Here is a 110,575-nt window from a genome sequence, read left to right as displayed (position 1 = left end):
CTTCTTTTGCACTCGTTTATTTTGCACAAGAACACAACACTTGGTATAATATATTCTTGCACACAATAACCTCGCGATGTAGATATAAATATAGAGAATACTACATAACATTAGTGGCCGTTAGATACTAATATGCACTGGCGTAGCCAGGGTGGACCATGGGGGTGATGGCTCTCCTCAATCACCTACCCCTCCCCTCCCCACACACACACATGCAAACAATGTGGATGGCCCCTCAATATAAAACCCTCGTTTACGCCAATGCATACGCACCTCCCAACGCCGACTTAACGTTTCTAATAAACAATCAAACGAACAAACAATCACTTACCTCCACTCAAAACGTGCATAAAACATTGCAAGAGAACAGCACAGTAGTTAGCTGTTGTCATCGAGTTGTATTATGTACTATGTATTACAATAATGTACGTAGTATCGCTTTGACATCAATAAGCATATTAATTTTAATACGTCAAAGCATTGTTGACGTCACGTCAATGAACTGTTGACGTTTTTATGGCAACGTGTCCGGCCATTTTCGTAACTGAACGGAAAATGTCGAAATGCACACCCCAGCACCCTCCCAGGTCAGCATACAGTGAAAATATTGTCTGTCAACGGTAGGATTGAGTATGCAAAGAATATAAAGTACATAAAAAGTATTCATGCATTAAAATAACAATCAGATGGGGGAGGGGGTGTTCGGGGTTTATTTTCTCTGTCTAATTCAAAATGTAGCGTCACATAAGTGTTCAAGACAGGGGGCAGTAGGGGCGGGGGGCAACTGAACCCTTAGTGCTGAAGCAAATCGTCAAATTCGGGTAAAATAGAATGAGATATTCGAGCAACATGACTTGGTTTGAAACCTTTTCACCATGTATTTCCATCATTCTACCTCCAATGTTAGTTGTAATCTATGTAAAAATTCATAGTGATTCGTTTGCAACCGTATATTATAATATAGCTATTTGGGAGTAATGCTAATATGAATAAATGTTGTTAACCAGATTCGGACAATTTTGTTTTAATTCGGGCAAACAAATCAGCCTTCATAACCAACTCTACAAAAATAGGAGCCCGTACACATACGCCTACGCCTATGCCTGTCAGTCATCATTATTAGGTGCTAGAAGTGGGCTATGGGGTCAATGCCACCCCCACCCCTACTCCAACACCACCCCCAATGACACCTCTTTTTTTCTCCACTACGTTATATATTTCCCTGTCGCCACATAACATGATTCATAAACAATGTAGTTGCCCCCACCCCACAATGTGGGGGACTCACTATATAAAATCCTGTTTTTGTATTTTGTATTTTTATTGTTGTTGTTTGGTGGGGGGTTTTGTGGGGGGGGGGGGGTTGGGTTTTTGGCGGGGGGGTAGAGGAGAGTGGGGGGCATGTAATTCAAGGTATAATATTTACATGTCACAGGAAATATGAATACCTGAGTTATTATGCAACTTTGAGGGTGGCGCTTTAACTGATTGCATCTTAAAGCTGCAATCTCGGGCTTTATATGTATTATTTAATAATTTACAATAGACTATCAACATTAATGTTCTTAGTGTCCACAGCATTTGGCTGCACTCGTTATACGTCACCCTCAAAAATGTATTTTTCTCCACTATAAAATAGTTAAGCTGGCTGTTGTTTCGTGCATTTTCTACAAATCGGCGAGTGACTATGATTTGTTATACAAAGAAAACCGGCCTCAGTGGCGTCGTCGTTAAGCCATCGGATATAAGGCTGGTAGGTACAGGGTTCACAGCCCGGTACCGGCTCCAACCCAGAGCGAGTTTTAACGACTCAATAAGCAGACAGACAAACAACTTGTTTATTAAAGTCTCACCTCAGTTTTAAAAAACATACATCATTAAAACAATAATATATATAATAGCACTGAACCACTCCATATGGAGTTACGAGAGACTATAAAGAATCGACATATAAAATATACAAATATTACATTAAAACATATTAAAAACATCTAACATGAAAATAAAACATGCTATTATAGTCAGTCCAATTATAAACAGTCTATATATTAAAATAAAACACAAAACCGGCCTCAGTGGCGTCGTCATTAAGCCATCGGATATAAGGCTGGTAGGTACAGGGTTCACAGCCCGGTACCGGCTCCAACCCAGAGCGAGTTTTAACGACTCAATGGGTAGGTGTAAGGCCACTAAACCCTCTTCTTTCTCACTAACCACTAACAATTAACAACTAACACACTGTTCTCGACAGACATCCCAGATAGCTGAGGTGTGTGCTCATGACAGCGTGCTTGAACCTTAATTGGATATAAGCACAAAAATAAGTTGAGATGATATACAAAGAAGTAGATTTAGCATAATTGTAAAAGGATTCCAGATTTAGGTGCTTGCTCAATTTGTTGAGCTTAGAATAATATCATAATAACAACAACAACAACAACAATAATAATATTAATAACAACAATAATAATAATAATAATAACAAAAGTGTGTGGTTTGTTTTGTTTTTTGGGGAGGAATGGAGTGAGATGGGTGGGGTGTGGTAGTGTTTGGGTTTTTTTAATATATATTTATATAAAATATGAGATAAACGCGGAGAACCAGAATTACGACTATCATGAATTGCATGCCGATCGAGACATGGATGACACATTTAAACAAATACAAAAATACATGGGCTTTTGGGTGTCAAACTATCGTTACGGTGGAATTCATGCTATGTGCGAATTCACAAATGACATGTATATCCGTCCCCCTACCCCCGCCACAATCCCACCCACAATTTAAAAAAAAAAAACCCGGACAAACAAGAGATAATTTAAACTTAGAATATTTTATGAATTCCTTAAAATTAGCATGGATTAGAAGAGCAATAAATGGACATGATTCATTATGGTATCATATCCTTAGATGTTACCTCCCAAACAAAAATATTTTATTTACTAATATAGGAGATGATTACCATAAACTGTGTGGGAAACAAATTTCAAATATGTTCTGGAAACAGGTATTCAATATACTAGCATTATTCAAAAAGAAAGTGGAACTTAACGAAAATGATGTAAGTTCTGAACCACTGTGGTTCAACTCCCTAATTAAAATTGGTAACAAAACTGTTCATTACCAGAATTGGAATATAATAGGTATAACAAACGTACATGATATGTATGACCCAGATGGCAACTTATTTAAATATGATGGATTTTGTGAATTTTATGGCTTTCATCCACCATTTACTACATTTGAAGGGCTAAAGGCTGCAATATTACATACATGGCCATTTTTATCCACCAAACCACTTTCAGCTGACTTTCTATTTTGGCCAAAGTATATAAATACCATAATACAAAACAAACAGGGGCAAAACATATATATAACACCTATATAAAGTCGTCTTTTTCTCCACCAAAAAATATATCTAAATGGGAAAGAGAATTAAATTTTGAACAAGAATACAATTGGTGGAAAAGTATCAACAGCAATGTGTTCAGTATATCTAAGGATACCAAATTAAGATGGTTCTAATATAGAATAATCCAAAGAATTCTCCCTACAAACAAGTTTCTCTATAATATTAAAGTGATAAGCAGCCCAAATTGTAGCCTCTGTAATGCGTCTATTGAAACGTATACGCATTTATTTTTTGATTGTGTACACGTCCAAAATTTAATTAAACAAGTCGAGCAATGGATAAAAGAATCGGCAGACATTATAGTTATCTTCTCTCGTACCAGTTTTCTTCTTGGCCACTCAAAGAACAATATCATAATTGACATTATTGCTCTTTTGACAAAGCAATTTATATATAGTTCAAATTTTCTGAAGAAATCACTAGATATTAAAATATTAAAAATTCATATACATTCTTATTATATATTAGAAAAAAAAATGTATTCCAATAAAATCAAATATAATGAATTTATTAAAAGATGGAGTGTATACCATAAGTTGTTTGAATAAATATCTCTAGGTCATCCACCACTGACAGTATCTTATGTATAAAAAAAATTTGAGTGTTTAGTACTGAGTGAGGTTCAGTGACGTGTTGGCAAGAGATTTGTTGTCTTATTTCATAGTATATTAATTTTGATCTGTGTATGTATGTATAAAAAAATATATATATATATATATATATATATACTGTGTGAAAATGTGACCAAAAATGAAAATAAAAAATATTCAAATGAAAAAAATGAAAAAACAAGAGATAATTTATTCATAACAATGAAAACCAGCTGTTTAATGCAATGATGTTTTCGTGTTAACGTTTCAGTTTAGATCCGGAATCGGGCTGCCTGCCAAGGTGTTGTTTCTCATCACTGGACAGGTACAAGGAAACGATTTGTTTTCACCTATTCACCTGAGGGTTTAATTACAAGTGGCAACAGATTTATATGCCAAAGACCAAAACAAATCAACAGGCTCTGTATCCGGCTTGGTCGAGTATAAATGTGACCACCACATCGAACTGCGTCAGTCTGTGATGATGGGGGTCTCAGTCACCAAATACGTCGTCGTTCTCGTAAGTTTCTACTTGTCTATGTTGTGAAAAATATCATCATTTGTTTAGCTGGGTCAATATACAGTGGACGCTGTCTAAACCTGCATCTGCGTAAGATGGATTTCTGTGTAAACCGGCACTGTTCGGTGACAGTAGCTTTAGTGAAATCTGTTTAATCAGGCACTTAATGTTATATGTATACCGGCGCTGAATCTCGCCTGTTAAACCGTTTCACTTCGCCAAATAACCACGATATCAAAACTTAGTAACCTGATATTCTATATTTATAGCCACTTTGGGGTCATAGACGCTGCCCTAGGCACTTGAGACACTTAACACTTTTAACTTGATTTTTGTGTCTATATCCAATTGAGGGTCAAGCATACTGTCCTGGGCAAATGGGTTAATGGTTAATTGTTAGTGATTAGTGATAGATAAGTTATGCCGTGGTCTTATACCTAACTACTGATTATTTAAAACTCACACTGAATAGGAGCCGGTACCGAGATGCGAACCCAGCACCTACCAGCCTCAATGACAATCGCTGAAGCCAGATGTACTCTTATTACTTCGTTTCTTGAGTAATATAGATTTCACGTGTCTTATATATTACAAATGCGGGTACTTTAAATGTCAGTTCTATTATATTTGTTTGCTGTTTTGTTTTGTACAACTATTTGTTTGTTATTTGTTTGGGGTTTATGGTTTGGGGGGTTTTGGGTTTTTTTGGTTTGTTGTTGTTTTGTTTGGGGGAGGGGTTGGGGTTTTTTGTTATTTCTTTCTTTTGTAAGCTGTTAATTCCTCTGAATGTTTATAATGTAACGTACACTAATTGTTACGTCTCAGTCAACTTCCATATTATATTTCGTAGACCATAAGGTATTCTGTTCCAACTTCACCCTTCTGTCCCCCCTAAACTCTCCAAGAAGACAATATTTTAACACCCCGTCTGTTTGTTTCAGGCTATCTGCACAGTGGTACTGTCAGCCGTACAGTCGAAGCTTGCCCCACAAGGATATCTATGCTGGGTAAGTTCATAAACGATAATATTTGTTTTATTGACGGTACGTTTATAAAATATGATATTAAAGAAACATGTACGATTTCGATTGTGACCTTAAAGTACTTTTCATAAATTGACATGTTACGGTGAGCTAAACATTACTCGTCTTGAACTAGTCTCATGGGAGCGAGTCCTAGATTCCGTAGACACGACAAAACAAAACAGATGGTCAATTACGTTATAAATTAAATTTCATGGTTTTTTATGACTTTTAAGAAACCCATTTTGTTTGTGGACTTTCAGAAACACAAATGTCCAAAAGGCTACGTGTGTAAAGTAACGCCGATCCAGTGTTTCAGAGCGCCGTGTCCGTCCGGCCTTCCCACCTGCATCAGTAAGTTTGTTTTCTTAGTATCAGTAAGTTTGTTGTTGTATTAGTATCAGTAAGTTTGTTGCGTTAACATCATTAAGTGTGTTGTGTTAGTATAGTAAGTTTGTTGTTGTGTTAGTATCAGTAAGTTTGTTGCGTTAACATCAGTAAGTGTGTTGTGTTAGTATCAGTAAGTTTGTTGTTGTGTTAGTATCAGTAAGTTTGTTGTTGTGTTAGTATCAGTAAGTTTGTTCCGTTAACATCAGTAAGTTTGTTGTGTTAGTATCAGTAAGTTGCTGTTGTGTTAGTATCAGTAAGTTTGTTTTGTTAGTATCAGTAAGTTTGTTGTTGTATTAGTATCAGTAAGTGTGTTGCGTTAACATCAGTAAGTGTGTTGTGTTAGTATCAGTAAGTTTATTGTTGTGTTAGTATCAGTAAGTTTGTTGCGTTAACATCAGTAAGTTTGTTGTGTTAGTATCAGTAAGTTTGTTGTTGTGTTAGTATCAATAAGTTTGTTGCGTTAACATCAGTAAATGTGTTGTGTTAGTATCAGTACGTTTCTTGTGTTAGTATCCGTACGTGTCTTGTGTTAGTATCAATAAGTGTGTTATGTTAGTATCAGTGTGTTATGTTAGTATCAGTAAGTTTGTTGTGTTAGTATCAGTGTGCTGTGTTAGTATCAGTAAGTTTGTTGTGTTAGTATCCGTACGTGTGTTGTGTTAGTATAAGTAAGTTTGTTGCGTTAGTATCCGTACGCGTGTTGTGTTAGTATCAATAAGTGTGTTGTGTTAGTATCAGTTTGTTATGTTAGTATCAGTAAGTTTGTTAGTATCAGTGTGTTATGTTAGTATCAGTAAGTTTGTTAGTATCAGTGTGTTATGTTAGTATCAGTAAGTGTGTTGTGTTAGTATCCGTACGTGTGTTGTGTTAGTATCAGTAAGTGTGTTGTGTTAGTATCCGTACGTGTGTTGTGTTAGTATCCGTACGTGTGTTGTGTTAGTATCAGTAAGTGTGTTGTGTTAGTATCAGTGTGTTATGTTAGTATCAGTAAGTGTGTGGTGTTACTATCAGTAAGTTTGTTGTGTTAGTATCAGTAAGTTTGTTGTGTTAGTATCAGTGTGTTATGTTAGTATCAGTAAGTGTGTTGTGTTAGTATCAGTAAGTTTGTTGTGTTAGTATCAGTGTGTTATGTTAGTATCAGAAAGTGTGTTGTGTTAGTATCAGTGTGTTGTATTAGTATCAGTGTGTTATGTTAGTATCAGTAAGTGTGTTATGTTAGTATCAGTAAGTGTGTTGTGTTAGTATCCGTACGTGTACTGTGTTAGTATCAGTAAGTGAGTTGTGTTAGTATCCGTACGTGTGTTGTGTTAATATCCGTACGTGTGTTGTGTTAGTATCAGTAAGTGTGTTGTGTTAGTATCAGTGTGTTATGTTAGTATCAGTAAGTGTGTTGTGTTAGTATCAGTAAGTGTGTTGTGTTAGTATCAGTAAGTGTGTTGTGTTAGTATCAGTGTGTTGTGTTAGTATCTGTAAATGTGTTGTGTTAGTATCAGTGTGTTATGTTAGTATCAGTAAGTGTGTTGTGTTAGTATCCGTACGTGTGTTGTGTTAGTATCAATAAGTGTGTTGTGTTAATATCAGTGTGTTATGTTAGTATCAGTAAGTTTGTTGTGTTAGTACCGGTAAGTGTGTTGTGTTAGTATCAGTAAGTGTGTTGTGTTAGTATCAGTAAGTCTGTTGTGTTTGTATCAGTAAGTCTGTTGTGTTTGTATCAGTGTGTTGTGTTAGTATCCGTAAGTATGTTGTGTTAGTATCAGTAAGTGTGTTGTGTTAGTACCTGTAAGTGTGTTGTGTTAGTACCTGTAAGTGTGTTGTGTTAATGTCAGTAAGTGTGTTGTTAGTATCAGTAAGTGTGTTGTGTTAGTACCGGTAAGTGTGTTGTGTTAGTATCAGTAAGTGTGTTGTGTTTGTATCAGTAAGTCTGTTGTGTTTGTATCAGTGTGTTGTGTTAGTATCAGTAAGTATGTTGTGTTAGTATCAGTAAGTGTGTTGTGTTAGTATCAGTAAGTTTGTTGTGTTAGTATCAGTGTGTTATGTTAGTATCAGTAAATGTGTTGTGTTAGTATCCGTACGTGTGTTGTGTTAGTATCAGTAAGTGTGTTGTGTTAGTATCCGTACGTGTGTTATGTTAGTATCCGTGCATGTGTTGTGTTAGTATCAGTAAGTGAGTTGTGTTAGTATCAGTGTGTTATGTTAGTATCACTAAATGTGTTATGTTAGTATCACTAAATGTGTTGTGTTAGTATCAGTAAGTTTGTTGTGTTAATATCCGTACGTGTTTTGTGTTAGTATCAATAAGTGTGTTGTGTTAGTATCAGTGTGTTATGTTAGTATCAGTAAGTGTGTGGTGTTAGTATCAGTAAGTTTGTTGTGTTAGTATCCGTACGTGTGTTGTGTTTGTATCAGTAAGTCTGTTGTGTTTGTATCAGTGTGTTGTGTTAGTATCCGTAAGTATGTTGTGTTAGTATCAGTAAGTGTGTTGTGTTAGTACCTGTAAGTGTGTTGTGTTAGTACCTGTAAGTGTGTTGTGTTAATGTCAGTAAGTGTGTTGTTAGTATCTGTAAGTGTGTTGTGTTAGTACCGGTAAGTGTGTTGTGTTAGTATCAGTAAGTGTGTTGTGTGTGTATCAGTAAGTCTGTTGTGTTTGTATCAGTGTGTTGTGTTAGTATCAGTAAGTATGTTGTGTTAGTATCAGTAAGTGTGTTGTGTTAGTATCAGTAAGTTTGTTGTGTTAGTATCAGTGTGTTATGTTAGTATCAGTAAATGTGTTGTGTTAGTATCCGTACGTGTGTTGTGTTAGTATCAGTAAGTGTGTTGTGTTAGTATCAGTTAGTATCCGTGCATGTGTTGTGTTAGTATCAGTAAGTGAGTTGTGTTAGTATCAGTGTGTTATGTTAGTATCACTAAATGTGTTATGTTAGTATCACTAAATGTGTTGTGTTAGTATCAGTATATCCGTACGTGTGTTGTGTTAGTATCAGTGTGTTGTGTTAGTATCAGTGTTATGTTAGTATCAGTGAGTGTGTTGTGTTAGTATCAGTAAGTTTGTTGTGTTAGTATCTTACGTGTGTTGTGTTAGTATCAATAAGTGTGTTGTGTTAGTATCAGTGTGTTATGTTAATATCAGTAAGTTTGTTAATATCAGTGTGTTATGTTAGTATCAGTAAGTTTGTTGTGTTAGTATCAGTGTGTTATGTTAGTATCAGTAAGTGTGTTGTGTTAGTATCAGTAAGTTTGTTGTGTTAGTATCAGTATGTTATGTTAGTATCAGAAAGTGTGTTGTGTTAGTATCAGTGTGTTGTATTAGTATCAGTGTGTTATGTTAGTATCAGTAAGTTTGTTGTGTTAGTATCAGTAAGTGTGTTGTGTTAGTATCAGTAAGTATGTTGTGTTAGTATTTGTGTGTTGTGTTAGTATCTGTAAATGTGTTGTGTTAGTATCAGTGTGTTATGTTAGTATCCGTACGTGTGTTGTGTTAGTATCAGTAAGTGTGTTGTGTTAGTATCCGTACGTGTGTTATGTTAGTATCCGTACGTGTGTTGTGTTAGTATCAGTAAGTGAGTTGTGTTAGTATCAGTGTGTTATGTTAGTATCACTAAATGTGTTATGTTAGTATCACTAAATGTGTTGTGTTAGTATCAGTAAGTTTGTTGTGTTAATATCCGTACGTGTGTTGTGTTAGTATCAATAAGTGTGTTGTGTTAGTATCAGTGTGTTATGTTAGTATCAGTAAGTGTGTGGTGTTAGTATCAGTAAGTTTGTTGTGTTAGTATCCGTACGTGTGTTGTGTTAGTATCAATAAGTGTGTTGTGTTAGTATCAGTGTGTTATGTTAGTATCAGTAAGTTTGTTAATATCAGTGTGTTATGTTAGTATCAGTAAGTTTGTTGTGTTAGTATCAGTGTGTTATGTTAGTATCAGTAAGTGTGTTGTGTTAGTATCAGTAAGTTTGTTTTGTTAGTATCAGTATGTTATGTTAGTATCAGAAAGTGTGTTGTGTTAGTATCAGTGTGTTGTATTAGTATCAATGTGTTATGTTAGTATCAGTAAGTGTGTTGTGTTAGTATCAGTAAGTGTGTTGTGTTAGTATCAGTAAGTGTGTTGTGTTAGTATTTGTGTGTTGTGTTAGTATCTGTAAATGTGTTGTGTTAGTATCAGTGTGTTATGTTAGTATCAGTAAGTGTGTTGTGTTAGTATCCGTACGTGTGTTGTGTTAGTATCAGTAAGTGTGTTGTGTTAGTATCCGTACGTGTGTTATGTTAGTATCCGTACGTGTGTTGTGTTAGTATCAGTAAGTGTGTTGTGTTAGTGTCAGAGTGTTATGTTAGTATCAGTAAGTGTGTTGTTAGTATCAGTAAGTTTGTTGTGTTAGTATCCGTACGTGTGTTGTGTTAGTATTAATAAGTGTGTTGTGTTAGTATCAGTGTGTTATGTTAGTATCAGTAGGTTAGTTTGTTAGTATCAGTGTGTTGTGTTAGTACCTGTAAGTGTGTTGTGTTAATGTCAGTAAGTGTGTTGTTAGTATCAGTAAGTGTGTTGTGTTAGTATCTGTAAGTGTGTTGTGTTAGTATCAGTAAGTGTGTTGTGTTAGTATCAGTAAGTCTGTTGTGTTTGTATCAGTGTGTTGTGTTAGTATCAGTAAGTATGTTGTGTTAGTATCAGTAAGTGTGTTGTGTTAGTATCAGTAAATTTGTTGTGTTAGTATCAGTGTGTTATGTTAGTATCAGTAAGTGTGTTGTGTTAGTATCAGTAAGTTTGTTGTGTTAATATCCGTACGTGTGTTGTGTTAGTATCAATAAGTGTGTTGTATTAGTATCAGTGTGTTATGTTAGTATCAGTAAGTTTGTTAGTATCAGTGTGTTATGTTAGTATGAGTAAGTTTGTTGTGTTAGTATCAGTGTGTTATGTTAGTATCAGTAAGTGTGTTGTGTTAGTATCAGTAAGTGCGTTGTGTTAGTATCAGTAAGTTTGTTGTGTTAGTATCAGTGTGTTATGTTAGTATCAGTAAGTGTGTTGTGTTAGTATCAGTCTATGGTTTATAGTTCTACCAGTACATGTTTTCATTAGTAATGGTGATCCTCCTAGGAGGAAGTGTATGTTTTGGGTTTATTGTTGACGTTTGATGTTTTTCCCCCACAGAACGCATAGTGACTCATCCTGGAAAATGTCCTAAGCTAGTGCCAGGACGAATTGGAATATGTCTTGCTCGGTGTTCCTCGGACGCCGAGTGTGGTATAGGCCAGAAGTGTTGTGGTAACTGTCCACGTCAGTGTACCAACGTCAGCGTAGTCGTGAAGCCTGGACGCTGTCCGTTTAACCTCGACCTACCCTGGTCAGGGTCAAGGTCAAGGTTTCGAAGATGTGGACGACCCTGCAGCTTTGATCGGGATTGCTCAGGAGATTTGAAATGTTGTAATGCAGGATCTTGTGGGAAAATGTGCCTGCCGCCCTCAAGAATATATTCAAACAAAGATCTCACGTTCTGAAATCACTGAAAAACGCTACAGTGAATAAAGTGGTGTAAACACAGTGAGAAAATAAGCGGGTCTCTCTACTCTCTGTCTCTCTCTCTCTGTGTGTGTATGTCTTTCTCCGAAATATAGTGATCGTAACTACGGATGTACATTTGTCAACAGGATGTATATTTTGTGTTGAGAATAAAGTATTCCACTAATTTAAATATTGACAAATTGTATTATTGTTGAATAAAGTGGTTGAACCCAGACATTCGTTAACGATTAACAAAATGAACGTCTGAAACGATGCCCTACGTTTGACCTTGTGTGTACTTTTTCATCATTTTGGTACATGATTTTCATCATTTAGACACCTATAAGCTGAGCATTGACGGGTACCCCAGGGTGTACGATATGCTCATTTTTCAGGACACCTGATAATATCACTGTTTTGACAGTAATTCATGAGTGCAAGCCATCACATAATGTTCATTGAGATTTGTTATTTTGTGCTTGATACGGAGAAATAGAACTCCCCATGTAGCTAGTCCTAATCGTTACTTGGTATTCAACGTGTGTAGTATCGTATACTGTCTTGTCAAACCAGGCGTGTAGCTCTTTATTTGCTTTGAGTTTTACAACTCATCAGCTGAATTCATAGCATAAATAATACAACATAGTTATACAAAATACACACGTGCAAAACAATGGTGGGTGTGGTTTATATATAATCATGAACAAATAAAGTGATATAAGTTACATTTATTACATTAACTATCATCCTGCATTAACCGATCTCTAATTGTATTCGCTTACACTAAATATTTTCCTAGGTTATTCAATTCCTTATTGTTACCGCAGGTTAATAACTGTATAAAACGATACACACTTGGCCGCTTATAATAATACATTTTTATATATTTACAACGCAAATCTTTGTATTGTGGACACTCTGTCTTGCATCTTCTATAACATTAGCATTACACAGAGTACATATTGTTTCTGATCGTTCGATGTTTCGATACCTGCCAGATTCTAATCTTACATATTTCGTTTATATATCGCGCTTTCATAGGCAATCTTAAATATGTTTGTAATCTTAATTCATTAATAAATGTTGATATAAATGTCCTTTAGGCGTTGTCATTGTTTTGCTGTAACATAATTGATTAAAAGTATCTAATATCTTTTCTTTGATTATAATGTAGATACTGTCGTCAACATACGATAAATTCCAAATATATACATATAGTTTAATCCAAGTGAGTACATTTCGTGCCAAATGTTAATTAACTAATTATAGTTACATTGTGCCATTTCTTCATATATACCCTTTAGCATACAATTTGTAGTGTTACGTAATTTTATCCAATATTTAAAAATTCTCAGTTTTCTTGTTACTTGAAGTGGAAACCGTCCTAGTTTGCTAAAAGAAAATTCGTTACATGTTCCTTTTCTAACACCTTTTACAAAATTGTATATGTACTTTTTTAACACCATGAATCGAGTGAAAGCCCCAAAGTTCAGCACCATAACTGAGGATAGAGTTAATATATTTATCAAAAACAGCAAGCATTGTTTCGATATTGAAGACATTTTTCTTGCATACATTTAATATTGAATATAATGCCTTGCTTCCTTATTCTGCAAATCGTTTCTGTGTCCCACGTGCAAATTTACCAGTATAGAAAAATAAAACACCAAGATAAATAAATTCATTTACAACCTCTAGTTTACACCCATTAAAGTACCACTTCTTATTATCTCGTAATTTGCTTCCGTTTTTAAAAACAACAATTTTAGTTTTATTTGTATTGACAGTTAAATCCCAGTTTTGGATATAATTAAACAGAGAATTTGTAACTATTCTGGTTTTTCAGCTAACAGAACCATGTCATCAGCGTACATTATCAGGAATATGTTTAACATTTGTATATCGATATAAGGACAGTTGTCTGATATTTCACAGTCATTGACATACATGGAAAATAATATTGGCGACAACACTTCTCCTTGAAATAAACCATTTTTGCATATAAAGAAATCAGAAATTACATCATTACATTTTATACAACGTTTAACATTTTGATATAGCGACCTTATTATAGCGAGCATTTTCCCACTTATGCCTTGTTTAATTAATTTATACCATAAATTTTGTCTATTTACAAAGTCGAATGGATCTTTGTAGTCAACAAAACAGCAATATAGCCGTTTTCGTGTCTCACACATTATCCCAGTACTGTGGTAATAACAGAAGCCTGCAGAACTTGAAAACATCCAAACGTTTTCCGGGATTTTGGTAAAATCTGATATCAGCAAAGAAGCGACCCTAGAACAGACTAAAGCGATCGTGTGCCTTGCACAACCGGGGGCCGGGGCGTCGCCCAGTGGTACAGCGATCGTGTGCCTTGCACAACCGGGGGCCGGGACGTCGCCCAGTGGCACAGCGCTCGTGTGCCTTGCACAACCGGGGGCCGGGACGTCGCCCAGTGGCACAGCGCTCGTGTGCCTTGCACAACCGGGGGCCGGGACGTCGCCCAGTGGCACAGCGATCGTGTGCCTTGCACAACCGGGGGCCGGGGCGTCGCCCAGTGGCACAGCGATCGTGTGCCTTGCACAACCGGGGGCCGGGACGTCGCCCAGTGGCACAGCGCTCGTGTGCATTGCACAACCAGGGGCCGGGACGTCGCCCAGTGGTACAGCGTTCGCTTTATAGTGGGGTTGCTTAATAAAGAAAAATCGATACCGACATGAAGAAAGCACCAAATTTGGCACACATGATCCTTAGGGGGTGCATATTAGATTTAGAAGGGGTGCCATGAAATCGGGGGTACGGATGACCTTCAGACTCTAGGTCAAGGTCACGTTTCATAATAACATTGTGATTTTCATGTTTGGCTAGATTTAAGCACCCTACTCTTCATCAAAGGTATCCAGATAACAATGTGGAAGATATCTTACGAGTTGTGTTGTACTGACATTATTTTTAAGGTCAAGGTCATTTTTATAAAACATGAAAATCAAAATGAGTGATTTTTGTCAACCCATAGGATCATGGATATTTCTGTGTTATATTCTTAGCCTAGTATCTAATATACTCTTGAGGTGACCTTGGTAATGTAGGTCAAGGTCATGACCTAAAGTCATTTGATTGTGCAAGGTCATCAAAGATGAACAAAATTAAAACAATTTATATAAAAACATTACCACAACCTACATGTATATGTACTTGCAAAAACAATCTGTCATGTTGTCATTATCAATCAATGATGGGTATCATCGGTGATGACTACAAAATTCTCAATAGCATTTTACAAGTTAGATTTTACTAGTTATGTACTTATGTTCCACAAGACCCACCGCATTTGCACATTGATGTACACTTCAGCCCTGCCAATTTGCATTTGCAATGTTTGTGACACCAAGGTTGAGCTTTGCAACTGCATTTGACAAATTCTTTACAGGCCTTTGCTGCTTCTGGCAAGAGGGTCCAAACTGGCATCCAAGAATCGTTATGTTTTGTCCAGCCATAACCCTGGGGACTAGGCTGATTTGGTTCTGACTGAAGACAATCGGTCCAGATGCTTGCTTGGTACTGTCCCCTGTTGACATGTAGCAGTAATGCAGCCTGGGTTGGAGGTAGACTCTCCATTCCATGTGTTGATTTTGAGAAGAGCTCTTGTCTCAAGTCATTTACGCTGCTCTGGTTGGTGGTCTTATCATACAGAATGCATGTGAGTCGTTCTAGTGAAGCAAATATTGCCATTTCCAATTCATTGATCTATAACGGATGGCCAGCCATGTAGCAGAATGACTCGGTGTCACTTGGATATTACTCCCAGGCTTCCCAGGCTTTTTTCTTCCCCATTCCAAAGAATTGCGACGTAGTATCGGATCCTGTTATAGAGTGGAATACAGGTAAGGCTCGAATCTTCAAATGTCCAAGATTCCTGCAGATGCTGTTTGTGCAATAGTATTGAAACCATTTTCCAGAACCAAATGCTACCCACAGTTCAACCTCAGGGTGACTTGATTTAAAAGTGAAGAATATTCCAACGAGTATGACGATGACATCTGTGTTAACTGTTCGTACAAGGATCATTTTGGCTCCTTTCTCAATAGCGTCACTGATGTGGAAGCCTCTTCGTGAGTACAGGGTCCCATGGGGTGCTTGGAGTCAATTGAGATAACTGATTCTCCATTGGTGATGTAGACCTCTCTTTCCTAGTGGAAACTTGTGAAGAGCTGTCTTCTCAGTCAGGAGATTGAAGAGCTCTTCTTTGTTCTTTGGATCTCGCAATTAATCTTTGATCTTTGAGTGTAGTTTGGATTGACCTCGAACCTTGGTTCTTGTTCCTTTTCCTCTCCTTCCTCTAATTTACTCCTTCAGGCTGTCAGGCTGGTATCTGTCCCACACAATGTCGATCCTTTCACTATTGTCCATCTGATTTGTGATCCATGTGATGAAAATCTTCTCACAGTACTCATCAAATGTTGAGACCTGACCAGTTGGAAGGAGATGAACTATGACAGCACCATCAAATACCTTGGCATCGAAGGACGCTGGAGTTTCAGCCTGAGATTCTGTGTGAAGAAATGTCAGTAGATCTGACATTTTTGTTGGCAGCCGAAGTTTCCCATGGTGTGATAAGGATGGTGGCCATGGGTGGTTCTCATGTGAGAAAAACTCCTCGGGATCAACATCTCGGAACATGCTTGCAATATAAAGCTGACCAAAGAGAGTGCAGTCACTTTTAAGACTGGCCATCGCTTGCTTTGCTTTTGTAGATCCTGATGCCTGAGGACGCTTAAAAAGAGGCAGAGAGTTCTTCTTGACTAGTTCATGGATTGCCATTACTCTGTCAATGATGACATCCTTGACAAATGTTTTGTACTGACTTTGACCTTTTTCCTTGGTTCCTCTCACTGTTGGCACCACATCAGCATTTGCCCAGTTGCGAGTGTCCAGAGTTGATAATTCAGGACATTCATCAGAAAATGGATTGCCCATTTGTTCAATGGCCTCACACAGACTTATCACCTGTGCTTTGAAGGTTTCTTGAGTTATGGGCCCTTGCTTATGGTGATCAACTGCCAGCGCGTCATCGTCGATGAATTGATTCTCGAACTCACTCAGCAGCCTCGCTTGTTCTGGCCCAGCAATCATCCACTGTCGAAAGGCCACTGCATTCTCCATGAGTCCAATAGCTCTACCGGGTATTTTCATAATCTTATTGTTCTGTTTGTGTGCCTGACCTCTTAGTATGCAGGAAAATTTGCGATGTGTCTTTTAAATGACCCAGAAACGTTTGAAGTCCTCTCCAACCTTTTGTGGTGGTGCTTTAATATCTCGTATGTGTATCGACATCCATCGTGCACAATTTTGATGATCTAATGCAAAATAATGAGGAGCTAGAGCCTCTAATGTTTCAACATACAGGTCAAAGTCACCAGTGCGTTGTGATCTGATTAAAATCATGACCAGGACTTCGAACTCAAGAATAATGTCCCAATATTGTACGGCCGGACTCTTGTTTATCAAGGATTGTCGCCATGTTTCATATCCCATCCTGCTGTCTGATGCTGTCTGGTCTTGTTTAATCATCTCCAGTCATGCGTTATTTTGAAGCTTTGCCAAATATACTGCTGTCACCTGATGGGCGTGTCTTGTCCTGGTACGGTGAGATACTTTCAGAAATGAATTTGCAATGCCAGAGGTAGCAACACTAGCTTCACTGAGTGCTGTTGTCAAACCAAATGCTTGTAGAAAGTCACCGATTGTGTTCCAAAGTGACATTTCTTTGTGAATCCCTCCGAGCATTACTATGTGCATCTGCTCTCCATATAGATCTGGCCATTTCCACTGGACGTATTTGGCAAGTGTAAAGAGAGGTTGGTCAAATGTTGACACAGGTATCTGTTCTGGATTTAGGTAGGCAGTGATGTCTCTTTGGATGTCCATGCCATGCTTTGTCATGGCAACTGATGCAGCCTTCTCATAAAACAATGGAAGTGAAGCACTCACAGCTGATGGATCAGACGATTCTGGCTGATTAGAAACAAGGCAATTCGATCACCTTTGTCATGTTTTTCCTTTTCTAGAAGTTCAAAAGCTTTTAAAATCCAAGCCTTTTTCATGGCTTTAGCTTCTTCAAGTTTTCTATCTACTTCTTCGAGATTTGTAGGAAGTACATCCATCCAAAACTTCTGTGGACTTATAAATACAGCCAGAAGTGACAAGCCAACTATTTAGAGGGTGTTGCACAAATAATGTTAGGCATCTTTTTAAACTTGGCTCTTGGACTATTACATGCAGGTGCAAACTCTATTACATTCCTTTATTGTGACCTTGACCTCCGATTTCGTGGCACCCCTTCTGAATCTGATCACTAGGCCCTAGGGATCATGTGTACCAAATTTGGTGTTTTCTTCAACTCAGTAACGATTTTGTCAAAAAATGGGATTAAGCAACCCCACTATTATGCGCGGTCGGTTCACTGACTGATATATATATATTTATATATATATATATTATTGCTTTTTAAAAGAACAAATGGATTAGGCACAACTTATAAAACTTACTAGGCTTTCTCTATAATACATACATGTCACGGCAGTAATATATTTTTGCAATTTAAATATGAACAGAAATAAATATTGTTGAAAGGGAGAAAGAAAGAATAAAGGAAATGGAGATGTGTTCGGTAATTAGACAGCAGGTTTGCTAAAAGAAAACAAAACACAAACAAGGCATCGCAATGATTACGTAATGGTTACACTGTGTGACTAATAACACTTTTATTTCACTGATATTATAAGATATTTCACTAAATATTATATAATAAATTGATTTATTAACTTGATACTTCAGATTTGTTGGCGCAGTAAAAACTGCCACACACTCATTTACCATAGATTGACATCCAATAGCCGGTGTATTTACTATAGTTTGACACCCAATAGCCGATGTATTTACTATAGTTTGACACCCAATAGCCGATGTATTTTTTCGTGCTAGGGTGTCGTTAATCATCTGTTCTGTTCGGTCATGTTCTGTCCACTTGATGACAATATCGGTTTGAAGAGTTTTAAAATGATTGACTGTGGTTGTGTAACTGTGAGGTGCCTATAAGTTCTGTAAACACTTCTGTACATGTTTAAGGATAGAATGAATGAATGAATGAATGAATGTTTAACGACACCCCAGCACGAAAAATGCATCGGCTATTGGGTGTCAAAGTGTTGTATGTTTAAGGATAGAGGCAGGATAGAGATCTCAGTTTGCTGCCAGTCCAAGAGGTTACAAGCGAAACAACATAAAACAAAACACTTCCTTATTTCGTTGTTAAAGAAAACACGTCTCATAGAGCAATGAAGAACACTAAATCACTTATACACTTATACTTCCCTGGACATTTATTATTCGGCTTACACCAGTACTAACCAAAATAGGATGTTCTACTTCCCAGGCCGACACCAACAAAACCTAGAATGTATGTACCAAAGATAACTTTGGGGGTTTTTTTGGTGTGAAATATGTCTTTAGCTGATTATTATTTTTGAAGATTAAACAAATTATTTGTTTCATAATAATTCAATATACCGGCACGTGTATGTCGAGTGTTGATATTGCTCGAATTCTAACCAAGTATAATTTATTATTTATCACATATTCGTAGCGGGATATAACTCCGTGGTAGAACGTCGTGCGACGGGTGATAGGATCAAACCCTCTCGGTGGATCTGTTCGTGGATCATGACCAATATATATATATATATATATATATATATATATATATATATATATATATATATATATATATATATATCAATAACCGAAGTTTATAACTGTGCTGAGGTGTCAGTAAACATATTTCTTTCACTTCCTTTTTAAAAATTCTTGCGTGCTTTTAAATTATCAGAGAATTGCGCAATGCGTCATAGTCATAAAAAGACATGTTGTCTTCTTTGTTTTTATTATTAAGATCTTAAGGTCATGTGAGTTTTAACAATACTTGTTCGCGAAACTGTATGTTTTGGTGATTGATGAGCGCTGTAACTTACATCCATGTCAGAGCCGTTTCGTCCTGGAGGGACGTTGTGATGGTTGATGTCGCCGTCAGGCATGCGCACATTGCCTCTCGTGATGTTTGTGCACATACCTGTCTGCTTCTGTCTCTTTATGACAGACGCGATACACAGTCTTCTGTTTTCTATAGACAACTAACATGTACCGCGCTGTATGACTACTCACTCTATCGGGGTACGTAGAGCCTATAAATTGAGAATCCACGCCGAGAGAACGATCTAAACATGTCCAAATCCAGGTGCTCCGAATACCTCCTGCTCCTAGTAAGATTTTATTATTTATTTATTTATTTATTTTTCTATATTTTAATTTTAAAAACTTATTTTAACTTTTAGTATAAGCATTTTAACGTCTCTTTGGTATCCGTAGAAAATATCAGTATTACGCAATGCATTTATCATTTCATTTATGATGCGGCTACTGCTACAAATACTATTATTATTATCACTACTAGTAGTAATGGTTTTTGACTACTACCTGTATTGTTAGTGCTACTGTTATTATTATTATTAATTCTTCTAATAATATACAAAACAAAAGTGTGGATGAGATGTCGTCTGCCATTGTTAAAGGGGTAGGCCTAATCTCAAAGGTGAATAATGACCAAAACTATTCATTTTATTGGGAAATGTAACGATTACTCCTGGAATTACATACCGAATAATTTAGTATATACTTCTTTTATTACTAATATTTTATAAATGTATACGATTGCAAACTCCAAGAAGAGTGACTGACAGGTTAACACGTGATGTGACAGTTTGAATTTAAATCGCATCTCCATATAAACAAAAACATGGCTGCTATTTCAATGGATACGAGATGAATATGTACTTTTGTTCGTCAAGGATTGTCAAGAAAATCACTGTTTGCACAGAGTTAAATATGGGATCAATTAATGTATGGTTATTTATCACAAATTCGTGCACAAAATAGCGAGAAAAGGTTTCTGCAACTTTGACAGTGCACCTTTTAAGAAACAGCCGAAGATGTAAAAACTACCCGGATGTTTTTTAAAACATCTAATGTTGCCCTGAAAAAAGCTAAAAAAAATGGTTTGTTCCCTTCTTTCATTCTCCTGTTTTTTAAACTGTTCCTTTAACTGTATTTATTTTAAGTAAAGGTTTTTTCAATTGCAATCGCTGATAGAAATTAGAATATATATTATTAGTTATGAGAAGATTCACTTGATAACTTGTGTCCAATAATTTTGTAAATGTAAGTACGCAATCACACTTTGCAATTCCTGTTTAAGGAAATGACTCTGATTTGTTGCAGACTACCTGTGTGGTGCTGGTGTTAGCCGTGCAGGCCAGGTCCCCGCCACGACGACATCTGTGCTGGGTAAGATTACAAAACTGAACACTAGTTAACCACTGTACGTTGATCAAACAGAATATTGGTCAACGACTACGTTTATCAAACAGAATATTTGTCAAAGATTGTACGTTTATCAAACAATATTAGTCAAAGACTGTACGTTTATCAAATAGAATATTAGTTAAAGATACGTTTATCAAACAGAATATTAGTTAAAGATACGTTTATCAAACAGAATATTAGTTAAAGATACGCTTATCAAACATAATATTAGTTAAAGGATGTACGTTTATAGCTACTATTTCTTTTTAATCGATGTACATACATATTTTATAACAAATGGCTCTTGTGACTATTATTGTCATATTAATATATTGTATTTGCAAGCGCAAGTATTGGGGTGGAGGGTCAAATGAGGGATGGGTATTACTATTAGAAAGCTTACGTTTAGTACCGTTGATGGGCGTGTAACTCTCACTGCATCGAATATCATTCATTTTCACCACGAGTTTCCACCAGGAGTACTCTGCCGTTCGAGAGCTAGACGGACATCGTGACTTGGACGGTTATGATGAAGCTCTCTCAGCCAGAGATATCTCTTTAGAGAAAAAACGGAATAGCTGCCTACCACACGGTAGGCAAAGATTCCATCTCTAATACAACACTAATCCTATGTATGACGCTAAATACCTTTACATTGATAATTTTCAAGTTCGCCGATAACAAATATTTCACATAGTAACCACTAATACACACACAACACGAAGAAACCAGACAGCTATACAGTTATCTCTGACGGCGGAGAGCGGTCATAACCGTCCAAATGTTGTTCTAGCTCTCGAACGGCTGAGTAGTCTGTCTACAATGGCCGTTGTTAATCTCAGTAGACCATTCACATTTAAAACAAAATGTTACCTGTCCAGCACAGATGATTCTGAAATATGTAAGCCATATTGTCCATTAGATTGGCGTTGTCAAAGTAAACAAACCTGTATCTTGTTAACTAATGAAGTTCATTCACTTAAATGTATTTCACACATTATTAGTTATCGGAGGTTATTTGTTTTCGGGTGTATATTCGGAGATGTTGGGTGGAAGTATTATTCTCGTTGTAACTTCTGACAATGTGATTTCGGCAGTGGCACGATATCGTTTCAGAATTACCGATGTAGACCTGGCTACGTGTGCAAGGTGATCCAGCCCAAGTGTATTCGAGCGCCGTGTCCAGACGCCAGGCCAGTGTGTGTCAGTAAGTTCAAAAATAATCTTTCATGTGTGTCCATGTGTCAATAAGTTCAAAAATAATAGTTCATGTGCTCGTGAATGGCAGTAAATCAAATATAAATTTCATGTGTTGTGTGTATCAGTAAGTTCAAAAATAATATTTCAAGTGTTCATGTCAGTAAGTTCAACGATAATTTTTATATGCCCGTGTGTGTCAGTACGTTCAAGGATAATATGACGTGTCCTTGTGCGCGTGTGTTTACGTTCAAGGATAATATTAATTTTCATGTTTCGTGTGTCAGTGACATCAACGTTAATCTTTCAAGTGCCCGTGTGTCAGGAAGTTCAAAAATAATATCACGTGTCCTTGCGTGCGTGCGTGTGTGTGTGTGTGTGTGTGTGTGTGTGTGTGTGTACGTTCAAAAATAATATTTCATGTATCCATGTGTGTCAATAAAGTCTAAGAAAATCCATTATGAGTGTCCGTGTATCAGTAAGTTTAAAGAAAATCCATCATGAGTGTCCGTGTGTCAGTAAGTTTAAAGAAAATCCATCTTGAGTGTCCGTGTGTCAGTAAGTTTAAAGAGAATCCATCATGAGTGTCCGTGTATCAGCAAGTTTAAAGAAAATCCATCATGAGTGTCCGTGTATCAGCAAGTTTAAAGATAATCCATCATGAGTGTCCGTGTGTCAGTAAGTTTAAAGAGAATCCATCATGAGTGTCCGTGTATTAGCAAGTTTAAAGATAATCCATCATGACTGTCCGTGTGTCAGTAAGTTTAAAGAGAATCCATCATGAGTGTCCGTGTGTCAGTAAGTTTAAAAATAATCCATCATGAGTGTCCGTGTGTCAGTAAGTTTAAAGAGAATCCATCATGAGTGTCCGTGTATCAGCAAGTTTAAAGATAACTGGTCCTTAGTAATCGTGTGTTCGTGATCATTAGTAATCGTGTGTTCGTGATCATTAGTAATCGTGTGTTCATGAGTTGTAAAACAAAACATCAATGAGTGTCCGTTATTGAGTTCGAAAGAAAATCTGTTATTTCTGATGGTACCAATATTATTAAAATAAGGATGAGTGGATGGGTGAATAGATGGACGGATGGATGGACGGATGGATGGATGGATGGACGGACGGATGGACGGGCGGGCGGGCGGGCGGGCGGCGGAAGGGTTGATAGATACATGGTCAGTCGAACAGACGGATAGTTAGATAGATGGATTCGTTGATACTGTGTGGATGTATTCCATGCTGTGTGGATGTATGTACTGCGTGATAATTAGTAATCAATGTTTTTCTTTCTGCAGAACGTGAAACCCCACTAGAGAAGTGTCCGCCGCCCAAACGAGGCGTGTTCGGCCCGTGCGTCGTGCGTTGTCGGGGGGACCACGAGTGCGGACCCTCTCAACGGTGCTGTGGTAGCTGCCCTCGCAAATGCACTAACGTTGCGAGCGTCAAAAAAGGGCAGTGTCCCATCTACCCCAGCTTGGGGCGGTCCCGGCGGCGGTGTGGACGGCCCTGTAAGCGAGACAGCGACTGTTTCGGGGTGAGGAAGTGCTGCAAGGCCGGGCGGTGCGGCAAGATGTGCATGATGCCCAGGATATACCACTGGTTCTACCACATGTTCCAGGATTAGACCCGGCCACGGTCGGCTGTCCGCGGGAAACAGATACACGGGGCGAACAGCTCGTGCGTCTGGGAAGACTTATGTATGCTAAACAGACTTTTACAGAAAACAAAATGGTGTCTTTTGTTCAATGCAGCGGTTTTCAATGAATAACCACGCATTCATGAAAAAAGCAAAGTGGATATTTGCAAACAAGCCATCTTATGGTAATAAATGCATATTATTATTATTATTATTATTATTATTATTGGCATAAATATACATTAATTAACTTGTGTTAGAGACGAAAATGTTTCAAAGATACTGAAATTCTTACATATATCATACAAAACAAATAAGCAGCCGATTTACGTTGAAAACTCACCCACCACAACCACAAACAACAACATGGTGCTGTCTGAATCTTTATTATAATCGACTGTATGCTTTAACAAAATATAGAACTACCCTTCAGTTAGTTAAAATATCTAACGCACTCACCTCACTTCCCATCCCCACCCAATCCACTATAAAAGAAGAATCAAGCAACATCTAATACGGTAAAGGTTAAAGTTAGTCTAATTTGAATTGGCAGGTAGCCTTTGCTGATATCACCATTTAATGAAGGGGTCGGAACAACGTCCACCGCAATTCGTTGGGCAACACTTCTGATTTCCCCTGCACTGAGAATCCGTGGTGCACCAACCATTGGGGTTAAGGTTGCTGCAGAATTCAATAATTGCATAATCGCACTTCCCTGGCTTTGAGTTCGACATAGGGAGCTTACAGACACGGGGACACCTCCCACAACACTTTTGGTTTCCTGGACAATTGTAGTCGTGCTGACAGTAGTCTATGCATTTACTGCCAAATGACCTTGTTATAGGACATGTTCCTCCTTTTTGTTTGAACACTGGGGTTGTGCACTCACGGACACAACGACCACAACACTTAAGTGGTCCTGGGCAGTCGCCGTCGTTTGAACATCGTGCCCAGCAGAAATCAAAGCCTGGCCTCGGTTTCGGACAACCTCCTGGTTTAGTGACAGCCTTCCTTTCTGAGAAAGAAGGAAAACGCGGGATTTTAATGTGTTACTTCTGTTATGTGTTCGGCATTGATATTTTCTATTAATACCGATATCTTCTTTCTAAATCGACAATATGTAGTTTTTTAATGGATATTTTCAATTAATACGGATATTTTCTGTTAATAATTATGTACGTTGAAAATGCAGTCATGGCTTCTATTTACTGATCATAAATACATTTAAAAAATTAATGAATAATGAAATCTAATACTTAAACGAGTGTGTGGGTAGCACTAAACCAAATAATTTCCGGCTGGGTCAAAGTTCGAGGTGCACTGAACTTTTGATAGAGAAGTTAACACCATAAGTCCTGTGCTTGGTTATAAGTGTGAGTGTGTTGGTTGTAAAAAACCAAATAGTTTCACCTGAGCTAAAAATGTATGCAATTTTATTTCATCACGGTGTCAAGTAGCCTTGTGCTTGGAACCTGTATGTGGTACCTGTAAACAAAATTACTCATATTTTGTGCGAAACTAGGGGTGTTGTAAAAATATCTGGTTATACCGAAAATGAGCTATTAAAGGTACCATTTTCTTCAGTTAATACTTTGAGGTAGGGGTTGTAGTACTGGTATTTATGGGTCATAATTTGTTTGATATATTGCATATAGTGTTTTTAAACACAAACGTTAACTTGGTCGCCTATGGGATTTTATTTGGTATAGTCATACCTGTGGAACCACGTGTACGACTGGTGCTTACCTGCCCAGCAGCAGACGGCGAACCTTCCAGAAGGATCAGTCTTACACCGGGTGTTCCCTGGACACGCGTAGCGAGTTGAACCTCGACCACAGAACATTTCTATCCCATTACTGTCGAGCACGGGTCCGGACCCAGGACCACACGTCTTGATCCTCACACTAGACAGACCTGAAACATAGAACACATGTCAGTAATATGACATTTGTCAGGGATATCCGTAAATGGAAGAAAGGAAAATAGTGTGCTTGGCGATGCTTAACGCTGGTTCCTTATTATATATGTATGTATGTATGTATGTATCAGTTACATTACATTATATAATAGTTGCAAGTGCCATCTATTTGTGATAAATAAATACAAATGATCCATTCCATACGTTAACTCGGTGAGCGTAAACGGTGGTTTCTCCAAGTTTCTTGGCTAAATATAGAAAGTATATAATAAAGAAAACTATAATAGCTGAATTTGTGCTGGCTTTCAGTTTTCCTCTCTTATAACGTAGGCGCCATATTTGGTGTGGGGTTGGGGGGTGAGGGGTATATTTGTTTTTTGGGGGGTTTTTATGGCCTCAAAAAATTATGCGTAACATTGTGACTGCACACGTTTAACATGCCACCCATCATCTAAAGGGTTCTTTTTCCATTTGTTCAACTAGTATATGAAAGTATTTCATTGTACATTATATGTTTATGTAATCGAAATTAAAAATTTTGCATCTAAAAAGAAAAAGAAACCTCCTTCTCCCAAAACAACATCAAATAAACAAAAATAATAAGTACTTTACACGAGAATCCGCTGTAATGTAACTGATAGATCCCCTTTAAGGGTCGACAGCAGGTAATGTTTGTAGCCTTCGGAAAACAAATATTCCTTTCATCTCTCTCTGTTTCTCTGAGACTCTCTAACTTTATTTCTCTCTCCATCTCTCTCTCTCTCTCTCTCTCTCTCTCTCTCTCTCTCTCTCTCTCTCTCTCTCTCTCTCTCACTCATGTAACGCCACAGGTGTGTTATAAAAGGTTACAGCTCTGACGTGGAATAAAACAACAAACAAAAGGTATAAACGGTAAAAGTAATTTCTTACCGCATACTGGATATATGACAGGACACTGACGCCATGTGCAGAGCTTCTGCATGAGTCGACACGTTGTACCGGATGGACACCAGACAGACTGAAAAACATTAATAAAATTTAGGACCTACAAAGACATCTTGTAAATTCTGTTCTTGCAATGTGCGTTTTCCCTTCCATCGACCTCCTACCATAGTCGTACCATACGAGAGAGTAAAGACCAATCCCCATGGCTACGGAATTTTTATCACAATTTAGATCCTGCCGATACTTTGTATTCGTTAGGTTTAAAAATATATTGTTCAATTATTACTTCTTGAGGTGGATTAGCTGTGTATGTATGAACCAGAGTTTCAGGAAGGTAACAGGTTTTGATAGTTTTTCTAATGTCTGTGCCATTGTATCCCACAAATAACATGTGCATATATGTGGAAATCAGGATATCCTCAAAGGTTCCAGGGGAAAACTCATTTCGCCCCCGGCAAGTTCATCCCATACACTTGTTCGTCCGACAACCGGTAGAGAGAAGAAGAAGAAGAAATGTTTTATTTAACGACGCACTCAACACATTTTATTTATGGTTATATGGCGTCAGACATATGGTTAAGGACCACACAGATTCTAAGAGGAAACCCGCTGTCGCCACTACATGGGCTACTCTTCCGATTAGCAGCAAGGGATCTTTTATTTGCGCTTCCCACAGGCAGGATAGCACAAACCATGGCCTTTATTGAACCAGTTATGGATCACTGGTCGGTGCAAGTGGTTTACACCTACCCACTGAGCCTTGCGGAGCACTCACTCAGGGTTTGGAGTCGGTATCTAGATTAAAAATCCCATGCCTCGACTGGGATCCGAACCCAGTACCTACCAGCCTGTAGACCGATGGCCTGCCACGACGCCACCGAGGCCGGTCCGGTAGAGAAAAGTCGACCCCGTCCATGTAACGGGCTTACCCACTTCTAGTAAACACTGTTGAAATATTACCTTCCAACAATAAAGTGAAACTAAATCATACACCAAAACCCCTACCCTATATTCAGTTCTACAGCGTAGTTGCCAAATCGATAACCCAACTGACGTAATCTATGAACTTATTATCAACTCAATTAATATTTCAGTCAGAACGTACCAAATTGATTCTGTGAAGTCGTGGGTGGACACATAGGGGTACAGATACCCTTTTTCGGACGAGGAGGGGTGGTCAGGTTGAATGTTGCCTGAATTCAACGAAAATATTCGAAACAGGATAACAGTTTATTCATATTTGCATCACTACTATCTAGGATTCCAAACGAATCACTTCGCATTTTTACATATATTAAAACTAATACTGTGAGTAGAATAATGGAAATACATGGTGAAAAGGTTTTGGTCCAGCTAATTTGAACCCTACCCCCACCCCACATAATTGAAAGAACAATCGGTTCAGAAATAAATAGATTGTAATGGTAAGAAAACGACGTTCACTGCTGGGAAGAACTAGAGGTATGTAATAAGACAATGAATGGTTAACGTAGGATGCTGGCTTTCTTCCTGTAGAGGAGGAATAGCTCACCATTTCTCCATTCGCTCCATTCTGTTCATGAAATATCATTGAGTACTGTCTAGTGTTTAAAATATAATTATTTCTCTCAAATATGAGGAACTGTATACACAAATACTAGAGTAGAAACTCACCGAACAAGGATCTGCATGAGACATCTGTATATGTGTTATCACAAACACAGTCTGAAAAATAGAAATTGTGTGTTTAACATCACCAACAGGTAGATCCGACTACATATATTCACCACACAAAATCGAGTTATAGAGATTTGTTTTCGCTTACTTTTCCATTTGAAAGGAAATTCGCAATAATTTAAATCAGCCTACATGACCCAGAATATATGCACCATTTCCTGTCTGACACTCTATTACCTACCTTTTTGTCCCTGTATTGGTCGGTTAACCTATTAAAATTTTAAATCCAGAGTAATGAGCAAGAATATATTGTTTGGATATGCCAGTGTTTATGTATAAAGGCCCTTTAATAAACAGAAACATCTCACAATGAACGGCATAATAATGTAGATTTTTGTTCATTAAAAGTGTCAGAGTGTATCTATTAAAAGGACATTCCTGAGTTTGCTGTAATTTTTAAGATGTTATCGACTAACGATACTTTTTGATGATTGTAATTACATATCAAATATATTTTTCTGCATAAAATATTAGTGGCTGTATATTAAACGTGTTTCTGATCGTTCTAATATTTTCACTAGGTTTAATTTTATTTTATTTCCCCCAATTGTTTTTTGGGTTTTTTTTCATACGTACGAAATTATTTGAAGACAAATTCCAGTCTGGGCTTTTTACAAATATTAAGACGACTAGAAACACATTGAATATACACAGTCGTAAAGTCGTACAACAGCAGACTGAGTTGTAAACACTGCCTCTTCATTACGTGAAGAAAAATAAAGTTGTTAATTTAAACAGGAAAGGTTATTTGGTGTCAAACATATGACTATATCGATAAACAGAAAACATCCGCTATTGTAACAAAGGCTTCTCTTACAGAAAGGTATCATGGGACGTTTGTATGCACTTTACCATAGAAAGGACAGAACATACCATGGACTTTGATAAGACACTGGTTGTGGTGAGAAAATACATGACAACGCCGCCGAATTTAAACATGTGGAGTTTGCCGAGTTTTTTTTATTAATGGTCCTGAACATTTCCTCCTTAGCAACCAACATGGCGTCCTTGGTAGCAGGCTAACTGAACAAAAAGCGATCAGTAAAGTTACAGGTGATAAGGTTTTTTTAAATTTGAATGCAAACTCGATATTTTGAACGAAACCTTTTATTTACGTTGGGGGATGAGATGGATGACGAACAGTCGCTGCCGGAAGATATCTTATATACTGTTATAATTTACAAGAACAATGGCGTTAATTCGTTCTATGAGTTTAAACATCTGTAGTAGTTCTGGGAGATATCTACAACTTTCTGGTTGTAGAATGAGGCAGATCTTTGAACTTTCATACCAGATATTCTCATTGGAAATCTTTCAGTGGAGTTGAGTTATTTGCTATGTGACAAGCCGGATACATACAGAGCAAACAGTTCTGTACCTGTTTAACTGTTAATTATAGGTGTGTTTATCCTGGGTGACCCTTGGCGTATGCTCGTCAGTAAATGTTACCCGTGGCTGTTTTCTCCGTCAACAGGATACGCTTTGTAACGCATGAATTAGTTTGCTGTGAATCAGACAGTTTAAGTCAACACGATTAGCATTATCGTCCATTTCCTTGTCGAAATGTAATACTGAATAATTCATTTTATACCCATTCGTAGATATATCTACATCGCGTCGCATGACGTGCTGGTGTAGCCTTGTTTAGATTGAGAACAACACATTGATACCACACTTAAAACATGCACACATGGAAGGAAGGAAGGCATGTTTTATACATTTTAATTACGGTTATATGGCGCCGTACATATAGTTAAAGATCATAATGAGAGAGGAAACCCGCTGCTGCCACGCAATGGGGTTTTTTCCCCCCGATTAGCAGACAGGATAGTACATACTACGGCCTTTGTTACACCAGTTGTGGAGCACTGGCTGGAACGAGAAATAGCCCTATCGGCCCACCGACGGGAATCGACCCTAGACCAATCGCGCATCAGGCGAGTGTTTTATCACTGGTCCACGTCCCGCCTCTTTGAACACACGAAGTGCTCTGTTACTGGTGTGTTCATCGCGATCTGTCACTAGTGGTTCTGCCCAGTGTTTAGTGGGTTCGTATCCCGGTAGCGGTCATTATCCAGAAGGGTTTTAACGGTTCAGTGCAAAAGTGTAACGCAATTATATGGACGTCTCTCACAATAAGCATTAGTAAACATCGTAAGACAAAGACCTAGTATGAACAAACTGCTGGAGTATATACCATTTAAATAAAAACTAACTTGAATTGAAACCTAAACCAGAATGATGTATGCCTTAATGCAGCTTGTGTATAGATTCGTCTATTTTTTAAATATTATTCTGTTAAAGTCCACTTCTCGACATCAAGAAAGACCTATTTGTTTTATATATTACGTCAAAACCAAAATTTTATTTGTGATTTACAAAGATTAAAACGTACTTAACATATGTTAAGAGGTTTCCTATGCACTTTTCTTTGTGTGTGTGTGTGTGTGTATGTATGTATGTATGTATGTATGTATATCTATGTATATGTATGTATGTATTGATGTATGAATATCTATATATTGTATGTATGTCGAGGTTGACTATTACATACATAGATATTAACGCATTGGCGCAGGGGATAATTAAATTCTTTCTGGCCTCAAAAATTGTCCCATGCCGTTGCTGGGACTCGAACCTGTGGCACCGATTCGCCCGCAAATTGAAAGACTAACCACGATACGCTCTGAGCTATCGAAGCTTCCATAAAAGGAAGTTTCTTTAACTCAACCTTATGCATGGGGCCTACAATCTACGCGGTCGATCCCGCTTACGTGCATGAAACAGTGGGCAGACCTGGCACTGGCTAGTATGTATTGATGTATGAATATCTATATATTGTATGTATGTCGAGGTTGACTATTACATACATAGATATTAACGCATTGGCGCAGGGGATAATTAAATCCTTTCTGGCCTCACAAATTGTCCCATGCCGTTGCTGGGACTCGAACCTGTGGCACCGAATCGCCCGTATGTATGTATGTATGTGTGTATTTAAGAATGAATGAACGCACTGGCTCAGGAATTTTTTAAAACTAATTTTTTTTTTTTTTCTAATTTTGCCCCAGGGATTCGAAATTGATTTTAAATTGACCGTTGTGATATACAAAATATAACTGTTTTTCGGTCTTGTTTTAAATTTATTTGGCTAGTACTATGTTTTGTTTACAGCCGGATACGATGTATTTGTTTTTAAAAAATTGTTAGGAAAGGGATAACAACAAACCAACCACTGAAAAATGGATTGGCTTAGAGGCTTAAGCGGCGTGTAGTCGGGTGGAGACTAAGATATCCTTGAGACTTGGATTTTTTCTATATGCAATAACCGGACGTGCTGTAATAGGGTTTTTCATAACAGTTTGCAGATTTAAAAACTCCTCCTTCATAAGTTTACCAATATCAACGCTACGTCGACTGTAAATTATTGGAAAAATTATTTTATCTCTTTTTACAGCTTTACCAGATTCAACGTTGATTCCAAATGGCTGTTTTGTCTGTAATGTACGAATCCAGAAGGCCTCTCGTTCAAGTCTCAAGAGGTCTGTTGAACCAAGTATCAGGGGTTGTTCAATTGGAATTATTTCAAAATTTTCATCTAACGAATGGTCAGGTAGATTGAAGTGATTGGCGACAGGGGTGTCAACTTCATGCCGAATATCATACTTGTGACAAACTGCTCTAATTCTCAGTTGGTTTTGCGTTTGTCCTACGTACTGTTTTTTACATAAATTACAGGTGATTAGATATACTACATTTTTCGAATCACAGTTCATGTCTGTCCGAATTTGATATTCAATTTTGGTCTGTTGACTTTTGAAAGTCGACTGCGCTTTAAGTAAGTTGTGAAGTCTACACCTGGTTTTGGCACAAGTAGTAGAGGAGCCAGTGCTTATTTGAGGTGATTGGTTATGCTGAAGTTTGTATGGTTTATAGTCTTCAGTTGCCCTAAGGGGATTTTCTAATTCTCGAACAGTTTCAGATTTAATTTTTCTTAAAAACCGTTTTGAATATCCCCTAGGTTTTAAAGCACTAAATAAAAGTGAACAAGCCTCATTGAAATTCTGTTTGTTACTCGAATTTCTGTGAAATCTAATAATCTGAGATTTAACAATGCCTTTAAAGGTGTGGCATGGGTGAAAAGACTTGCAGTGGAGAAGTTGGTGTGTATCTGTGGGTTTGAAAAACACTTTGTAGTCTAGGTAACCTGATGTTTCAAACTGTGTACCTTTATAAATTGTTACATCCAAAAAGTCAACTGATTTATCTGATATGGTGGCCTTAAGTTTGATATTGTCATCCTGTTGATTTAATAGCTCAAAAAAGTTCCAAAATTCTTGTTTAGAATGTGGCCAAATGATAAGTATATCGTCGAGATATCTGAGGTACAAAAGAGGTGTTTTACTCGATTTCTTTAAAGCAGCCTCTTCCCATTCGGCGACATAGATAGATGCAAAGTTTGGACTAAAACGTTTGCCCATAGCACAACAACACACTTGCTGATACATTTCTCCATCAAACTCAAAATCATTTCCTTTTAGGCTTAATTCTAACAGCTCAATAATGTTGTTATCTGGTCTGTTTGGATCTGGGTAGTTATCAAATGCTCTCTTAACTGAATCAATGCCCGCATCAATACCTATGTTGGTGTACATGGAGTCAATATCAAGGGTAACCAAGAATAAATCTTTTGGGATTTTGGTTTTTGATAATTTTGATAGAAGATCTTCAGTGTTTTTCCAAAAACTTTCATGTCTATTTGCAATTGGTTTTAAGTGAAAGTCTATGTATTCTGAAATATTGTACGATTCTGATCCACAGTCTGAAATGATTGGACGACCGGGTGGTGTGTTAATATTGGTCCATGTATCGACTGGCTTGTGGATTTTTGGAAGTAGATAAAATTTCCGGGTTTGTGATTGTGACCTGGCTTCTAAATATTTTACTTGTTTTTTTATTAATATGTCCCTGATGTTTTAGACACTGAATAATTGCATTGAACTTTTTACAATTCTCAGACCAAATAGCTTTGTCTAATTTTGTGTAGTATATATGTGTTTATACGCTGTGTAAACAGTCGCGTTCACTAGGTTTAAGTTGTTTTGTATCACATCGCATCTAACCTTATGAAATTGAGGAATCCATAAAATCTGCTAAATCAACTGGAGAGGGCTCCTCAGAGACAGGAGAGTTGCTTGAAGTCAGCAAATTTGTGCGTAACTTCCACCTGGCATAACGTTACGCAGTGTTCGCCTCAACTGAACGCGCCCTATTCTGTCGGTAGTACACTAAAGATTATTATTATTATTATTATTATTATTACTAGTTAATTAAATTATTTAGTTGGGGTTTTTTTGTGGGTATTTAGCTGAAGATATATGCTTACATGTCAAAGCAATAAATAATTTTGCCGGGAAGCAGACATTATGCAATTTTGAGATAACACTTTTAAAACTTTCTTTCCCTCTATCATATACAAAATTTAGATATCTCTCCGAATATCAATCCCTCTTGAGTGGCTGTCCTCTTATAGACGAGGCATTAGATAGAGATTTGTGGAATCAACCACATTGTTGTCAATTGTCCATTCGACTCTGCATTGTGCAGAGATACGTTTCTGACTATGGATAACCTATGTGTCGTTCAGATTTTGTCGTTTCTGACTATGGATAACCTATTTGTCGTTCAGATTTTGTTTTAAACGATATACTAAATGATCTAGAATGTACATTATCAAGACGTCGAAAGCGGGGGTGGATAGTACAAGCCCCCCCCCCCCCACCCCCCACCCCCACGACTCTGAAGATCATGCATACCCCACCCTTATGTTGCTGACATATTCCAACGTCTAAGAGTCACATAACAATCAGTACATACTAGTACTTACGAAAAACGAGAGTATTTTGACGTCCATGGTTTCATTCCATTATGGAAAGCTTGTGTGGTGACGGCTGGGGTTTGTTAGCGCCTAGCTCATAGAACAGCTGTATTTACCCTTTAGGTAACACGGAAAGAGCATGTTACGTAGGGGACTCGAGTTCCGTGATCTATTTACAGCGATCTGTTAATTATTAACAAACAGAACGATGCATGGGATACATTTCTCTGTCGACTTCACACTCGCCTCCGTGCAAGCTAATTCTGTGACAACAGGGAAATCCTCTAGCGACACCCGTGTTGTTTTAATTCATGAGACAGGGCGTTTATTGGTCACCTAATCAAATCCCATAGGTAACAACAGTAACATATGTGCAAAAACGATATTGCATGCAACATTACATCAGAAGAGGAATAAAAGGGGGTTTAAAACCGGGCACTAGCCGGATTTGGGGCGTGGTCTATTAATATGCACGATAACTTATTAATATGCAAATATATGTACGACGCCACAGGTTAGCCATGTAGAGCTCGGGTCAGAAGACTGTGCACTAACACAATAAAACAGGCCTCGGGAAACTCGCCGTGCAAACAGCGGGTATACAACCAAGTTTCAGATTGAGTTTTCACTCTTGGCTACATTTTTGGATAGCAACTGCACCCCCCCCCCCCCCCCACACACACACACACACACACACGAGCTGGAGAAAACCCTCAAATTCGGGCAAAAAGATAGAGATATTCGGACAAAATGAGCTTTCCTAAAACCTTTTCGCCATGTATTTTTATTATTCTACCCACAATAGTAAGTTTATCCGTGTGAAAATGCGTACTGCTTGGTTTGTAACTCTTTATAGACGTTTGGCAGTAATGCTAATATAAATAAAAATTGTTATTCAGATTCCGACATTTTCGTTTAATTCGGGAATTCAGTCTGCGCCTCTACAAAAATGGGAGCCAGTACGCTATGCTTCTAACACCATCTATCAACACGACCCTTTAAAAGTTTCATGTGTTAAAGCAAATAGTGATGTTTCAGCCAAATTTATTGGAGCACGTTTTGATTGCCGTGATCTTTTAGATTCTTAAGGATAGGAATGCCCATTATCAACAGAATATAATAAACGTAACGATTCATTAAACGATTGAAGACTTAAATGTAATATTTTGTTAAACGTTAACTAGACTCGATATTCTCCGCTTAAACAGATGGACACTCGGCAGGAAATTAGCATAGCCAGACACCCGGATGGAAAACGTCATCATTCCTTTGACATGCACTGTGCGTTATGCTAGTATTAGACTACCAACTGCCAGCACAAAATTGGCCAACTTTCTGCTGTTACGACATCTACGACAGTCCAGTTGCTAGTCTGAGCGTTCTTACAATTTTTGTCATATAACCTACTAGTTGTTAACCTGAGCGCACCCGTCGTAAGTTGACAGGTGGGGAAATTACAATGCAATCGTCGAGTTGGCCAACTTCGTCGTGCCAGTTGACAGTCTAAGCCTAGCATTATGTTATCTAAAAATAAAACAATGACGATTACAGCAGAGATGAAAACTCGACTTTAATTGTCAGGTAGCCAATGCAGCTAATACAACCACCACCACCACTTGTGATTGACGGGTTTCGTGCAAATTCGACCACATCTCGTTGTGCAGCACTTCAGCTTGCCCTTGCACTGTGAATCCGCCGTGCATGGAACCGTGTTGCCGCAGCTGAAAAACCAGGGATGTCTAGGACAGCTGCCTGGTTTCGGCTTCACCTCCGGTTTGGTACATTCGCGGGGGCAGCTACCACAACACTTGAGTGGTCCTGGGCAGTCGCCGTCGTTTGAACATCGTGCTATGCAGATACCAAAACCTGACTTTGGCTTTGGACAACTTCCTGGTTTGGTAACAGGCTTCGTTTCTGAGTAACAAAGAAAAAGCGATATTTTAATATTTTTCTGTCTATACTGGGAGAGGGGGAAGCAACCCACACTCTTTGTTTTTAAAGTTTTGATTGGGAGGAGGGCATGTCACTGGTTTCTATGAAATTGTTAAATGTTCGTGGTTTTGCTAAAAAAAAATAAAAAAAAATAATAATAATTAAATTTTTAAAAAAAAACACGTTTCGTTGGGTACTTAAATTCGTGGTTTGAAAAGGTAGTATCATTGTATTATATGTATACATGTATTACATGTTCGTTGTGTTATTAAATTCGTTGAGTGCCTTAGTCCATTACACGAAAGTTAGACCACCACAAAAAATGTTATTTCACAGTGTTATTTATTGATATTTTGTCTTTATATCGATGTATTTTATATTAGTGTGTTAAAAATCGAGCCATGACTGATACCCATTAATAAATAATCGAACGTATCGATACGCTGTCGGTGTTGTTCGACTGGTGCTTACTGTCCTGCCAACAGCAGACTGCGAACCGGTCTAAGGGGTCAATCTTGCACGTGGTGTGGTCCGGACACGTCCTGCGATTCGGACCTCGTCCACAGAAGATAGCCTTCCCATTACTGTCCAGCACCGGACCAGACCCAGGGCCACATTTCTCTGAGTCTACAATGGACTCATCTGTAATGTAGAACAAATACCTCAAGGTTCCACGCCACCATTAAGTACTCCATGCAGTTCAATTTCTATGTCAGGATATATATTCTGTGAGAAACACAAACACTTAACACTATCGAGAGGATCATGTGACTGCGAATTTAGGGAGTGCTCTCAACCACAGGTACCCCCAAACAGAGACCCCAAGTACTAACAGTACATTTACATACATAAAAGATTACTCTTTATTATATAACATAATTGTAGCCCACTCGGCGTTATTGGATGGGAGTACATAAGCTATCAACTGACAAGTACCGTGTAAAACAATCAACGTAGGTCGACCACGAAATTGTTCAGTTAACCACCCTTATGCCCGAGCACTGTCTCGTGTTGCTCTTATACCAGTGGCACTATACCACTTGCACAGTTGTTACCAGCTATTAAAAAAAAAATATATTACTACTTATGACAAGTAACTACAAACCAACGGGTTATTTAAATACTACAGAGGTCAACCTACATGTAATCATCAAAGAAATATTTCAAAAAGCATATCAGAATTTTGTAGTATTTGTTTTATAAGGAACTATTTCCTAAACCGGACTCTTTGCTACAACAAGTAACGACACAAAAAATGTTTTGTTTAATTTGGCTCAGTTCATTTGTTTTCTTTAACGACACCACTAGAGCACATAGGTTTACTAATCATCGGCTATTGGATGTCAAACATGTGGTTTTTCTGACATATAGTCTTAGAGAGGAAACCCGCTACATTTTCCATTAGTAGCAAGGGATCTTTTATATGCACCATCCCACAGACATAATGCCACATACCATGGACTTTGATATACCAGTCGTGGTGCACTGGCTGGAATGAGAAACAGAGAGCGCTTTACCATAGCTAGTCCCATTCCACGAGCGATCTTAGCAGTAAGATGACCTTAGGGTTTTTTGTTTAACGACACCACTGGAGCACATTGATTAATTAACCATCGGTTATTGGATGCCAAACATTTGATAAATCTGACATGTAGTCAACAGAGGAAACCCGCTACATTGTCTTAATGCTGCGAGGAATAAGATGACCTTAAGTACATATCTACCTTATGCACATAAGATGATCTTACCTTAAAGATCGCTTTATGGAACGGTACCCGGGTGTGTTTGCGTGTGTGTGCGTGTGCGTGTGTGTGCGTGTGTGTTAGTATCCAGTTGTATTAATTTAATTGGCTTTAGTGTCTTGGTCATCATTATGAAACGGATCATGCACAGTGTTTTGTAAGACAAAGAAGCTTTCTCACCGCATATCGCTACCGGGGGACAAGGAGCTCGTACGCATGTCACTGCCTGCAGACGACACGTTTTACCCGGCTGGCAATCGACAGTCTGCAAAAACATAAAAGAAAAAAGTTGTACTTCTTGAGAAACAAAGATATACACACATTTTTAAATCTTCCCCTATCTTGGTGCCCAGTTTTGTGTGTGTTTTTTTTGTTGTTGTTTTTTTAGTTCTGAGATAAGTTAACCAGGCCTACGATCATGTCTACGTAGTAACCACCTGTATGACGAAGACACGTCTTTTTGTCCTAAAGATAAAACATGTAGCCAATCTCCCTCACCCCCACTTGACTTCATCGCGGTTCAAATCGTAATAGTTATAAACATACAGTCTTAGCCTAACTTTCACATTCACTGCTTTGACTGTATCAAAAACCAGAAAATTGGAACATATATATTCAATCTTTAATATTTAACACAGGGTCTATATTACAAATTGTTTTAGCTTTGTTAGTCAACTTTCACACTTTGCCTTTACCATTTGTTTTTGTATGATAATAAAAGCTACATATGTTATGGGAAATGATATTTAGAAAGCACTGTATTTGATTTTAACAAAATTATATTATTCGAATAAAAAGCCCAGTATTTTCTTATTAGTAAGTTGCGATTTTCACAAAGAAACGTAGGTCTCACCAAAGCCAACGTACGCCATCCCTTGCCAGGGTGGTCTTTCATTCGACCAATCACAGCGCCACCAGCATAAATCTGCCAGCAGCTGTTTGAAGAATTCCAAATGTGCTGGAGTGTAGTTGAAAAAAAACAAAATTCACAAACAATAGGTCACCTACATCCGAAATGTCAGGTATTACTAACGGAGAGAAAACACATTTCTGTATATGTAAGGAACCATATAGAATACACGAATACTACAGTAGAAACTCACCGAGCATGGATCTGCGTGAGATAAGTTGTTTATCTGTATCACCACAAACACAGTCTGAAAAACATAATGTTTGTCTTCATTATTACATGATGAGAGTTACGCGGGTACGCAACATAAAAATAATTATAGTAATTACAAAATCAAATAAATTACAATAAATAAATATAAAAACAAACAAACATTGACTAGTTGTGTTTGTATGTGTTGGCCATGTTACGTCCGTGTGCTAGTTTAGTTTTTGTATTACATCAGGTAGAGACGTGTTTTTCAACACTTTGAGGGTACACGCGACTAGATATATAATGTTTAAGGTAACCCTGTCCCGTTATTTTGTTTTACACTTGCTTTGGTAAACCATGAGATAATGGTCATCTGAATTAAGAAATTCTAGGCCTAGTTTCATGACACATCGTGATCCTAGTTTTGCACGTAAAGGTAAATCTACGACTAAACCTCAATTATCATTACTACTAACAATACAACTAATATAGTTTGAAGTACGCATATTTCATTTTCTTTTGTCCCTAAGATGCTCCATCTTCAGTAGATGCCAAAAACGTGTAGCCGGTATAACTGCTAGTCACTGACGTAAACTTACGATGTTTTGTAAACTGGGTATCTGCCTATGAGAAAGTTAAAATCTGACGACACTACCAGAGCACATTGATTTATTATCATCGGCTGTTAGATTTCAAACGTTTTAGAGGAAACCCGTTACATTTTTCCATGGGATCTTTTATATGCATTTACCCGCAAACAGGAAAGCACACACCACGGTCTTTGGTATACCAGTCGTGGGGCACTGGTTGGAACGGGAAAATCCAGTCAGAGAAATGGGTCCAATGAGTGGTTCTATCCTACGACGCAAACACCTCAGGCGAGCACTCTACAGACTAATCATATACAACTTCCCTGGTGCCTTTTCCGTCGGAGGGCCAGTGCTAAAGCGATTGCTTGATGCGCGGTCGGTCTAGGATCGATCCCCGTCGGTGGGCCCATTTGGGCTATTTCTCATTCTAGCCAGAGCACCACGACTGGTATATCAAAGGTCGTGGTATGTATAATCTTGTCTGTGGAATAGCGCATATAAAAGATCCCTTGCTACTAATGGAAAAAATGTCGCGGGTTTCCTCTCTAAGACTATATGTCAAAATGACCAATTGGTTGACATCCAATAGCCGATGATTAATAAATGAGTGTGCTCCAGTAGTGCCGTTAAACAAAACAAAGGTTTTAACATTTCGGTGGTAATAGCATATTTGGCTGCAGCCAGTTCATTCTTTCTTTCTTGACGAAGAGATAAAACACCATATATATAACACTCCAACTTGCCAGTATAATATGGGCCGATGTGTCTATCAAGAAATCCTGCTACCAATACTTGGACTGCTGGTGCTCCCTTGCATTTGCCAGTGTAGGCGTCCCTTCTTTAACCCCCCCCCCCCCCACACACACACACACACACACACACACATACACACACACACCTTTTCCTGGACAGAGAATGTGCACGTAAAGTCCTTTTTAGCCTTAGCCGTAACAAGAATTATTCTTGCGATTCTTGCATTCCTAATTCTTGTTACGATGAAGCAGGACGTATGTTCATGCTCTCTGGAGTTACCCCCCCCCCCCCCCCCCCGGGGGGACTCATAACAACATATGGAGTGCTATTGGAGTACCGCGTCGCGTACACCGGGTCACGGGCAACCGTGACTTTGGTGTACGGCGACCCGGTTAAGAAACCAACTAGGAGGAGAAGGAGAAGGAAGACGGACGCACCAGGGGCGGACCGGGGGAGGTCAAAACCGGTAGCTCAACTACCGGCGGCGACTTTTCCCGTTGAACCCCCCAAGCCCAAGTCAATACCAGCGAGGCCAGCTGATCCAGCTTTGCAGGATACAGTCGTCGACTCGCCAGTGGCGGACACGGTCCCTAACCAGGCCCAGATGGAGTCGCCACCAACAACTCCGACTACTTCGACCCCCGGGATTCCAGCGATGCCACCCCCACCCAGGAAGAGTGGCGCTGTAGAGACCCAGGCCCGACTGGTACTCGTTGGAAAACGAAAGGCGATGGTGTCACCAGGCGACCAGACAGCCAAGCCAAGTCCGCCGATACAACCGCCCCCACCAACATCATCTCCAGTGAACGACCAGCCCCCTGAAGAACCTTGGTCACTGCAGGCCGGCAAGCTCCCAACACGCTACTCCAGGCTGGTCAAGACCAACATTGGGGATGTCCGTCAGCTCCTTTGTGGACCGACTCCGGAGTCCTACCAACCTCTGCCACGAACTGAGGGAGAGTTCTCGGTGCGTAGGATCACGATAAACGATGGGCGAGGGATCTGCCTTACCGTCCGCCGGAAGGGACTTTTCAACCAAGGGATGCTTTTCGATGAAATGGACAACCCGACCATCCACCGCGTCATCAAGACCGTTGCCGGGGATGACTACCGTCCAATCACCGAGAGCATCGCCAAGTCCGCAAACCGGTACGCCCTCACCCATCTGGACTCGTCCCTATTCATCGCCTCTCCGTGACGACATCCCCGCTAACAACCTTTCCTAGGACAGGTAACAACCTCTTTTTTTGGGCTAGTTAGACTTTAAACGTTTTGGAAGCAGTTCGAAATTCTTATGTTTATTTTTTTATAAGTAGTCTAACGCATTTTATTTTGGCGCCCGTTCAATTGCTCAAAATCACCTTAAAAACCTTTTGGCTGAGCAGTCTTAACTATTTTTGGTTAAATTTTAGAGTCCGGACATGTTTTGGATGCAGTTACTCTTTGTAGACTTAGGTAAAATACAGGCTTCACCGAGGAATCGAAATTCAGCCAATCAGAGCACGGCTCCCACTCGGTGTACTTCAAGTTTACGAAGTGTCTGCTATTTGGTCCGCGCTCGCGTCGACCTTACTAAATGGCTTTATTCCAAATTCCGCCCACCTCAAACTTACCCCCCCCCCCCCCCCCCCCCCTCCTGCTCCGGAGTTAGTCACTGGCGAAGTCAGAGGCTAAATCCGTGGTGGGCGTGCCTGAACCTCTGTGGATAGGGGCACGTAAAAAGAGTTTCCCAGTTCCCAGAATTATTACTTTCCATTTACTGCCTGGGCATGCCACAGGTGTTTATGTTGATTCTACTACCGACACTTTTGGAATGTGCGTCGTTAACTGTTACCTCTGGCTGTGTTTCTCTGGTGAACAGGACACGTTTTCGTAACGCATAACTTAGTTTGATGTGTATCACCTAGTTTAATTCAAAACGATTAGCATATAGTTCTGTTTCCGTGTCAAAATGTAACACTGAATTCATTCCGTTTTATATCCATGCGGAGCTTTGGGTACGGATAAAACCAATTCTATTTGACATTCAAGTCAGCTGTATGCACATTGCTCGTTTATTTATGTTTGATTTTACGTTTCTATCGTTGTCATCTATATATTAGTAATATTAACGCAAACAAAACAGCATTTCTACACTTGAAAGGCAGAGTGCATGGTGCATGCCACATTTGAAGGACAAACCTATAAATCATTTATAAACAGTGTCATTGTAAAGAAGTTCCTGTTCATGGGTTGGTTTTTCATAAAGGTTCGTATGGGTTTATAATATGTTTTAACTGTATTACAAGATTGTTTAAAATATCCAAAACGTATGCACTGTCCTATTTGTGTGGAAGTAGCCGCTCCTATTTGTGTGGAAGTAGCCGCTCTCTCGCCCTCTCTCTGTCTCTGTCTGTCTCTCTCTCTCTCTCTCTCTCTCTCTCTCTCTCTCTCTCTCTCAACCAAGTGTCACAACAGCTATATTTTATACACCAAATATCCGTACTTTAAAAACAAAATAAAATAATATAAAATAATATCTATTGGCTGTCGTTAAAGCTGATTTTAATTGAACTAGCATTCTCTAAAAGCAAGCACTATCATCACTATTACATACTTACCAACAGCATAAGAATTTTGACGTGCATGTTTTCCATCGACAGACAACAGTTGAATAACTCGTTCGATGATCACCCGAAGTTTGTAAGTCGTGGTGATTTGACACCGGTCAAAGCTACACTGATTGACTGCGCCTCTTCATTACAATGCGGATCTCGGAGCAACACCAGATGTAGGCGGAGCGTACAAAGTCCTGGTAGGAAATCCAGCGTACCAAGTGCGGATAGGAAATCGGTCAGCTGGCTGTTTTGTACAGAAGTTTACTTTTTAATTACAAAGCTGTTACGTAGTGATCTAAACCTTGTTCGTAAAAGAAATCGGGCCGAATGAACAGTGTGTGTTAGTTTTACGTGTGTAACTGCATACATGTATACATGCACTAAAGAAAAACAGGCTTCATAAAGTGTGTGTTAGTTTTACGTGTGTAACTGCATACATTTATACATGCGCTAAAGAAAAACAGGATTCATTAATTCGGTTCATATTTTAAACGTAAAGTAAATTCCTTAATTAACCTCTAACTCTCCTGTCACTCTTTGTCAATCCCCATCTACGGCAAACTGATCGCATCTCGACCATATCTTTTTTCAAAACAGTCTGTGACAATACAAACGTTATCGTAATGGTGTCTCCACTGTTGATTGGTATAACTAGGAATTAGGAATGCCTTTTTCATTAAAGATTTCATTTCCGAGAGAGAGAGAGAGAGAGAGAGAGAGAGAGAGAGAGAGAGAGAGAGAGAGAGAGAGAGAGAGAGAGAGAGAGAGAGAGCATATTCTGTCGTGTGTATTTTGCCATCATCCAGTTTCAGTCGATAAATAAATACCTTCTGTATTAAATATAAATGTATGTAGAAGCAGAATGCATTAACAATTTATTTATTAATTTAGCTGCCGCGAAAAGATAGTCTCCAAAATTAAATTTCTTTTCTCACATTATACAATTTATATAACGAAGATTTCTTACAGTAACTCGGCAAAATATATTTTGCCTAATACCTAATATAAAGGATATTTTATAACAGAATCAACATTAAAAAAGTGAATGCATAGTGTATGCGCTCAAGACTAATTTCTTGAAAGTACTAACATGAGACAATCTAAAATTGGATTTACAGTCAAACTGGAGTTAAACAGCCGATACGGTAGCATCAAAGGGTGTCCTTTCAGGACAGGTGGTTGTTTAATACAGGTTATGTTGTACTATATTAGATGCATTTGGAGAATAAAAAGGTTGTCTCCTTTGAGAAGTGTTTGTTTAATACAGGTTACGTTGTACTATATTAGATGAATTTTGAGAATACAAAAGGCGGTTGTTTAATATAGGTTACGTTGTAATATACTGAAACACAATGAAAACGCAAAAACAACTTTTCATTGCAAATAACGACAAACTATTAATGAATTGATGGATAATATGACATTAATGACTGGTATTCATGAGATACATTCACATGGCCAGTTACCATCAGTAATCGAGTTGCATTCGTAATCGAAAAGGTCAACCCCCCCCCCGATATCAAGGTCAGTACCTGGTGTCCACCATTGGCCTAAAACAAGTGGCTGCTTAATAGATGTGGCCGCTTCCACTGTAGATTTGACTGTGTTTTGTGTAGAGTATTGGAGGCCATTCTCGTAAATAAAGTGAAGATAAAACCTGTCTGAGAAATATCTAGACAGCATATTCCTGTAAAGTAATAACTTCACTTTTCAAAGGTGCTACTTCGGTCTTACTCCAGGTGTTTCTGACGGTGGCGTATAAATAAAGCAGTTTCTAGGTCGCACAGATAGTACTTTTATTCAAAGTAAAATGTGTTCAGAATATTTTCATGTATGTTTAGATAATTTAATATGAAATAGTACATAGAAGTCATATTAATCAATGTAACCCAACTTTGATAAAACAAAAATGGAGATAGCATCTTTTGGTTATATCATGTCGATATAATACCGTACATGTAAATTGAGACCAAAACATATTGGTACGGTTTAGAGCCTGCATTTGGTCTGTCATGATCCGTATCCTATCCGGGTCAAAACGCATTGATACGTTTTAAAATTCGTGTGTCAACGTATAGTGTTAAAAACGTATCAATGCGGTTTGGTCGGGATATTGTTGACAACTGACTGTAACTCACTAGGAGATCGCTGTCTCACCTACGACTAGATCACGACTGCATGTCCCACAGTCAAATTTAATACATAGAATTATAAAGTTTTCCAGACTTATTTGCAGTCATCATTGTCAGTTTCAAACACGTCGCTTACAAATGCACCTTATTTGACAAAATATCTGAATATATACCTGAAAAGAATGTATGAGAGACAAAATAACAGAATACTGATGTCACCAATACTGTTTAATTGCTTGTTCATATTTAATACCGATAACAGACGTAGTGATACAAAGTGTGTAGTACGTTTAATATCTGACATGCGCCGACAACCAGGTGGCGCTGTGAGTGTCTAAATGAAGTCGGCCATCTCCTTGCGGTCGAGTACCCTGGGCCAGGAGCAGACTTTACCGACACACTGCTTGAAGTTACAGCAGATCAGTCCTCTACCGCAGTCGAAGTCGTCCGTACACCGCGGGCCGCACTTGGTGGTCGGCTCACTCCGCGGACACTGCCCAGAGGACTTGTACGGTATGATGCACCGGCTCTCCGGGTGTCCGCAGCACACCATCCTGCCCGGACAATCGTAGTCAAAGTCACATTTAGGTCCAAACATTCCGGGAAACGGTATTATGGTCATGGGGCAATATCCAGGCTTGCTACGTGGATCTAGATATGATTATCAGAAAAGACACTCAAACATTAGCGAAAACCATAAATAAGCTGAAACTCTTCCTTAATTTATTTCATATTTATTATGCTCAACAATTTAATTAAGGGACAGTGGAAATTTACTCAGACAACAGTTAGAAATCACTTGTGATCACAATTTGCCAACATAATTATAACACTAGCAAAAACCGGCTTTACAAAGTCTTCTGGCCATTAATTTTCCTTGGCGGATTTCCCCATATTTTCGTCTATACATCAATGATTAAAATAAAGATTTATTTTGTAGTAAAAGTAAAGTTTGTTTTATTTAACGACGCCAGTCGAGCACATTGATTTTTTTATCTTATCATTGGCTATTGGACGTCAAACATATGGTCATTCTGACACTGTTTTTTTAGAGGAAACCCGCTGTCGCCACATAGGCTACTCTTTTACGACAGGCAGCAAGGGATCTTTTATTTGCGCTTCCCACAGGCAGGATAGCACAAACCATGGCCTTTGTTGAACCAGTTATGGATCACTGGTCGGTGCAAGTGATTTACACCTACCCATTGAGTCTTGCGGAGCACTCACTCAGGGTTTGGTATCTGGATTAAAAATCCCATGCCTCGTCTGAGATCCGAACCCAGTACCTACCAGCCTGTAGACCGATGGCCTAACCACGACGCCACCGAGGCCGGTATATTTTGTAGTAAGTAAAATAATGCCCCAGTGATCAGTTCTAGAATACGAGTAGGAATGGTTAAAATGTAACATTTATGAATATGCAAATCTATATATATCTGACTGGATAGAGATTTTTTACGGTTGAAATAACACTTGATTTTGTGATTCTTCACTAAATCGAAGTTTGAGAAACGATTTCACAGCACTTACAGATGCACGTTGGTTTCCTAGGACACGGTGGTTTCTTACACCACTGAGGGTAAATCCGACACACTTCGTCAGGGTGGCAGTACAGCTGAAACAACATCAGTAATCAGCGTGTTTCAAGGTTATTACAAATTGCATACATCATAAAATATACTGCATTATTTATTTCAAAATTTATAGAGCAGTAATTTGTTATTTTAATGTATATACTAGTGTTTATTTCGACCTTTTTCAATTTCAATATGGCGACCATATTTTAAATAATATTATTTTATATTTCAATATATTCCACATGGAATCTGATCGGATTTCATAGTGTGGTAACGAGTGAAAACGTTAGTTACCAGGTGTGTTGTTATTCAGAATTAGAACATTGTATGTGGTCACAGTTTTGTAGGACGACATTTTAATCATAAATATATTTCAACCCCATGTGTGCATGTCCTAAAAGACATTGTTTTTCGATATTATGGAGACATTTGTACATGTGAGGGTCGCGCTTACGTTTTAGGTATTACATTATTAATAGCGGTTTTCAATGACATAGAATAACGCGTTCGTGTAGGATTCCATTATTTCAGATGTACATGTATATTTCGTTTTGTGGTGTTTATAAATTTAGAAAATTTGTTTCTAATTTTCATTATTATTCATACTTACCTAGTGCTAGCACAACAAATATGCTATTCAACCTGAGTCATACCTACACACTGCAGAATTCTCTCCCTTGCCGGATATGCGCAATGCTATCCTTGCACGGGCTACCTGTAACTTCATTCTCGGTTCAAAGTCCACCCACCGAGGGAAAGCCTCATAGGGGTGGGTGGGAGGTATAGTTTGTTGTGCTAGCACTAGGTAAGTATGAATAATAATGAAAATTAGAAACAAATTTTCTAATAGTCTTATTCAACTTACTGTGCTAGCACAACAAATATGCTATAACGGACGTGCAATGACACCGTTAGAGCACGTGAATTCAACATTAATGGGAGGAGGTAAGAAAATAGAGGACTTACCCGTACCCAAAAAGCTCCTTTGAAGTAATGACATGGAGATAGGACGAACCACGACATACGGTAACAAGGAGTCAAAAAACTTTTGGGAATAAAAAGGGGCTTCCCAAAAGAAAAAACTCATCCCCATGAAAGGGAGGAAAAACATCTCCCCAGGGAGAGGAAATGGTAGACAACACTACAAAAAACCCCATCCCTCAGAAAAGGGTGGAGTGTTAAACATGTCCGAAGCGTGAATCGATGGCAGTCGGACGGAAAAGAGGTCGACCCCTTTCCGTTGCCCTGCGCACAGACACGACGTGTTGAGCCGCAATGACTGTCTGGATCCTACGCGTACCGTCAGGACCAACCGCCATATCCCGGAAATAGAAACGGTCAAAAGTGTGCCGTCCTTTCCAAACCCCTGCATTCATGACCTTTATAATATCTAAAGAGTCATGAAAATTCAGGGAAGCAGAAATGGCTCGGATCTCATGTGGTTTAACAGAGAAATTCCGTAACACATGATCACCCGCCATCTCATATGCTAGCTTGATGGTAGCTGCTATCCATCGAGACAAAGCATTTTTTGTGACATCACCCGGCCTAATGGTATAAGAAATAAACAATCTCTTTTTACCCTGCCGCCGGTTTTTCGTACGCTGCAAATAATACTTCAATGCTCTCACCGGGCAAAGAAGTCTATCCGAGTTATCAGATGACAGTGTACGAGATAAACTGTGAATGACAGTAGGTGGAAACTCTTCCCCTGGAGACTGGTTTTTAGCAACAAAGATAGGGTCGGTACGTAAAGTGACAGACCCGTCCGAATTGTAATCAACCAAATCATGCAAAAAAGCATGTATCTCACTGATCCGACGACAAGCTGCCAGTGAAACCAGAAACAGAGTCTTCCATGTCAAGGCACGAAGACTAGCAAACCTCAACGGCTCATAAGGCGCACCCTTAAGAGCATGCAACACCAGAAAGACATTCCATTTCGGAATAATGGAAGGTCGTTCAACCGTGGATTGTAATGATTTAAGTAAATCATGCAACACCAAGTTGGTAGAAAAGTCACGACATCCACACTGTTTAAGAGTAGTGAAAATCGCAGCTCTGTGACTTTTCACTGTCATGACTTTAAGTTTCCTTTCTTGGACCAACGCCAGAAAGTACTCCGCTAAATCGTTGACAGTAGGCGATAAGGGATCGAAATCCCGTGCGTTCGCCCAACGAACCCACATACGCCAGTGACACTGATAAACCGACTCGGTAGATTTGCGCTTTGCTGAAGAGACGAGATGCGCAATTCTTGTCGAAAAACCTCTGCGTCGCAAGGAAGCCCTGATAACCTCCACGCGTGAAACCGGAAGACCTCCGGCTTCGGATGCCACACCGTCTGACTCAGTCGCTGGCTGAGTAGATCGGACAACACTGGTAATCGGAATGGGACTGCCACTAACAGTGACAGGAGCTGTGGAAACCAGGGCTGCGCCACCCACAGAGGAGCTATCAACGTCACGTGACAAGGTTCCTGGACCACTTTGGTCAACACCTTGCCGAGTAAGACAGGAGGAGGGAAGGCATAAAAATCCAGTCCCGTCCAATCCATACTTAACGCGTCGTACTCCAACGCCAATGTGTCCGGTACCGGGGACACGAACACCGGCAATTGGTTGTTCAACCGTGTGGCAAACATGTCCACCTGTGGACTGCCCCACACCCGAAGAACCGCTGCGACCACCCCTTTGTTCAACATCCACTCCGTCTGAACAGGGGTATGTCGACTGAGGGCATCTGCTAACACATTCACCGATGAAGGAATGTGTTTCGCCCACAGAGTGGTCCCTAGTTGGTCGCAGAATTCCAAAATCGCAAGAGCTTTGCGACCCAAAGTCTCCGATTTGGTTCCACCCCAACGATTGAGATATGCCACTACCGACGTATTGTCGCATCTCAACAGAATTCGACGGTGTCGAAGAACACACCGGAAATGAAGACAGGCACGATGCACTGCCTCCATCTCCAAACAGTTGATATGAAGCTTCCTCTCGGAGAGATTCCATACCCCTGAAATGTGTTGATCCAACAGATGCGCCCCGTACCCGTGCAGCGACGCATCCGTGAACAGGATCAGATCCGGAGCAGGGGGGTGCAACGGAACCGATAGGGACATGCACTTGTCCGACAGGCACTCCTGTATCGGATGAGTGAACCATGGGCCCAGAGGCACTATCGTGTCCCAATTGTGACCGTCCCACCGTGGGGACAAATGCCACTGGAGTGGTCGTTTGAATCGTCTGAACCGCACGATCAATGAGGCCAGAGATTCGAGGTGGCCCAACACCACGTGGAGAGATCGTACCGTAGTACTTTGCTCCCCCATCAAACGTCGCGCCGACGTTTGGAAATTGTGGATACGCGCATCGGTGGGACGAACCGACGCTACCACAAGATCGAAGACCACTCCGAGATATGTGAAAATCTGAGCCGGCGTTAACTCCGATTTCACCCAATTGGGAATAAAACCCAATTGGAGGATCGTGTCCAAAACCAACCCGACATTGGTCTGACACTCCTGTTGCGACGAAGCTGGGATCAACCAATCGTCCAGATAGGTATGCATTCGAACCCCTAACAAATGAACATGACCTACCACCGCTTTTACCACACGTGTAAAAGCATGGGGACTCGTCGCCAAACCGAACGGAAGCACACGAAACTCGTACGCTTTCCCGTCGAACAGGAAGCGCAGAAACTTCCAAAACGCCTTGTGCACCGGGACATGGAGGTATGCGTCTTTCAGATCGATCGACACAGCCCACTCCCCAATTTGAAGCAGGTTCCGGACCGAATGAACCGTTTCCATTTTCATGGAAGGAACATCGACGTAGACGTTCAGTGGCTTCAAATTTAGGATTGGTCTCCATTCCCCATTTTTCTTCCGGGCGAAGAAAAGATGAGAATAAAATCCCGGAGTGTCCAGACTGACTCTCTGGATGGCCCCTTTGTCGAGAAACTCGGCAATCATACTCTCCACTAAAACGCGCCGATCCGCGGACGGTAACGGCGGCATTCTCGGAGTGGAAGTAAGAGGGGGGCTCGAAGAAAAGGGTATTTTGTAACCGTGGTCGAACGACCGACAGAACCCAGGGGTCGAGACCAGGCAGCTTGCACCAATTTCGAAGGAAATGGCGGAGCCCTGCCCCCCACGGGTATGTTTGCTAACGGTACCTCCGAAAGCAACTGCCGATCGTTCACGTACCCTCACCCCAACCGCTTACCACCCGTAGGCGCAACGCCTTTGGTGGACTGAGAACGGAACGCAGTACGACGTTTGCGTCCTCGCTTAGCGGAAGACGGGTTGTTACCTGGTTGCCTCCTAGTGTCAGGAACCCTAGGGATCTGAGCCGACTGTAAAAAAGCAGCCTTTTTTACAGGAGGAGGCTTGAACCCCGAAAACGTGGACCGACGTTTACCAGAGGTTGAGGGTCGAGTGTTCGGGACTGGTCGCGACAAATCCTTGTCTAGGACAATATTAAAATCGGGACCGAAAAGTAAATTTTCCCGTACCGAACGTGTACGAAAAAACGTCTTCGCAACGTTTGACGCACTCAAACCCGCCAGGTAATGGTCACGCCGTAACAAAAGACTGTTCGCAAACAATCGGCCAGATAACTGAGCGATATGCTTAGAGGCTTTTGACGCAGCCTCCAAACAGCCTTTCGCCATCGCGGGAAGGCTCTCGACAGCCTTATCCAAGCCAAATAGGAACGTACCTAAATGGTTATTAACCTGGAACATCGACTTAGCCAGCCGTTCGAACGATTCCAGATCCGCGATTGGCAATGACACATGCGGCGATGGGGAACAAGCGGCTCGGACACTAGCGGGAACGACCGCCGGATGTTCGAGAAAATCCGCCCCCAACGTCTCATAGGAGTCGGCACGAAAAATGCGCGCTCCCGTTAGGATTTTCCCCGTAGGCAGTGCCGTTGGGTACTCATCAACACCCACTCCCAGGATACGATCACTGCCAGTGATCAACACATCAATGTCACAAAGTGAACTGTGCGCCTCCTGTGCAAGTGGTAAACCCGACTCCTCACGAGGAGTGACCAAATTCAAAGAACGGTTCCCGAAGGAGACACCCTTGAATGTAGGCTGGGCCTCAACCTGAGGTATAGCGTCCCCGCATACCTGTCGGACCTGGTCCCTGACAAAAGCCAGAACCGCCGGATAATCGCACTCCTCCTCTACTTCCGAACCGAAGTGAGAGAGAGCTGGGTCAGCGACAGAATCCGGTCCAACCGACGCTTCCTCTGAAGCCAGGTCACTGTCCACTGGATCCCGAAGATCGATATGGACTCCTCCCCCTAATCGAGACGCCCCTGGGGCAGCGTCTCCCGAGACGGAAACAATAGGAACCGAACGACAATCCCTAACTGCATCGTCAAACTGCTGTCGAGACGCAGTTTCTGCTGGTTTTGGCGGAAAACCGGGGGGGGGGGGGGGGGGAATGGGAGCCGCACCCGTCGGTCCCGTCTGCGAAAGCAATGATCCCAACTGAGGCGAAGCGTTCAAAAATTCCACAAAACTCCGAAACAACGTTTCCTGAAAGCCTAACGGTCGTTCCTGCGCCAAGTGCGGAACGGTCGGAGTTTGCGGCCACAGAGTACCCCCAACCGAGGGGTATCTGCGCGAACCTCGTCCTCTATCGAGTAAAGTCGAAGAGGTAGGGACCAAAGACGGTGCAAACTGTGAGGAGATGTCCGTTGCTACCGAAGTCACCGGACCCTTGGGGTAAACATATGCAAACGGAGGACCCAAACGGGATGAGTCCTCCACCCAACGGTAAACATCGGTCGGGATGCCATCAGAGACGGATCCCGGCATCGGAACAACTGGCTCAGTTCGAAGCAAACTGGCAGAACTCTCCTCGGGCCTTGAGAATGCTGAGGTGCCGAAGCGACTGTCAGCAATCGAAGGCAAAGTCGGGGCCACCTGCTCTGCGGACGAAGCAGTGGACCTATGCACAACGGAGTGCATGTGCTCGGTAACCGATGAAGTCGTCAAAACCGGTGCCGCGACGACTCCACCCTGCCCCCCTTCTGTTTGTAAAGGTAACCGTAACGACGATGGCGACGCCCGCGACGAAGCCACACAAACAGAAGAAGGCGCCGTCACTAACGAAGACGGCTCACGTACCACGGTCACAATAGGAGCCCGGGGGGGCGCTCCCGAAGTATCTGTAACTGTACTCGTAACACGGACCGAAGAAGAAACACCCTTGTGTTTCCCCCCTTTCCGGACACTTTTAGAAGTGTCTACAGACTTATGGGACCTACCCACTAAGTCCGACTTGCCGACTACTGCCGAAGCAGACGACAAGATTTTGCTGGTACCCGAAACCCTGAGTCTGCGAACCGAACCGAACCCACTGGTCAGGAGACCACGTGGCGCAGATCTCACACTGACGGTCTTGAGAACAAGACCGACAGTCCGGACACAACACGTGTGTGTCTTTACGTCGTAAAAGAAATGGACAACCATCTCGCGCACAAACTTTCCGTGCGCTAGCTGTCAACGAACTCGCGTCGGACATGGTAAATTCAACACAGAATTCCCAACTACCAACCGTATGTCAAGTTCAACCAAAAAAACAAACACAAAATTACAAGTAAAGAAAACTTTTTGCCAAAGCTTAACAGGTGTTAACAGGTGGACTGCAGAATTGAGAATGAAGTTACAGGTAGCCCGTGCAAGGATAGCATTGCGCATATCCGGCAAGGGAGAGAATTCTGCAGTGTGTAGGTATGACTCAGGTTGAATAGCATATTTGTTGTGCTAGCACAGTAAGTTGAATAAGCTACATCCTAGAAAGGAGCCAGCTAGTTTGCTCCTGCAATTAATACTCGTATAATATTACATTGGCTAAATAGGACGACTAGATATAATTCTATATTTTTGGTCATAGCTTTTTGGGACGGAATTACTTTTAAACCCGTCCGCTTCACGAACAAAGGTATTTGTGAAAAGGAATTCTATTATATGGCAGGTTTATGTCCGATTAAATACAGCATTAATAGCCGGTCGGTGTTACGTACTGGTTAATTAAATCTACAATCGCGCCTTCCCACCCAATAATATGTCAAACACAAATAGGACTAATTAATTCAAATATTTTCTTTTTTAAACAGTAGTCAGTTGTTAACTGCTATTTTTAATAGTTGTCTGTGAGAGAGGAAAACAATGGAACAAAAGTTAATATTTGTGTTTACGACATCTCAAAATATATTAAACAATGGTTACCTGGTGTCCAACAAGTGTCGAGGGTGGGATTGGGTGGGTGGGCTCAGTCACTAAATAAGCTACAAGTACATGCTGGCAGCAAAGGCTCTTCAGCATGTACGTCATCACAGACAAGACAGCACATACTACAACATTTGATATATATGAACGACAAAACTGTTATTCGCGATCAAAACCATATCTCTGCACAAAACAGTTAAATGGGTATTTGGTGAACTAATGGTTGATTACAGCCTTTGATATGTCAGTGGGACTCTTGATGAGTCAGGGAAAACCCAAAGTGTTCTCCGAGAGAGTGTTCTAGGGGAGTGCCTATCAAACTCTGCAGACCAGAGGACCGGTTATCAGGTGCCATACGCAAGCCTCCCAATGAGCGCCACATGGATGTGAATTCATTTATTAAGTTTTAATTTAAAAGTTCTGTTACTGGCGCTATAATTCTAGAAATACAAAATATTAAAATTATAGTATTTGAAAAAAAAAGAAATAACCATCGTTGAATCAACCATTCTATTTTTAAAATATACTCGGCCATTCGATAAATTTCACAAGAGGTTAAATATCAGTTTAGGGGTTGGTGGAGAGAAGATAAGAAAAACTGTATTGTCAAATTCAACTCACCAAAACAATCGCTGTCGACCACATACTGACCGAATGTCGTCTGCGAACAATCGGGCACAGACAGCATTAACATCAGCCTCGTCAACGTCATCGCCGTCGTGACAGCATACTCAGTGCTGTGACGTGTGTCGAGCTGTCTGCCAGGTATTACAGCACTGACCACCCCATCCATTACTCGGTTATTTCATACAACTTCAAGTGACTCGGTTATTTCATTTAGACTACAGTTGACTCGTTTATTTCATACGGCCTTCAAATGACCGACAATATTAGTCTGTTTGGCAAACACTAATTTTTTGCTGAACCTTACAATTCAGTATCCACAATTGTTCTTTGTGGGTTTTTTGCATCTTTGGAAGGTGCTGAATCTTCCAGGCGTAGCAAATACGGACATTACTGATACAATAACAAACTGGCGTTTTCGTTGGACCGTTAGTAAAATATTTTTTTAAAAGACTACCTTTGAAATAATATTTGTTTATTAAAAGTAAAATATCAATTCTGATCGACAAAATCAAGATCGTATCTCAACAAGGCAGACCTAAATGGTTGTGTTGGTAATAAGGTTGTTTTATTGCGTCAAGAGCAGTGGTCAAATATCCTTACGTGAGAGTGTTGACCCCTAAATGAATCCTTAAATGTATGACCAATATATCCACGGCCGTAGCTAGCGGGGGGGGGGGGGGGGGGGGGGGGGGGGGGGGGGGTGGGGGGGCAAGCATTATAATCCGGAAAGCATTACAGAAACTTAAAGAAAATTTTCTTCTTGATTGTTAAGGAGTTTTAGACTATTAACTACTCAGTTGCCCCCTCAAACAAAAAATCCTAGCTACGGTCCTGATATCTGCGTGAATAACTTTGTCTACGCTAAATACATGGTACCTTTTGATAGCCGAATTACGTTTGAGCAAGTTGCAATTACAATGACTGTAGTGTGGGCACAGTGCATTTAACTACTTATTACGGTATACCTGTTTCCGGCATGACAAACCTGTCTACTGGGTTCAGAATTTAAATCCAGGAAACAAAAAGGAATGCAATGGAAGCACTGGAAATAAATTCAAAAGGGTTTGTTCTGTGGAAAGGAATGTTGATGATCGATTACCTTAATAAATATAGGTTTAAAAAAACACTTTGATAACTACTTTTAAACATAAATAAATAAATGGTGAAGATGGAATGAATGAATAGGTGAGTGGGATTATAGATGGATGGATGGATGGAAAGGTGGGAGGATGAATAGATGGATGGATGTCTAAATTCGACATACCAGAATACTTGGGGTTGACCGCATGTTGATTACGAAGAAATGGAGACTGAACTCATTATTAACATCTCCATCGTGACAGCTAACATCCAGAGTCGCCGTGTCGTAAACCACGCATAACAATATAAACAAGAGGTCTCCCTCGTCCGTTAACCTCTATATTTTATTGTCACGGTGACAGACAACTCGGCAATGCTGACACAGTATACTTGTAAACAAATGTATCATGGCATCCTCAGCACTCTCTGGGGCGGGATGTAGCTCGATGGTAAAGCGCTAGTTTGTTGTACGACAGGTTGTAAGATCGATCACCCTCAATGGATTCGATGCCCCACGACTGGTATATCAAATATTGTGGTAGGTAATTTATGAAGTGCACTGCTCAAATACATAACAAAACTCTCAATATAGCCACATTGGGATAATCCACTTTGTCGACGGGGAAAATAAAATAAACAACTTTGGATCCTTGTATAAAAGGTCATAATGGTCATATTAACGACCGAGATTCATATACAATTGAAGAAAATACTGTGTGAGATTTAATATCTGGTACCACACGGAGATATCTCACATTTAAAAGTATCTGAATAGCTTCCCCATGGTTACATTCCAGAAGCTAAATTGCCCACTGAAATTAACAACACCTAAATTGATTTCCTAAACTGTGCAATCTGTCAAATATTGATTTTCCTGATTCTGCCATTAAGGTTAGACAGAACAGTATAACGTCAAAAACATTTATCATAATTATCCATGTGTCAAAATAACCATGCATATGTAGACACCAAATAGCCATAGTTTAAATACATGCGATCATTGAAGAAACATTCCTTTCTTTTCCGGTCTCTAACATATTCAGTGGCAATGCAAGGACGTTTTTTTCATAGGCAGAGCATGGTGCAGTGCTCGCCTGTGGTGTGATAAGTTGCAGGATCGAACCCTCTCGGCAGATACATCGTGTTTTCCCCCATCGCAACCATTGCCCGATGTCTGGTAAACCAAATGCAATGGTATATGCCTTTTTGCCCGAATATAAAAGGTCATTTGCTGCATTTTAATTGTAGCATGTAGTGACAGTTGATTTTATGACACCATGCCCAACTACCAAAATAAATTATAATTAGATAAAACAATAACATGGTTTAAAATTGGCTGAGGTGTCTAACATCCATTCCTTATTGTTGTAAAAAGAACCTGCAAGAATATATTTGAATTACCACCTTGACAGTGTGTACTCACTGCACTAAGTTTGTGATAGACTCAACAAAAGGAGCTCCCTACAAATTCAGCAATAAAGCCATACACCCCTTTAATAATACAAAAGCCCACACACATACAGATACACACACATACACATACAGACAGACTCACACACACACACACACACACATACACACACGCATACGCGCGCGCATGCAAACACACACATATATACACACACCTCAAACAGAACTAAAGAGAAAGACACAAACGTGTAATACTTTATTGCTCCACATATTCAAATATTAACTAAAGAGAAAGACACAAACGTGTAATACTTTATTGCTCCACATATTCAATGATTAACCATCCAATATTTCTGATTATTTATTATGAATATTTTGGAGTTTCAACAAAACTAAACTTTTTCCTTTGACATGTATACAAAATAATGTATTGTACATGGCTGCTACAAGCAATATGTCAAAGCAGTGTAGTAAAGATAAAACAATGATGCAATAAGCAATAAGCCCTTAACTAGTCTATACAGTCAAGATTCACATGTAAATCAAATCATAGCTTGTACTATAATGCCCTATTATTAATAATCATTATACGAATACACAAATCAAAACTAGACACACACACAATATATATATATATATACACACACACACACACACACACACACACATAATTAAATCATTTAAAAACAATAATTATAACAGTGGTGATGGTTTTAAGTATTTATTAATCATTTTATACTTGGAGAAGGAAATAAAGGAACGCTTGGTATTGATGACCAAATTTAACTCACTATAATATATACTGACGTCATATTGTCTGTATAAGAAAAAAGCTGTAATGTTGGATTGAATGCCAGCAATGGTAGGTTAGATGCACATAACATAGTTAACTTCCCGACACTATGGATGGGACTTTTGGTTTCAGTCAGTTTTTTCTGTTAGTGTTGGTGTGGTCCCTTACTTCTTTCCATCAGTATATAATCATCATGGTAATATACAAATGAGAATTGCATAACAAACATGATATATAAGAATTACACAATAAAATATATATAATTACATCATATTTTTTAAAACGAAAGAGACACAAATGTTGGCTACTGTTCCAACAGCAATCCCACCCTGTAACGTCCTTTAATGATACAACTGTTCAATTTCTAAGTCACAAATTAAAATAAACTGCCACATTACCTAATAAACATCACAAAATTGAATATGGTGTATATATTTATAGATATAACTTTCCTTTTCAATATACAGCAGGACAAAAAAAGGTGATCCATCTTGGGGGAAAAGTTAAATATTTTTATTTTTATTATTTAAACTGTTACATCCATATGTTACTTATGCTGCACATTCTGTTTCCCAGTTTGTTGCTGTGGCTAATATAAGAACAAGAATGTATGGAGGCAGCTTTATATTTCATCTCTAGAATGCCTGTTTTCAAAAGTCTCTGTAGTGTTTTATTATGCTACCCAGTAAACATAATACTGTATATTATATTAAAAAAAAGACTCACTCAGCCATAAGAAACTGCCTTTAAAACTATGATTCAGAGAAGCTACAAAAAACTAATATACAGTGGAGAATATTACACTACCCAAGAATCAATATCCCAGTTGATAGCATTATTCAACTTATAGCAGTCATAATATGATAAAAGAAATGCAACACGTTTTTTTGCATAGCATTGCAAGGTCTGGTGGATGGTGAAATCACATTTAACACAATCAACAACACTGCAGTTATTAACAGCTGTGTTTAAGGAATTCCAATCAATAAAAAATCAATCAGAATGAAACACTAGACAGTTTCTTGACTATACCACCGTTTGCCGATCGTTGAGCTTGCAGATTTGACATTGTCATGATGCAGGAGGTGTATCCATATCATAAGTTGGCCTGTTGTAAAACAAAATACCACTGTAACAGTTGCAATGTAAATCAATGAAGGACAGCTAACACACACACACACACACACACACACACACACACACACACACACACAAACAAACACACACATACACACATATACACACACACACACACTGTAGATCAAGAAGGTTTTGCAAACAAATTGTGAAAACTGCACACGCATGACTGCAATACTTTATTCACTTTTACATGGTAACTTTGTTACAAGTAAAAGAACAAAAACTAAATAAATACATAACTATCAATTGCATTATTACCATGTAATTCAGTAATCAGAACAAACACCACCCCTACCCCCCAAAAACAAATTTGTTTGATTCATCACTAGTAATAACTGCTCAACTATGTCTACACAGTTGTTGGGTGTTCGATTCAAGTTGAGATGAGAGCATACAAAACCCAAAGATGTCAGTCACACACAGCTATTCCTTTGAGATGAGAGCAAACAAAACCCAAAGATGTCAGTCATACACGACTATCCCTTTGAGATGATAGCATACAAAACCCACATATGTCAGTCACACACAGCTATTCCTTTGAGATGAGAGCAAACAAAACTCACAGATGTCAGTCACACACGACTATCCCTTTGAGATGATAGCATACAAAACCCACAGATGTCAGTCATACACAGCTATCAGGTGCGTGCGCCGGGAGGGGGGGGGGGGGGGGTTGGGGTCGAAACCCACCCCCCTGCTCCAGGCGGAAAAAAAATTCATATCCCGATTTTTTACATTCCTGTGAATCCTGGGGTCAATTTTTTCAAAATTTCCGGGGGGAGGGCCCCATAGACACCCCGCCACGGGCTTCGCGCCTGCGGCGCTCGCGGTGTTCGGCTTCGCCAGACACCTCGACCCCACCCCCCCGCAAAATTTCCTGCGCACGCCCCTGACTATTCCTTTGATGAGAGCAAGCAAAACCCACATGTCATTCACACACAGCTATTCCTTTGAGATAAGAGCATACAAAACCCAAAGATGTCAGTCACACACAGCTATTCCTTTGAGATGAAAGCAAGCAAAACCCACATATGTCGGTCACACACAGCTATTCCTCTGAGATGAGAGCAAGCAAAACCCAAAGATGTCAGTCACACACAAATATTCCTTTGAGATGAGAGCATACAAAACCCAAAGATGTCAGTCACACACAGCTATTCCTTTGAGATGAGAGCAAGCAAAACCCAAAAATGTCAGTCACACCCAGCTATTCCTTTGAGATGAAAGCAAGCAAAACGCAAAGATGTCAGTCACACACAAATAGTCCTTTGAGATGAGAGCATACAAAACCCAAAGATGTCAGTCACACACAGCTATTTCTTTGAGATGAGAGCAAGCAAAACCCAAAGATGTCAGTCACACACAGCTATTCCTTTGAGATGAGAGCAAGCAAAACCCAAAGATGTCAGTCACACACAGCTATTCCTTTGAGATGAGAGCAAGCAAAACCCACAGATGTCAGTCACACACAGCTATTCCTTTGAGATGAGAGCAAGCAAAACCCACATATGTCAGTCACACACAGCTATTCCTTTGAGATGAGAGCAAGCAAAACCCACAGATGTCAGTCACACACAGATATTCCTTTGAGATGAGAGCAACACACCCAAAGATGTCAGTCACACACAGATATTCCTTTGAGATGAGAGCATACAAAACCCAAAGATGTCAGTCACACACAGCTATTCCTTTGAGATGAGAGCAAGCAAAACCCAAAGATGTCAGTCACACACAGCTATTCCTTTGAGATGAGAGCAAGCAAAACCCACAGATGTCAGTCACACAGATATTCCTTTGAGATGAGAGCATACAAAACCCAAAGATGTCAGTCACACACAGCTATTCCTTTGAGATGAGAGCAAGCAAAACCCACAGATGTCAGTCACACACAGCTATTCCTTTGAGATGAGAGCAAGCAAAACCCACATATGTCAGTCACACACAGCTATTCCTTTGAGTTGAGAGCAAGCAAAACCCACAGATGTCAGTCACAGACAGATATTCCTTTGAGATGAGAGCAAACAAAACCCAAAGATGTCAGCCACACACAGCTATTCCTTTGTCTTTTTGACAAGTGTCTAACACAGATGCCAGTCACACACAACTATTCCTTTGCCTTTTGACAGGTGTGTAACACAGATGCCAGTCACAAACAACTATCCCTTTGAAATGAGAGCAAACAAAACCCACAGATGCCAGTCACACACAGATATTCCATTGAGATCAGAGCAAACAAAACCCAAAGATGCCAGTCACACACAGATATTCCATTGAGATCAGAGCAAACAAAACCCACAGATGCCAGTCACATACAACTACATGTATTCCTTTGTCTTTTGACAAGTGTCTAACACAGATGTCAGTCACACACAACTATCCCTTTGAGATCAGAGCAAACAAAACCCACAGATGCCAGTCACACACAGATATTCCATTGAGATCAGAGCAAACAAAACCCAAAGATGCCAGTCACACACAGATATTCCTTTGAGATGAGAGCAAGCAAAACCCACAGATGTCAGTCACACACAGCTATTCCTTTGTCTTTTGACAAGTGTCTAGCACAGACGCCAGTCACACACAACTATCCCTTTGAGATCAGAGCAAACAAAACCCACATATGCCAGTCACACACAGCTATTCCATTGAGATCAGAGCAAACAAAATCCACAGATGCCACTCTCACACAACTATATACATGTATTCCTTTGTCTTTCGACATGTGTTTAACACAGGATACAACCCACTGACCATGATTGGGTTTGATTACATGGCTTTTTAAAACATCCATATATCAGTGGGTAACCTTAAAGGCTTTCTGTATGTTACATGTAGCTAATAAGCTTAATGATGTTAACTGGAACAGCACATGGTGTGTCACACACAGTTTGTAGCTTGTAATCATTCAGTTCAATGCTGAATTTAAAAACAATTGTGTTTGAAGTTAATTATTTTTTGTTATCTTTGAGTAACCGCTAATATCACAATACATTGTATATGTGCTAGTTGACAGTGCAATACTTTCTATATGCAGTTTGGGCTACTTCCGGCATTTCAAGATGCATAATGCTTCTACAGTGGTTGTGTATTCTATAGATATGATACACATACATAAAAACAGTACTGTATCTGTATTGAGCTACCTGGTGAGAATTTTAAACAAAACAATTTAAAGCTAGACATCCTCTGAATTACTGAAACACACACACATCAATGTCTTATCAACCTGCCTGTAAAGAAAACTTTTAAAATCATTCATATGAATAAAAACACAGCTGCAGAGCTCACTGGGCAAAACATTAAGTGATTAATTCTCCCTTAACTTAGATTGTGGAAGCCATTTAAAATAAAATCATATTGATTTGTAATCTTTTTGTAATTATTTTTTTTGAAAAACTCAATCTCCTTGAACTAGTCTCTTGGAAGTGATTGGGTGCCAGAGAGATAGCTCTCCTTAAATAGGGAGGTTTGCAGCTGCATAATCAGTTTAATCATTCAGTAAGGAAAACCTCCACTTAAGACATACATGTACATGTAACTAAAACCAGAATCATTAATAACTGTTAAAACAAAAATGTAAAAAGCACCCATACCTACCATAATATAGAGTGAGCTGTTACTTTGTTAACCATAGTATTCATTAGAAAATAAAATTATTATATACATTAGTAGCTATAAATACCTTTTTATTTTTTTTATTTTTTTAATGAACAAGATACATACTTTTTGATTCAGTTAATACAGTTTACATTCTTGAACATCAACAAACCTTTCAAAGTGGTTACAGCATTAATAAAATAAACACTGTCGACAGTGGAAAGAAAAGAAATGTGGAACAACAACCCCCAGCTATAGCAATCAATGAATTAATGTTTAACGACACACCAGCACAAATCATATATTGGTTATTGGGCAACTCCCCACTGTAGGAGTTTAGCTTCCTAACTGAGACACCTACATGACCTCGCCGAGAATGAAAGAAGAAATCCACCTCACAAATTAAAAGATTATTTAACAACCTCTGTAAGAATATGCTGTCACCAATTATATGTTTAGTAATTCCCAAGTTATGCTATAATACACAAATGCTTCAACAAGCAGTTGAAAACCGTTTCCACAATCATATCTACATGTATTATGCAAAAGAAAAGAAATGCAAAGCTCTAGTTTATTTATTTTTAACCATCAGTGGTCACATGCATGTGACATAGATCATATACAGGCTATAAAAACAGAACAAATGTGAAGACCACTATTTGTAGAGTACCGGATGGGTATACTATAAATATTAATGACAGAAAATGTTAGTTATGAACCAGTTTCCAATGATACACATCTATAGAGAATGCTTCCATCATATCATGTTCTCGGTCATCTACAGAGAAGATTAGTGTTAGATGGTGTTATATAAGGAGTTATACCATGCCATGATGTACTACATAATACCTCATTACAGTACCTCATGCTCAGAATTGGTGAATATAATACATGAAATAATTACCTAGATACACATTACAAACGCTGAAATACAAAGTCCGCACTGATATAGTATAAACTCAAACATCACCTTCCTTACCCACCATCAGGTACCAAGATATCTGTCATATATTAATATACTCATCTTATTTTCTAAATAAATATATAGTTTTTATTAAAATTAAACTAAGACACAGTTAAATGAAATATTTGTAGCAATAACAATTATCAATCCTTAAGGCAAACTGTGAACAGATATTTCCTTCAACAGTTACATAATTATGTTTGTGACAAAATGTCTACATTTCTGTCATTTCAAAAAAAGTAAATGTGTTGTTGATCACTTTTAAATTTCAGCTACTGTCAGTCATGAAATCATGAAGCACAAAATATTAATATTATAGCAAAGTGTTATCTATTGTAGTAAAGGGCTTGTTTTAACATGGTAGTAGATTGGTACTGTCTTACGGCATTTCACATAAGACCTTGTATGTCTGTCCTGACAAGGGAAAATTTACCTGGACATGCATAATGTACCTCGGTGGTTATCCAGTGGACAAGTAAAAAATTACAATGGTTTATCATAATTTTTAGCAATTGTTTAACTTACAAAAAAAAATAATTGTGATTTTGAATTACAAAGTGCAAGACAAATATCGTAGGTTGCAAGTCAAACAAAGATAATCTTGATAAAATAAGAGTCCCAGCTCATAAATATTCAGAATACTGAGGAGTTCTGATTGAGTTCCAAATGCCGAATTTATTTGATTGGCAAATCGTATTTGATATTCAGTACCATTTGCATTTAAAAATAGAAAAAGGTTTATTGTTTTGCTGTTTACTTTTAAAACAAAATAGTTGCCAGTTTTACCACAAATGTGAACACCAGTTTGCCTTTGATTATGACAACTAATGATTACATAATCAATAATGTGATATTAATCAATATTTACTATTTTATTAATTAGGAGGTGTAAACTATGAAATATTTTACTTAAAACTAATTTTGCATTGCAAAAGAAAACTATGATCAATCAACAAAACCCAGGTCAAAAAAGAAGGAAAAAAGACAATCACATGATTTCTTGTTGGTTTGTTGTCTGGAGGGAGTCTGCTTGTAAGAAATTTTACTGGGTTTTTTTTATTGCATCCCATCCTAATATATTATGTTATGATGAAAAACAAAACAAAACAAAAAACAATGAAAACAATAAAAAAAAAAAAAAAAAAAAAATGTGATCCAACTTTTTTCAGTTATAATGCTCAGAAGGCTTGAAATTAAAAATGTTCTCAGTGTAGCATGCTCCTGAACCCCAGGTTCAGACCCTCAAATACAGGCATTTTCACCCTTCAGACCATCGCTCTAACAATACTAATAGACTGGTACTGTCAGGCTAGTTGACTGGTACTGTCTCAACATGCTAGTTGACTGGTACTGTCTCAACATGCTAGTTGACTGGTACTGTCTCAACATGTTAGTAGACTGGTTCTCTCAACATGCTAGTAGACTGGTACTGTCTCAACATGCTAGTTGACTGGTACTGTCTCAACATGTTACTAGACTGGTACTGTCTCAATATGCTAGTAGACTGGTACTGTTCCAATATGCTAGTAGACTGGTACTAATATGCTAGTATGCTGGTACTGTCTCGACATGTTAGTTGACTGGTACTGTCTCAAAATGTGGGTTGACTGGTACTGGTTTAACATGCTAGTAGACTGGTACTGTCTCAACATGTTAGTTGACTGGTACTGTCTCAAAATGCTAGTTGACTGGTACTGGTTTAACATGCTAATAGACTGGTACTGTTCCAATATGCTAGTAGTCTGGTACTGTCTCGACATGCTAGTTGACTGGTACTGGTTTAACATGCTAGTAGACTGGTACTGTTCCAATATGCTAGTAGACTGGTATTGTTTCAACATGCTAGTAGACTGGTATTGTCTCAACATGCTAGTAGACTGGTACTGTCTCAATATGCTAGTAGACTGGTACTGTTCCAATATGCTAGTAGACTGGTACTGTCTAGACATGCTAGTTGACTGATACTGTCTCAACATGCTAGTTGACTGGTACTGTCTAAACATGTTAGTAGACTGGTACTGTCAGGCTAGTTGACTGGTACTGTCTCAACATGCTAGTTGACTGGTACTGCCTCAACATGTTAGTAGACTGATACTGCCTCAACATGTTAGTAGACTGATACTGTCAGGCTAGTTGACTGGTACTGTCTCAACATGCTAGTTGACTGGTACTGTCTCAACATGCTAGTTGACTGGTACTGCCTCAACATGTTAGTAGACTGGTACTGTCTTAACATGCTAGTAGACTGGTACTGTCTCAACATACTAGTTGACTGGTACTGCCTCAACATACTAACAGACTGGTACTTTCTTAACATACTAGTAGACTGGTACTGTCTCAACATGTGAGTTGACTGGTACTCTCAGCATGCTAGTAGACTGGTACTGTCTCAACATACTAGTAGACTGGTACTGTCTCAACATGTGGGTTGACTGGTACTGTTTCAACATGTGACTTTACTGGTACTGTCTCCACAGGCTAGTAGACTGGTACTGTCTCCACGTTAGTTGACTGGTACTGTCTCAACATGCTAATAAACTGGTACTGTCTCAACATGCTAGTAGACTGGTAATGTCTCAACATGTGAGTTGACTGGTACTGTCTCAATATGTAAGTTGACTAGTACTGTCTCAACATGCTAGTAGACTAGTACAGTCTCAACATACTTGTAGACTGGTACTGTCTCAACATGATATTAGACTGGTACTGTCTCAACATGCTAGTAGACTGGTACTGTCTCAACATGCTAGTTGACTGGTACTGTCTCCATGTTAGTTGACTGGTACTGTCTCAACATGCTAGTAGACTGGTACTGTCTCAACATACTAGTAGACTGGTACTGTCTCAACATGCTAGTAGACTGGTACTGTCTCAACATCTTGTTCGGATTTGTTGTCGCTTCCGTCATTGGGTATTTTGTCCCCACGGAAGTTGGCCACTAGTTCTCTCTCCCACTCGTTTGTGCAGTCTTCAATCGGCACGTCATCGTCGAAGCTGGTCAAGATGTCAGTGTCCATGTTGGCAGTGACGAGTAAACGTGCTAGTCGTTAAAACGGAATGTCGTCATCGTCATCGTCTTCAAGCCAACATATACTTTTGCTTACTCTTTATTATGTTAAACAAACGTTTAAAAAAAACCCAACACATTCACACAATAGGAAGGCAGCAAATTAAATTCCCTGTTATTTGTGTCAATCTTTGAAGCAAATCATGAGACATGTTTGTGAAGGATCACATTTAAGACCTTAAAACACACTCGTAACTTAATAAAGACATCTAACCCAAACCCGAACTCCGCTAATGTTAACCATAATTACAACACAATCAATGTGTTTACAGTAGTTAACTCCATACCAAAGCTTGCGATCAGTCCTTTTAATTGTTTATTGTCAAGTTGCTAATCTTGCCTGCTGAGCGGTACCTGTACTGTATGCAGCGGTGATTACACTGATAACAGCGATCTCGAGCATGCGCATATTGCACTAGCCATTGGTGTTCACAGACAGGTGGGCGCCATATTGATTGGTATCGGTTTGATCGTCCAGTTCTCAGGGGTAGGATTTACACTAAGTTGACACATTGGGACCGAATTGTTTGTCCGGTGTTCAGTTTAGAGGGGTTTCCGGTTTAGAGGGGTAAAATAAAGTGTTAAAAGATGTGTAAATCACGGGACCGTGGAAAACGTCCGGTTTTGAGGGGATTCCGGTTGAGAGAGGGTCCGGTGTTGAGGTGTTTCACTGTAGTTGACTGGTACTGTCTCACCATCCTAGTGGACTAGTATAACTAAATGTATATCAACAACATTAAATACATAAATTACATTTTAATATATTTAGTTTGACATCATTTATCTCACAGATATGTAAGTGTTAATGCATACATGTAACTAAATTCTTTATCTTAAAACAAGTTGTGTAAAATTGTAAAATGATCTTACTTGTGAGACAGCCTTGCTGCGGTGCTTATTTAGCGATTCTTGCAGGCGACGGCCAAAGTCGGGGTGCACCTTGGTAAAACTGTCAACAGCCCTCTTTTGGATAAAGGGGGCAGCATCCTTCAAATGTCCTGCAATGTTGGACACCAGTGCATTTTTGTCCGAGGTCGTCAGGACCTGAAATTATTCAACTTCACACATTAAGAATAATCTGAAGAGAAACATTCATTAAAACTGTAAGAGATTAAAGAATCCATCCTATGCAGTCATATGGGATAGAAAAGGACACCAAAGGTGGTGGAACGTTCAACCTGGGATACTTCTGTCTTCCATGAGCTACCACATTACTATTCTTAACAAGGGGAACTAACTCCATTATTGTGTTTGTAGTCAGGAGACAACAGTTTCAGATTGATATTTTAGATTTAAAACCTGCCTTATAAAACTTATCTTTCATAGCTGTCCTTTATGCCTAACGATGATAGAAAAAGAAATAAAGAAACTACCAAGGCATGTGTACTACATTAAGTGGCTAGGATTGTCATTCAGTTCTGCAATGATTTAAGTGGCTAGATCTCTTTGAACATACTTTCCATCTCACAGCTATTTCTGGTGGGGAACCAGTACAGCTTTATAGATATAAAAAAATGGTGCACCTACCCAAGCAATATCAGAATGTCATAAAATCTCCAGACAATGTGGTGTTCAGAATTATTGATAGCTGTTTAACTTATCCCCAGCATCCTCCATGGCCAGATGAATAACAAAAGGAATTTCCACTAATAACCATCAGGGCATCTTATCTACACAGAGCAAGCAAATTCATAAAAAGGGTCATTTTTGATAAACTGAACAACAAAACTATTCATGTGTTCTAAAACAAATGTCTGTGTGATGTAGAGTCTAAAGGCTAATTTGGCACGGTTGTGGCTGGCTTCATCTATAACAGGGCTGTCACTCCCCATGACGATACATCCTTCCTAGTTTGGTAAGATATAATTTAGTTTAAATTCATACCAGGACGATACATCCTTCCTAGTTTGGTAAGATATACTCTAGTTTAAATTCATACCAGGACGATACATCCTTCCTAGTTTGGTAAGATATACTCTAGTTTAAATTCATACCAGGACGATACATCCTTCCTAGTTTGGTAAGATATACTCTAGTTTAAATTCATACCAGGACGATACATCCTTCCTAGTTTGGTAAGATATACTCTAGTTTAAATTCATACCAGGACGATACATCCTTCCTAGTTTGGTAAGATATACTCTAGTTTAAATTCATACCAGGATGATACATCCTTCCTAGTTTGGTAAGATATACTCTAGTTTAAATTCATACCAGATGTCTGAATAAATGTTTTAAAGTAAATAAATTTCAAGTCCATTCAGAATGAGATAAAAATAATACTGACCTTTTCCCAGAACGTGGTCACTTGGCTGTAGTTGTCATCGTTGCCGGTTTCGTAACGCTGGATATCGCCAGAAACTTTGAATGGACATTCCCTAAATGTCGCCTGATCCTGGGGTCCACTGAAACTGTTTGGGAAGTAGTTAGGAGCACCACCTAGTGAAAACAAAAACACAAAAACATTTATTTAGGGAACGCAAGCCTTTCCTGCATCACTGTAAAACGAAATATTATCTAAAGCTATTCACTTACAAGGAAACCTGTGGAATAAGGCTTAAAATGTGATCAAAAAAAGTTAGTATCTTTTTCAAAATTATTCCATTCTATAATTAAATATCAATTTAATACTGGTGCATATGAGTTGTAATTGGCTGTCCAAATGGTCTAAATCAGCCTGTGTACCACAGCAAAGTGAAACGTAAGCACACATTACCCTGGTTATCATCCACACACTGTGGGCCATCTCGCTGGTAGTTCTTGGGGCGGGCGTTGTACGGACAGTTGACAGGAATCTGGAGGTAGTTGCTGCCCAGACGATGACGGTGAGTGTCGGAGTAAGAAAACAGGCGACCCTGGGTAATGGAATTTAAAACTGTCATCAACTCTATGTAACACAAGTTAAAACTGTAATCAATTCAAGTTAACATAATTTAAAATGGTAATAAACTCTAGATAACACAAGTTAAAACTGTAATCAAATCTATGTTACACAATTTAAAATTGTAACAAACTCTAATAACACAATTAAAAATGGTAATCAACTCTAGATAACACAATTTAAAACTGTAATCAAATCTATGTTACACAATTTAAAATTGTAACAAACTCTAATAACACAATTAAAAATGGTAATCAACTCTAGATAACACAATTTAAAACTGTAATCAAATCTATGTTACACAATTTAAAATTGTAACAAACTCTAATAACACAATTAAAAATGGTAATCAACTCTAGATAACACAATTTCAAATGATAATCAACTCTAGATAACACAATTTAAAATGGTAACACAATTTTAAATTTTCTTAGCACCTGCAACATCTTGTCTGGACTGGGTTCAATGCCCGGCACCATGTGGGCCGGTGAGAAAGCTGACTGTTCAACATCCGTGAAGTAATTTTTAGGATTTCTGTTCAGTACCATCTTCCCCACTGGAATCAGGGGAAACTCACCGTGTGGCCAGACCTGGTAACATAACACACAAATCACACAGTTTAGTACATCGTACCCGCTGTTACCAGGGGAAACTCTGTGTGTGGCCAGACCTGGTAACATAACACACAAATCACAGAGTTTAGTACATCGTACCCACTGGTATCAGGGGAAATGGTGGACTGACCTGGTAACATAACACACAAATCAGAGTTTAGTACATCGTACCTACTGTTACCAGGGGAAACTCTGTGTGTGGCCAGACCTGGTAACATAACACACAAATCATACAGTTTAGTACATCGTACCCACTGTTACCAGGGGAAATGGTGGACTGACCCGGTAACATAACACACAAATCAGAGTTTAGTACATCGTACCTACTGTTACCAGGGGAAACTCTGTGTGTGGCCAGACCTGGTAACATAACACACAAATCATACAGTTTAGTACATCGTACCCACTGTTACCAGGGGAAACTCTGTGTGTGCCCAGACCTGGTAACATAACACACAAATCACACAGTTTAGTACATCATACCCACTGGTATCAGGGAAACGGTGGACTGACCTGGTAACATAACACACAAATCACACAGTTTAGTACATCATACCCACTGGTATCAGGGGAAACAGTGGACTGACCTGGTAACATAACACACAAATCACACAGTTTAGTACATCGTACCCACTGTTACCAGTGGAAACTCTGTGTGTGGCCAGACCTGGTAACATAACACACAAATCCCACAGTTTAGTACATCTTACTCAAATCCCTGCTTGAAACTTCACCATATATAATAACAAACATTAACTACAAAATTGGAACAGTTGTTCTATACAAGTCTCTTGTGAACATAACAAATGATAGACAGATAGACAGACGGTGAGACAGACAGATGGACAGAAGGTGAGACAGACAGAAGGACAGGTGGTGAGGCAGACAGAAGGACAGACTGTGAGGCAGACAGGAGGACAGATGGACAGACGGTGAGACAGACAGGACAGACGGTGAGACAGACAGAAGGACAGACAGTGAGACAGACAGATGGACAGAGATGAAATCTATAGTCCCTTCTGGTTGGACTGGTGGAGACTAATAAGATCTTGGTAGAGAAGGTCTTCTTTAACATAATGATATAAAAACATAATATTATTATATAACTACTAAGCAATCTCTAATTTTATATAATTTCAGATTATACAAGTTTAAAGTATTTCACTTCTACCAGTGTTCACAATACAGACTTAATATATGCAGTTACCACCAATGAGAATATTGCATTGAAATTTGGCATGCAATTCAAATATTTCAAAATCATTCAAGCATAAAATGAATATTAATTTTAAAATCATTTTATAACCAGTAATCCAACCATAGGTGTACATAGTTTTACCACTGGTAGACATTTGCCTTGATTCAAATAAAAAAATAAAACCAATATTGTACAGTATAATTTAAAAGCGCAGACCCTAGTTTCAGTCTGTGAAAATGGACACTAAGTTTAGTTAATCTACACACTTGCAACACACATTTGGATAAGGTTATAACAGAGAGAAGCTAAAGTCTGCGATGTTTAAACAGGGAAATACCATCTAAAAATAACTAGAGCTTGTCTCGATAACCATTACTGCTCAGATGAGCGTACATTTTTAGACTTATGAAAAATGCATTTTGGGGTATTACAAAAACCTGGATGACTAGAACCACTTCAGGTGTACGAAAATGAATATTTTAAATAATAAAATTTAAATGCTTCTAACTTAAATTATTAAAAAAAAACAGCTTTAAGTTTAATACTAAAAAATATGTTATGGTGTTTAAAAACTAGGGTCTGTCATGAAGTCTGTCTTTCCGAACCTTTGTCAGGTCAAAAGGATTCCACCGGAACCGTTCTGCTTCCCCAAAGGTCATGATCTGGATGTACAGAGTCCAGGATGGGTAGTTGCCCTCGGCAATGGCGTTGAAGAGGTCACGCGTGGAGTAGTCCGGGTCTGTCCCATTGAGGATTCCTGCTGTAGCAGCATCCAGGTTCTTGATTCCCTGGTCCGTCTATAGAATGGAAAGGAACGTTTCGTTAACTACATGTGACCTCTTCGCACTGTCCACCAACTACATGTTCCCATCTATTGCATGAGCAGCATGTGAAAACTGAGACACTCGGTCCAAATGAGAGAACAAACCAGTTGCTTACACAGGTTACTCTCACAGAATCACAGCAAGGGAAGCTTTTACATGCACTTTTCTGCAGACAAGACAACACATAGTGCATTTGATGTACCAATTCTTGGAGTCAGTCAACAATTTTTAGATTTTTAAGTGACGTAGCAACCTATTATTTACAACATCTAACATAAATTCACTGATTTATCTCGACATACCAATGCCGGATTAGAGATATGAATGAACAAATAAATATTTAACGACACCTCAGTATAAATCACTTATCAGCTATCGAGTGACGGACAAAGTTAAGAATATGAAAAACAAATAAATGATTGACATCAATAAAAAAGAGATTGACATCAATAGACAAATTCAAATACATACAGAATAGCGAGACAAACTGTTTGGAAACAATAAAACATCATGTGTCACTAAATAAATAGATTGACAACAACCAACGACGTAACAATGCAATTTCTTACACACCCATTGGTGAGAACATTATTCATTATTTTTGATAACACATACTAGTTAACACATATACATGCGATAACATATTACAGACAAACACCTGGCTGCACCTAGATGATGATCAGGTCACCAATGCCATACCATCCAATGGAAAAGCATGGTAGAAATGGATCACTAGATGTGACATACAAGTTAACCTGAACTTGATTTGTCTGTGACACACAAGTTAATGATAAGAGCTGGGGCCGTACATAGGTTTTAGATACAAATAACATTTAAATTTATTTTTAAACTCTTTTCTATAGATATGTAAGAAATAGAATACATTGTGTCCATTAGATACCATTTATATTACAGGTAAACAGTATCTAACAGCTGCTCGTGTAGTATTCTCTATGTATCTACCCCTGCGCATGCTGTAACCTCACCGTGGTGCAGGGGTGTAACATTCTCTTTGAGAATGGCCAATACAGCACAAATTGAAGTTTAGAGTAAAATTCAGTATCCGTAAAATTCTGTGATATTTGTATTTGTATTTTTGCACAGTTCTTTACACTGTTTTTGTTTAAACCTTGAATTTTTATATTGATGTTGATCATCACTTTATTTATTTGCATTACCATAGTTTGACACCCAATAGCCGATGTATTTTTCGTGCTGGGGTGTCGTTAAACATTCATTCATTCATCCATTCATTCATTCATTCTATGTATCTACCTTCATGTGGAACTTGCAGTAGACCGCCTCGTTCTTGGTGTTGACCATCTTGAAGGTGTGACTGCCATACCCGTTCATGTGGCGATGACCATCGGGGGTTCCCCGGTCTGAGAACAGAACACACACCTGATGGGTCGACTCTGGGCGCAGAGTGATGAAATCCCAAAACATGTCAGCATCCTGAAATGTGAGCCAAGAAACATTTCGTTCAGTATCTTGTTGCAATTAACTATGCGAGTTTCAGTGATCACTAAACAATTTTAAAACATTAAACAGTAGTTGCTAATCAATTTTCAATTGACTAGAAAGATCACTAATTAAGATTTCTAATCAATTTTTTATTGACTAGAAATATGGCTAATTCAGATTTTAAAAAGAAAATGTTACCTGTGGGTAGGTGTGCTTCAACATTCAAAATACACATATGTGGCCTTTAAATGAGTCTTCGAATCTTTCCCAATAAATACTGATTCAATAAATACTGCTGATTTAATATGTATTTAATTAGACGAGTTAAAGCACTGATGTGTTGTGTAATGAAAGACTTGATAACTATATTTCATATACACAGTTAAGAACATAAATGCACTAGAAGAGGTTGTACATCATCAATTGTAAACTATGAATCAAAACATAATTATGTAAAATAAATGAAGTAAATAAAAAAAATCACTACATCACCTTCAAGTTTGTAACAGGATTTCTCTTCTGGGTATGGATAAAGCTGGGAAACTGAAAAACATAAGGAATACTTTTCAAATAAACAGCAACAATAAAAACAACACACATGGTTAAAATAAAACTACACAATGATACCGATTCCCCTATCCGTCCTGGTGGTGTAGTCTTTAAGCCTTCAGCCTTAACGTTGGTGTCTTGAAATAAGCGGCCGGTCACGGTCATTGTCCGGTACAAATTTGTAACTTGTCAGTAACAATGTCGATTGCGCCGGTCACCATGTCCGAAGTTCGCATTGTAGTAAAAGCCGGCTGTTTTGGAGTCAAATACACTTAATGCACCGATTAAAAAAAAAAGATTACGAATGAAAAAATACAAATGTGTACCAGTGGGATTCGAACCAGTTCGCGAGGCACTTGACAGTCCAACACGAAGTTTATCTACAGTCCGCATACCTGTTTAGTAGGATTTTTTATAGTCTTGATTTTGCGGGAACTTACATTGTGAAAAGTGATGTCACGCATATTAGTAATTGACCTTTCGTACTTAGCATATACTTCCTGTGGCGTTTTCGTTTAAAGTTTGCAATTCAAATTGCCTCGTGGTTAACAATTAAAGGATGTTGAACAAAATAACTTCAGTCTTTGCTGTAAAAGAACAGACAGGTACCGATAATGAAAAATCAACTGTCCCTGTTCCCAGTATCCGCGGCGGACAGCCGCCGATTAAATCGTCCCCCCAAAATTCCCAAACGAATATCCCACAGAGTAGTATCTTAAAATCTAGCACTGAACTAAAATGGTAAAAGGAGTATTTAGTTAAAACAAATGCCTCTTTGTGGCTACAGTTTGAAGAAAAACCAAAGGTGAGGTTACACTTGTGACGTGCTCGCTCTGCAAAACATTTCAAAAAGAAATGCAGTATAATCACGATTTTTCGGACGCATGGATCAAAGGGTCCACAAATCTGCATGTGTCAATTGCTAAAGATCACTCGGCAACCAAAAATATAGAATATTACCACAAACAAGACACTGATGACATTGAAAAAAATGAATGAGTCTGAGTCGGATCATCATGAATCTGAAAGTTCAACACAAAGTGATAGTGACAACAGTTTCATCATCATGGGTTTCTTAAGCCCTATCCTAACCGGCCGCGAGTGATTATTTTAGAAATCATTGACTTCCATTGCCGCATCCTAACTGTATGCATGATTTCTAAAATAATCGCTCATGTAGCTCGCGGCTGGTTAGGATACAGCTTTACCAGAGGACATATATTAATGCATCATAGACTAGTAAGTATGTAACAATAATAAATGTCATTATTTGGTGACTACTGCCTTAATTGCTGCATTGGTTATTTAGTAATTAAATATATCAATTATTAAACAACACAAAACATAATTTATTTCATTTTTATTTACAATGTTTTGTGACAGGTACAATTTCTTTCATGTCAGGCACAAATTGATTGGTGCAGGACATTGTGTCAGGTACACTAAAATGTTTTATTTCAAGGCTTGTTGTGGGTCTTGGGCTCACATACTGGTACTGGTTCCCACTAAAAGTGAGTTGTAATGACTCATTGGGTAGGTTTATGACCACTACACAAAATACTAACCAATAACCCACTGTTCTGGACAGACAGGCCCAGTTAGCTGAGGCGTGTGTCCAGGAAAGCATTGTTGAATTAATAACAAAAATCTAGTTACAATGAAAATGAAATGATTCCCCCATTAAGAGACCATAATTCAAGATTTAAAGAATATTTGATTTTGTTAAAAAGACAGAAGAGGAATGAAAATGAATGGCAATAAAAAACTATTATGAGCAGTGTAAGGTGATGACTGTGGCAGCTCACCAGTATTGGGTCTCTGATGAAGAAGATAGGAGTGTTGTTGCCCACCAGGTCCCAGTTCCCCTCCTCTGTGTAGAACTTCATCGCAAACCCGCGCGGGTCTCGGGCCGTGTCGGCTGATCCCTTCTCACCACCTGAAACAAACAGAGTGTATATTTATATGGCTACCAAAACACTTTTATATATTACACACAATACATTAATAAACAACAAGTATTATTTTATGACAATATTAACTACACACTAGTTTTGAACTTTAACAGAAGCTATGGGTGAAATATTTAAAGTCATATTTTGTGGATTTGTTTTTTTTCTACTATCATAATCTATCATCAGAAAGGCTTCATTGTTTCTCGAAAACAGGTAAAATCAGTAAAAATCAAGGGTGTTATATATATATATATATATATATATATATATATATATACTCTTCAAAAGAAGAAACGCAAAACCACATTGTCGTAACATTTGGAGAATTGATTTAATTATTGAATGGTGAGTCCGATAATTACCAAATGTTGCAGGATTGTTCACAATTCACTCTAGTCCATTGTGAGTAAGTGATAGGACACACCACCAAGGTCAAGGTCATCTGGAGTCAATACCGGGTGTGGCCTCCGCGTGTGTTGACAACTGCCTGGCACCGCCTGCCCATTGAAGCAACCAGAGTACGGATGACGTCCCGGGGGATGGTGGCCCACTCGGCCTGCAAGGCTGCTGCCAGCTCGGGCAGGGTCTGGGGCTGTGGTTGTCGCTGTCGGAGGCATCGGTCCAACTCGTCCCATAGATGCTCAATTGGATTCAAATCCGGTGATGTCGATGGCCAAGGAAGGACATTAATGTTGTTGTTCTGTAGGAAAGCCGTTGTGAGACGTGCTGTGTGAGGCCTTGCGTTGTCATGTTGGAACACTGCGTTGGCGTTGGCCATAACTGGAACGATGTGTGGCCGGAGGATCTGGTCAATGTAGTCCTGTGCATTCAGGTTGCCCTGCACGTGGACCAGGTCAGTTCTGCCAGTGTGTGAGATGGCTGCCCACACCATGACACTACCCCCGCCGAATCTGTCCACTTCCTGCACGCAGTTTGCCGCATAACGTTCACCACGACGCCTATACACGCGACATCTTCCATCATGACGTCGGAGCAGAAATCGGGACTCGTCACTGAACCACACCTGTCTCCATCGCAGTTGAGGCCATTGTCGATGAATCTCGCACCACTGCAGTCGGAGTCGACGGTGTTGTGGTGTTAAGATGACACCTCGAACTGGACGTCTGGCACGAATTCCTACCTCACGTAGGCGGTTCTGTACGGTCTGGTCGGATATCCTGCGCAAACCTGGTATTGCTGCGGCTGTGGAGGTGGCAGTAGTCAATCGTTCCCGAAGGTGGCGTACCCGGATGTAGCGGTCCTGCCCGGGGGTAGTGACCCGTGGTCAACCGGATCTAGGGAGGTCACGTGTTGATCCATGTTGCTGGTAATGGTCCCAGTCTGGAGATGGTGCTTGGGGACACATGGAATGCCCTGGCAACGGCCGTTCTGGATTCGCCTGCGTCTAGTCGGCCGATGGCATTGTTTCTCTGCGGTTCACTGAGACGTGGCATGTCCTGGATTGTCAACTGTCGGCCAGATACAGAGGCCAGGCAAGCGAACACCCTGCACTTTTATACTGTCGGTGTTCATGTTGCATGTGCAGACAACGCACGTGCAGTGGTGACATGGTTTGCACGTGGCTGCGTTTTTGCGAATATTCACATTTTGGAACTTTATTGTACAGTAGCTGCGTTTTATCGAATGTAACCGTGGGAATGTGTTTGGGACATGCAATGACCTTATATTCACAAAGCATGAACCGGTAGGAAACATAAAATCGGAGTTATATCCCATTTGTACCCTTTTGCGTTTCTTTTTTTGAAGAGTATATATATATATATATATGTTAATGATTAGGTGCTCTAGGTAAAATGATCCAAGTCCACCATATTTCCAAAACATAATAATGTTTGTTTAAGGACAAAAACTACAAAATCAATACATATCCTGTATGTCAGTGATACATTATGCTGTACTAAGTTTGTTTATAGCTATCAGAACATGTTTGAGCTGTTTCCCACTTCCTGACATTTCAACTCACCTACTGTGGAGAATCTCACAAGACATGGGGTCCGCTTTCCCACAAATTCAAATATTTTCGCCTTGCAGTACTTTGTAATGTCGTGAGTCACTTCAAAATAGCCAAACGCTCCTGCAAAGAAAAAAGGTTTCTTCCTATACAGTGAAACCCCTCAAGACCGGACATTCTCTAAACCGGAATTCTTTCAAAACCAGACGTTTTCCAAAGTCCCATGAATTATGCATCTTTTAACGCTAAAGTTTACCTCTCTAAACCAGAAACCTCTCTAAACTGAACACCGGATGAATAATTCAGTCCCAAACTCTTTATTTAGTGCAATTTGTACCTCTGAAAACTGGACAACCAGACCATTGTCAAATCATGATGGAGCCACTAATTGTTTTGTTTATTGTCAGTTCACCATGTTCAGCCACATTACCTGTCTGAGAACATAGCTGGTGCAATACACACGGGTTCATTAGTCAGTCAGTTCACCGTGTTCAGCCACATTACCTGTCTGAGAACATAGCTGGTGCAATACACAGGTTCATTAGTCAGTCAGTTCACCGTGTTCAGCCACATTACCTGTCTGAGAACATAGCTGGTGCAACACACAGGTTCATTAGTCAGTCAGTTCACCGTGTTCAGCCACATTACCTGTCTGAGAACATAGCTGGTGCAATACACACGGGTTCATTAGTCAGTCAGTTCACCGTGTTCAGCCACATTACCTGTCTGAGAACATAGCTGGTGCAATACACACGGGTTCATTAGTCAGTCAGTTCACCGTGTTCAGCCACATTACCTGTCTGAGAACATAGCTGGTGCAATACACACGGGTTCATTAGTCAGTCAGTTCACCGTGTTCAGCCACATTACCTGTCTGAGAACATAGCTGGTGCAATACACACAGGTTCATTAGTCAGTCAGTTCACCGTGTTCAGCCACATTACCTGTCTGAGAACATAGCTGGTGCAATACACACGGGTTCATTAGTCAGTCAGTTCACCGTGTTCAGCCACATTACCTGTCTGAGAACATAGCTGGTGCAATACACACGGGTTCATTAGTCAGTCAGTTCACCGTGTTCAGCCACATTACCTGTCTGAGAACATAGCTGGTGCAATACACACGGGTTCATTAGTCAGTCAGTTCACCGTGTTCAGCCACATTACCTGTCTGAGAACATAGCTGGTGCAATACACACGGGTTCATTAGTCAGTCAGTTCACCGTGTTCAGCCACATTACCTGTCTGAGAACATAGCTGGTGCAATACACACGGGTTCATTAGTCAGTCAGTTCACCGTGTTCAGCCACATTACCTGTCTGAGAACATAGCTGGTGCAATACACACGGGTTCATTAGTCAGTCAGTTCACCGTGTTCAGCCACATTACCTGTCTGAGAACATAGCTGGTGCAATACACACGGGTTCATTAGTCAGTCAGTTCACCGTGTTCAGCCACATTACCTGTCTGAGAACATAGCTGGTGCAATACACACGGGTTCATTAGTCAGTCAGTTCACCGTGTTCAGCCACATTACCTGTCTGAGAACATAGCTGGTGCAATACACACGGGTTCATTAGTCAGTCAGTTCACCGTGTTCAGCCACATTACCTGTCTGAGAACATAGCTGGTGCAATACACAGGTTCATTAGTCAGTCAGTTCACCGTGTTCAGCCACATTACCTGTCTGAGAACATAGCTGGTGCAATACACACGGGTTCATTAGTCAGTCAGTTCACCGTGTTCAGCCACATTACCTGTCTGAGAACATAGCTGGTGCAATACACACGGGTTCATTAGTCAGTCAGTTCACCGTGTTCAGCCACATTACCTGTCTGAGAACATAGCTGGTGCAATACACACGGGTTCATTAGTCAGTCAGTTCACCGTGTTCAGCCACATTACCTGTCTGAGAACATAGCTGGTGCAATACACACGGGTTCATTAGTCAGTCAGTTCACCGTGTTCAGCCACATTACCTGTCTGAGAACATAGCTGGTGCAATACACACGGGTTCATTAGTCAGTCAGTTCACCGTGTTCAGCCACATTACCTGTCTGAGAACATAGCTGGTGCAATACACACGGGTTCATTAGTCAGTCAGTTCACCGTGTTCAGCCACATTACCTGTCTGAGAACATAGCTGGTGCAATACACACGGGTTCATTAGTCAGTCAGTTCACCGTGTTCAGCCACATTACCTGTCTGAGAACATAGCTGGTGCAACACACAGGTTCATTAGTCAGTCAGTTCACCGTGTTCAGCCACATTACCTGTCTGAGAACATAGCTGGTGCAATACACAGGTTCATTAGTCAGTCAGTTCACCGTGTTCAGCCACATTACCTGTCTGAGAACATAGCTGGTGCAATACACAGGTTCATTAGTCAGTCAGTTCACCGTGTTCAGCCACATTACCTGTCTGAGAACATAGCTGGTGCAATACACACAGGTTCATTAGTCAGTCAGTTCACCGTGTTCAGCCACATTACCTGTCTGAGAACATAGCTGGTGCAATACACAGGTTCATTAGTCAGTCAGTTCACCGTGTTCAGCCACATTACCTGTCTGAGAACATAGCTGGTGCAATACACAGGTTCATTAGTCAGTCAGTTCACCGTGTTCAGCCACATTACCTGTCTGAGAACATAGCTGGTGCAATACACACAGGTTCATTAGTCAGTCAGTTCACCGTGTTCAGCCACATTACCTGTCTGAGAACATAGCTGGTGCAATACACACAGGTTCATTAGTCAGTCAGTTCACCGTGTTCAGCCACATTACCTGTCTGAGAACATAGCTGGTGCAATACACACAGGTTCATTAGTCAGTCAGTTCACCGTGTTCAGCCACATTACCTGTCTGAGAACATAGCTGGTGCAATACACACAGGTTCATTAGTCAGTCAGTTCACCGTGTTCAGCCACATTACCTGTCTGAGAACATAGCTGGTGCAATACACAGGTTCATTAGTCAGTCAGTTCACCGTGTTCAGCCACATTACCTGTCTGAGAACATAGCTGGTGCAATACACACGGGTTCATTAGTCAGTCAGTTCACCGTGTTCAGCCACATTACCTGTCTGAGAACATAGCTGGTGCAATACACACGGGTTCATTAGTCAGTCAGTTCACCGTGTTCAGCCACATTACCTGTCTGAGAACATAGCTGGTGCAATACACACAGGTTCATTAGTCAGTCAGTTCACCGTGTTCAGCCACATTACCTGTCTGAGAACATAGCTGGTGCAATACACACGGGTTCATTAGTCAGTCAGTTCACCGTGTTCAGCCACATTACCTGTCTGAGAACATAGCTGGTGCAATACACACGGGTTCATTAGTCAGTCAGTTCACCGTGTTCAGCCACATTACCTGTCTGAGAACATAGCTGGTGCAATACACACAGGTTCATTAGTCAGTCAGTTCACCGTGTTCAGCCACATTACCTGTCTGAGAACATAGCTGGTGCAATACACACGGGTTCATTAGTCAGTCAGTTCACCGTGTTCAGCCACATTACCTGTCTGAGAACATAGCTGGTGCAATACACACGGGTTCATTAGTCAGTCAGTTCACCGTGTTCAGCCACATTACCTGTCTGAGAACATAGCTGGTGCAATACACACACACAGGGTTCATTAGTCAGTCAGTTCACCGTGTTCAGCCACATTACCTGTCTGAGAACATAGCTGGTGCAATACACACGGGTTCATTAGTCAGTCAGTTCACCGTGTTCAGCCACATTACCTGTCTGAGAACATAGCTGGTGCAATACACACGGGTTCATTAGTCAGTCAGTTCACCGTGTTCAGCCACATTACCTGTCTGAGAACATAGCTGGTGCAATACACACAGGTTCATTAGTCAGTCAGTTCACCGTGTTCAGCCACATTACCTGTCTGAGAACATAGCTGGTGCAATACACACAGGTTCATTAGTCAGTCAGTTCACCGTGTTCAGCCACATTACCTGTCTGAGAACATAGCTGGTGCAATACACATGGGTTCATTAGTCAGTCAGTTCACCGTGTTCAGCCACATTACCTGTCTGAGAACATAGCTGGTGCAATACACACAGGTTCATTAGTCAGTCAGTTCACCGTGTTCAGCCACATTACCTGTCTGAGAACATAGCTGGTGCAATACACAGGTTCATTAGTCAGTCAGTTCACCGTGTTCAGCCACATTACCTGTCTGAGAACATAGCTGGTGCAATACACACGGGTTCATTAGTCAGTCAGTTCACCGTGTTCAGCCACATTACCTGTCTGAGAACATAGCTGGTGCAATACACACGGGTTCATTAGTCAGTCAGTTCACCGTGTTCAGCCACATTACCTGTCTGAGAACATAGCTGGTGCAATACACACGGGTTCATTAGTCAGTCAGTTCACCGTGTTCAGCCACATTACCTGTCTGAGAACATAGCTGGTGCAATACACACGGGTTCATTAGTCAGTCAGTTCACCGTGTTCAGCCACATTACCTGTCTGAGAACATAGCTGGTGCAATACACACGGGTTCATTAGTCAGTCAGTTCACCGTGTTCAGCCACATTACCTGTCTGAGAACATAGCTGGTGCAATACACACGGGTTCATTAGTCAGTCAGTTCACCGTGTTCAGCCACATTACCTGTCTGAGAACATAGCTGGTGCAATACACACGGGTTCATTAGTCAGTCAGTTCACCGTGTTCAGCCACATTACCTGTCTGAGAACATAGCTGGTGCAATACACACGGGTTCATTAGTCAGTCAGTTCACCGTGTTCAGCCACATTACCTGTCTGAGAACATAGCTGGTGCAATACACACGGGTTCATTAGTCAGTCAGTTCACCGTGTTCAGCCACATTACCTGTCTGAGAACATAGCTGGTGCAATACACAGGTTCATTAGTCAGTCAGTTCACCGTGTTCAGCCACATTACCTGTCTGAGAACATAGCTGGTGCAATACACACGGGTTCATTAGTCAGTCAGTTCACCGTGTTCAGCCACATTACCTGTCTGAGAACATAGCTGGTGCAATACACACGGGTTCATTAGTCAGTCAGTTCACCGTGTTCAGCCACATTACCTGTCTGAGAACATAGCTGGTGCAATACACACGGGTTCATTAGTCAGTCAGTTCACCGTGTTCAGCCACATTACCTGTCTGAGAACATAGCTGGTGCAATACACACGGGTTCATTAGTCAGTCAGTTCACCGTGTTCAGCCACATTACCTGTCTGAGAACATAGCTGGTGCAATACACACGGGTTCATTAGTCAGTCAGTTCACCGTGTTCAGCCACATTACCTGTCTGAGAACATAGCTGGTGCAATACACACAGGTTCATTAGTCAGTCAGTTCACCGTGTTCAGCCACATTACCTGTCTGAGAACATAGCTGGTGCAATACACACGGGTTCATTAGTCATTAGACGTGTAATCATCATTACTCATCACTGAGTATGGCTGGCACATAACAATTAAGCAATTACAGATCAAGGATCAACAAAACAACAATGTATTTAATCCAGTCTTTTTTTTTTCTTTCATTTGAATTTTTTTTTTAAACGGTTATTTAACAAACTAAAGAGTAGGCAAAAGTAATGTTGCCTTTTCGGTGTCACAAAGATGTCAGTAGCATTTCAATGCCATATCGATTTTCTTTATGGAACGTCCACCTGAACTTCACTGTATTGAACTATCCCTCGATGACAAAATTAAAATCATTACAAGTTTTAAAAATAGGCCTACACAAGCAAACTTTCAAACATCTAAGTCAAAGGTTCTTTATTGGATTATTAACTGTTCGATTCATTTTCAATACATATATAAAGCTAAATGTAAATAGAACACCAGCAGAAACAAAGGACAGAGTATAACAAAAGGCTTTGTATCAATGCAAACCCTGAAAACCTCTGATACTGGACAAAATTATTGGTCCCATGCATGTCCGGTTTAGAGAGTTTCACTGTACATTGCATATATATCACCATGCAAGTATTCACACGTCATGTGAACAAAATATCATATACAGTCAGACCTCGTTACACTGTACACTGCATACATATCACCATGCAAGTATTCACACGTCATGTGAACAAAATATCATATAGTCAGATCTCGTTACACTGTATACATATCACCATGCAAGTATTCACACGTCATGTGAACAAAATATCATATACAGTCAGACCTCGTTACACTGTACACTGTATACATATCACCATGCAAGTATTCACATGTCATGTGAACAAAATATCATATACAGTCAGATCTCGTTACACTGTACACTGTATACATATCACCATGCAAGTATTCACACGTCATGTGAACAAAATATCATATACAGTCAGATCTCGTTACACTGTATACATATCACCATGCAAGTATTCACACGTCATGTGAACAAAATATCATATACAGTCAGACCTCGTTACACTGTACACTGTATACATATCACCATGCAAGTATTCACATGTCATGTGAACAAAATATCATATACAGTCAGATCTCGTTACACTGTACACTGTATACATATCACCATGCAAGTATTCACACGTCATGTGAACAAAATATCATATACAGTCAGACCTCGTTACACTGTACACTGTATACATATCACCATGCAAGTATTCACACGTCATGTGAACAAAATATCATATACAGTCAGATCTTTGTTACAACAACCTCGTTACAACAACCACGTTCATCGCTGGGTCATTTTGTCGCTATCTCGAAATTGTCATTATATAAAACTTGTCATTAAATTTTTGGGGGTTAAGAGCACATTGATTTATTAATCATCGGCTGTTGGATGTCAAACATTTTGTAATTTTAACATATAGTCTTAGAGAGGAAACCTGCTACATTTTTGCATCAGTAGCAAGGGATCTTTTATGTGCACCATCCCACATCAGAATAACACATACCACAGCATTTGATATACTAGTCGTGGTACACTGGCTGGAATGAGAAATAGCCCAATGGCCCACTGACAGGGATCATTCACAGACCAATATTACATATATTATATGTCATTCTAATCATTTCTTGTTTAAAGACATCTACAATTAGTACCTACTTCATTTACATAATGTCATAGAATAGTAGACTTGATTGTTCAAAGTTAATCCTTTAATTGAATGACTAAAGGCTTATTTTCAAAAGCAATAAAAGTTTGCAGATTTTGCCGACATCAGTAACTTGGACATCATATGACACTGTGATTATGTAATGTCATTGTAAAGATGTGTTTTCAGACATCAGATGCACGCTTGTTTCTAATTTGCTCTGTCGGTGTTGGAAGGTGTGAATTCCGGTGTAATGAACAGAATAACATTGATGTACGTTTGTTCGTAGTAACAACAGTCTTTCAACTCTTTGTAACAAGGTCGGACTGTATATGAATGGGTATTGGGGTGGTTGGCAAAGTGCTTGCTTTTCCATCACCACATATCAGTAAATATTTTTAATCAGGAAGGAAGAAAATGGTTTATTTAACGACACACTCAAGACATTTTATTTAAAGTTACATGCATGGCGTAGGACATATGGTTAAGGACAACTAGGGGTGTAACGATATACTCGAATATTCGGTGCACCGAACAGCGATCTGTATCGTAGTTGCATTCGTATTTGTCACTAGCTGAACCGAATACACGAATACTTATATATAATGTTTACTTTATAATTTATGTTTCTAATTCATACTAACCAAAACGCAATAACGATTCGATTGTTTTTATTGTCCTTTTTTATATTAGGTCAACCGCATAGTCAGACTCATAGACCAATCCTTTTTTTTTTTTAATTCCATGCGTTGGACTGGTACTCTACATGCAGCTTGACTGCGCTTCTGTCAAAACACTGTATGACATCGCATAGTCTCGTTTAACCAGCCTAATACGAGACACGGGCGAGTGTAGTCAATTAATTTATGCATTCTACGCAGTGCAACGTCAATAATGCTGAACCAATATTCTAACGTTTAAATGGCAGCTCAAAGCAAAATATATTTCTATAATTCTTAACGAGAACTGTGGCATATTAGCAATTCAAATATGGATATAAATTGATTAATACTAGATACCAAAAACCAAAATGGCCTTAAAAATATATATTTGATATTCAAAATAAAATTAATTTACCGTTAATCCATAACTTCTGTCTACATTATACAATGTATATACGGTTTTGTTTGCACGCATGGAAAAGGGTGAATTGTTATCAAAGCACTTAAGAATATTTTTTTAAATATGTACAATTTGTACATTTATGTTTGCAAAGGCCATGGTATGATGGTATATTTTAAAATTCCGATAATAACATATACATATTTTAACTTGTTACTATTTTGGTTTCCGTATGAGGCTTTTAAAATGTTTTGCACGAAAAGGTGATTGTAGGATTGTTGCAGTGAATTTTGTTCACAGCCTTTGTACTTGTGTAATGTGTATTCATGGATGTGAATACATATTCGTATTCGTCACCTCATATTCGTGATATGTATCGTATTCGCCACCATGTGTATTCGTCCCACCCCTAAGGACCACACAGATATTGATGGAGGAAACCCGCTGTCGCCACTTCCTATAGGCTACTCTTTTCGATTAGCAGCAAGGGATCTTTTATATGCACCATCACTTAGACAGGATAGCACATACCATGGCCTTTGATGTACCAGTCGCGGTGCACTGGCTGGAGCAAGAAATTACTTTTAATCAATGAAATGGTTTCAACCAGCTAAGTGACACTAAATCAGATGTAGTCTAGAAATAACAATAACAATACAGCCTAATTTTACAAACTGTTGGTAAAATACTTAAAAGAAATAGCTTCCTGTATACCTACATGTATATGTATTTGTATTAATGTAAATAAATAGCACATATTTTATCCTACTCTTGTTCAATATAAGAGTGTCAAGACATCCTTATTGACCAGTTTTAATGTTTACAATTTGAACTAAACGAGATCCATGGACTTATTGTGTAATATATATTGTGTGATCCATGTTATGGCAAGAACCACCTAAACAGAGTCACATGGTGAGTGGCATTTTACTAAAAATTATAAATAAACAAAGACAATAAGTCGAGATCTTTAAATAGCCCAAAATTATAAATTTTAAAACACTTCTGCAAAACTAAAACACAAAGTTCCTATCATCAAATATTGAAAAAATTAATGTGTACCAATATATCATAGAAGTTCTCAAATTGGCTATTCAGACAGGTAGGTGGTGATTGAATTATTCAACTGATACTATCGTCTTCTATTGTATCACTTCGTCTAACATTACGTGCAAAAACCAGTGTAGTGAGTGACCACGATTGCCCGTCCTCCTGGCCATGCCTCATTTGATATTGTGTGTAGGAGATTGCAATTTAACCATATATTGATATAAGTGCAGAAATAATATAAAAATTAAATTACATGAGTATGATAAGTCTACAGGTATTGTGTGACTCACCTGTTCTCTGTTCCCTTGGCATGGACGACTCTCTCAGGGATTCTCTTGTGGTTGAAGGGTGATACAATGTTGTAAAATAAGTCTACAGGTATTGTGTTACTCACCTGTTCCCTTGGCATGGACGACTCTCTCAGGGATTCTCTTGTGGTTGAAGGGTGATACAATGTTGTAAGATAAGTCTACAGGTATTGTGTGACTCACCTGTTCCCTTGGCGTGGACGACTCTTTCAGGGATTCTCTCGCGGTTGAAGTGTGCCATCTCGTCGGTGAAGACGAAATCCTGCATGAGGAGCGGTCCTCGTGGCCCCACCGTCAGTGAGGCCGTTTTCAGACCAACAGGGGCACCAGTTCCAGTCGTTGCAGTGTCCGGTTTCTACAACACAACACACAATGAATAAGTACATCAACTGAATATATTATATGGGTATACTTTAATCTATTAAAAAATTATCCATGCATAAAATGTCCCATGCAAGCAAACATTAACAGAAACATACATACAAGATAGATTTGCTAGGTTTAAAAACCCCCACAAATTTGGCATATTTATACACTATCCCCAGCCCAAAGTAAAAATGTTTTAAATGTTAAAGCATCCCCCTTTAAAATGATATAATGCTTGCTCTCAGTATCATGACATAATCGGACCATTATTAGATTTTCGGTTTGTATTTTTGTTTCATCACATATCACCTTTCCCCTGTAAAATTTTGTATTGTATTCTTGTGTTGTTGTTTATTTATTTGTTTATTTCTTTCTTTATTTCTTTTTTTGTTTGTTTATGTTTGTTTTGTTTTGTTATGTTGTCGGTTGTCGTTTTGTTTTTGTTTCTCAGTGTTCGAGATTACCGGTATCCCGATATCCCGGGGATACCAGAATTTAATTTTGGATACCAGACTTCAAGAGCCCAGTATTCCACTGGGATACCATAAAATACTAAATTCTCAGGTGGGATACCAGATTTTGAAATGTTAGTATCCAACTGGGATACTGCCCAAATATTTTAATCTCGAACACTGTTTCTGCTTCTTTTTTTTTTCTTTTTTTCATAATTATTATCATTTAAAAAAAAAAAAATTATTATTATTTTATTATTATTATTGATTATTATTATTTTTTTTTTTTTTTTTTTTTTTTTTAAATTCAAAAGACTACACCTCTGGAAAGCCTCTTCCTACTTATATAATGTCAAGTAACACCAGCAGTGGCACTTACTCCGTTACTGCGTTGCCAATCGGCCATCTGTTCACTTGCTTTCTCTCTTGTTGTCATCTTGAATTTTGAAGATTAATCTTCCTGCAGAAAATAAAACCAAAGAAAAAATAAATTGTCACTACACAAATATTTAATTATTTGACAGCAAACTTAAAAGTAGGTGATGTTTGCACAAGTAACAAAGTCCAAAGGATAGATAGTCGAGGCTGTTGACTGGTAGTAGTGATACAATTTTTTAGTTCAGCCATTGTGCGTTATAAACACCAGAAAACGGTTATACAGGAAACTTCAGACTATCAAGAAATGAATCATTGATAAGAGGCCTTAATAAGGTATATTTGTATATAAATGTTAAATTTAATGTTTTACAATAAGTGTGCATAATATATATGCTATAAACGACATAAATCTCTTTATGAATTGGTCAGTTACCACACTTCGTTTACATAAATTGCATTCATAAAGAGAAACTATAGAATAAATATTGGCAGCAGTAGAATCAGCTAGTTTTAACGTTATAGGTGCATAGAACTCGCTACAGGTTTAAAATACGCCACTTTGACATATCACTGTTACCAGCACAACTGGCAGGGCAGGCTAAACAATGACATTTGTTATATCAGTCCTGGCTCCGTTTTCATAAAGAAAGAAAGAAATGTTTTATTTAACGACGCACTCAACACATTTCCGTTTTCATAAACGTACTTAAGTCAATGTATGATACCTAAATACACACTTAAAGTATATAAATAAGTATCATACATTGAGTACGTTTATGAATACGGAGCCTGGAGAGTACAATATTCGACCGTTACCCCCTATTGTTAGGGTTGGTTTTAGGGTTGGGGTTAGTTTTGGAGGGTGAGATTGCCTCTTTATACAAAGTTTGTTTTGTTTAACGACACCACTAGAGCACATTCATTTATTAATCATCGGCTATTAGATGTTAAACATTAGGTAATTTTTACATAGTTTTAGAGAGGAAACCCGCTACATGTTTCCATTATTAACAAGTTATCTTTTATTTCCATCATCCAAAAGACATCGGCCTTTGATATACCAGTCGTGGTGCACTAGCTGGAACGAAAAATTGCCCGATGGGCCAACTGACGGGGATCGATCAAAAACCGACTGCGAATCAAGCGAACACTTTACCACTGGGCTACGTGCCGCCCCTCCTCTTTATACATGTACCAATATAATTAATGGGGGATAACAGGCGGAAATAATTCCCAATATAGTACAAAGTATTTTATTTTCGTGATTTTGCAAAACGTGACCAGTACGTGAAAGTGGTGGCTGGCATATACATGGACCGTGACTGGAATATTGGTAGCGTACTATTTATGTTTACTCCCCCACCCCCCACCCCCCACCCCGCGTGTCTGCAGAAATGTTAGACTGTTGCGGTCGATCATGAACCCCTTCCTCTCCACTACCGCCTGCCCACACCTTTTGTAAATTTGATCATTATGCCCCTCACCACACGGAAGAGAGTGCATTGAGTTTCCATGCTGAAAAGTACACTGGATACAATTATAGGAGTTTGCACTGATATATATTTCACATCAATAAATTTAGGTTAGGTTAGGTTTAATTAAATGAGGCGATTGACATGTTTTGAACTTCATTTAACGAATATAATAATAATTATCATTTAAAAAATAAACGTATCATTGTTTTGACGATCATGTCAAACAGCAAAAGTCAAAAGTTTAGATTGGTGGGGGGGGGGGGCTATTATTGGAGGGGGGTCCATACTATGTATGTATTTATGTATGTATGTATGTGTGTTAGTATGATTTTATAAATGTTAATAAGTAAAAAAAAAGGTTTAATGGGAAAGGGGCATGTTCAAGTACGCCTGTTGTAGAAAAAGCATACTAACAAATGGACATATAGGTATTTTTATTTTAAAATATCAATACAAGCAGTATGGCTTTACAGATTACTACATTTAAAAAAAAAAAAAAAAAAAAAAAAACCCAAAACACTCTTCAATATAAAGACAACCGTGACGCGTGGAATGTAGGTGCATCATTTTAAAACAGTATTAAAGAGTAATAAACTATATAAAAACTTAAAAGTTAGGTGGTCATCAGTATAAAGCATATAATCAAATATAGATACATGTAATTTTAAATTATTTAGCAAATAATTTGATTTATAAGACGCTATGTTTATCATTTGGTAGTTATTCACTTGAAGTTTGTAACGTCAGCACTGTTAAATAAAGTAAAGTAAAGTTTGTTTTATTTAACGACGCCACTAGAGCACATTGATTTTTGTTATCTTATCATCGACTATTGGACGTCAAACATATGGTCATTCTGACACTGTTGGGGTTTTTGTGGTGGGTTTTTTTTAGAGGAAACCCGCTGTCGCCACATAGGCTACTCTTTTACGACAGGCAGCAAGGGATCTTTTATTTGGGCTTCCCACAGGCAGGATAGCACAAACCATGGCGTTTGTTGAACCAGTTATGGATCACTGGTGCAAGTGGTTTACACCTACCCATTGAGCCTTAACGGAGCACTCACTCAGGGTTTGGAGTCAGTATCTGGATTAAAAATCCCATGTCTCGACTGGGATCCGAACCCAGTACCTACCCGCCTGTAGACCGATGGCTTAACGACGACGCTACCGAGGCCGGTCGTCAGCACTATTAATGAAAATGATAAAATCTGAGCAATATTTTGAATACCTCCCTGTTTGTTTTGACAATACAAATATGACTGATCTCCTAAACAACAACTTGACATATTCATTGTTGACAAGTGTGATGAAGAAGAAAAATATATTACTATGCCTGTAAACAATATTTATTAAGTCGTGACAAGCGTGACATATATCGTTGTTTGTTATTGTTTCAGGTGTTGGTGGTCTCTTCATCTACGAGTCTTCTTTCTTCTTCTTCTTTTCTTTTTTCCCCTTCTTTTTCTCACTTTTTTTTTTATTATTTTTTTTATTATTTTTTTTTTGGGGGGGGGTTGTTTGGGATTTTGTTTTCTTGTTGTTGTTGTTTGTTTGTTTTTTTGTTGTAGGGGTTATTTTTTTTGGGGGGGTGGGGTGTAAGTTGAAAAAAAGCAACAAAGTTACTAATATGAAGGGCGCGTCTGTCATATACCTACTGTATCACTTCTCGCTGTGTCCCTCCTTTTGAGATAGACATATTTAAAAGTTTTATATTATAACAACGACAGGTTAAAAAGAGTTTACGAATTAGTAAAAAAAAAATTATATGGAATCACCTATCAATTTGTTCCTATTCAGACCAAATCATGTTTTAGAACTGAGCACTAAAATTATAGGCTAGAATGAAAGCGTTTGCAATATAAAACGCTCCCAGTTATCAGTCATCTATAGGTCAGCTGGACACTGTTTTAGGGAAATATTGCCATTACATTCTATTAGATTATCCCAGGTGTAATGAACTCTAGAACATTCGATATTTCATTTATAAATATTGTCACAGGTCCATTAGAAATACACAATTATGAAATATACCTTTGAAAAAAGCATCTATGTCGATCAGTTGAATGGCGAATTGTAATTGAATACAGTAATTAGTTGTATAAAGTTTCGTGCGCATTTATTTCATTATAGTTTTCATTACAAAATACATGTATATAATATAGTACATGTACACGTAAATAGTTTTAAAATACACCTATTAAATAACCAAAACAAAAAGCTAATTGACAAAAATGAGAACTTTCAGTACACAGAAATGTGAATTTACAAACACAAACTGAGACATAAATGTGAATTTACAGATACAGACCTGTGAATTTACACTGAGAAATTAAATTTACCGATTTAAAAAAAAAAAATTAATTTACAGATACCAGACGTGAACTTACTGATATAGAAATTTCAGTTTACAAATACAGAAGTCTGAATTTACAGAACTAGAAAAATGAATTTCGGTCTACAGATACAAAACAAAGAATGTACTAATTCATTTATAGATAGAGAAATATTAATTAATTTAAATTTATAGAAATTGTAGTTTACAGATACAGAAATATTGATTTATAGATACAGAAATATGTTGTACCAGACTCACCTGTCTAACCAAGAGAGGCAATCATCAGCCTGAATGATAGTCCCAATTCCGTTTTATGAGTCTATCATTTATTTGCAACTTCGACAATATGTAGATTTTAGGAACAACATCTTCTTTGAAGTTGTCGTTCGTAATTTAGTGGGATGCTAAAGGAATGTTTTGCGGTTTATTTTATGCCCGATGCCTAAGGTATTTCTAAGTTCAGTGAAGCGTCAATCAGCATTTGAAAAATTTTAATGGTATTAGAATCCGTCATCTCGGTATCGTCGTAAATTGTGGCTTTCTTTCAGTGGCCGCCATTAATAATAGTTTTTGGACTGACAATAATCATTAAACATTGCAACCGCTGCATGTGGTGGGTACGGGTTGGGGCAATTGCCCCTCCCTCGACCCAGACATTTTTGTTCCAGCTAAAACCTTTCACTGGGATTATGTCATGTATGTGGTTCAGTGAATGAGTGCGTGAGATTCGTGGGTTTTTGCTCTTGATTTCTTTCTGTCTTTATTTATTTATCTATTATTTATTATTTTATATCTTCTTTTTAATTTGTATTATTCAAATTATTATACATTTGTCAAAAATAAATATGAATACATGGTCTAATCTACATTCAAAAAACATGACAGAAGAAATCAATTTGTAAAAATACATTACGCCCTACCATATGTGGAATTAAGAAAAAATAGTATGTACTTAACTTTGACTAGTGGAATTTAATTTAATTACTACAGTACCATGCCAATAGGAGCCAATATTAAACCTAACCTAACATAGGAAACGAGAGTATCGGTGAGGTACATGGTACGCCCGTCAGGTAGTTGATGGAAAACCATAGATGTTAATGAATATGTTACAAGGAGATTCAATTATAATTATGAATAAATTATGTGAAATGTTTGCAATGGGATAGATGAACAGTTTGTTTGAACCAACTACTGATGATACTATATCCACTGGAGAAGGTGCTGTCTGATTAATGAAGTCCTGACTTCTTCAAAGGCTATTCGTTCGATGCGCGGTCGGTGTGGGATCGATCCCCGTCGGTGGGTCCATTGGGCTATTTCTCGTTCCAGCCAGTGTACCACGACTGGTATATCAAAGGCTGTGGTATGTACTGCCCTGTCTGTGATATGGTGTATATAAAAGATCCCTAGCTGCTAATCGGAAAGAGTAACCCATGAAGTGGCGACAGCGGGTTTCCTCTTTCGATATCTGTGTTGTTTTTAACCATATGTCTGACGCCAAATAATTGTAAATAAAATGTGTTGAGTGCGTCGTTAAATAAAACATGTCTTTCTTTCTTTCTTTCTTCAAAGGCTAAACAAGATTTTCCTATTCAGAATGTTCAGAATGTAGATACATTATTTGATTTATTTGTATCACAGTAATTGTATGTGACACACCACCATCCCAAGTTGTTCCTGCATGTGAGGTTTGATGGTCCTGTATGCAAGATATGATCCGGACAAGAATTTACTTTTATGTGCAGTAGACCGTAGTGACCTAGTAATAGTACGTGACACACCGCCATTTCAAGGTGTTCCCACATGTGAGGTTTGATGGTCCTGTATGTAACTAAGCTTAGGTTGTCAGCCCATTCTCTAGCGATAGAAACCGGAAGGTATAGAAATACAGAAAGGTCAGATAGAATATGTAATTATTGTAATCTAAACAAAATTGAAGACGGATATCATATGTTACTAGAATGTCCCAAATTTGATGATCATAGAAGAAAATATATCAAACCTTTTTATTGGAAGAAACCTTCAACTCGTAAAGTTGAACTATTATTAAGTATTAATAATATTAAAGTTTTTAACCAGCTTGGTAAATACCTCTCTGAATGTAACAGGTTAAGAAACACCTTATGATTAATATCAAATCATTATGTATAATTGTGTATTACATTATGTTTATATTATGTAATCACTGTTATATGTTTTTACATCTTCTGCACTATATGCAGCCGTCGTCTTTATTTATATTTTGTGTTTATATACTGATGAGCTGTAAAGCTCAAAGTTAATAAAAAAAAATTGAATTGAATTGAATGTATCTGTATGCAAAATATGGTCTGTTACGTGCAGTAGACCGTGAAAATTAGGTCACAGTAACCTAGTAATAGTACGCAACACACCGCCATCCCAAGTTGTTCCTACATGTGAGGTTTGATGGTCCTGTATGCATCTGTATGGAAGATATGGTCCGGACAAGGATTTACTGTTACGTGAAACGTAGGTCACAGTGAACTGGTAATAGTACGCAACACACCGCCATCCCACGTTGTTCCTACATGTGAGGTTTGATAGTATATCTGTGTGCAAGATACGGTCTGGACAAGGATTTACTGTTGTGTGCAGTCAACCGTGAAAAGTAGGTCACAGTGACCTAGTAATAGTAAGAGGCACACTGCCATCCCAAGTTGTTCCTACATGTGAGGTTTGATGGTCCTGTGTGCATCTGTATGCAAGATATGGTCCGGACAAGAAAAAGTTAACAAACGGATGTACCGATGAACGGACAAACACCGCCATACCATAATACGACGCATCATAGATGGGCGTATAAGAACGACATGGGTTAATTAAAAATTATTTTAACCAACGTTTAAGCCACATTTAAATATGCCAGGCAACAGTTACTTTTTTGGAGGTGAACAGATTTTGGGAACGCGTGAAAGTTGAGAAAACACCACCCCTCCCGTCACCTATACTATCCACTCCACAACGAGTATAAAATATAATATGGACATTCTGGCCCAATAGTTGAACAATTTCATAATAAAAATTTGGACAAAACAATCTATATTATGCGATGGATCATGTCAGCAAATGAGGGGTTTGGTAGCTTTATTCATTTCCTTTCGACGGAGGGGGCGTTGCATCTCCCCGCTTTCGCGTCTTTTTATCAAAAGTAACCCGTATGCTTTGAAGGTGTATTATTATATTTGCATATGCCATGTTTCAGTATACTTTTATTTACATTCATTTGTAACAAATAACGGCAAATTAATTAATTTCATACATAATATTTGCATAATTCACTCAAGATAATTCACTCGTGAATATTAAGCTTGCAATGTTCTGTTATTCGGCGTAAACGGTGTGTTTTTTGGCGAACGCTTGGTTAAAATACTTGTTGCTAATGAAATTATTTGATTGTAACATTTTATGAGCATGCAATTCAATGTATAATCTTTACATTTCAAAACACTAATTAATTAATTAATATTTATTCGTCAACTTTGATAAAGTTTCTTTACGTTGATAGGTTGGTGGTATAATATACGGGCTTGGTACATGTTAATCAAACTCGAAGCGTATTTTATTGTCGACAGTGGTCAATAAGTTTATTTTGTTTAAAGACACCACAAGATCACAGATCACATTGATTTACTAATCATCGGCCAATTTTGTTCTGTTAGCAGCAAGGGATTTTCTATATTCACCATCCCACAAACAGGATAGCACATACCTAGTCGTAGTGCACGGGCTAAAACGAGAAATAGCTCAATGGGACCACCGACGGAGATCAATCCAAGGCCAATCGTGCATCAGGCGAGCGTTTTACCTCTGGGTTACGTCCTGCCCCAAGGTGGTCAAACGAGGGATCAGTATAAATCAGTTTAACCCCTTCAGTATGGTTTGTCCATGAGTTTGTAAAAACCTACAACTACTTCTGGTTTACTAGGAGACTGTTCGGTCGACACGGGGAGGATAATGGTGCACGTTATAACAACTGACTAACACCAGGTTAACATTGGCTTCCCGTGTTCAAACCTTCCGTCATGATCATCTTTCTTTCAGCTCACCCACTGTAAATTTCAAGCCATGAATATTGTTAGAACATTTAAGTCAATCTCGATGTTTCATAGGGAACGCAAACACATTATTCAGTGGGTGCTCGGCATGACTCGACGGGGGATGGTCTTATAACGCTGGGTTATTGCCGACAAGATATGTGGTTTCTACTTTATGAATTTCTGTGAACCTAAAGTTTAGAAACAGACTGGTGTCTTGTCACGTAGACAAACAGTCCGTGTGAACAGAATGTATGTACAGCACCAGTGACCTAGTGTTTATTGCCAATCGACGATGTTCAACTTACAACATTGTAGAAAACTTCAGATTGAAACTAGTGTTTACTGCCAATCGACGATGTTCAACTTACAACGTTGTACCAAACTTCAGATTGAAACTAGTGTTGGAATTGATTTGAAGGAAGGAAATGTTTTATTTAACTCCACACATTTTATTTACAGTTATATGGCGTCAGACATATGGTTAAGGACCACACATATATAGAGAGGAAACCCGCTGTCGCCACTTGTATGTACAAGAAGGAAATATTGTATTTAACGACGCACTCAACACGTTTTATTTGCGGTTATATGGCGTCAGACATATGGTTAAGGACCACACATATATAGAGAGGAAACCCGCTGTCGTCACTTGTATGTACAAGAAGGAAATATTGTATTTAACGACGCACTCAACACATTTTATTTACGGTTATATGGCGTCAGACATATGGTTAAGGACCACACATATATAGAGAGGAAACCCACTGTCGCCACTTGTATGTACAAGAAGGAAATATTGTATTTAACGACGCACTCAACACATTTTATTTACCATCCCACAGACAGGATAACACATACGACGGCCTTTGATATACCAGTCGTGGTGCACTGGTTTATGATACCACTTGGAAGTATGGATTTTGAAAGACCTCCATGGTATGGGTCTAAGAGGCCGTATGCCTGACTTAATCTCTAATTTCTTAAAACATAGGTCTTTCAAAGTACGAGTGGGATCTACGTTATCTGATTCTCACTCCCAAGAGAAGGGTGTGCCTCAAGGTAGCATCCTGTTTTCTGTGAAAATTAACAACATCACCCAGTGTTTAAAAGCTGGTGTTGATTGCTCGTTATATGCTGATGATTTTCAGATTGCTACAGATCGTCCAATATAAGTATCACTGAACGTAAGTTGCAGCTTTGTTTGAATAAACTTCATCAATGGGCAACTGACAATGGCTTTAAGTTCTTAAAGTCAAAGACTGTTTGTATGCATATCTGTCAGAAAAGAGGTCACCACTTAGATCCACGGTTGTTTCTGGACAAAAATCTGATTCCAGTTGTGGAGGAGACCAAATTTCTGGGGGTTATATTTTACAGGAGGATATCTTTTGTGCCCCATCTTAAATATGTTAAAAAGAATGGGGAACTGATCGAAAGGTTATGCTCCGTCTGTATAGATCTCTTGTCAGGTCAAAACTTGACTACGGATGCATTGTGTATGGGTCGGCACGCAAGTGTTACTTGCAGATGCTAGATCCTATACATAACCAGGGACTTAGGCTTTGTCTTGGAGCTTTCAAAACAACTCCTGTGGAGAGTTTGTACGTCGATGCACACGAACCTAGTTTGGGTGCTAGGCGTGCAAAGCTTTCTCTGCAGTATGCTACAAAGATTAAATCAATGCCAAAACATCCAGCACATAAATCAGTGTTTGATAACAAATATATAAAGTTATTTGAGGCGAAACCGAATGCGATTCGAACATTTGGTCTTCGCATTAAGCAGTTTTTATTAGTTTCCAACATTGATTTAACAGACATTTTGGAAACGCCGTCATATTTTATTTTGCCACCTTGGTGTATATCAAACCACCAAATATTGTATTCGATCTTGTGCATCTAAAGAAAGATCGCACAGATGCAGTTGTTTATAAACAACATTTCGTGGAAATCCAAGAGATGATTACATTCCTGTTTACACAGACGGATCACCAGATGGGAATTCTGTGGCTTGTACTAGTTTTTCCATCAGACGCAATAATTTCCATGAGATTGGCCGATTCAGCATCAATATTTACTGCTGAAATTTGGGCAATCATTAAAGCCCTGGAACAGATTAAGGATTCATGTGAATCCAAATATATTATTTTTACAGACTCACTTTCGTGTCTCCAAGCTCTATAGTGCATGCAATTGGAGCATCCCTTACTTGGGATGGTGATACGAAAGTGTGTCTTTTTATCAATTGTCAGTAAAGATGTTATATTGTCTTGGGTACCCAGCCATGTTGGCATTAAGGGTAACGAAAAGGCAGATGTTGCTGCCAAGTCTGCTTTGAACTTGCCCCGTGTCAATGTTGGTGTCCCCTACAGTGATTTTAAATTTCATATTAACCAATATATCTTTTCGACTTGGCAAGATGATTGGGACGGCGCGGTTGCGAACAAGCTTCATTCTGTCAAGATAGTCCTGGGAGAGTGGCAATCATCCTACAGGCGGTACAGGAAGAATGAAGAGGTCTTGTGCCGTGTCCGCATCGGCCATACATATTTGACGCATTCATTTATTTTAAAGAAGGACCCTGCTCCTCAGTGTGAACATTGTCAGTGTGAACATCTCAAGCCGACGAGAAATGATATATTTGGCAACAGAAATGTTTTGGAATCTTTTAAATTCCATTCAGAATTAATTATAAAGTTTTTAAAACACTTTGACTTATATACAAAGTTTTAAAATATACTTACCTTGATTTATGTATTATATTATACTTTTTCTCCACAGCTCCTTACACTGTGGTTTTACATAAATATATTCATATACTTACCATTTGTGATACCCAATAGCCGATGTGTATTTTTGTGCTGGGGTGTCGTTAAACATTCATTCATTCATTCATTCATTCATTCATTCTTAACCATATGTCCGACGCTATATAACCGTAAATAAAATGTGTTGAGTGCGTCGTTAAATAAAACATTTCCATCCTTCCTTTTATTAGTAAATTGGCAAGAATGTTCGTGTTTATGTAGGCCTATTGGCGTGTTCCAAGTTGTTGTTTGATTTTGATTTAACACGGTGTAAGTTGGGCAGCCAGCACATGCAACTGTTTCAGTTGAATATACATTTTTTCTTAGTCACGTGCAGAGTGTACACAGTTCAGTACATTTTGAAAGTGCTTAAATACGTCCAAGCACATCAAGTGGAGTACACATTCGTAATTATAGGTGTCTAAAGATGTCAGCTACAAGAGGGGCCAGTAGTAATATATGCACATACATACATACATACATTCATACATGTATACATACATACATACATCTTGCAATTTGCGGGAGATTCGGTGCCACAGGTTCGAGTCCCAGCAACGGCATGGGACAATTTGTGAGGCCAGAAAGGATTTAATTATCCCCTGCGCCAGTGCGTTAATATCTATGTATGTAACAGTCAACCTCGACATACATACAATATATAGATATTCATACATCAATACATACTAGCCAGTGCCAGGTCTGCCCACAGTTTCATGCACGTAAGCGGGATCGATCGCGTAGATTGTAGACCCCATGCATATGGTTGAGTTAAAGAACTTCCTTTTTATGGAAGCTTCGATAGCTCAGAGCGTATCGTGGTTAGTCTTGCAATTTGCGGGCGATTCGGTGCCACAATTTGTGAGGCCAGAAAGGATTTAATTATCCCCTGCGCCAGTGCGTTAATATCTATGTATGTAAGTCAACCTCGACATACAATATATAGATATTCATATATCAATACATACATACATACATACATACATACATACATACAAAGGGGGAATGTATTATTTACAGGTGGGGCAGTGTCCCTCTATTTCTAGTGAGTTTTGATATTAATTATGCAAAAGTATGAGTTTGATCAATTTGAACATGTGTAATTGACAAAAAAGGTCCTATTTTTGTGTGCCATTTACAAATCAGTCAGCTCAGACATAAATAACTTGTAGTAAATTCCATAGTATGAAAAAAAGGCGTTCCGCGTGGGACGGACTATAGGCTTCACCGCTTGTGCTCGAGGATGTGACTCCCCACAATTAGAGATTGTGCCCCGGACACCACACTCCAGATCTGTCGTTCTATCGACCTGTCCCAGCCTTAACTCTGATGGCTTAACCACTATACAACCGAGGCTGATTAATTACCAAATACCAAATACTTAGTGAGCACAGCCAAAAACATTACTAATCAGATTATAGTTACAAATGACAACGTTGAACATGTATTGTTGTTGTAAAAATGAGGTGATTACCTCCCTTGTACTAGAAACTAAGGGAAAACAAATGTAAACAAGTAGAAAATGTTTGTAAATGTCATTATTCTTTATTGGATGTAACATGGTATTGGGATACTATGAATACTGATAATGCTGAGGTGTAGTATTTTGTATATGTTATAAAATACTAAATTTTAGATTAAACAAACTAACAAATTGCGATGGCCATTTCGGACCACTGAGTAATGGCATTCGACGAGCAAGAAAAGGGCCGTAACTCGCAATCCATTTCTTAATTTTGTGGGGTACTTTTTTTCTTTTCTGAGATTTTAAACTTCGTGATTGGGATAATTAATATAATATAATAATCAATTTAATATATACCTATACTGAATAATACATATACATGAAACTATTTTTGTTGTTGTTAAAAACAACTTCTTTTTATTATTATTTTAATTGAAAGCAGTAGTTGGGGGGGGGGGGGGGGGGGGGGGGGGGGGTTGGAGGGTAGGGGTTGTAATTATAAATTTTATTATTATTATAACATTTAGGGTTTAAGCTGGATGCGAACCCAGTACCTGCCAGCCTTATATCTGATGGTTTAACCACAACACTACCAAGGCTGATGTTGGTCCAAAACAAACTGTTAATCTGTTCCATTGCACAAATTTCCCATAATTAGATATAACCCCTAACAGGCATTCACATGCCTCTGAGATTTGAGAGTTTGCGTCACCCATTTATCGGTTACGCACAATTAGGTTTGCGTGCAGACAGATTTGGTTTTATTTCTTAATATATCAACATAGACATATTAATCAATTTACTGGTTAATTCTTCAATGTTAGTTGGCAAGGCAGACAGATTTGGTTTTATTTCTTAATATATCAACATAGACATATTAATCAATTCACTGGTTCTCTTCTTCAATGTTAGTTGGCAAGTCAGACAGATTTGGTTTTATTTCTTAATATATCAACATAGACATGTTAATCAATTCACTGGTTCTCTTCTTCATTGTTAGTTGGCAAGGCAGACAGATTTGGTTTTATTTCTTAATATATCAACATAGACATATTAATCAATTCACTGGTTCTCTTCTTCAATGTCAGTTGGCAAGGCAGACAGATTTGGTTTTATTTCTTAATATATCAACATAGACATATTAATCATGTTCATTATTAACATATATTTTTTTTATTCTTGATTTATTAGTCTCCTAGTTCAACCAGAGGGGACTGACTGTAGGTTTTGTCTGCATCTGTCCCGCATATAATGTTTTTGCGGAATATGTTTTTACAATGCCTCAAGTGCACCAAGACTGGTGTATCAAATAAAATAAAAGACTGGGGTATGTGCACTGCTATCCTATCTGTTGGACGGTGCACAAAAAGATACTTTGCTACTAATGAAAAAATGTAGCAAGGTTTCTTTCTAAGACTATATGCCAGAATTAACAAAATCTTTGACATCCAGTAGTTATTGTGATATAGTGTTGTCATTAAACAAAACAAACTTTAACTTCAATCTGATTAAAATTAGCTCTACTGGTCTACCAGTAGATCTAACAGCATTGCGTGGACTCCCATGTCTAGGTGACATTTCAACTATAAATAACAATTTATTTCATTTTATTTCAACTTATTTCTGTGCTTATATCCAATTAAGGTTCAAGCACACTGTCATGGGCACACACCTTAGCAATCTGGGCTGTCTGTCCAGGACAGTGGGTTAGTTGTTAGTTGGTTAGTGAGAGAGAAGAGGGTGTAGTGGCCTTACACCTACCCATTGAGCCCTTAAGAACTCGCTCTGGGTTGGAGCCGGTACCGGGCTGCGAACCCTGTACCTACCAGCCTGTAGTCCGATGGCTTAACCACTGTGCCACCGAGGCCGGTAATAACAATTTAAATATCGACCAATTACACTTCGCTTTTTATAGCGTTATTCGGGAGCATACAAATTCTAAAAATATCAGGCGAGACTATTTATGCAATAGGCGAACTTGTTGGTCTATTTCAACATTAAAAAACGGGGGGAAAAGTGCAGTAATACTCTGGATTGTATACTAGTATAAACAGATTTTATGGCTATACCATAACTGGTTTTTTTTTTTCATCTTGAAACAAATTTTATATAAAATTTTATATTGAAATTAGTTTCCGGTATACTTCGTAATTCACCCGAATTATTTCGTATACCCTCGACATAATCCCGAATGTTTTCAAATTCTTTTCAAATCACTGGCATGATTTTGCAAGTAAGGTTTTGATTGGTCGAATGAAAGGTCAACTGGACATTAGCTCTAACGGGGTGCTGTTAGATCCACAGGTAATAGAAATTAACCAGTGGAGCTAATTTTAGTTAGATTGCTTTAACTTTTAACTTGAATTTGTTTTCTGGGGGGGGAATCACCATGCCTCAAGATGCATGCATTGAGCTGAAATTTTGTGTATAGTTTTACTATGTGCTGTTACAGATCAAGTTTGATTTCAGTTTCCACAGAGTTAAGTCCGTTGAACGTAGGAGATAGGAAAATATGTTGGGTGCAGTAGAAAACATGTATTGCTTTAGCAGTACTCTCAGAATGCTTGTTTAAAATACATAAAAAAAACACAAAAAAACCCACAACAAATGATTAATTCCGTATTACTGCATGAGCCGACTAAATAGTAAACAGCTGTGGTTTTCTTGTCTCTGTGCAGATATCACAGACTGAGTCTGAGTACTGATTGACAGTACCCGCGTGCAAACTCAGTACTACAAAAATAGCAGATAGTAACTTTTGAAATTAAATGTAACATTAATATTAGAGGCGTGTAGTGTTTAACAATTACATATTTCTTTAGAGGGAGGGATGTGTTACAAAACATTATGGTGGAGAGATTGGGAGTGGGAAGGGGTTTTGTCTAGAGTTATATAACGTGTTCAAAACAATTCTCATAACGTTATTCCGAAAAGTTACTAAACACGTTTCCAAACCGATGAAATGATTAAGCGGTATACAACTGGGGTTTTTTGTAGGAAAGGATTGATGGATATTTTACCGAAAGTGAGTATGTGGGTGTGTCTGGATTTATGACATCCTGCGCTGTTGGTTGTGATTGAAAGAAAAGGTTTATCCAGGTGGTGTGCGCTTTTTTCCTTTCCTTTTCGTTTTTCTTTTTTTAGGAGTATGTTGAAGATTTTAACGATGAATATGTTTGTGATAACCTGAAGTTCATGGTCGCTGCCCAGGAAGGTTGTCTGGCTGTCATCTCGGAATGTCTCTCGGCCGGCCAGGACGTCGACTCGCGAGACTACATGTTCGACGAGACGGCGTTGATGCGAGCGTGTCGGTACGGACACATTGACACGATCAAATACCTGCTGGAGAACGGGGCGGACATCAACGCGACCACATCAGAAGGGTCGAGTGCGCTTCACGTAGCCGTGCTCCTCCAGCACCCACACTGTCTCGAGTTCCTTCTCAGCTGCAAGAGCATCAAGAAGGATGTCCAGGACAGTAGGGGCAACACGCCACTCATGGTGGCAGCTGAGAGAGGTTTCGCTCGTTTCGTCCAGCTGTTGCTCACCCGCGGGTGTAACCCAAACATTGCCAATGCTGTTGGCCGCACGGCGATTCATTTCAGCTTGATGCCGTACCAGGGGATCATTGGTAACAGGGATGGCTGTACATGTTTGCGCATCCTCGTGGAACATGGAGCCAACATAAATGCCGTGGATCAGAATGGAATGACGCCTGTACACTGTGCAGTGCAGCGAGGAAACAAATGGGCGTTGTACTTCCTTGTGTGTGAAAACTGTAACCTGCAGAAAGTGTATCATGCATGGACCGTAGACACGAGGCAGGAGTTTGGTGTGGATTTGCCAGCCACGCCGCTGGTGATGGCTGTGTACTACCTAAACGAGTACATGGTGACGTTGCTGTACCACTGTGGTTGTGACATGTTGCTGAGTGCGCAGATGTTGCCCTATGCGTCAAAGAGTCCTCCTCTCTACAATATCTTACTTGCCGCTGGGACCTCGCCCAGAAACTTGAAAGATGCGTGTAAGTTTGTTATCAGAGCTGTTCTCGGTATTGGAGTTCAGACGAAAGTGAACAGTCTTCAGATACCAGACTGCCTCAGATCCATCCTGCGGCTCACTGACCTGCAGGTACCGGGAAATAAAATACACGAATGAGACCGTATTAGTTACTGACCAAAATGGGCATTAGACTTGAGATTTCATTGTACTTTGTAGTGTTAAAACAATGCGAGTTTGCAGTGTTAAAACAATGCGAGTTTGCAGTGTTAAAACAATGCGAGTTTTGTCCTAATAACATCGAAGTTGGGATGAAATTCTCATTTGAATAAATTTTTAGGAGTTTGGTTTAAAGGTGTACATGATAAAGTTCTACTGCATTATTGCATATACTGTTTGGACGAAATGCACTGGACGCTGACAGCACACAGTTTATTTCAGGGTAGATCGATGGTAGCACATGATCTCCTGAATTATCTTCTTGTTCTTGATAGAGGCATGCACTTTGGACAAATAAGTATTCAGAGAAATTCTGTAATAAATTTATTTTTGTATTTTTTATATTGTAGGACTAGAACACAATCCCCAATAAATAAATTTTAAAAAACTATTAATTTGCTCTTATTCAATAAATTATAAATTCTATTATTGTTATACTGTTGTTTGGTTGGTTATTGCTTGTTTGTTTTTCTGTTATTAGTTCCCTACCGGTCCCACCAGAGGGGAGTATAGGTTTTATTTAATCCTTTTGTCTGTCTGTCTGTCCGTCCGTCCCACTTATATAGTTTTCCGGATGTTTTTTTCACAATGCCTAGAAATGTTATATATAGCTTTATCGTGTACTGTTACAGATCAAGTCTTGACGTTCATGGCGATTTACCCATTTTTGACTTAGTTATTGCTCTTGAACTTAGGAGATACACAATTTTGTTTTCCGGACTTATTTTATGCCTCAAGATATTGAACTGCATTGTTATGACCCTGAAACTTAGGAGATACGAAAATTTTTATCCGGATGGGTTTTTTTTGGGTGGGTGGGTGGGTGGGAGAGTTGCAATGCCTCAAGATATTGAGCTGAAATTTTGTGCATAGCTTTATCATGTCCCGTTACAGATCAAGCACTGGCGTAGGAAGCGGGAGGGGAGCATGTGCCCCCCCCCCCCCCACACACACACACACACACACTTTTTAGCAGTATGTATTTATATCATGTATTTATGTATGTGTGTGTGTCACCCCCCCCCCCCACACACACACACACACACATACACACGCACACACACTTGTGGCATCTTCCTATGCCCGTGTCAAGTATAACATATGGCGCTTCATAAGCGGTCGAGGCAGGAGGGAGAGAGGGCAACTGCCTCACTAGTGTGGGAGCATATCATCAAATTCGGGAAGAAATGATAGAGATACTCCGACAAAATGTGCTAACCTGAAGCCTTTTTACCATGTATTTCTATGTGGCGATTTTCACAGAGTTATGGCCCTTGAATTTAGGAGATACCAGTTATCCAAACAAAACGGATTGGACAGACATCGCACCAACCCCAAAATCAGTACCAGCAAAACGTATATTACCTGAGCAGAGTTCAGCCAGACGGAGCAGAAAAACGTCTGCTACACTGGTTTATGCGCTTCGCGGTAAACCAAATGACAACATCGGGAACCAATCAAATAGTTCGCGACCGTTAGCGAAAAAAATGGGGGTCAAGCTGCTCATTTCTGACATAACGTAGCGTCTATGACTACCCTAGTTCCGCACAAAATTCGAGTACTTCTTTTACAGGTACCCCATACATGTTTCAAGCACAAGGCTACTTGACACAGTAGTACTAGTTGACATAACATTGCATACATTTTTTGCCCAGATGAAACTATATATATAATTTTAAATTTTATTTAACTAACACACTCACATTTATCACCAATCAAAGGACTTGTGGTGTTCGCTTCTCTATCAAAAGTTGCACCTCGAACTTTGATCCAGCCGGAAGTTATTTGGTTTAGTACTACCAATAGAGATTGTACTAATTTTGCTGTCATTGTTATATGTTTCCGACTAACAGAAAGGTTTTAACGACTAGAGTACAATTGGCGTAGCCATCATGAGGCATACGAGGCGCTTGCCTCGTCTGGAATTTCACCAGATTTATTTTATTTTTCCCATGACAGTGATATTTATTTTACAGGTCTGGGTTTTACCTCGGCGTTTTTTCCTCTCTGGCTACGCCTCAGCAGTATATATTCTTCTTTACATTATCAGTGTATATTCAGTGAATGTCTGGTAGTCCTGGACAGACTGCTGAGATAGCCGAGGACAGTAATTGGATATAAGTACGAACATCACGTGAAATGACTGAAAATCATTAAACGGCTCACTGTAACAAGATCCTCGATAGAGATCGGGTAGATCTGATAGCGAAACTTTGGCTGTCAAACTCGTTGGTTAAAGTTTGATTTGTTTAACGACATCACCAGAGCACATTCATTTAATAATCATCGGTTATTGGATGTCAAACATTTAGTCATTTTGACATATAGTCTTAGAGAGAAAACCATTAGCAAGAGATCTTTTATATGCACCATCTCACAGACAGGATAGCACATACCACGGCCTTCGATACACGTGGTGCACTAGCTGGAACAGAACATCCGAACTCGTTGGAGCCAAATCACCGCCACATCGCCACTGTTTGAAACACCGATGTTCGTAATTTGAATAATTATTTTTATTAGTACCGGTAGCTTCGTCATAAATACGTAGCTCAGTGGTAAAGTGGTCGGTTTGGGATCGATCCCCGTCGGTGGGACAATTTGGCTATTTCTCGTTCCATTCAGTGCACCACGACTGGCATATCAAAGGCTGTGATATATGTATGCTATCCTGTCTGTGGGATGGTGCATTTAAATGACCCTTTGCTACTACTGGAAAAATGTAGCGGGTTTCCTCTCTAAGACTATTTCTCAAAATTACAAAATATTTGACATTCAATAGTCAATGATTAATAATGTGCTCTAGTGATGTTGTTAAACAAAACAGTTTAATTTTAACATTATTTTACCCGCCAGTTAACTAGCGGAGTTATCTTTGTTGTGAAAAGTACATATAAAACACAAATTGCTCCTAATACAATGTTTTGCCTTGTGTCGGAATTTTATTCTTTAGACCAAATGTTGATAAAAGAATTGTAAAAAATTTACTTTCCTTTACATATTGTTTTATTTGCTTTCCAGCATATCGTACACGTTTTAATAATATCCGACTTGGTTGTCAGTGAAGCTCACTTCAGGTGTTTGTCATCTGTGTTAAAAACTGAACGTGTATATTTCTGATGCTGTTTTTGTAGCTCTTTCTGTTGGTTCGCCCGCAAACGTTTCTTTTATAAAAGCAGCAATCCGATGAAAGGAAGGACATACCAAGGTAGAGGAAAGTTGATGGATGCGCCAGCATCTGGAAAATAAGGAAAGGACGTTGTAAATGTGCAAATGGTGCGAAGTGTTTCTAAAATAGGATTACATGTGTGAAGCTGTGAACTTCGGATTTTAAATTATGTTGTATATGTGAAAATAGAATAATACATTCGTGTGCGTTAGATACCATTTATCTCACAACTCGTTTAAAAATGTATGAAACTCGCATTCGCTCGTTAGCTACATTTTAAAACATCTCGTTGTGAGATAAATGATACCAAACTGCCACTCATGTATTATTCTCTATGCAAAGCGTGGATTACGAACTTCAATATGTATTATAGTGGGGGGTTTTTATACCTTGTTTATTTGAATGTCAACAAGACATATTTACAATATATTTGTATACATATAATATATGTACCTTGTTTACAATACAACTTTCATCCATACATGATTTATACTAGTTTTATATCTTTATTCAGTGATGTGATATTCTGTGTCATTTACTACTATTCCTTTATTCAGTGATGTGATATTCTGTCATTTACTACTATTCCTTTATTCAGTGATGTGATATTCTGTGTCATTTACTACTATTCCTTTTGTCAGATTGGGTTATATTGGTCCACATGCGGAAGTGGGGGAGGGGCGTTGTTCCCCAATGACTAGAAATGAGAATATGCTTTGTCATCCACCCTCACCTAGTCGAGGGTCGAATTAATAACACACACACACACACACACACACACACACACTCTCTCTCTCTCTCTCTCTCTCTCTCTCTCTCTCTCTCTCTCTCTCTCTCTCTCTCTCTCTCTCTCTCTCTCTCTCTCTCACACACACACACACACGTTCTCTCCCAACGTCTGTGTATTGGTCAGTACTTGTAGAACAATGCTCTGAAATTATCTCCTGTGCACGTATAAGATCATCGTTGAATTTGGTGATATCGAAACAGTTCTGAAGGTCATGTGTGCATTCGTCTTTAAATAGTTCAGCAGCCCTGAAAATACAAACTAAAATAATGCATAACTTTTACGCCACATCTAAAAAAAAAAAAAACAGAGAAAAAAAAGAGGGTAATAAACATCATTTCTGAAGACCGCACAAGGCAAGTGAAGAGAAACAAGCTGAAATAAGTTAACGTCACAATGGCATGAGAAATACATGCTCAATTTCGTGGAAGGGGTTTTCGTTTTTCGTTTTTGTATTGCCCCAGATCAATGTGACAATGTCAAGGAAAGGCATCTTTTTGTTTTTGGTTGGTTTTGAATTGCAATGGAAGAAAAGATCTGTCTGAAATATAACTACTGTATGGAGCAGAATCCCAGAAAGTGAGCCAATACTCTGCCTGGGAATGGTAACATGACAGAAGTAATGAAAGCACTAGGCCTACTAACACAAACAAATAAAAATTAAATGAAAAGTCTATGCATTTTTAGAAAACCACATAAAACGTGTGTGTGTGTATATATATATATATATATATAACTCAAACAATAAACATGCGTGCAGACACACTCACACAGACACGCACACACACACACACCATATGCATCCATATACATAGTCCAAGTTGACACAAGATTAAAATAATATAAATAAAAGTGGTTTTTTACTGTTATATTGGTAACAAAGGTACGGAGTTCGTATCCATGTACCTGTTTTAACCCACAATCACTACACTGCCGGGTTGAGATGTATGCTATGTGTAAGCCATGTATCCTTAGACCAGTTCTTCAGTACTGGTATATGTATCGATATCAAAGGTTGTGGTATATGTTATCCTGTTTGTAGTAAAGTGTGTGTACAAACGATGCCTTGCTGGTAGGAATAGACAGTGGCAGCAGTATGTTTCCTTTCAAACAGTAACCTATTTATCGTTGTTCATGACCAATGACCCAGGAAGAGGAGCGGCGGGTCCAGGACAGCGTCCTTAAACTTTAAATAGAAATAAGCTTGAAAGAAAAATGTATTTAAATAAAATAAATAAAAAGTTAAAAGTTTGTTTTGTTCAACTGTACCGTTTGGTTGTCAACTATTTGGTAATTCTTACAAGTGATCAGAGGAAACCCGCTACACCGTTTGCTTGTCAACGATTTGGTAATTCTTACAAGTGATCAGAGGAAACCCGCTACAGTGTTTGCTTGTCAACGATTTGGTAATTCTTACAAGTGATCAGAGGAAACCCGCTACAGTGTTTGCTTGTCAACGATTTGGTAATTCTTACAAGTGATCAGAGGAAACCCGCTACAGTGTTTGCTTGTCAACGATTTGGTAATTCTTACAAGTGATCAGAGGAAACCCGCTACAGTGTTTCGTTGTCAACTATTTGGTAATTCTTACAAGTGATCGGAGGAAACCCGCTACAGTGTTTGCTTGTCAACTATTTGGTAATTCTTACAAGTGATCA

The 110,575-nt window shown here is 39.1% G+C and overlaps 7 protein-coding genes across 9 annotated transcripts; 3 read left to right on the top strand and 4 right to left on the bottom strand.

Annotated features, from left to right (window-relative positions):
• The first annotated feature begins 4,305 nt into the window (after positions 1 to 4,305).
• Positions 4,306 to 11,656, top strand: LOC121371811 (perlwapin-like). The gene is made up of 4 exons (XM_041497982.1): positions 4,306 to 4,522; positions 5,464 to 5,529; positions 5,808 to 5,898; positions 11,073 to 11,656. The coding sequence occupies exons 1-4, from the start codon at positions 4,484 to 4,486 to the stop codon at positions 11,417 to 11,419; spliced, it is 543 nt and encodes a 180-aa protein (XP_041353916.1). The 5' UTR covers positions 4,306 to 4,483; the 3' UTR covers positions 11,420 to 11,656.
• Positions 11,657 to 19,520: 7,864 nt separating this feature from the next.
• LOC121371810 (perlwapin-like) lies at positions 19,521 to 23,882 on the top strand. Its single transcript, XM_041497980.1, has 4 exons — positions 19,521 to 19,744; positions 20,760 to 20,825; positions 21,960 to 22,050; positions 23,334 to 23,882. The coding sequence occupies exons 1-4, from the start codon at positions 19,706 to 19,708 to the stop codon at positions 23,660 to 23,662; spliced, it is 525 nt and encodes a 174-aa protein (XP_041353914.1). The 5' UTR covers positions 19,521 to 19,705; the 3' UTR covers positions 23,663 to 23,882.
• Positions 23,883 to 24,008: 126 nt separating this feature from the next.
• Positions 24,009 to 28,264, bottom strand: LOC121371809 (perlwapin-like). 2 transcript variants are annotated; one of them, XM_041497979.1, is made up of 5 exons: positions 28,170 to 28,237; positions 27,622 to 27,709; positions 26,502 to 26,589; positions 25,421 to 25,588; positions 24,009 to 24,689 (listed from the first exon to the last, which is right to left on the bottom strand). In XM_041497979.1, exons 3-5 carry the CDS (start codon positions 26,551 to 26,553, stop codon positions 24,244 to 24,246), a joined length of 666 nt encoding a protein of 221 aa, XP_041353913.1. In that variant the 5' UTR covers positions 26,554 to 26,589; positions 27,622 to 27,709; positions 28,170 to 28,237; the 3' UTR covers positions 24,009 to 24,243. The 2 variants fall into 2 exon arrangements, with proteins under 2 accessions (XP_041353913.1, XP_041353912.1); XM_041497978.1 differs by lacking the exon at positions 27,622 to 27,709 and having other exon boundaries at positions 28,170 to 28,264.
• A 7,396-nt stretch (positions 28,265 to 35,660) lies between these two features.
• LOC121371808 (whey acidic protein-like) lies at positions 35,661 to 43,121 on the bottom strand. Its single transcript, XM_041497977.1, has 5 exons — positions 42,830 to 43,121; positions 38,888 to 38,941; positions 37,965 to 38,049; positions 36,514 to 36,684; positions 35,661 to 36,024 (listed from the first exon to the last, which is right to left on the bottom strand). The coding sequence occupies exons 1-5, from the start codon at positions 42,863 to 42,865 to the stop codon at positions 35,705 to 35,707; spliced, it is 666 nt and encodes a 221-aa protein (XP_041353911.1). The 5' UTR covers positions 42,866 to 43,121; the 3' UTR covers positions 35,661 to 35,704.
• A 2,050-nt stretch (positions 43,122 to 45,171) lies between these two features.
• Positions 45,172 to 47,137, bottom strand: LOC121372521 (perlwapin-like). The gene is made up of 2 exons (XM_041498878.1): positions 46,489 to 47,137; positions 45,172 to 45,609 (listed from the first exon to the last, which is right to left on the bottom strand). Exons 1-2 carry the CDS (start codon positions 46,583 to 46,585, stop codon positions 45,293 to 45,295), a joined length of 414 nt encoding a protein of 137 aa, XP_041354812.1. The 5' UTR covers positions 46,586 to 47,137; the 3' UTR covers positions 45,172 to 45,292.
• Positions 47,138 to 57,152: 10,015 nt separating this feature from the next.
• Positions 57,153 to 88,785, bottom strand: LOC121371807 (catalase-like). 2 transcript variants are annotated; one of them, XM_041497976.1, is made up of 13 exons: positions 88,601 to 88,785; positions 87,587 to 87,758; positions 77,937 to 78,047; positions 75,806 to 75,936; positions 73,944 to 73,994; positions 73,263 to 73,442; positions 71,769 to 71,960; positions 69,789 to 69,941; positions 69,187 to 69,325; positions 68,758 to 68,909; positions 67,341 to 67,514; positions 63,344 to 63,363; positions 57,153 to 58,810 (listed from the first exon to the last, which is right to left on the bottom strand). In XM_041497976.1, the coding sequence occupies exons 1-12, from the start codon at positions 88,655 to 88,657 to the stop codon at positions 63,355 to 63,357; spliced, it is 1,521 nt and encodes a 506-aa protein (XP_041353910.1). In that variant the 5' UTR covers positions 88,658 to 88,785; the 3' UTR covers positions 57,153 to 58,810; positions 63,344 to 63,354. The 2 variants fall into 2 exon arrangements, with proteins under 2 accessions (XP_041353910.1, XP_041353909.1); XM_041497975.1 differs by lacking the exon at positions 63,344 to 63,363.
• Positions 88,786 to 100,769: 11,984 nt separating this feature from the next.
• On the top strand, positions 100,770 to 105,390 carry LOC121372520 (death-associated protein kinase 1-like). The gene is made up of 2 exons (XM_041498877.1): positions 100,770 to 100,874; positions 103,888 to 105,390. Exons 1-2 carry the CDS (start codon positions 100,854 to 100,856, stop codon positions 104,899 to 104,901), a joined length of 1,035 nt encoding a protein of 344 aa, XP_041354811.1. The 5' UTR covers positions 100,770 to 100,853; the 3' UTR covers positions 104,902 to 105,390.
• Positions 105,391 to 110,575: the final 5,185 nt, after the last annotated feature.

Source organism: Gigantopelta aegis, chromosome 4 (genome assembly GCF_016097555.1).
Source record: "Gigantopelta aegis isolate Gae_Host chromosome 4, Gae_host_genome, whole genome shotgun sequence".
NCBI classification, from domain to species: domain Eukaryota; kingdom Metazoa; phylum Mollusca; class Gastropoda; order Neomphalida; family Peltospiridae; genus Gigantopelta; species Gigantopelta aegis.
This window is presented reverse-complemented; position numbering and strand designations above follow the sequence as displayed.

Bases quoted from the DNA above. Each gene is read 5' to 3' on its own strand.
- LOC121372521 (XM_041498878.1), bottom strand. From the start codon at position 46,585: ATGTTGTTTCAGCTGTACTGCCACCCTGACGAAGTGTGTCGGATTTAC. The intron at 45,610-46,488 runs GTAAGTGCTGTG...AATCATATCTAG, and splicing joins TAGGAAACCAACGTGCATCT to ATCCACGTAGCAAGCCTGGA.
- LOC121372520 (XM_041498877.1), top strand. From the start codon at position 100,854: ATGAATACTGATAATGCTGAG. The intron at 100,875-103,887 runs GTGTAGTATTTT...TTCTTTTTTTAG, and splicing joins TGAATACTGATAATGCTGAG to GAGTATGTTGAAGATTTTAA.
- LOC121371809 (XM_041497978.1), bottom strand. From the start codon at position 28,193: ATGTCTCATGCAGATCCTTGTTCG. The intron at 25,589-26,501 runs GTAAGAAATTAC...TCTATGTTTCAG, and splicing joins TGTCATATATCCAGTATGCG to GTCTGTCTAGTGTGAGGATC. The intron at 24,690-25,420 runs GTAAGCACCAGT...CTTCTTTCTCAG, and splicing joins CGCCGTCTGCTGCTGGGCAG to AAAGGAAGGCTGTCACTAAA.
- LOC121371811 (XM_041497982.1), top strand. From the start codon at position 4,484: ATGATGGGGGTCTCAGTCACCAAATACGTCGTCGTTCTC. The intron at 5,530-5,807 runs GTAAGTTCATAA...GTGGACTTTCAG, and splicing joins CACAAGGATATCTATGCTGG to AAACACAAATGTCCAAAAGG. The intron at 5,899-11,072 runs GTAAGTTTGTTT...TTTCCCCCACAG, and splicing joins CGGCCTTCCCACCTGCATCA to AACGCATAGTGACTCATCCT.
- LOC121371810 (XM_041497980.1), top strand. From the start codon at position 19,706: ATGTCCAAATCCAGGTGCTCCGAATACCTCCTGCTCCTA. The intron at 20,826-21,959 runs GTAAGATTACAA...ATATCGTTTCAG, and splicing joins CACGACGACATCTGTGCTGG to AATTACCGATGTAGACCTGG. The intron at 22,051-23,333 runs GTAAGTTCAAAA...TTCTTTCTGCAG, and splicing joins CGCCAGGCCAGTGTGTGTCA to AACGTGAAACCCCACTAGAG.
- LOC121371808 (XM_041497977.1), bottom strand. From the start codon at position 42,865: ATGGAAAACATGCACGTCAAAATTCTTATGCTGTTG. The intron at 38,942-42,829 runs GTAAGTATGTAA...TATGTTTTTCAG, and splicing joins TCAAAATTCTTATGCTGTTG to ACTGTGTTTGTGGTGATACA. The intron at 36,025-36,513 runs GTAAGCACCAGT...TTTGTTACTCAG, and splicing joins AGTCTGCTGTTGGCAGGACA to AAACGAAGCCTGTTACCAAA.
- LOC121371807 (XM_041497975.1), bottom strand. From the start codon at position 88,657: ATGACAACAAGAGAGAAAGCAAGTGAACAGATGGCCGATTGGCAACGC. The intron at 71,961-73,262 runs GTAGATACATAG...TCCATTCTATAG, and splicing joins ACTGCAAGTTCCACATGAAG to ACGGACCAGGGAATCAAGAA. The intron at 67,515-68,757 runs GTCAGTATTATT...GAATAATTTCAG, and splicing joins TGACCACGTTCTGGGAAAAG to GTCCTGACGACCTCGGACAA.